Source organism: Cheilinus undulatus, linkage group 7, assembly GCF_018320785.1.
Source record: "Cheilinus undulatus linkage group 7, ASM1832078v1, whole genome shotgun sequence".
In the NCBI taxonomy this organism is placed as follows: Eukaryota; Metazoa; Chordata; class Actinopteri; order Labriformes; family Labridae; genus Cheilinus; species Cheilinus undulatus.
In genome coordinates this window covers 4,818,350-4,926,670 of record NC_054871.1, presented here as the reverse complement: position 1 = coordinate 4,926,670, position 108,321 = coordinate 4,818,350, and the positions used below count along the sequence as shown (strand labels likewise).

The following is a 108,321-nucleotide window of genomic DNA, read 5'->3' as shown; positions in this document are numbered from 1 at the left end:
AAAGAGGGGCACTTATGTTGTTAAGTTTCTGTAAAGAGGGTAAAATAACCCTAGTGATGTCAGTGTGATGTTATCAAGGTTTTTTGAACATTTGTTTGACATTTTAGGAGGTCACATGACTGTAAGATTAGAAGGATCTATAGAGCTCAACAGTGTGGTTCTGGAAGTGAAAACGTTTTTAAAATTCTCCATCACACATAAAATCATAACCACCCAAGGTAGTCATAACAAAAGTGGCTAAGCTCACATGTATTTGTGTTTAAGACAAACATGGTTTATTCATAATTTTGGGAAATGACATTACCCACAATCCTGGGAAGTCAGAACAAAGGCCCTGATTGGTGGAGCCTGCTTTTACTGTTTAAATGTTTACTAAACCCCTTAACTTCAGCTCTTGGCTCTGCGATATATAAAAACATTATTTTTTGATACTAAAAACTTACCAGTATCAATATTTGTAGAAGGAAGGTCTCTGTATGTTTTAAAGGGTACATGTACTGTCCTCTCCACAATCCCCCCAAGAATAAAAAAAATCCATTCCCTCCTCCCCTCTCTTTTTCCACCTTTCAGAAAATGTGTGCTGAAACGTTCTCAGATTTTCTCCTCATGATGTCATGTGGGGAGTTAGCCCCGGTTCAATTGGCCCTCCCTGCTTGGATGAAAGTTCCACGCCCTCCTCTCCTCTTCCTCCTCTCAGCTACCAGCTGAGAGGAGGATGAGGAGAGCCACACCCATTAAGCCACATCCATTACCTGATAGGGGCGGGGCCAGGGGCGGAGTCAGACAGCTCATTAACCTTTAAAGCTACAGACACAGCTCGTTCTGAGCAGGGCTGAAACAGAGGGGGTTTTAGACATACAAAAATCCAATACTGGAGTGTTTTTTCAGCAACAAACTTCTCAATGGATTGTGGGATATGTATTTCTTTTCATTCTGTAAAAAAAAATTATGTTTGTACTTTTTACCGTTGCTGTTTTCCAAGATCACTCCTTGTCTTAATTCAAGGATTTAAAATGTCAATATTAGTTCAATGGTCAAATTTGCCTTGGACAAGTACCGGAAACTAATTTCTTTTTCCAAAGCTTATTATTAGCCGTAATAGAAATAACCTAGGAGGACTGATCACAAGCTACCTGAGGGGTATATGCTCATGTATAAGACACACATTTGTATACCAGCCTTGTATGAAGAATGAAACAGTTTATTTGTGATCTTGGAATGAAGAGTTATTCTACCCACGATCCTAGAGTGTTGCTGTTGTTGACTACAACTCATGCCGCCATACTATAGAAATAAGCAAACTGCGATAAATTACAAAGTACCCACTTGCAATGCAAAAACTAATACAAAGATAGAGGTAGAAAGAAGGTCTGTATATGGTTTAATGTGACAATGCATTGTGGGATATGTAGTTCCCTCATGAAATCTGTTATGTACAATCCAAATTTTGCACCAGATTAAATGTTTTATAGTCACAAACATTTAAGTATTTGTAGGCTCGATTCCACAATTAAAAATACTGATGAAAGTAGGGATGTGCAGTTTTATCAGCATGATATCAGTATTGGAAACTATTAGATTAAAAACATTTCTGCTTATCTTAGGTGATATTTCAGCTGTCAGGTATAAGTGGTTGAACAGGGCACCAAACACCCAAGATGAGCCCTCTGGTTTTGAACGAAGCCCACAACGTAAAACAACTCTCAGTCTGTCTACTTCCTCTTTGCGCCGGAGAAAGTAACAATAAAAAAGGAGAGTATAGTATATTTGTATCAGCTGAAATAAATCTGAAGATCGAATATTGTGTACTTCTCGATATAAAGATTCCTGAAACATCACTGGAGGATTTTAATAGTACTTCCAGAACCAGAGCTACCATAATTTGACTGTCACTGTTGAGCTCTATTGGAAAGATGAAGTTTGTTGCATTATGGGTAATGTAGTTTCCACTGTTGTTTTTAAATAAGTGTTTTTAAAACATTCACCTGTCTAGGGGGTTTAAAATCCCTAGTGGTTTCATCAGGGTTATTTCAGAGAGGAAGCTTTGAATTTGTCACTTTTGTTGTATGGAAGCCCACAGGTGTCACATATCCAAATATTTGATTTTACTCTACTTTTTCTTGATAAAATTTAATCTCTGTTTATTTTCACAAGATCCTCAGTTAATCATGTCATTACCTTGAGACGACAATGCTCGATTTCCTGTGATGAGAAGTTAAAACATGATTTTTTTTTCATAAAGATTTGTTTTGGGGCCTTTATTGGATAGAGGAGGACAGTGGATAGACACGGAAACAGGGATAAGAGTGGGGGAGAGACATGCGGCAAAGGGCCTCAGGCTGGATTCGAACCCGGGCTGCCCGCATGCATGGTGCGAGCCTTAACCACTCGACTACCGGCGCACCCCTAAAACATGAAATCTTGACAAAATGACTGAAATTAACTCAATTTCATGGGAAGGCCAGTGTTGTCATCCCAAAATACCAAGATAAAAAAGTCAAGATCTTGTGAAATTTACATGTTGGAAAATAGAGTAAAATGAAAAGTATAAATGCATGTCCTCCTAGGGCCACCATACTTCAGAAGAAATAGTTTGTTGCATTATGGGAAATGTAGTACCTAGTTTGTTTGTTTTAAATACATTAAATGTTCACTCTACAGGGTAAAAAAATGCTTGTGATGTCATCCTGATGTCATCAGGGTTATTTGAGAGTTGGTTGGGAAATTTTTTTGGTTGGGAAAAACGGCAACTAGAAATTTGTGTAAATGATTTATGTTGAAGACTGAAAGATGCTTTGTATGGAAGCCTGAAGGGGATATCCATCCATATATTTTACTTTGCTCTTTTTTTTTTTTTTTCCACAGGATAACATGTCATCTCTGGTTATTTTTTATCAAGATCTTGAGTTATTTATGTAATTATTTCAAGATTACAATGCTGTTTTCCTGTGATAATGAGTTAATTTTTTAATATGTTGGAAAAAATTGAAATTAAGCATCAAGCAGAAAAATCAGTGTCTTTATTTCAAGATTAATACATCAGGATGTTTGAGAAAATAACCATAACTTACTTGTTATCCTGGGAGAACGGTAGAATGTACGGATGCATGTCCTATCAAGGCTTCTGTAGATTTAAAGAGTTTGTTGCATCGTGGGAAACGTAGTGCAGTTTTATTCTGTTAACCTTTAATGTTGACAGGAAAGTTTTAAACAGAGACAGAGGGCTAAAAATGTTCGGAAGAAGGATCTTTTTTTTAAAAGTTTGGCTTTTGTTGCATTATGGGAAATGTAGTTTCCAGTGTTTTCAGCTATTATTCACAACATCATGGCCTCTGCTGCTTCAACTCTGACCTGCCCTGATGTACAGAAAACATTTAAAGATTTAAGATTCACTCCCACATCAGTGTTAATAAAAGCATCCATGAAATCAGTGTTATTGAGGGGGCAGTTGGAACATTATGGACCCTAAAATGTGGTTCATCTCTGAACCAGGACGTACAGAACACATGCAATACTGAGGAAGGTTCATGCACAACCAGTGACTCAGTATTTTCCCCAAACAGGCACAATTTTTCATTTCAGTGACTGCTGTAATAGGATATTTGAAGACGGAGGAATGTGGAGGAAGACACTGATCTGCTCCAAACGGGTGACAAAGCAGTATTTATGAGGACTTATTTTCTATCCTTATGTGAAATGCCAAAAAAAACAAAAAAAAAAAAAAAAAACAGAAGAAAACACACCAGGGTTAAAGGACGACTCCGAGGCTCATCTTCAGATGTGCACACAGTGCTGAGGTTTGCTGAATACGACCACAAACACAAGCCTCCTCTAAATCTCAGCACCGGAAACAAAAGAAGAAGAAGACGCCCTCTAGAGGTCAGAGCATCTGTAGTTTTAAAAAACAGCCGTTAGTACAGAAAATGTCAATTCTAATGAACTCATGGCTGAAGTTTCATGAGTTCAACTTGCTTGCATGAAATTGCAGTTCTTGTCCATGTGTTTTATTTGTGCAAATGCAGTGTTTTATTCGTTTTCTTTCACAAACTTTTAAGTGTTTAAAGGCTGCTGAGGAGGCGCTGGGCTGTTTGCTGCTGAGCCTTTTCAACAGCCTCCTGCAGGAATTTTTAACATTGTACTGGTCCAAGTGGAAGTGTTTAAAGTGTCCAACACTTCTCCGTGTTTGGATGAAATTTCCTGATTATTCCCTAAAAATGACCTTTTGAAAAATCTGCTGAAGGGCGTTTTCACACCTGATCTGTTTGCCTCTGCTAACATGAACTCTAGTCAGATTATTGGGGGTTGTTTGTGCTGGTTTAAAAGCTCTGAGTCAAGTACTGGTGGGGACCAGACTGCCATACAAAGATCGTTTGCAAAGATGGGTCTCAGTCCACTTTTTTTGACTCCTGCACCGCTTCTAGTCAAGCCAAGCCAAGTCAAAAGGCATTTCTATAGTTGACCAAAGTGTCAAGATGTCGGAGCTCAACTTGTATTAAAAGCCAGTTCAAAGAGGTGAGACTTGAGCAAGTCTTCAATAGATTCTAGTCCTGATATTTTGAGGTAAACTGTACCACAGTCTCAGAGCGGCCACTGCAAATGCTCCATCACTGAAATGAAAATATGTCCCCCTGGCCTGTCCCCAAGGATCAGAAGAATCCGTTCCCTCCCTCTCTTTCTCCACCTTTCAGAAAATGTGTCCTGAAACAAGCCATTCTCAGATTTTCCCCTCATGATATCATGTGAGGAGTTAGCCCCGCCCCCAGGTTTGGTTTGACCTCTCTGCTTGGATGAAAGCTCCGCCCTCCTCTCCTGATCCTCCTGTCAGATCAGGAGAGCCACATCCATTAGCTGAGAGGGGCGGGGCTGGGCCAGGGGTGGAGTAAGATAGGTCTTTAACATTTAAAGCCACGGACACAGAAACAGCTTGTTCTGAGAAGGGCTGAAACAGAGGGGTTTATAGACATGCAAAAATTCAATACTGGAGTGTTTCTTTCAACATTAAACTTCGCAGGCATGTTTTGGGGATCTCTGACGCCAATCTTAACATGTGTTAAAAGGGTAAAATATGTCCCCTTTAAACTGGATCCAAAGGCTGACTGGAAGCCAGTGGAGGGGCTCTAAATTTTCAAATCTTTCTATGGAGTCCCTTTGAGTTTCTTTTTTGCTAATACGTAGTTTTTAGTCCTGTTCACACTTGCACAAAACACCAGAAATTTCCCTGAATATCCCTGCATGTATGAAAACAAACAGCAGAGCTTCTCAGCCTGACTTTACTCTGAAAATTCCCTGTTGTATTTTCCCCTTCTACCCATCCATGTACTGCCAGGCTGCACGAAGAAAGCTCCCTGTTTGAAGGACATGTGTGAATGAGCAAAGCAAGAATTTTTTTGGGGTAGTTTACCCTACAGATATCCAGAAAATGTCAGTGTTGCATGCTTTAAGTCCGCTTATGAAAGTCCCAGACCAAACTGGAGGTAACAGTACAACAATGAAACACCTGTCCCATGACTTGGAGCAGAGCAAACAAACTATAGGTGTGAAAATGCCCTAACTTTCATGAGATAAGGGTTTCTTTTTGTACAAATCCCTCTCTGATTACCTGTCTTTCTGCAGCCCCTGTCCCTGTTGTATTTCTCCTTCTGATTTAAAACAAGCACATGAAGACTGATGTTACTCTGAGAGCAGGATTTGAAACTCTGGGGTAATCCTCTCATTCCAAAGACAAACAAATCGACTCCTCACCGAGTTTTTTTGCACGGCCGTATTTCTGTTTGCAAAGGCTGAGTGAAGCTTTGCAACCGATGTCACTGCAGATTTTTCCTCTGGTCTCTCTCTGAATCCCAACACATCTCCAAAAGTGCCTTTAAGCACAAAACAAGTATTTTGACTTCTGTTGATGATTTAACACGGGAAAGAAATTTGTCTTTTTGGTTTCTAAACATAACTGCAAAGTCAAGGAAAGGGTTGAACCAAGTGCTTTTATGATGCTTGAGACTAAATCAGTGTTTTAAACCCGGAGGCCTTCAAAGTTCTTTAACTCGTCTTGGCTAAAGATGAGCAGAAAATACGACAGATTAGTGTTTTTCAATAAAGCAGTGCTACCATGTATTTACTCAGTATGTCAATGTACAGTATACTTTATTACATGACACAAAAACACACATTTATTTCTGACTTTACACACACATCTTTACTTAATTCAAAAGAAATAACAAATCCCATCTACCATAAATACATCAGATCTTTCACAGTGGCCCTTGTATTTCAAATATTCATCCATGGGGCTGTTTTCTGATTAAAAATAACTTTAGTCCTCATTTCTGCATGGACAGAAAACAATTCATGTGACTGCAAATGTCAGAAATATATGGACAAATTCACACTGGGAATACTCAAAAAATAAAACCAGTTAGCTTCTTCTTCAGTGCAAGTTGTATATTTTTTAAAAACACATTATTTATTTACTCATAAAAACAGAAAAGTACATCTGCTAAGCTCAGTTTTAAGTTATTTTCATGAAAAATATGTTTAAACTCACACAAACTGACATCTTTTTGGTCATTTGCAGGTTAAAAGACGTAATATACAGAGGCCCAAAGCGGACAGAAGGCTGATATTTATTTAAGATAATAGTGATAATAATTAAATGAATCAAGCTGAAATATCATGAGGATAAGAATGTAGATGGTCATTTATGATTTGCATCAAGTGTTGATAAAAAAAATGACGTTTTATTTGTTCTAATAGAGGGCGCTGCAGCTTTCTGTGAGTTTTATGTCTGCGTGCAAAAGACTCAAATTAATTTAACTTAAAAATTGCTCCCTTTTTTTACATATTTATTCCACATTTTTTTGCTTATTGATTCCATTTTTTTTTACAGATTTGATAAAATAAATATCCTAATGGTTGTCTTTTTTGAAGGTTAAATTTTATACATTAAATGTTTTTTTCTGTTCCTTTTTGATTGATATAATTTTTATCATTTTTCTGTAAAGTCCAGTGGGTGGCTCGCTATCCAGAATTTTGGCAGAAGTTCCACCTGCCATTTGTTCTACTAAGAACGGCTCATTATTTCACTTAAAAAGCATACATAATATTTTAATGATATCCTGATTGGCTGTTGTTCAGCTCCATTAAACGGTCCCCAAATTTTATGCTCAGCTGTTCCCTCCATGCAGCAGGATGTCTGATCCTCAGTGTTAAACATTTATATTTATGATTTCAAAATAGAGCAACTCTGATCATCTTCTGGATGATTCAGGAGGGTCATATCACTCTGAACACAGCTGACACCACAGGAAAGCTCTGGTAAAGTGATCCTCAGAACCAGCAATAATCTGGACTTTGCTGGTGCAGTCTGCAGGGACCCCAGCAGAGGGTGCTAGTGTCAGGCAAAGCACCAGTCCTAATGGGAACTATCTGAAGAATTATTACCAGTTTATTTTTCCACAATAAAATTGATAAAATTAAACTAAAAAATGCAAATGATGACAGGTAAATCCTCAATTCCTTCACTCACAGGTTTTTGTTTCGCATAAACGGCCTCTTTTTCAACATGAAAGAAAACCGTGATCTGGCATGCTGCCCCTACATAAATTTTCATACATATGAAAACAAAGTGTCCATTGATGCCAAATCAGATTGGAGTTTTAATGTCTACTTTAGCACGCTGTGATACTAGAGGAATGTTGATTCTTTTGAAAAGACTCTGCTCAGAGAGACATGAAATTTCAGGGTTAAAGTACACTTAAAGTAAAAGGAGCTTAAATGCTCGCTGTTGGTTTGGAAACAGCTAAAAAACTTAACTTGGATTTATAGATATGCTATGTTTTATGAAAACTTGTGAGTTCATATTTTCAGGACTGGTTAAAAAAGACGTTCTCAGTGGTATGGTGTCTCTAAAATAGAGCTTAATTTGTTCAAAATGTGTGGTTTTAATGTCTGAGACATAAAAGTCCAGTGGTGTGCCCAACTGTTGAAAAACACGCAAAACGTGTGTTAAAGTGCCCTCTTGGGAGCCAAAACACATGCTGAAGTGCCCTCGAGAGCCAAAATCATGATAAAGTGCCCTCTTTGGAGCCAAAACACACTAAACTGCCTCCTTGGCTGGTTAAAACATGATACTCTTCCCACTTGGGTGGCAAAAAGGTGTTTAAGTACCCTCCTCATTGGCAAAAAACACTAAACTCCAGAAGACCATTAGGACCAAGAAATACTATGAAACATTACTGTTGCAATGACTTTTATGTTGGGCCCTTTTTGATCTATATTGAGCCAGAACTATATCTCACAGAACCAGTTTGGATTATCTGGTGCTAATATGGTGTTAAAATGCACTAGAATACAGGAAATGGCATCTACTTCATTGAAAATGTTCTGGGGGAAGACCCTCTTTTTGCCCCTGCCCTTGAAAAGTCTGTGCATGCCACTGTAAAAGGCACAATATTTCTGTGTCATTGTGCAGAAAAACATGTCAGATATCTTAAATAATTTCCCTTTTCTGTTGGCTTTTAAGTTTCTTGTCCCCTTTTAATGGAAATATCCATCGTTTGGCTTCTGAATGTCAACTTTAAAATGAAAAGGAAGCATATAAGCAACTATAAGGCCGGTTTTTACTTTTGAAAACAACCCAAAATATTGTCTTGGAGCCGTGGACTTTTTTTAAAATTTTCTTTCTTTCTTTTTTTTTTTTTTTTTTTTTTTTTACTTTCTGTTTTAAAATTTCCAGGATGGGCAAAGATGACAATACTGTACCCTCTGTGGTGGCTAAAACAGGGCTACACTTGTTAATAAATATATAGTTTTGAATCCTGACATCTGAAATGATTCCCCTTTTTCTTTTAAGTCTTGTCTGCTTTTTATCTAAAAATTGATTTTAATTTTAAAGTTCAAAAATTAAAGGTAGGTAAATGTGCAGTAAAGCTGCTCTAGCTCTGTCCTGGCTCTGTTCATGTGGCTTTTCTGTTAAAAATGTTTCGCCATAATGTCTAAGGGGTATCTTTTGCTCTAAAGTGGCTAAAACAGGGCTATGCATGCTCAAAAATATAGTTTTGATGCCTGAAATGCAAAAAAGGCACACCAATCATTTATTTTTCTGTTAAACTGTTTCTGCTTTTATTCTGAAAATCTGTCTTTTGACCTGCAAATGTCCAAAGTCATCCCTCTGGTAGTCCAGATGTAAGGGCAAAGAGAGAAAAGAAGGGCTGACCGGTTACTGTCTCGTCCTGTTGCTCTGCTCAGTGAAACGCTGATGTATTAAAGAGTGCAGAGCCAACAGCAGCCATAAGGGGGCCCTGTTTCATCATGGGACGATTGGGGAAAAGGGCTGGACAATCAGCACCTCCTGCTCTGGTTCAGACGAACGTTCAGACGAGCTCATTTCAGACAATCTCTCCTAATTTGACCTTTTATTCTCATGTATTTATACGTGTCCATGGTGGAGTCGGAGCCTTATATTGCCAGTACTATGTTGATGTCAGACGAATAATGAAAAGATAAAGTCATTTGTTGTTCCTGAGCTCTGAAGTAGTTAGTAGAAGTGTTTGCCGGGTGTGTAGCAAACCTTTGTGATAAATAAAATCGCAGTTTAAATGTGCCAGACAGAAACAAGCTGCTGTTGTGATCTGTGCTTCAAAGTGAATAGCTGTCATTTGAAACTTTTGTGACTTTTATTTTTGTTTTATTTTGAAGTCGTGATCGTGTTTGCTGAAGTATACAGCCTCCTGTAATGCCTCTGTACTCGATAAAGGCTGGTGCATGCCTCGTTTTTTGATCTCATTTGAGCTGAACATGTCTCACACTAGAGGGTCCAATCTTTCAGGGACGTTAAATCTGAGTATTTTAAGCCGATTGAGCAAATTAGAAGCTGGAAATTTGGTTTCAACTGTGAGGAAATTGTAGCTCCAGTCCCAAAAGGACCCACTGAAAACTTTTCCTTTGAATGTTGGTGTTTATTCAGACATGAGGAAAAGTAAAGTGCCATAAAACACTGTTTTCTTTCAGAGCATGGGTTTTATTTGAAGCTTTTTGATGGTGGTTATCTTTTCTGTGCAGCTTCACTGTATTTTCTGCCTGTTCCTATCAGTATCAAGTAAAATAAATGGATATTAAAGGGCCTCAGCAGTTTGTGTACTAATGGCTGAATGTATCGCTGCTGTGAGCCTGCTTCTGTCTGCTCATGATCTCTCACCTCACAGTGCACCATTTATCTTGTTTTGGTGTGCACATTACAAGGGTTTTTTGTACATTACGGAATATCCACAATAAATGTTTTTAACTTGTTGGCTCAATGGTTTCTGTGTGTGTTTGTCAGAAAGACCAAAACAGAAAATGTGTTAGTTTGATATTCTTTCTCTTTAAAGATAAACCAGAACAAAAACACTCCAAAGTTAACTTTTATTAGAAGTGGGGCTGATTGAGTTAGAGGGACAATAAAGCATGCAATTACTCATGATTAAAAATATTTGTGTACTAATTGAGGACCCTAATTAATTGAGATTAACACACTTTTATCAAGGTAATTGGCGTCTCCCTGCAGCCAGAGATGCAGCGCTGCTCCTTTATGTCTCATTTAAAACTCTGAGACAGCTCAATGACGAGTCAAAACTCATCTAAACCTAGTTAATGTTCTCATAGCAAGCTCATATCTCCATGGTTAAATCTTCAATCTACCTCTAAAACGGTGCTTCTCAAACTTTTCAGCCCAAACCCCCAAAATAAAGGCACCAGAGACCAGGGACCCCCACTGTACCTGAAGGTGGTTGAACACAGCCATGCACAATCAAGAATAGTGCAGACAAGGCTGTCCATAAGGGGGGAGGTCTCTGGGACCCAACCAGACTGGTGGCCCATGGAGGTCAGCAAAACCATGGTCAATTGTGAAGTTAAGCTGTGAAAGCCATATTTTATATTTGGCCTGAACAATAACCACTCTTATCAAAGAAACAAATATCTTTATTCATTGGTGTAATAAATAGTCCTCTTTAAATGAAAATAACTTTTGTTACAAACATAATTAAAATGGGTTAAAAATAGCTAAAATTTGTTAATAATGGCAAAAAAAATGTTGGAAAAGGTGATGAAATTAGATTTCTAAAGAATATATTTGGGTTAAAGTGGCAAAAACGGGCACAAAAAGTGGCAAGAATGATTTTAAAAATGGCTGTAATGGCTTTAAGTGCAAAAAGTTGGTGGAAATTAGGTGGAATGGGATGAAAATTTTATATGAACTGGCAAAATTGGGTCAACTGTGGTTAAAATGAGCAAAAAAGGTTGTAAAAAGTGATTGATAGAGGCAACAATGGGTCAGCAGAGGCAACAATAGCCAGAAAGTGGTAAGAATTGAGGTGACAAAAACAGGCAGAAAAAAGTGATGGAAAGAGTTTAAAAGGAACAAAAATGGGTTTTAAGTGGCAAAAATGTTCTAAAATTGGCAAAATTAGTGTTAAAAAGTGATGAAAAAGGTTGAAATTTGGTAAAGTTGGTGTAAAAGGCCAACAATGTTATTTAAAAAATATTCTATTCTTAGTGTTTTTAAGGCATCTGGTGACCCTCTCTCAGTGTCTCGCAACCCCCAAGGGGGTCCCAACCCCAAGGTTGAGAACCACTGCTCTAAAAGCAGGTCTGAACCAAAACAGGAAGTCATTCGTTTTTGGTTCTTCTTTTAACAAAGAAATGTCATCATGTTCTGATAAAACTGGCGCTTTAGCAGCATCCATGCTAATCTCTTCCTCCATAACTGCACCAGCTCTTGCTGCTGCTTGCTTATGTCACGACTCTGCTGTGCCTGAAAGTACTGCCCCTCGTCGCTGATTGGTCCTGTCACTTTGTAATCGGGCCCAAACGGTTCAGATGGGAGCTTTGCAAGATGGATTCGCCAGTGAAAAAAACGGAAACGGGCGTATCCATCTGCTTTGCAAGGTTAAGAAATTCTAGTACCAATCGCATTTTAAAATTTCGTTATATTTTGACAGCCCCAAGAAAAAGACAAGTATTTAAAAAAGTCTGCATCTGTTCCCTGAATAAATGCATCAAATAGGAAGCAACTATGGAGGCCTTGAGGGGACATACTTCTTGTATACTTTTTTATCCTGTGAGGACCAGTGATAATTTTGTTGACTAAAACTATGAGTAAAAATGTTTGTCGACAGCCTTTTTCTCCATGACAAAAGCTAGACAAAGACTAACTAAAATAGCTCTGTGATGACTAAAACTGACAAAGTAAAATGTAGTTTTCGTCACAATGACTAAAACGAGACGAAAATGTCATTTAGTTTCGTTAGACATTCAAAATCTGCCGCCCATCTGTAGAAAGCAGGGACCCCAGGTTTGGCAAGGTGCAGAGAACACTACCATGATTTGGTACCAGATTTAGACCAGAAAATAAATGCTTGGACTAAAAGTAAGGACTCAAATGTGAGGACTTTTTGTGGACTAAAACTGGACTAAAATGTTTTTTACAACTAAAACTGTAAAGGGTAGAAATGACTAAAATGTGGCTAAAAGTAAAAGGCATTTCATCTGAAGACTGAGACTGAGACTAAAATTAACACTGATCTAAAAACATGGCAGCTATCCTTCATCAAGCGAGTGTTGTTTATTTGGAGTGACATAAATTAGTCCAGCAGCCTGTTGTCTGTTCAAATAAAAGTGACTAGATAATAAAGATAATTATTTCATAAATAGACGTCTTAGGCATATAGTGAATATGGACTGTAACAAGCACTCTGATTGGCTGAGGATATAGGCAATGAGGCAGAAGGAACCAGCAGTGTTAGGAGAGTGGAGTTAGGCAGAAATCACAATTTGGCCAAAAAAATGACTGAGGCATTTCTGCTGAGGCTAACGATGAGTTTATGGACGTCTGATGTTTGCAGCTCCTTCTGTCTTAACTTACGGGACGTGGAATTTGCAGGTTAGACTGGACTTCACATTTAAAGCAGGCATGATGAGATTTTTCCACAACTTTTCTTTCATGTGATTGTTAACCCTTAGAGGTCCACTGGCTATTTTGCTATTTTGTTAATTTTCTTTTGACAAAATAAACCACTCAGAAAATGTAAACCATGCTCATGTGTGGTATAATCATTATCAGCACTATCTCAACTTTATAAAATGAAAACTACATATCTTTTAAGTTTAATTTACTTTATTAGATATAGGGCCTCCAAAAAACACCACAAAATATATTTTTAAAAATTATTTAAAACAATATATTTGTACAGCATGGTTCACTGTCCCCTTTGTGTAACATGAATTTTCATATCAAATTAAAATGATCATTTCCTGTTTTACTTGGCCTATTGACTTTAAACAAAACCTAAAATAAAGCTTAAAGATCAAGCTTTTCACATGAAGTGATTGCAATGCAAAATGTGCCTTTGTTTTCATGCTGTTGTGAAAAAAGTAGCGCATGATGAAATCACGCCGGCGTGATCGTGGAGCTCTAAGAGCTACAAACTACGATGCATTTGTGCATTCATTTTAGATGTGCATTTATTAATAATTAAGTAATTTAGATGTCAAACATTTAAGTTATTATTCATTGATTCAGTCTTCTGTCTGACTTAAAGGGGAGGAATAAATGAGAGTGATAATTCTAAGATTTATTCCTTTGGCTTATTAACAAAAACAAAACAATCACACAACTATGGCAAAAAAAATACACAAGAATGAGATATGACATAAAACAAAAAAAAATTAAAGGTTTTATTTGCAGGAAAATAAATGTGAAGATGCTCATCTTCATCGTTTCTGACTTAATGACAACAAATCTGTAGAAAATCTCCACAACAACACGAACAAACCAATTTTACTTCAAAACAAAGCAGTCAAGACTGCTGAAGCACTTTAGGTTTGAGACGGCAGAAACACATTACTGTTGATACGACTGCTTTATTTATGAAATGACAAATGAAAAAGGAAAATGTGTTGGAGCAATGTTCATTGTGTTGTCAAAAATATTCAAGAACAAAAAAGCTTGTAATGAAGGAGATGCTGATGTTAAAAAGACTAACATATTTCATGGTTTTGGTCTTTTCTTGTTTAGTTGGATTGTTGATCAGCGTTAAAGAATTACTGACAATAACCAGCCTCATTCTCGCCCCATCATCCCAACCCAAATAAGAAAACACCAAGAGAGGAAGAGGAGATCATGTCGTAAACTGGAACCTGTGAAAGCAAACATCACATCACTGTTTGAGCTTAGAAAAGACAAAAACATCACAAACAGTAATATAAGAATCCAAACAGGACCTGTCAGAAACATGTTACCACAACATCGTCCTTCACACTTCTACATCTGACTGAAGCTTGATTTTGTTAAAGCAACATAATACATCTGACTGTGCTGCACAGCAAAATAATCATTAAATCTGAAAGATGGAGATTTTTTTTTAATCAACACAGACCCTCTGGAGGTTGAATCTGCCTGAGACTCACTGAGTTCCCCTGTCTGATGAAGGCACTGCAGTGATCAGTGAGGGAATGATGATTAATACTATCCACGTCTTTTCAAATGTCTGTACAGAACAATGCTAACTGGCTCAAACCACAGAAACATGAATGCAGCTCATGAATTTAAGCAAAGAAGTGTCAGAGGAGAAACAGGCTGTAGCTTTAGGGCTGAACAATATATGCCAGGGCTATTCAGTGACAAATTCAACTGGGCCAAATTCTAAAATCAAGAAATGTAGCCGGGCCAGCTGCTAATGTCAAATTTCAAACCAATACAGATCAGTTTGATGAAAAATATGCTCTTTTTATTCTTAGTCTCCTTTTAAAATTTGTCAACATGACAAAATCACATAAAAAGGTGCATAAAAACAACAACAGAGCTGTACTTGAACATAACCTGAGGTACTAGAAATGTTTTTTTCACTTGAATAAAATAAATTGAATGAAAATAAAAAAGAAAGAAAATTCTGTAAATAATATTTTAGTCACATCTTACCCAGGCATATCTTCCAGTGCAGAAAAACTAAATTTGCACGTGTAGCTACAGTTGAAAAGGACGTTTTTTTACTCGGTATTTTGGGGCTACTTCTGACAGCATCACTTGCCACGCTTCAAAACAACAGTGCATTGTAGGTAGACTGTTGCTAGGCTACGCAGAGTGCTGCATTCATGGTTTGAAATACTGTGGGAATTTATGAAACTTGTAAAACAGGTTGTCCTCTGCATCTCCGGCATGACCACAGGCTGGGCCACTTGGGGGTTGGTTCTGGGCCGCACTTGACCCCCGGGCCACTAATTGAATAGGCCTGTTTCTGTGTCAGTTTTAATGCTTTGTAAAGCACGTGTTTATAAATGGATTTGATTATTCTATATTTTCACTATTGTTTTTTCGCAGTTAATTGTGTTAAACTATTTTTTGTAAATGTCATTTTGCTTGGAATTTGATAATTATTGTTCAGTTTTGTAATGTCTGTTTTTCTGTTTCCAACACCTCTTACAGGGTGTTTTGTTTGTTTGTTTGTTTGTTTGTTTGTTTGTTTTTTAACTATTTGTACTGTTTAAAAGGAAAATAGAAGACACAGGTGTCAAACTCAAAGCCCGGGGACCAAATCTGGCCCGCAAGATGATCTCATATTGCTGTTCTGACTGGCCCATCAGTCTAAGGTCTGCAGATTTACTCAAGTATAAAAATGTAACTTTAACTTTGATGATTTAAGATATCCTTGTTAAGTCACAAAATCTGAAAAAGTGAGGAGTAAAAATATTTAGATAAGAAGTCAGGAATGTGGGGAAAGAAATTAATTTGTGTTTTAATTTCACATTTTCAATTTAGCATCTCACTATTCGGACTCAAACTTAGGATTTTGACTTTTAATTTCATACTTTGAGCATTTCAACTAATAATTTTGACTTCTCATATAATATTTTGAGCTCTAAGATTCATAATTCTAATGTTTAAGTGCTATTTTGACCTTTTAACCAATTATTTTGTATTTTACCTCATATTTTCAACTCTAAACTTTGACTTCATAATCCCATAGTTTGACCTTTTAGACCACAGGTGTCAAACTCAAGGCCCAGGGGCCAAATCCGGCCTGTGATACAGTTAAATCTGGCCCGCAAAATCATACAATCTTACTATTATAACTGGCCCAACAGTATGAGGTCTGCAGATTTCCTCAAGTAAACCTTTAAACTTAACCTTGATGATCTAAAAAATTCCTTGTTAAATTATAAAAATCTGAAAAAGTAAAGAGTAAAAGCAGTTAGGTAAAAACTCAGGAAGTTGAGAAAAGAAATTAATGTTGTCATTTCTTATTTTCAATTTTGCATCACACAATTCTGACTTAAACTTGTGATTTTGACTTTTTTCATGTTTTGACCTTCAAGATTCACAATTCAAACTTCTAAGTCATATTTTTACCTTTAAAACTTGGGATTTTGACTTTCTATCTCATTTATTTGCCTTTTAAAAACAATTATTTTTCCTTTAAATTTTGTGTTTTGACCTTTAGAAGTTTGACTTCTTATCTCAGACTTGAGCCTTTAAAATTATTTTGACGTTTTTGATTTATTATCAGTGTTATTTCTATTTTTTCACATTTTGCTAATGGTGATAATGAGGTTGACAGTTTATGTTTAAATGTTGACCTTGTTGGCTCTTAGGTAAGGCCTAAATTCAGAATCTGCGATTGACTTTAACAATCCTGGCCTAAGTAGTCCGGCCCTCAAGACTTAACATCGGAGCAAATCTGGCCTCATATGATTTTGACACCCCTGTTTTAGACTCACAATTTAACATTTTGATGCATATTTTGACTCTTAATTTCATGATTACAGATTTTATTTCATATTTTGACCTTTTAAACTCATGATTTTGAATTTCTTTCTAATATATTTGCCGATAAAAAAAAACCGTATTTTTCAATTTCATGTTTTGACCTTTTTGAACTAATAATTTCCTTTTCTCAGATTGTGAGCCTTTAAACTGATCTTTTTAACTTTATAAATGTCGGTGTTTTTCCATATTTTATTACTGGTGAAACAATATTGACAGTTTAAAGGTAGAATATCCGACATTTTACACTTAAATGTAATAAAAATCAAACATATGCTATGTAAATGTTTTTCTGAGTACAGTATCAACACACTGAATTAAAACTTCGGTACCCTGTAGTTTTGTTTATATGGGATGTTTATAACTCTGTCCGGACCGGACTGGGGCGGTGACCTTCTCCTCTGGCACACGCCCCTCTCCTCCTAGATGCGCCCCCAGGGGCAGCAGTGCTGCTGCTGCAGGTAAACGTTTCTCCCAAACAGCTGAGAGGAGTGTAAATGCCAGACTCCAGGCCGAAGCGGCTGACCGAAGGCCTGCCACCGGCTTCCCCTCCACCTAAAAAGCCTCGATATTTGTCTAGGAAACCCTCTGACAAAGCGAGAGGAAAAACTAGAGTTAATATCGGACTTGCTTTTTCTCGGTGGCGAGCCCTAAGCGATGCTAAAAAGCTCTCGCATGACTCAGAACTGGCTTTGCTTCTCATGGATGCGTAAGTAGGCTACATCTTTTCATTCATTGTGCGCATTGTCTCAACATTTGTCCAGCGTTGATTTATTGACACAGCATTATTCTTATGGTTGGACATTTAAGCTGAGTGTGATAGCATGGCTGAAATAAATGTGGGGTAAAAATGAATGGAAGCTAGGCGTGCTAATGTTAGCCTGCTGCTAACAGATGGAGGCTGCAGATGGAGGTAGCTCTACTCAAATCAGGTAGTGTCTCAAATTTTGTTTATCTCAAATCACCCAAGTCTTGTTTGAAGCTGATGTTTTCATATTTAAATTGATGCTATAACATAACCGGCCAGGATAAGAAGAGCTCGTGAAATGGTTTAATGCAGCTGAAAAAAGATATTAGCAGTAAAGGTTGCCTTGAACGTTACATATAAACTTGTATACAGTTGAAACCAGAAGTTTACATACACTATATAAAAAGGCACATGAACTTTTTTTCTCACCGTCTAACAGTAAATCAGATTGAACTTTTCCTGTTTTTGGTCAATTAGGATTACCAAAATTATTTCTATTTGCTAAATGCCAGAATAATGAGAGAGATCATCTTTTAGACAATTTTTTACTATTTTCTTGAGAGTCAGAAGTTTACATACATTTCATTAGTATTTGGTAGCATTGCCTTTAAACTGTATGACTTGGGTCAAACATTTTGGATATGCTTCCACAAGCTTCTCGCAATAGTTTGCAGGAATTTTGGCCCATTTCTCCTGGCAGAACTGGTGTAACTGAGCCAAGTTTGTAGGCCGCCTTGCTCGCACATGCCTTTTCAGCTCTGCCCATAAATTTTCAATGGGATTGAGATCAGGGCTTTGTGATGGCCACTCCAAAACATTGACTTTGTTATCCTTAAGCCACTTTGTAACCAGTTTGGCAGTATGCTTAGGGTCATTGTCCATTTGGAAAACCCATTTGCATCTAAGCTTTAACTTCCTGGCTGATGTCTTGAGATGTTGCTTCAGTATTTCCACATAATGTTCTTTCCTCATGATGCCATCTATTTTGTGAAGTGCACCAGTCCCTCCTGCAGCAAAACAACCCCACAACATGATGCTGCCACCCCCATGTTTCACAGTTGGGATGGTGTTCTCAGGTCTGCAAGCCTCCCCCTTTTTTCTCCAAATGTAACGATGGTCATTATGGCCAAAAAGTTCAATTTTAGTTTTGTCAGACCACAGAACATGGCTCCAAAAATTAAGGTCTTTGTCCCTGTGTACATTTGCAAACTGTAATCTGGCTTTTTTATGTTTCTTTTGGAGTAATGGCTTCTTCCTGGGAGAGTGGCCTTTCAGCCCATGTCGGTACAGGACTTGTTTGACCGTTGATAATGACACACTCTTACCAGCTTCAGCCAGCATCTTCACAGACCAAAACACGTTCATCTCAGGGACACAGAACCCGTCTCCTTCCTGAGCGGTATGATGGCTGGACATTCCAATGGTGTTTATTCTTGCGTATAATTGTTTGAACGGATGATCGTGGCACCTTCAGGCATCTGGAAATTGCACCCAAGGATGAACCAGACATGTGCAAGTCCACAATTCTCTTGCTGATATCTTGGCTGATTTCTTTTGATTTTCCCATGATGTTACACAAAGAGGCAGTGTATTTCAGGTGTGCCTTAAAATATATCCACAGGTGTGCCTCTAATTAACTCAAATGTTGTCAATAAACCTATCAGAGGCTTCCAAAGACATGACATCATCATCTGCGCTTTCCCAAATCGTTTAAAGGCATAGTAATCTTAGTGTATGTAAACTTCTGACTCTCAAGAAAATAATAAAAAATTGTCTAAAAAATGATCTCTCTCATTATTCTGGCATTTAGCAAATAGAAATAATTTTGGTAATCCTAACTGACCAAAAACAGGAAAAGTTTAATCTGATTTAATGTTAGACTGTGAGAAAAAAAAGTTCATGTGCCTTTTTATATAGTGTATGTAAACTTCTGGTTTCAACTGTATGATCGGTGTTTAGGATCAACAGAAGCTAAAGTGGCTAAAGGGGAAGGCTTCAAAGTGGCGGAGGTGTGTCAAAAACTCCTCTTTGTTTACATTTTCAAGGCTTTGCTCTCCTATGACACCTAGTGGAAAAAAAAAATCGCATAGTCTACCTTTAAGGTTAAAACAGTGACCCTGTTAGGCCCTCGTGTTAGTCCTGGATCCAGAATCTGGCCCCTGCTGTGATTGAGTCTGACACTCCTGATCTAAGGTGTCTTAAACTATCAGTTTGAGCGTCTTCAGTTGCTCAGGTGGGGATGCAACAAAGATTAAGAAGAAGCACATCACTCCACCGGCTCTCACTCTGACTGTAATTTGAAATCTAAAAATGGCTAAAAGATCCAGTGTGTATACGTCTGATTCAAAATTCACAACCAGTGTACACAAAAATACACAGAATTTATCTGTTAGTCTCCTTACTTGAGTATTTGCAGAATTCAAATCAAAATACTAAATTTCAGAAAAAAATCCTATGTCAGATTTTTAATATCGTTCAGCCCTAGTTAGCATCAGCATTAGCACAAAATCAGTAGCCAGCCATGATTACACTTTGAAAAGTTACAGCACAATTTCTCCACATTTTGCAATTTACAGCATCGAAGCGTAAAATAACATGTACGATACCAAAAATAAGCTATATCATTTTTTTTTATATGTCACAGTCACGTGTTGAATCACTTTTCTGAGTGGATTTATTTACAGTGATGAGATTATTATTAACATGGTTTATAAATCTGTCCAAAAGAAGTCATAAAATACATGTAAACTCTATTTCAGATCTATTTACAACCACATAAAGACATAAAAACAAATAAATAGCTTTACAGTCTAGTGCTCCAGATGTGCGCTAGTGCACTGTGCAACATGTTGCATGCAGAGCCACATGGGCACGTTTGTTTAAACGCAGTTTAATTCAAGACACCAGCGGCACTGAGTCAGTAACAAAGGAAAAAAGGACGGGGAGGAAATGTGTGAAACTGTCCAAATAAAAATAGAATCAACAGAATGCATTAGTTGTAATGCAGGTATGTTTCTTCTACTTTCCTGTGAGGATTACCTTCTGCAGTGGATCCTGTGGATCTAGGTCAGCGTTACTCAACCAAAGAGCCAAACTGTTGAAAAATTCCTTTGCAAGAGCCACAATCTAAGCGGTAAAAAGTTGTAAAAACGGCTTGAAGTGGCAATAAAAACAAGTTAAAGATGGTAAAAATGGTCAAAAAACAGCAAAAATGAGGAGAAAAAGAGTCAGAAAGTAGCAAAAATGGGTGAGAAGTTACTAAAAAATGAGTTACAGGCTGCAAAAAATGGTCCAAAAGTGGCAAAAACAAGGCAAAAAAATGAGTTAAAAGTGACTAAAATGGGCAAAAAGCAGTTAAGATTGACAAAAATGGGCAAAAAAAAATAGGAAACAAGTGGTATTTAATGACAGAAGGTAACTTAAATGAGTGAAAAGTGCAAAAAATGGTGAAAAAGGACAAAAATTGAAAAAAAGTGGCAAAAACGGGCAAAAAGTGGGTAAAAAGTGGTATTTAATGGCAAAAGGTGGCTTAAATGGGCAAAAATGTGGAAAAAATGTGAAAAACGGTACAAAAACAAGTTGTAAAAATGGGCAAAAAGAAAGAAAAAATTGGTATTTCATGGCAAAAGATAGCTTAAATGGGTGAAAAGTGACAAAAATGGTTAAGTTTCCCCCTTTCCAAGGATTTCTGGGGGAATAATATTTAAAATTAAGACATAAAAGAGCCACACGTTGAGTATCACTGATCTAGGTTCATGTAGCCTTGTGCCTTCACAAATCCTGTATCTTACGTGCACCTTGAATATTTTATTACACGTTGAAACTGCACAGACTGCAAGCCCTGTGATCGTTCATACTTCCTGAATTCCCTCGTCTTCCACCTCAGCTGATTCAGCAGTTCTGCTTTCCACTGAATCTGGTGTCTCCTCTTTTCTTTACCACAATTAGATATGCATGGACTGTAAAAATCAGGGCCAATGCTGATACAGATCTTTATACAACCAATTTAGCTGATATCCATACTTCTTTTGGTGTAACACTTCCACAAGGCTAGCATCCTCTCTCATATTTGACCATAAAGACAGACGTGAGTTTGCCCAAAGTCACACCTTTGCCAAGGAATGGATCTGATGTTTGACTATGCCTGTCAAAAGGGCTGATACTAGCAAAACCCATGTTAAACTAATGCATCTGCCCACCTAAATATAACTGCAATATTATGGACTGCAGCTCAATATCTTCTCAGCCTTAGTTTACGACATAAACAAGCAGAAAATGCTCCGTCCTGCAAAGCTTCAAGCTAAAACAAGCTTGTTTCCTGGTCTCAGAATAACAGAGGTGGTAGCTACTAGCATGGTCGCTAGCCAGACATGACAGATAGAGTGTTTCATATTTCCACTGAATGGATTTATTTCACATTCATCCGGGAAACCTTCCCACACAAAGCATTTGTGAGGCGCAGGACTTTTCATGAAATTCTCAGAAGCTTCTGTCCGTCACATTCATACTGGGCCAATCACAGCAACGAGACAAAGTGAGATAGTAAACATGTGCAGTGCAATTGCTAACCTGAGCTGTACAGGCTAGCGCTACCATTGTAGACGCTGTAGCATGTTGGTGGCTGCAATTCAGCTGATTAGCCTATAAGAGTATCTTTTGACTGTCTGCAGCTGATAATTCTACACCAAAAAAACAATTAATATTGAAATAGTTTAAGAATGACTGAAAATTTCTGTTTTTAATACTGGTCAGTCTTTATTACTAAATATTCACACACACACACACACACAAAAAAAAGGTCAGACTGGCAGAAATGTTGCAAAAGGGGTGAGATAAAGCAGTTAAAGGGGTCAGAGAGCTGCAATAATGGGTGATAAGTATCAAAATGGGTTGTGGAGTGGCACAAAGGGACAAAAAAATGGCACGAAAGTGGTGAACAGAGGTTAAAATATGGCAAAAATTGGCAAAAAAAAAAAAGAAAAAGGGGGAAAAGTTTTAAAGATTGTTGTAAAGTGGCAAAAATAGTGCTACAAAGGAACTAAAAGTAGCAAAAATGGAAAAGAGTGGCACAAAGGAGATAAAAAATGCAGGGAAAGTAGTTTAAAAGGGGTTAAAGAGATGCAAAAAGTGGGTAAAAGAGGCTCAAAGGGGTGAAAAGTATCTACAATGGGTTAAAAGTGGCAAAAAATATAACAAAAATAGCAAGGTAGTGAAAAGGGGTTAAAGAGTGCCAATTATGGGTTGTGGATTGGCACAAAGGGACAAAAATTGGCAGGAAAAGTGGTTCAAATGTTACAAAAAATGGGGGGGGGGGGGCAAAAATGATCAAAAATGGGTTAAAGGTGGCTAAAATTTAACAAAAATAGCCTGGCAAAGTGGTGAAAAGGGGCTAAAGGGTGGCACACAGGGGCTGAAAGTTGCAAAAAGGGGTTAAAGGGTGGCAAACAATGTTGCAGAAATGGCTGCATGGAGTAGTAAAGTGGTGAAAAGTGTAAAAATTTGAGATAATACTGGTGCTAAATAACAATTAATGAGGGCCAATTCTCTGGTACTTTCAGGGGGCCATCTGATTCTGTGGGCGACCTCTCTCCTTGTGGCCTGCTGTATTATAGATAACAGGGACAGATCTCACGGGTAATAGCCAAAAAAAAATCCTGCTTTTTGAAAGGAATGCAAATACTACTACAATAATCTTTTAATCAGACCAAGCTATTTATTTAATTTTTGTTTATTTGAAAGTCCAGCCCCCAGAGTCTCTGTCAAGACTAAATCTGGCCCTTTGGCAAATGTACTTGATGACCCCTGGTCTATGGGGTGTTGCCCACATGGATGTGAAATATTTCCCATGCCATGGATATGTGACCCAGTCTTTATGGCATGCCAGGTTTTAAAAAGGTTGGGACTCACAGGAACTAGTGATACCAGAAGTATGCAGCACTTAAACAACAGTGTAGGCCACAGTGGAGCCTGCCTGAAAAATGTCTAAATATAGCGTCAACCAGTGTTACTCAACCCTGTTCAACAAAAGAGTCAAGCTGATGAAAAATGCCTTTGCAATCAATCACAAAAAAACTGAGTTACCGGTGGTCAACAAGCGGTAAAATTTGAGTGCAAAGTGATTAAAATAGGCAAAAAGGCTGTAAAAAGGTGGAATAGTGAGGGGGAAAGTGGCATTCAATGGCAAAAGGCAATTTGAATGGGTGAAAAGTGACAAAAAGGGGAAAATTTTGCAAAATAATGCAGGATAAAAGTGGCTAAACTAATGAAAATAGCAAAAACAGGACAAAAGTGGCTAAAAGGAATTGTAAAAATGGGCTAAAGGAAGCAGAAATTGATTAAAAGTGGCAAAAAATACAAAAGAAAAAAGGGACAAAAAATTGCAATTAAGGGCAATGGAAATACACGGAGAAAAAGTAAAGGTTGACAATTAAGTTTTACCATTAAACCCACTGTGTAACCATGGGAAACAAACTGATTAATGTGACCTGCAATGGATCATTTTTGAGGTCAAAGTTTCCATTTTTAAGGTTTTCTGGGGGATTATATTTTAAATTAAGATGTAGAAGAGCCACAAATCATCACAAAAGAGCCACTGGCGTAAACTAAGATTGTCATTTTTAATGTTTTTGTTTCTAAATTATGTGGCATAAATATCCCTGCCTGCAGGAATGTGTGGGCCAACTTCTGTTTCCAGCGACTAGTTTCTAAATAAACTGACCAAACTGACTAACATCTCCTGTGGCTGATTGCCTTAATAGTCACTAGTACCTTATGCAAACTCACTTCACAAAAACCAAACTATCTCTTTATATGCAGGCTGAGACTTTAAGTATCTGCGCTCAATCAGGAAGACACCAGAAGATCTGACAACTCATCCTGGATAACTCTTATGTTGCTCTGATGTTTTCTTCTGGTCTGAATCAGTCTCGTTCTTTAGCTTGGGGTGCAAGTTAAGCTCTGGTTAAATCACACATCAAATGTGCAAAGGCTCTGGCTACCCCTGAAAGCATGAAATCCATTCTACTCGCTCATCCCTGTTTGTGATTCTATCCACCGTCCTCTCCGGTCTGTAGTGGCATGAAAAGCCCCCAAAATAATCAGAAAATGCTGCTTATGCTTTCAGCTGCGGTCCTTGTGGTGCAAAGGCAGAAGGTTACCTAAGTATCAAGTTAAACAAGCAACACTGTCCTGCTTCTTTTAGCAGAAAAAGCTAAATTCTCCTCTGCTTCTGGCTTTAGAAATATAGCATTAAGTCAAATTTAATGGCTTATTAATTGCTTAGAATGTAAACATATTTGCAGAAAACACAAAAATTACCACCAAACACAGCAGTCGGAATTTAAACTAGAAGCACTTATATGACAGAAAAACTCATGAAATATCCAGACATGGCTGCTCTTTAGGTGATAAATCTGAAAAAGAGAATGACTAAAGCCACATTCATTATGTACTTGTTGTGTTTTTAGTGATTTGTAAAAGGAGAGAGGTGAGTGAAGGGTCCTAGAGCAAATCTCATGCCCACAATCGAAGCCTTGACCTCTGTGACCGAAGCCTGTGAGGTGAAAAATAATAAATGTCATGGGAGAAATTTAGAGGCCAGAATGTTTGGATCATAGTGCGTAAAAAACACGGGATTTCAGTAAACAGCCCACACAGTATTCTGCACATCCCTCGAACCGTTTAAGAGGAGGTACCTCGAACATTCAGCAGGCTCTATCTCAGGATGCTGTAACCCCGGACATGAAGACCGGCATGTTTGTTAGTTCCTCAGACAGCTGACACATTATTGGGTGTGAGGGCATTTGTCTCTGAGGGCGGCTGGTCTTTAGGACTTGATTTATCCAGGACTGATATCTGGGTGACCGTGCTGCTTTCAGTGAATAACGTACGCCGTCGTTTACTGTAGCTCAGGTAGCTCTGAGTCTGCCACTTCCAGATCCTCTTCTTTAATTCTGCCTGCACCTGAACACAACAGAACCCCAACTTTAACACATGGAATATAAAAGTTAAAGGGGACATATTATGCAGAAATCACTTTTTCAGGCTTTTCTAACAAAGATGTGCATCTGGCCTGTCCACAATCCCCTCAAGTACCAGAAAAATCCATTTCCTTCCACCATCTCTTTCTCCACCTTTCAGAAAATGTGTCCTAAAACAAGCCGATCTCAGATTTTACCCTCATGATGTCACATGGGGAGTAAGCACCCACCCCATATATATTCATATAACCCAGTTATTTATGTCTGTTATTTTGTTATTTTGTGATTTGATAATAAATCTTAAAAAAAAAGTCGTACAGGAAATCGGTTTCTATTAAGCTATGAGAAATGGAGTCCCTGTTATGAGGACTCATCACTTTTGAAATGAGGTTGATTTACAGTTAATGTTCTTGTTAATTAACTAAAGGTCTTGATTAATTAATTAATAATTACAATATTTTATTGGTTATTAAAAAACCAATCCGCATTAGCGGTGGTGCCCTATTCTTCTATGAGGTTTATTGATAATATTAAGTTATTTTCAAACTGTTAATTTACAAACAGTAAAATTGAACTTAACTCAATAGATGATGCACAAAATAATAATTTAAGAAGAGTAAATTGAGTTATATTGCAATAAAACCTTAAATACTGAGATAAAAGGTGCATTAAAGATGTTTTCTTACCTCACCATTCAGGAAACAGTAGAGCAGGGCCACAACAAAACCCTTTGGAGCAGAAAAATATTCCAGAAATATCAAACTTAAACAAATGATACTGCATTTCCATGGCAGATATGAATTCTGTGCAGCTACAGACATTGCCAGTTTCCTCTAAGTTTATGTTTTTGTTGTGTCTTTTACCTGAAAGGATCCCAGACCAAGCTCTATAAAGATCCGAGCCTCTGCTCCGGTGTTCTCTGGCAGAAAAGCAAACACCATGTAGTGCATCCCAAACAGAGGGATGAGGAGCAGAGTGGATTTGGCCAGCCTCCTAAACACACAGTAAAAAATAGAGCCATGAAGGTTATATAAAGTGTTTGTCTGCAGATTATTCATTAAGTTTTCAGGGGTTATTCATTCTCGTCTCACTTGAAGTGACTCGTGTCGTTCCCACCCATACCAGGAGATCTCAGCTTCTGGACCAGGATGCGGATCACGTTGATGAAGATGATAAAGTTCACCTGCAGTGAAAAAACAGGCAAAAGAGAGAGAGAGATTAAGACTGCAAAGAAAATGATTTTGATATAAAGGGAAATGGCCCTTTAAGTGTTAAAAAGCCTCTAATCTGAGAAAATTTATAAGATCAAATGGCCAAAACATGAAATCAATTGCCAAAATAATGTTTTTAAAGGTCAGATATTTTAGCCCTTTAAGATGAGTCTTTATTGGTCTCAGAGGCCCCCAAAACATGCCCATGAAGTTGCTAAAAAACCTTCCAGTACAGGATTTTTACAAGTCTAAAAACCCCTCTGTTTCAGCCCTGCTCAGAATGATCTGTTTCTGTCTGTGGCTTTAAAAGTTAATAAGCTGTCTGTCTCCGCCCCTGACTCCGCCCTTCTTAGGAAATGGATGTGGCTCTCCTGATCCCTGAGAGGAGGATCAGGAGAGGAGGGCGGAACTTCCAAGCGGGGAGGGCTGACCAAGTCTAGGGATGGGGCTAATTCCCCACATGACATCATGAGGGGAAAATCTGAGAACGGCTTGTTTCAGCACACATTTTCTGAAAGGTGGAGGCAGTGGGGGGGGATTCTGATTCTTGGGGAGGACTGGGGCCAGGGGCAAATTCAGCATTTTTGCTTTAAAAAATAGCCTGAAAAAGTGTATTTTTCATATTTGACCTTTATAAGGCAAACACAAAAAACAAAGTCGCAATCATGTTTTAAATAAGAGATAAGGTATGAAATAATGAGTTGAAATGGTAAAAATATGAGTTAGAAATTAAATTTGAATGTTGTCAACCCAAAAGGTAAAAATATTTTATATTTTTATATTTTCAATATCATATATATACATATAAGTGGTGTAAAGATAAACCAATATGGATCGGTTAACCAATCCTAATGTCAAAGGTCTGAGTGCATCAGTCCACAGAGCCCTGGATCAGTTAAAAATGAGGAATGAACCGGTCTTTGGACTGGTTTTAACGTCAGAGATTCACTGAGTTCACTTAGCCTCTGCTGCTTGTTATCATGGCCCGCTTGGCCATGCTCTGGCTCACTATGAAATCAGATTGTTCTCCCTACTTTTTAAAAATTTTCCGGTTGTACCAGATTGAACCAGATCAGACCGAATCGTTCTGAAACTTAATGAAACATCAGTGAATTGAACTGTAGCTTTTTAAATGGAATTTCAATTCAAATCGTCTTAAGAAGGAGAGATTCACACCCTTAATATATATATATATATATATATATATATATATATATATATGTATGTATATATATATTCTTTTCTTCATCCTGGGTTTTATCTGATTAGCTTTTAACAGTTACTTTAATTTTTTATGATGTAACAAGGATATTTTAAAACATCAAGGTTAAATTTACATGTTTGTGCTGGGGGATATCTGCAGACCTCACACTGGTGGGCCAGTTATAATGAATACATGATGTTGCAGGCTGGATATAACTGTACCACAGGCCAGATTTGGTCCCCGGGCCTTAAGTTTGACACCCCAGTTGTAATACAACCCAGGATAACATGTTAAGATGTGATACAAAATAATACAGTGTAAAAGGATTCAATATGATATGATATGATAGAAAAATGGCATGATAGCCTATGATTCAACACACTGTTGTAAATTTAAAGATGTTTCCTCTTTTTGTACAAAATAATCGTGTTTAATACTTTGTTTGTATTTAATGTACAGATCAGAGAAAGCCTGATCCAGATTGAGGACTTGTATAATCCCTCTTAGTCTTGTTGTGTGAAGACTTTACTCACCAGCAGAGATGCTGTTATTGGAGCTTTAATGATCCACCAGATGAAGGCCACCTCTGTGTCATCCCAGCATCTAAGACACATCACCAATGTTAGAGATAGACCAGGGGTCATAGAAGCACAGTGAGAGAACCATAAAAAACAGTCCTGAATTCCTCTTTCTTTCATGCATACTCCAGGTTAGCTTTTATGTACATTTAAAGTTCTAACTTTATTCATTCTCTTTAATAGTGTCTTTGTTTTAATATGACATTTGATTTATGATTTGACAGCTCACCCGGTGTTATCGTAGAAGTTTCGAGTGAGGATCCACGCTGTTATGATTGTTGTTGGGAGACCTGGGAGGCACACAGAGCATGATCTGATCATCAGAAGTATTGATAACAAGGAACAAAGAGAGAGAAGTTAAACACTGACAGGTGAAAGATGGAGGCATACCCCAGCCGATGACTATGTACCACCAGAAGTATTTCTTCTGGAAGACGAAGGTGAGAGCGAGCAGCGTCTGCAGGTACATGCCCTCCACCAGCAGCCAGAAGTAGTTGGCCAGGATGCTGAACTGGAAGAAAGCCACGGCTGATTTACATGACGTCTGCAGGAGGAGGGACAAATGATGGCACATTAGGACATACATACTGGGCATTTAAATAAGAACAATATGTTAAAGGACTGAAGTCAAAGCGTCCTATAAAAACCATCCTTACTGGGCGTGATTTTGTTAAACTATAAATATAGGGACACATACTGGTGACTTGAAATTCCTTTTGAGGGGTAAATCTGTGTCCATTTTGACGCTGCCTGACCTGCCGATCCCTCAGTATTTGCCGCTAATAAAGGAGGTTATTTTTCTGGTTCCTCTCATGGTGTGCTTCTCTTTCTAATGGTCGATTTTCCTGCTGCTGATTCCCATCCATTGCTTCCACATGAGTGAGGCTGACCTTCTCTGTAGGGTCCTCATCAGCAGAATACAGGAAGAGAAACACTCATCTTTATCCTCAGAGAGGCTCCTCTCGGCCATTTTTACCCCTCTCTGAGATAAAATGCTCTTTTGGTTCACGTCCAGAAAATTAAAAGTAGTTTATCCTCCCAGTGAAATGCCCACTAGTTTATTTACTAGTCTTATTTCCTCTGTCTCTCCATTTACAGTCATTGTTTGCTTGCTCCTTCTTCTTCTTTGGCACATTTTACAAATATATATATATATATATATATATATATATATGTATATATATATATATATATATATATATAAATATTTCTTTACTGCTTCTATGATGGGTGAAATGTTTTTTTCTCATACGTGGTCTTTGCATTGTATCTAGCAATGCTGGTTCCCTTTCAGTATACAATAACCTTCCTTCACTGGTAAATAAAGACCATTTATTAAACTGTTGTGGTGTATTTTTACTCACAGTGGACATGAAGCAGTGGTCAAGGTTCTCATCAGAGAAAAGGACGGCGTCTTTGATGAAGACGGCGCTCGCTCTCAGGATGAAGGAGAAGAACAGGTTGATGTGGATGTAGTTCCTCGTGCAGTGGAACTTCCTGTAGAGAGGAAAAAAACTTCTATGGTTTTGAATATTTTAATATTTTTTTACTTTTCCAAAGATTTATCAGCTGGTAGTGTTGCAAATTTTAGCTTTTTAGAGTTTTGTTGGTCCGTGCAACATCCTGGAAGAATTAAAGAGTCTTCAAATGTAAGTAACAGATAAACATAATACATGACAATAAAGGTAATGTCAGTGTTTGATCAACTTATTCAGAAGTAGAACTTCATGTCATTAACACTCTGACCACTGAGGGCTTTCTTGGTGTGTTACCTGAAAACAGTGAAGACAAAAATGGCTGATATTAGAGAGATGAGGGAGGTGGCATAGCCCGCCGTGTACACCTGCTTGAAGTTGGAGAAGTATATCGTCTGGGCAAAAAGAGAGAGAGTAAACTGAAGTGAGGCTCAGATCCATAATGTTGATAACCTGACACGTCAGATGGATTTGTTTCACTCATCCATCTGGAAAACCTTCAATACTAAGCGTTTGGGAGAGGGCAGAGGCTTTGAAAAAAATTCGGAGTGTGATTGGATGAACGTTCTGTATGTCACATCTTTACGGGCCAATCAGAGCAACAAAACACGTGATGCAGCTGTGACCGAGGTGCGCATGCACAGCTACCAAGATGTAACGCAAACAATGGTGACTGTTGACATGTCAGTACACGAAAACAACTCACTGCTGTTCTTTGTTCTTCTTTTAACGAAGAAATGTCATCAAGTTCTGATAAAACTGACGCTTTAGCAGCATCCACGCTAATCTCTTCTGCCATAATTGCACTGCTCTCTCTGCCTCTCTCACTATCTCTCTCTGTCTCACACACACAAACAGCATCACCTCTGTGTCAGCTGCAGGTCCTCAGGTAGGAACATTTCCTGTTTGTTTATTTCTTTTATCATAGCGGGGGTGCATCAGAAAGTCATTCCAGCTGTTGTCATGGTAATTTAGGACGTTGTCTGATAGTTTACAAAGGAAAACAATCCCCCAAAGATGTTTATTCTGCTCGCGTTTCTGCTCTCACTGTGAAGTGTCTGGAGTTGTACGACCAAAATATCAAACATGCCAGAAATCCTGCTTACCAGTCAGAAGCAGGTCGTAATGTCATAGTCAGGCCGTAGTCGACCGTCGTACCCCCCCTACACAGCACGACAAACAACGCCTGATCCGATTGAAAGTTGGCCAACTTCAGAGTGAGTCGCGTGACTCAAAAGTTGTGGCTGAATCGGAGGAAAATTGCACACAGGGTTCTTGCAGTTTCAGTAAGTTAAATTTAAGACCTTTAAAAGACCTTTTGAGACCATCATGAATGAAATTTTAGACCAACACGACACATTACCAGAAACCTTCAAATCATCCCAGAAATTCAAAAACTTTTATTTTTATTCATTTAGTTATTGAAGATTAAACAAACAAACAAAAAAACATTAAATTAATTCAGCATAAAACAGATAAAAATTAACACAGTTACCTTCTTAACCCATGTAACCTTCCCAACACAACACTAATATATGTCTATACAGGGTGGGCCATAATTTTCATACATAGGACAATGTATAAAGTATATTTCTTATGTGGAATGGCCTCCCAGATCCCCAAATCTCTCCCCTCTTGATTTCTATCTTTGGGGGCACTTGAAGGCCATGGTTTTGGTCATGGTTTTAGTCATGATTTGGTTTTGGATGATTTGGTCATGATTTTGATGTTTCACTGGATTCAAATGTAGCTCGAAGGTCGTTAGCCGAAGTGGTAGTGACACTGCGCTGGAGTCCGGAGGTACCGGGTATTGACGAAGACGGCGGGGGTGGCAAACAAAACTGGGTGATGGCTTGAGCCCATTGAAGGCTTTTTATGGCAAGCTGGTGTTTCTCCACCTTGGAGAGAGACTCGAGCGCTTTCACACCCAAGGTCCCTAACTGAATGGTCCTCCTGCAAAGTTTACAGCGAGCTTTGTGTCGATTGCTGGGGGCCACTTCCGACCGGCATAAATCGCTGATTTCAAGCCACGTCTCGTTGAAAACACACTTGCCCATGTTTTCTACCGCAGGCAGCAGACGTAAATCTGAACGCGCGGGAGTCGTAAACATGTCGCAAAAGGTCGCAAACTGGCCTGCAGTCATCATGGGATTTGTAGTTTAGTCAACACCCACCAACACCGGTAGCTATCTGAGCCCCTCAGGAAGACAAACTACACAGAATCAACTTCTGATCACGGCGTTTTACTCAGTGTATTTTATACGGCCAACGCTTCTCGGGAATGAACAAAAGTAAAAAATTAAGACTTGACTCAATTAAATTTAAGACCTTGGATGAAAATCTGGGCATTTTTAAGACTTTTTAAGGCCTTAAATTTAAAGTTCTGAATTTTAGACATTTTTAGACTTTTAAGACCCCGTGGGAACCCTGTGCACAGTGTGCACCCTGGCTTCAGAAAGGTAGACTAAATTGGGTTTTTTTTCTGCCAGCACTAAAATAGCTAGCAATGGACACAGCCGCTAAAGCCGAGCTGCAAGTGAATGTGATGTTTTCTGAAACGATGCAGCAGGATGGATGGGTCTGACTTTGATATTCATCTGATTTGAATTTAAGAAAGATGACCACATCCTTTGTGTCCTTCTGGAGAGTCTGCAGCGTCTGACACACTCGCCTCTATAGTGTCTCGTTGACTTAAGTACTCCTTGTCCTTCATATTCAAGTTTTAAATCTCAGTTTTATCACCGAGCTGTTGATCTTTGCACCGGCTGCAAAACACAGTCCTTCACCTTTTCTTCACTGTGTGACGGGTTGTTCACTTCTTTAATGAATTTTAAAGCTTCTCCCTTTAGAGCATCCTCGCAGTATGAAAATAAAACCCTTCCCTTTGACCTTCTTCACTCTCTTTCAAACGACACACCACTTCCTCTCAGTATTTACTCAACAGTAAGCGGTCAGTGCTCAAAAAGTAGGATATTTTTAGAATTTAATAACCGACCAGCGCTGGAAGGGTTCATGTTAATCTCTGAGAGTAGGAGTGAAGTGTCAATCATTTGCTGTACTGTCTACTTTTAATAGCAACCATCATTTCCCTGAGCCCGACTATAACAACTATAACAGGTCCAATTATGGGCTGTTGGTGAAGGATAGTAATTAAAGCTCATTAGTGGGAATAGAAGACGTCAGAGGAGGAGTCGTGTATGACATTTATCTGCAGCAGAGCAGTATGCAATGACTGGTGACTCCTCAACTTTCTTCATAGAGATGCTGGAGATGGTGCATGTTTGATTTGGCTTCTTTAACTTTCTGATGGTTAAAATAATGACTGGACTGTCCAAACGGCTCAAATGAGGAGAAAAATGTGTAAAATATTAAAACAGTTACAAAAGATTCATATTTTACTTGAATTTAGAGCAAGTCAGACAGAAATAATGAGCTGAATATTTTCTACCTCTGGTTCTGTCACTTCGTACTCAGTGAACTCACAGGCATCCTCGTAGGACGGGTGGAGCTCGGACCAGCCGTCCTCGGTGCAGTTTCTGTAGACGTAACCTAAAAAAGGATGACAAGACAATGAGATCCTAGCTAGAAGGAACAGATGAGTCTGGGTGCAAAAAAATGGAAGGGGACAGCCTGTTCATGATCCAAATCATCGTTTACTCTTTAGTGGACTGCCCTGTGATGAGGCCTGTAACTCAACTATCCCTAAGCCCCGCCCTCCACAGCACGAGTCGATCATATTTCTTGCAACCACACAATCAGGCTTGCAAACCTCCATAGAAGCGTGCTAGAATTTTTGATTTCCTGCCAATTTATTGACATTTGCATGCAACCCTAATTCCAAGAAACCTAAGACGCTGTGTAAAATGTAAATAAAAACAGAATGCAATGATTTGCAAATCTCATCAACTCATATTTTATTCACAATAGAACATAAAAGACACATCTGAGACATTTGACACTTTCATGAAAAATATTAGCATATCTTAAATCTGATGGCAGGAAAACATCTCAAAAAAGTAGGGACAACAGTCCGTAAACGTCTGGGAAGTGAGGAGACCAGCTGCTGGCGTCCTTGTAAAGGAATGTTGTCCCATTCTTGTCTGATGTAGGTATAACTTTTCCTGGTATAATAGAGCAAGTTCAGCACCTGGACTCTTTTACTGTGAAGCCATGCTGTTGTGATGGATGTGATGTGTGGTTTAGCATCGTCTAGTGCAGTGGTTCTCAACCTTTTCAGCCCGCGACCCCCAAAATGAAGGTGCCAGAGACCAGGGACCCCCACTGTACCTGAAGGTGGTTGAACAACCAGGAACATTCAAAAATAGTCGAGTGCAGACAAGGCCGCCCATAAGGAGGGATAAAGGGGGAGGTTTCTGGGACCTAGCCAAACTGGGGGCCCATGGGAGTCAACAAAACCATGATCCATTGTGAAGTTAAGCTGTGAAAACCACATTTTAAATTTTACCTGAATATAACCACTCTTATCAAAGAAACAAATATCTTTATTTGTTCATTTAGCCTTTTTTAGATGAAAAAAATGTTAAAAACATAATTTAAATAGGTTTAAAATTGCTAAAATTGGTTAATGGTGGCAAAGCATGGTGAGAAGGTGGTGGAATTGTTTTTTTTTTAAAGAACATGAATGGGTTTAAAATGGCAAAAATTAGGAAAAAAGTGGCAAAATAAACAAAAAGGGTTTAAGTGGCAAAAATGGGCACAAAACGTGGTAAAGGATTAAAAAGTGGCTGAAATGGCTTTAAAGTGCAGAAACTTTGTGGAAACTAAGGTGGAATGGAATGAAAAGTTGTCATTAACAGGCAAAAATGGATTAACTGTGGTTAAAACGGGCTAAAAGGGGTGAAAAAAGGCTTATAGTGGCAATACTGTGTCAACAGAGCCAACAATAGGCAGAGAGTTGCAAGATTTGGTTTGGAAGTGGTAAAAACAGGCAGAAAAAAGTGGTGAAAAGGCTTTAAAAATGACAAAAAAATGGGTTTTCAGTTGCAAAAATGTGTTAAAATTGGCAAAATTGGTTGTAAAACGTGATAAAAAATAGGTTAAAATCAGGCAAATTGGTGTGAAGTGGCAACAGTGTAATTTAAAAATGGTCCCTGGAATTAGTGCACATTTTCTGTTCTTGTTCTGTGCAGAACTCTTCCCTTATCTCCTATATCAAGTTCATTACAATGCCAGCTTAGGAGATCTTTAATCTGTAGTTTAAACTCTTGAAGACAACAAATCTGCCATTTGAAGTATGAAATAAACATGTTCTTGTGCACTATCCTACAGGCTTCAGGTAACGCTGACACCGTACGGTCAAGTGAAGGCTGTACATGATGAATTTAAATGAATCTGCTGCCATTTTCTCCCACCATGGCCTGCAGGAAGGATGACGGAGCTCTACAGTACGACCGCCATGACGCACACAAGGTCATCCATGTTCGGTGAGAATCAGTGTTTACAAGAGGGAGGATTAAAAGTTTTTCAGTGATTTCATGCTGTGGATGTGCCTGTCCGGCTCCTCGGCTCAGCCCAGCAGAGTGTGGAGGTTTGAGTCGTGGGTGGTTGGAGCGATATCCAGCTGCATTAGCCTCAGAATAAGGTGGCGTGCAGAGCCTGCAGCGTCGGTGGGTGAATGGTTGGATGTGAAAGGGGGTGGAAGGCCGAGGCTCCTGGGAGGACGCCGCTTCTCTCACCGCCGTGCTTAACGAGCAACGCCAATTCCTTCCTCATGCTCTCAGCTCTCACTGTGAACTCTTTGATTTTCCAATTCATTATTTTCTCTGCTCGCAGCGTCCCGTTGGAGGGGCTCGAAGTAACCGCTCAGCTTCAGCGCTTGACTTTCCAGGGCGTCTGTGGAGGAGGAAATCCAGCGGGGTCCAAAGAGCCACTAACACTAACTTATGAGGTCGTCAACAGAAACCTCCTCCTCCTGATCTGTAGACTCAAAGTAGGAGCTAAACTTTCTCTAAAGGAGCTGATCTTCTTCTCCGCTTTGTGCCGTCTCTTATTCTGCTGCTGGAAATCAGTCAAGAGCATCATCTCTGCACAGAGCATCCCACATACCCAAACAGGCTCTGAGCTGCTTCTGTAAAAACAAATTCAGCTGCTTGGCTGCATGGTTAGTCCTAAAACAGCGACAAAATAAAGTGTTACAGGAGAAAAACAGCCTGTAAAGACTGGATTCAGCTGTAAAATAGTTTTAATATTCAGTGCTGTAAATTATGTTCAAATTAAACTAAATTGTCTGAAAGTGTGGAAAACATTTGGAATAAGTCATTGCAGGTATGCTGTTTTCTATAAATGACTATTTTGCACATAAAAAGCCCAGCATTTGCTCAAGCTATTATGAGAAATTGCAGAGGCATTTGTGCACAAGAAATGCAATTTCAGCTCCTGTGAAAATGACTTCATTATTGATATAATCATTGGCCCAACTACAACAGGAGCGTGCAGGTGGAAAAGACTCATTGCCAGGTTGTTCTGTATACAAAAGAAACTGTGCCATTCAAGCAAAAGTGACTCATCCCGTTAAGCTCAGGTGACCTGTATTTTCAAAACCTTAATAATAATGTCAATTTAAAATGTAAAGAAAGGCTCAATACAGTCAGACTGTTGCATGTAGAACGCTATCAGCAGTGTTGTGGGTAATGTGTCACAAAGTAACCTGTCAGAGTAATTAGATTACTTTTTTGTTAGTTGTGTGACATTCCATTATTAGTTACTTTTCTCATAAAAGTAATCTGTAACTAAAACAGAACTGTCCCTTTCTCCAATCCCTTTGTCATCACATTAAAAGAAATCCCCGAAGCATATGCACTGTTTCTGTTTCTCTCCTACCTGATGGCACATAGTTGTGTTAATTTTGGCAGCTATTTTTAATTTTAGTTTTACTTTTTAAATGAAATGCATTTTAGTTTTGGACACATTTTAGTCATTTCTATCTTTTTTAGTTTTAGTCTAGTTTCAGTCAACAAAAACTCAAAACATTTTAGTCTAGTTTTAGTCCATAAAAAGTCCTTACATTTTAGTCATTACTTTTCGTACAAGCATTAATTTTCTTGCCTAAATCTGGTACCAAACCATGGAAGAGTGTACTTTGCACTCTGCCAAACCTAGGATCCCTGCTTTCTACAGCTAAGAGGCAGAGTAAATACGGATGCATTGTTCTTTGACAGACAGTGGAGAAATATCACAGATTTTGAAAGTCCGGCAAAAGCTAAATTACATTTTAGTCTAGTTTCAGTCATTTTGACAAAAACTAAACTTAGTTTTTGTCAGTTTAAGTCGTCACAGATCTGTTTTTGTTAGTCATAGTCTAGTTTTTGTCACGGAAAAAAAGGCTGTCTACAAATAGTTTTAGTCACAGTTTTAGTTGACGAAATTAACACTGGCACAGATCTGTGTGCACTGCTGTATCAGTGCATGTGTCATTAGCTTTCTGAGCTAGTGGGATGAAGCTGAATTTCTGGACAATGGTGACATCATAGCAAAATGTTAGGGGGGAAGTTCTTCTTATAGTGTAATCTTTGCAACAGAGGCCCTTTAAATGACAATTGCTAAATTATGCACACCCATTGCATACTGCATAACATGGCTGGGATTTAACCTGCCACTGTGGTGTGTGGGTTCAAAAGTCAACCAGTCAAATAGATTTTAATGTTCTTAACAAGCAGCATCAGGTATGTAATACTAATCACGGCTTATTGTATTCAAGTTCTAGGTTATTTGATAAGAGAAAGTTGGTGCATTAATGATCCAAACCATCGCTTATTCAAACCTCATTTTTTGACCAGTACTCGACCATGCAGACATTTGCTCTGCTTCCAATGGGGGCACTGTAAATTCATGGCCATTTTCCGGCATTATGAGTGTCACATTTGCTAGAATTGAATATTTTCTGGCTGATTTCTGCACTCTCATACCAAAATTAAGGACATTGATTCAAACACACCTTTAGCAGATGCACCAATTGCAGTGCAGAGCTTCTTTCGTTGACACTGAGACAAACCATCCCAGCAAACAGTCTCCTGTAAACATCTGACTGCAGTTAGAAAGCAGGTTTCATTTACACTGCTTACTGTGGAAAAAAATCACTCCGTTAGGTTAGGCTGCTTATATTGCCCTGCCAAAGAGCCTGGTAAATTGAGGAAAAATTACCCGATAGTGTGCAAAAACAATCCGCATTTGGCTGATGGCAGATGCTGATGTGCATTACTGTATGCCTCAACTCTGTTTAATGTCTGATTCCAAACATTTTAAAGAGTTGTGCATGTGGGTTTTTCTGTTATTTGCCTGAAGAGTCATAGGTTAAACCGGGCTTACACCGTGCAAATTGCAGCAGATTAACACCCCGTCCACATGGAGACGAATTCAGGAGTATACGCAAAAGTTTTTTGTCGTATCGGCATTTTATTCGCACAGAAACAGCGTTTTGGGGGGCTGTAAATGATACTTTTTTAAACCAGGTCCAGAGTGAACAAATCTGTAAACGCCTACCGTTTCATCTCCGCGCGGACAGCCAACATCTTTCTTGAAATGATTACGTCACACAGTAGCATAAGCCACTTACGCCGCATGTGCATGTCAAACCAAAACAACAATGGCGGACTACATGGCTCTGTTCGTGCTGCAGAAACCACTGAGCTTATTTAGGCTTTTACAGCAGAATCTGACGCTCCTTTACCCCCACCAAGAACAGCATACTCCAGATGTCCTTAAATCCAACGCAGAGAACAACCAGAAAGGCAACCAGGAAAAAGTTTGGGGCAGTTTTCTGTTATCTTCTTCTCTCTTTGATGCATTTCCGTTGCAGCATTACAGCGCCACTTACAGGTTTGGCATATATACTACAGCGTTTCCAGTCGTTTTCAGAGGATCCGTGGTTACACGGATGTTTCCTAAAATGGTCCCGTATTTACGGAAAACTTTTTCAAAACAAAATGAAAATATAGCTTTTTCATCTCCGTGTGGACAAGGCCTCAGTCTGACCATGCATTGTTTGTTATTAAGTGTAAAGTGGGCCATGACGGCTGACCACTGCCTGACCAGCTGCTCACGGTTGGATGGATTTAATATTTTTGGTCATACAACTGCATGCACTTACACAAAAATGCTGAGCAACAAGCAGATTTCCAAACTTATTTATTACTTTTATTTCCTTTGTAAACTGTTGGACAGCATCTAAAATCACATGGAAACAGCAGGAATGACTCTATGATGTGTCTATCTTTTAATCAAGGATATAAAGCAGCAGGAAGTAGGCCTACAGCTGATATGTGTCATTATTTAGCAGATGGTTGTGCTATCTAGCGATGCTTTTTATGCGTGTGACAGAGAGAGAGGGGAAGTGAGAGTGGTTTTCACACAGATCTGACTTCAACTTCCATGTTTGAGACTTTTCAAAGGGAACTCCACTGACATTTATCACAGTCTGCCCTGACATCATTTGTGCATGTATATAAAGCGTGTGTGATGTTGTATGTAAATAATGTAGTCATACAGTGTGAGCTGGCATTTAACCACTTCTGCTTAAGAGTTGGCTTGAAATTGCACATTGTATGCCTGGCTTTACTGGCCATTTACTCAATTATAGAGAGACTGTAGAGTTCCCCCCAATAAAGACAGACATTAAAGACAGATGATTTTACAACTGATGTGTTGTTTGCGATAGTGAACAAATTCCACTATAATGCATTCAAACTAGTTTTGTTTCATGAACAACTATTGTACTGTATTAAACTTATAATAAGTGACCTCTTGTTTGAATATAGACCTGCTCTTATTTTGAAATAACTTTTTTTTTAATAAATATAATGACATGAACTTAACCACAGAAAAAAGAACATGCTATGGATTAAATCAGCTAACAACAGACTGGACTGAGACAAACTGCTCTGTGATTTTATATTGTAATGTTGGGGTGGGGTGTCATTCCCCACTGTGGGCTTGTGACATCATGAACCCACATATTGGCCCCGCCCCATGAAACCAAGCCAGGAAAGAGGTGGGAAAAATTTTCTGACAGTCTAAATCCAGAATTCAGTCACATGTAGGTCTCAGTGTTTTCACATGTTTACAGCAACCATACTCCAACATTTCTAGAGTGTTTAGACAAAAAGTTTAGATTTCACTTTACAAGGACTTTAAGGATGTGGTGGACATTTTTTACCCTGCTGTAGCTGCAGGGAGATGCTGATGTGGCTTGGCTGAAAGGGACTTATAAAAGCAATTATAAAATGAATTAATGCTCTAATTTTGTAAAATAAAAATAAAAAATTGTGATCAGTGCATTATTACTGTGTAAGAAAATTTAGCTTGGGTTCAGTGACTTACTAAATAAGTGCATCGTAAAACAACTTCAGAATAAAAGCACTGTATAAAGAGTCTTGTCATTGCAAAGTAGATGCCCCTTTTACTTTGAAATGCATTTCATGAGTGTAGGCGTGGCTCACATCCCTGCACTGAGGTTTTAACCAGCAGCCTTGAGTGCTGTGAATGCAGAGACCGACCTCAGCACATGTTTGCTCATTCAGAGGTTTCAGAGAGGGATGTGCAGAAACATCACTTTTCACCTGTCCAGGTGAATAACAGTTTCTCTGAATCTTCATGTATTTTAATAGGTCTGTTTTCAACAACACACAACTCTTTCTGCCTCCAAAAAAACACATTTTTTGGCTCCACTCTCTTTGTCTCTGAGCTCTTGATGATTCATGAGAGTTTCTGAGCTTTTTCTGGTTTCTTCAGACCAACCAGATGGGCTCTGGAGGAGATGGAGGTCGAATAAACAGTCCAAGTTCAAGCACCAGAGACAACAGAGTCCATGTGATCCTTTTAAGAAACTGTTTAGGCCTTGATAAAGCTCTCAGCAAAGGCATAACTCTTGCCCTCTGAGAGATTTAAATATAACCTGGTCACTGTGGTGGATGAACTGAGCAGGAGTTTACAGCGCGAGTCTGCTTTTTTGGCCTCTGATTAAAAAGAGAGAAAACGCCAACTGTGTTCAACAAGTCAACATGGCCTTAAGACAGAACGCTGATGGAAAACATCAATGGAGGAAAAACGGCAGAGGCAAAGCAGGAGGATGAAAAGAGAGATCAGCAGCACTGTGGGCAGGATTATTAATCATTTCTCCACACAGTGAGGACGATATGTCACTCTCTGCTCCTTCTCTGCTGCCTAAATGAGAAAATAAAAGTTCAAAAGTACAAAATATAATATACATAATGGCTGCAAAGTAAATTGACAAAGAAAAACAATTAATAGAAAGGTGTTAGAATAGTTAAAAAAAAAAAAAAAAAATCTAAGGCAGGGGTGTCAAACTCAATCACAGCAGGGGCCAGATTCTGGATTTAGGTCTAACCTGAGGGCCTAACAGCGACACCTTTTAACCAAAAACTGTCAACCTTGTTTCATAAAATATGAAAAAACAGCACTGATGATAAATCATTTGGAAATTCAAAAAAGTAAAAATGATAAGTTTAAAGGCTCAAATCTGAGCTAAAAAATTCCAATTTGTTAGTTCAAAAGATCAGAACACAATATTAGAAATAGAAAAATAATGTTTTAAAAGGGCAAATATACAAGTAGAAAGTCGACATCATACGTTTAAAAGTAAAAATATGACTTAAAATTTTAAATTGTGAGTCTGATAGTTCAAAATGTGGGATTAAAAAGCCAAAATTAAGAGATAAAAATGTCAAAATATGAGCTAGAATTCAAAATGATGACTTAAAAGTTAAAAAATATGATTTAAATTCAAAATTTGGAGTGTAAAAGGTCAAAATATGATATAAAAGTAAAAATCGTGAATTTAAAATGTCAAAATATGAGGAAAAAATGAAATTATGTGTTTAAAAGTCAAAATATGGGACTAAAAAGCCAAAGTAAGGAGTTGAAAAGGTCAAAATTGAACTTAAAATTTAAGATTGGAAATCTAAAAGATAAAAATGTGACATACGAAGTCCAAATTATGAGTTGAAAGGGTCACAGCATGAAATGAAAAGTCAAAATCATAAGTTTGAGTCATAAGTAATCTTGGGATGCAAAATTGAAAATATAAAATTGAACAAATTATTTTTTTCCCCCACATTCTTGACTTTATATGAAATTTTTCTTACTCTTTACTTTTTCAGCTCTGCAGACCTCATACTGGGGGGCCAGTTATCATACAAATACAATATGATCTTGCAGGCCGGATATAATCATTCCACGGGCCGGATTTGGCCCCCAGGCCTTGATTTTGACACCTGTGAGCTGAGGGGTGCATGACCAAGTAAAGTCATTTTTATGGTTTGAAAACTAGTTACCAGAGAGAGGTATGCTTATTAACAAATGCACAGAAATGCCATTCTATTATGGGCAATAAGAATAGAAGAAAAAAGATTGTAGAAAATAACAGCAGTAGAAGAGTAAGAAGCAAGTAAATGGTTTTAATTCCCACAGAGAAATGCTTTTATTTTGGTGAATGGTGTGATGGCTCTTTGTTGGTTCATTGACCCACCAATCAGCATGCTGTGGTGAAATTGTGACCTTAATTTAAAATGGTTAATGGTTAAAATGCATGCTTTGAGTGTCTGTAAATACCATATCCATATCATCATACAGGTTTTTTAAAAATCCCATTTCTTAAACACGAAGTTAATGATTTCTTTAGATTCCACTCTGTGGACAGCCACACCGGCCATTTAACCTATCAACTGTCACTGACTCAACAGAAAGAAAACATTTCAAAACTGACAGCATATGATGTTCTGCTAATGTTACCCTCAAATTCCACATACTCCATCTGCACAGCAAGTCACACACAAACAGCCTCGCTCCTCCTTTAGCCAATCTTTGCAATTCCAAGTCAGACACTCTGGTCTGCCTCAGATGGATACCAGAAGTGGTGCTTTACTCCGCTCCGCTACAGATAGATCCGGGGCAGGAGTGGTGCCAGGGTTACATCTTTGGACGGGCCCGCATAAATTTGTCCGGTTGAAGTTTAAACTGTTTACCCTTCTTATACAAATTTACAGCATGTTCTACTTTACTTTTGTTAAATTAAACATTGGAGATGTTTGAAATATTTAGACCACGATAGAGACAGTCTAGTTTAGGTGCAACTAAAAAGTCATATTCATTTATGAACTGGCACTAAGCATGCAGTTGTTATTGCCCGATGAAAAATAACATTTTGTTCATTTTCTGCCATGTTGAAGACATATAAATCAATCCTCAGAAGACTCTTCGTTGACTTGTATGTAGGAAAATTCTGTCTTTTTGATGATTAAGATAAATTAATTGTTTACTGATTGCAGAAAGAGACAGCAAAAAGGGGAAAAAGGCAGTCTGAAAACAGAATCAGTTTGCTTTAAGACAATTCAAAAACAATCAGATCACTCCGCCGTAACTCCTGCAAAGAACTCATAGAGAACCTCTATTAATTTTCTGACTTTTACCTGTTGAGACCTGAGTCCCTGAGGCTCCTTCTCTAAGTCCTTCATAGATCATCTGCTAGTCAGCTGAGAAAGGCGTGCACACACAAGATTGGCTGCACCAGTTTTACAAGCATCTGCAGCATAGTGTAAGGCCTGATATGATTGGTTATGACCCACATCTGATAGCTGCATAACTATGAGATGTCTCATTTTAAGGAGAAAACTGTCATTTAGGTTTAAATAGCATTCATGCAGTTATATATTATAAAAGTACAAGAAAGGAACACCTATCATCTCCCAAATAGAAAAGCCGGTTCGCCCAGGCCCATAAGGCCCATACTGCTGCACCTGGTACCAGCTAGGTCGGTTTTTAGTGGAGACTGCTGCTAAAATGTTTAAATCCACACCCAGAAAGGAACGACAATGTCCAGAATATCTAGTCAATAACACCATCCACAGACTCCTGACCGTTAATGCAATCACTACATTAAAATAACATCTCATCCTGAAGCCAAAAATCATAAAGGGGTCAGGGGGTCACAATGGTAACATGATGTTTTGGACAAAGGAGGTGGAAAACTACAGAGTTTATACCAGGGATGTCAGACTCAATCACAGCAGGGGCCAAATTGTGAATTTGGGTCTAACCTGAGGGCCTAACAGGGTCAAAATTTCCCAAAAATTGCCAACCTCATCTTCACCAGTAATTAATTATAGGGAATTATAGGGGAAAAAAATGTAACATTGATGACAAATGATTTTGAGACTAAAAGTCAAAAATAAAAAAAAATGTGACTTTTAACAGTTCAAATGCTGGAAAAAATTTACAATTTTGAGCTCTAAATATCAGAATATGAGATAATATTCACAATCATGAGTTTAAAAGGTTAAAAGATAAGATAAATATGTAGAATTCTGAAACTAAAAGGTCAATATTTGGGATTAAAGTCAAAGTGAGCATTTGAAAAGGTCAAAATATGAAAAATTAAACAAAATAACAAGTTAAAAAGGTGAAAATATGAGAAACAGTTCAAAATTAAGAGTTTTAAAGGTCAAAATGTAAGCTAAAACTCTAAATCATTTATTTTCAATGCCAAGTTATGAGAAAAATAAATAAATTATGAGTTTTAAAGTTCAAGATATGAGAAAACATTTTTAGATTTTAGATTTTAAAAAATGTCAATATTTGGGATTTAACGTCACAATGAGGAGTTGAAAATGTCAAAATATGCCTTAAAAGTTAAAATTGTGACTCTAAATGGTCAAAATATGAGATAAAAAGTCAAATTTAGGATTTGTAAAATGTCAAATCCATAACTTTAAGTCATAATTGTGAGATGCAAAATTGAAAATATGAAATGAAAAAAAAAATCTTTTTCCACATTCTTGACTTTTTTATCAGAATTTTTCAACTCTTTACTCCTTCTCATTCTTATGACTTAAAAATCATTTTTTCAATCATTAAGTTTACATTTAATATGGGAGAAATGTGCAGACCTCATACAGGCGGGCCAGTCGTAATACAAACATGATATGATCTGGTGGGCCAGGTATGACTGTACCACGGGCCGGATTTGGCCCCCGGGCCTTGCGTTTGACACCCCTGGTTTATACGAAGAAACACATTTTGACCAGAAAAAAAAATAAACATTGTAACTTTGTATTAAACTCACCCATAGTAGAAGCAAATAAAACCATGAAATAATATCAAAGTGGGCAGTAAATCAACCTGGGAAATAAAACAAATAATCTTCTGTTTACATACCACGCAAACCTCAACTGTCTGTGTGCTTTTGCAATGGATGCAAACTCAAAAATAGAGCTTGTTAAAAATAATTTTCAGACACATATTACACAAAAATACGTCCTGTTTTAGAGATGCTGGGAATCTTAATAGACTTGTCAGGGGCGGTGAGTGGAGGTGACTTACCTTTGTTATTAGCAAACAGCTGGGAGACGTTGGCACACGAGACACTGACCACCTGTCCAACCTCGGCACGGGACCAACAACGGATATTGTCCCAAAACGTTGGACAACCTGAGACAGAAACATTCATCATACAATTATCAATGCAGTAGTCGGCTATGAGGACCTGAATACATAAACAGATACACAGCATGTCAGCAGCACAAAGTTTTCTACTCTGTTCCAATTCTGAGTCTGTCATTAATAAGACAGACTCAGAATTCAACACACTTTACCAAAGCTCTGTTTCCCCCCAAAAAGGACCCTAAACTGATTAAATTTTACCACAGATCTCCATAAAAGAATGATTTTAATCTACTTTAAGATGATTAACTCAATTAAACCCTTACTATCCTTCTCTTCGAGTCAACCATGCAGACTGATGGGCTGCAAAGAGGCAGAGCTCTCAACAGGGAGCCCTCCTTGATGAAGATGAAATAATTATAGTGGAAAAATTAATCACTCTGTTGTTAACTTGGGACCCCCTTTAACCCCCCTCATTAAACTCTGACAGTCTCTGGACTGCACTTTTGTGAACCGCTCTAATAAACCTCGAAATAAATGATGGGACAGATCACAGGCTGGAGCTTTACAATGAAAGTAGAGGAAAGGATGAAAAGGAAAGAAATGACTTCACAATTTAATTTTTATGGATTTTCTAACTAAAGCAAAACTGTGCCATGGATGAAACAGTCCAGCATGTCAGTTTAGACCTGACTCCCATCTCTTTTGATTCCTGTTGTAACTGCAGAGTTTGGTCTATTTAGCTGTTTATTCTTACGTTCACCACAAACCATGTGAGCACCTCTAGCCACTTATTTCAGTGCCTTCTGATGCTGAAGGTTCATGTGATGCAGAAGAGAAAGGTCGTAGTTTGATGACATCTAGTGACTTCTGGGAAGAAACATTGAAGTCCCTGTAAACTGAAATCCAAACTTTGAGTCTTAACACACTAAATCCATCGAAATAAGGTTGCTGTAAACATTATTGGACACAGATCTTATTTTTAGCAAAGATTCAAAGACCCATTGAAAAATCCCATAGGCTTGCCACTGAGGGAACCAATCAGATGTTAACTTTCAGGTTTTGCCAGCAAAATTACCCCATCTCTGCACTACTCTATAAAATCATGAACAGTTCATCTCAGTGCAGTGTGTTGTCAGCTGGTGTCACTGCCTTGAAAGTTACCAGTCAGTTAAATGCTGTGTTTTTGTTAATTGAGAGGTAAATTTCCCAAATCTATCAGCCATGGTGATTAAAAGTACCATAACAGAGAGATTTGTACCAGAAAACAGTAAATTTAATCCCAACTTCCCACAGAGTCAGACAGCTGCACTCTGAACAGAAACTTTTTTTTTTAATTTGAGAGGATCGTATTTCTTGTGAGTGGGCGTGGCTCCTGCTCATTCAAACGACACGCCCACACCATCCTGGAGCAGATTTTACTGCCTCATTTTACATGATTCTGAAGCTTAATTTCACAAACTTAGAGATATTTTTCATGACTTGGTAGTTCATAACACAGTGGCCTGTCATACAACAATCCTAAAATACAGATTTTTTAAATCACTTTTTAGAGACTTTAAGGGACAAGGAGTGTCCAACTTGGAACAAACAACTTTCATTCAGAATGACTGAGCTAACATGGGACAGATGGCATCCCTAGTCAGAAGGAAGAGGTGGACTTCTGATATTCAACTTGCACTTCCAAGATGCATTAATTTCTTCCTTTAGACAGAGGACACTTGCGCAAAATCCCTGAAAGCATTGTTGAGATGTTGATTCATAAACAGGGTACAAAAATAAGGCCAAGTGACCATAAACTCCAAAATCTAATCAGACTGGACTTCTATGCAACATCTGAAGAAAATTCCCTTAACCCTCTGAGCACTAAGCAATTTTAACCGTTTTGTCTCTCCTTGACTTTTTGTCCAAAAAAGCTCATGAAACATCAACTCTGTGGTGCACGATAAAGCTGTAACCATCCGTTTTACAAGTTAAGTTTGTGCATATCAAAAGTCATTATTGTTTACCGTGTGTTTCACTTTAGTTCTTTAGTCTTTATAGTCCCAAAACGTAAAAAAATAAAGTGACATTAGCACAAATGTTCTTCTGTCTCTTGGGGACCAAAACGTGAAAAAAATAATCATTCTGTAACTAAACGTCTTCAAAATATTCACACATTTACAAAAAGTCTTTGTGCTTTTTTGAATTGGTGCTATTTGAGCCATTGGTCGAAGCAGTTCCTGTCTGCATAGACACAGAGGGCCACAGAACAGCCTCTCTGTCTCTATTTCTCTCTGTTATGAGCTGTTCAGGCCGTCTCCTCCATGATCTAAGTGTATAGACGTGCAGTTTGGCAAAGCATGACAACAGCAGAACAGCCTGCCATTGGTTGTCACAGCTCATGTGACAAAACAATATGGTGGCTAGAATTAGCTGCAGGAACTATTGAAAGCAATTTGAAAAAATGGGTGTAAAAAGACGTTCTTTATTGGAGTTACCAGTGTCGCCCAAGTTCCAGGTTCACTAGTAACACCTCCATAAGGGCTATGAAGGCATGGATAGCATCATAAGACAGCATTAAGACAGGCTGCAAGGCAAAAAAAATAAGTGAGTAAGGTTCAGAAGGGATTTAACTTTAAATAACTAGGCAAAGGGTGAACATGAGGCCTAATGGCATTGATTTTAACCTTCAACCTTCAAACTCCAGTCAGTTCATGCTTGAGTCAGAGTGGACATTTTTGCAAAGGCTGAAGAAAAGTGCGGAATGCATTTTTTTTAGATAATGCATTTCCAAGTTTGATAGGACAAACAACCAACCTGAAATCACAGAATAATTCTTGCTGTTGTTAGTGCGTAGCCATAAAAACCTTTCATGCGATTGATAAATGGGTATCAGTTTGTTTCACTCACTGGAAACAACATGGCTGAGGAGAAAGGAGATCTGTGCAGAACATTTCCTGGCCTTTAATTAATCCTGACTACAGATGGAGAGCTCGCTCTTTTCCTCCCTTCAAGCAGGGCGATTAAAATTCTGTCGGCAAGCGACTTGTTCGACCTTGAACACCTTCTGACGCTACAGAAATGCAAAGCACTGATTCATGACACTATTCAGGAACAGTTAGATCTGAGTAAACCTGACTCATCTGATGTCACTTGAAGGGGCTTCCCCCGGTCGGGGTTAAAAACGAACAGGGGTCTGACAGGGAGACGTCCTCAGCCCTCCCGTCTACCCACGCTTCTCTTCCCCTCACACGTCTGACGAGCTCTCCTCCAGCCTCTGAATGAGGGAGGTGAGGAGGAGGAGGAGGAAGGAGACGTTGGGAGCAGTAATGAGGAGCTGCCACCACCACGGCTCGTACATCAAAGCTGTTCGTCCCGGTGTCAATTAAAAGAGCAGCGCGTGGAGACACGGCAGCACTCATTCATAATAAAAAACAGCTTCTGGCTGCTGCTGCAGGTTCTCCTGCCAAAACCAGGATGAGGGGAACATCTCCACGGGTAAATGTGACTTTCAACTCTCCTTTCTGGAGCAGTTTTGTTTGCATATGGAGGACGAGCTGCTGGTGGCATGTTCATCTGGCACATGCAGTGAAAAAGCTCATCATTAAGCTGTCATATGTGACTCTAATGACCCTAAAGCCTGAGTGTGTATACTGACTGCTGAAGTATTAAAGGGCTGCTTTTTCTTGGAACCACAGCGTGAGAAAGGATCCCAGCAGGCGTCAGCAGTAAGGTCCTTCATTAGGTGCTAATTAAAGCAGAGCTGGTGACGCTCTGACAGGACCAAGCAGACAATGAATGGACCGCTGCTTCACTCTGCAGTAATGGATGGTTGATTTTTTTATACAGTTAACAGAAAACCTTGTTTTTGTTCATGCTTTCATAAATCTTGTCTCCAGGGTCTCAGCTATGATCAGCGGTGTGTGTGACAGCTGTTATGTAAGGCCCAACATCAGCATCAAATGCTCACACATGCATGAAGATCCTTCTAGATTTGAGGGAAACTACACCAGTCTGTGCTGCTGCTTGAGTGATTTTGTGTGTTGGTAGTTGTCACTGGATGACAAACGTCTCCTCATTCTATCATTAACAGTTAAAAAAAAAAAAAAAAACATTTCTCTGTTCAGTTTTTTTGTCATTTTGAATGGCTGACTACATAAAAAAGTAAATTCTTGGTATTACAAAGATTTTCTCACTTGTAGAAGTTAGAAAGGTAAGAAGGTTAGAAGAAGAGAAGCGAGGGAAAAAAATATTTTGAAGCATCTCTAACAAAGCCAGAGTACCACACTGTAAAACCCAAGTAGCAAACCTTTCTTTAAAAAATCACGCAAACTGATTGCTTTAAAAAAAAAAAAAAACTTTTAAAACATCATTAAAGTAAGCAAAATATTGTGTGTTGCATTCACAAAAGCTTTTTTAGTGTTGTGCATTTGTACTTGTATGTAAATTGCTTATACGTTCATTTAAAAACAGTAACTGTTAAGTAGCAGGTATTTATTTATTAGTTTATTTGACAGGGGCCATGCAAAACAAAACCGTCAAGCCAGAGTTAGCTATAAAGCTAATTTTCATCTGTGGTCCCTGGGCAGGAGATGTAAAAGAATATACAATACAAATGATAAAAACAAGGCAGGACTTCTCTAACTGAGTGGGTAACTTCACTCATGGTGCAAATCTGTTTAATAGGCAAAACGAATTCTGGGAAAACTCAGCAGATTAAGAGATGGTTGACAAAATATTTGAGAAGATTAAAAAATTACTTCAAATGACTGAGTACTGTTTACTCAAAGCTAAACGTGTGAGAAGTAGGGAGAAGTAGTTAAGCCCGTGGTTCCCAACCTTTTATCCTTAGCCCCCCCCCCATTAATATCTACAGAAAGCCAAGGCCCCCAGGAAACACCTCAAAATATTTTACATTAATTTGAATTGTTTTCATTGAGAAAATCCCAAAATAAAAGACCTACATACACTTTTTCTTGATAAAAGATGTATTAACTATGCATTATTACAACGGTGTATTAGGGCCACTGTAAGAATATAAATAATAATAATAATAATAATAGTAAAAATAATAGTGAAAAAATAATGATAATAAAATGTTAATAATGATAATAAAAAACAATGATGATAATGATAATGATGATGATAATAATAATAATAATTAAAAAATAATAACGATAATAATAATTATTAATTATTATTATTATATATGATATTATATATATTATAACTAAATGTGCTTTAACAAAAATGTAGAATTTTGGAGACTATAAGGCCAAAAATCCAATCACTGTTTTCAGTTTGTTGTCTTGTACATTTTTGTTTATACATATTTACAATGACATTAAATCTGGAAGCTTTTGCTTCTAAATTTTCACGTTTTCAAAACTCTGTTGTTTGATTTCTTTTAAATGTACAAATTTACAATCTCAAAAATTTGAATTTTTTTCCCTCTAAAAATTTTGACATTTTTTCATAAAATTAACAGATTTTTTTTGTCTTTTTTTCATCTTTTAGGTTGGCCTAATATATTATGTTTTTAATCATGGGTAAACAGAGTTTATTTCTGTATATAAAATTCTTGTGACAGGATCCCTACACCCCGATTATGGCATAATTTTATTTAATTATTTGACTTCCTTTCTTTAATAAATGTAAACTGCTATCAGAACTTTATTGCACTTTGCATAATAAATTTTCTTTAGAGAACCTGTTAATATGATTTTTTTTCATTTAAGGTACCAATCTTCACTCATTTGTCTGGTACTGTTGCTCCAGAAAAAAAAAAAAAAGTCTTGATTTAGAAAATGCAATATTTCTTATTAGAGCTCACTTATAAAAACAATTGATTACTGCAGCTCCAGACATGACACCTCTCACTTACTGGGTAACTTCACTCATGGTGCAAAAGTGTCTAATGTGTTAATTTCACTTCTGTCTACAGCACATGAAAACTTGGTTCAAACACATGCTCACAAGACTCAGACTGTTAAATTTCTTCTTCTTTTTCTGCTTGTTTGATTAGCACAGATTAGCACAGGCCTTCAGGTGCTAGCTTGTTTACAGTAAGTTGACTCAGGAAGGACGTGCACAGGCTTGGCCAAGGTTTGCCTGTCATTTTTGAAACTTGACTGTATAAAACATCTTTGCTTGATCTCATTTGTCAAAATTAGTAAAGCCAGGTAACCAGACAGGCTTGTTTTGTCAGTCTTTTTGGGGAATAAAGCAGGATAAAAGCAGACACCTGTAGCATCTTTAGAGCCTCAGATATGATGCCTTTTCTCTCATGGTTGTATCTGATTTATAGGACAGCATTAGCAGCAGACACACGCCAATGTTTAATGCTTGAAGCACAGGTGCCATCAAATCAGACTGATTAGATTCTCTCTCTCAGCAGGTAAACAAAGTCAAACCTCAGTCCTGAAACTTGATCCTGTTTCTTCTTGGCAGCAGAGCCTTCTAAAAAGATTCACCCCTCTGACATTAATATGACTTATAATAAACATCAGGAGCACCTTATGAGGAGAGTTTGTCATTTCTGAGGGGTGGTCATGACGGGAAACAGAGAATTAGATTTACCGAGCACCAATCTGAACACATGTGCTCTATCTCCCCTCAGCTCGTATCTCTGAGTTTTATTCCTCCTCTGCTCTGACCGCACACTTCACTTTTAAGTTTTTTTATGGTTCAATAAAGGATTCGTCATTGTGTTTGTCATGTACAATGCTCCTGCTGTAATATTGTTTGAAATATAACAGAAGAAAAAGCTCCGCCGGGATGCCTGCTTCAATATCTGCCCTTTAATAAACAATGTAATGTGATAAGGAAGAAGCAGAGGTGGACGGAGGAGAGGAGACAGATGCAGACCTGTCTGCTTAAACACAACGATTATAGAAACATAAACTCTGTTTTATGTTCTGTTTAGACTGGGATGATGTTTCTACTCCCTCAATCTTTCCTCTGTGCTCCATAAACCCAAACTTTACAATCCTACAATCCACCAGATTCTCATGATCCCAGCTTAACTGCATGTTAAATCCTTTCCACTCCCTCTAGTCTTCTCTCTCTTAAAGAAAAAGTTACAGGCTGAAGAACCGAGGCAATCAAATGTGGGAAAATACATAATGTTGGTTTAAGAGCAACTCTTGACTCCTGTTATTGCTCATTGTTCCTATTTGCAAGCACAATTCCAAAAAAGTTGGGACACTGTGTAAAAAATGAATAGAATATAAAATTATCAAATCTCATAAACCCATGTTTTATTCACAATAGAACCTAAACAACATATCAGATGCTGAAAATCTCATAGAAAATGTTAGCTCAAGTTGAATTTGATGACAAAAACACATCTCAAAAAAGTAGGGACGGGACAACAAAAGGCTGGAAAAGTAAGTGGTACTAATAAAAAAGGCAAAGGAGCATTTTGCAACTAATAAGGTTAATTATAAAAGATCAGCAACATGACTGGGTATAAAAGAAGCATTTAAGTGAAGAAGTGAGTGGAATGAACAAAGAAGTAAAGATGTGCACAAAACTGCAGCTAAAACTTGTAGAAAATGTTTAAAACAAAAATGTTTCTCAGTGTAAAATTGTGAAGTCCATCTACAGTCCATGATATCATCAAAGTATTCAGAGAACCTGGAAAAATCTCTGTGTGCAAAGGACAAAGCTGAAGGTCAATTTTGGATGCTGGGACCTCAGGGATCATTGGATTAAAAACAGGCATGATTCTGTAATGGAAAATCCCTGCATGGGCTCAGGATCACTTCCAGAAATCATGGTCTGTCAACACAGTTTGCTGTGCCGTCCACAAATGCAAATTAAATCTGCATCATGCAAAGAAGCAGCCATATGTGATCACAATCCAGAACCACCCCTATCTTCTCAGGGCCAAAGCTCATTTCAAATGGACTGAGGCAAGATGGAAAACTGTTCTGTGGTCAGATGAATCAAAATCTGGGATTATTTTTGGAAACCACAGATGCCGTATCCTGTGGACTAAAGAGGAGAGGGACCACCCAGCTTGTTATAAGCATACAGTCCTAAAGCCTGCATCTCTGATGGTATGGGGTTGGGTTTGTGCCTATGGCATGAGCAGCTCACACATCTGGAAAGGAACTATCAATGCTGAGACGTAGATAGAGGGTGGCTGTGAAACATATGCTCCCATCCGCCCGTCTCTTTCTGGCAGTGTTAATTCCGTCAACAAAAACTATGACTAAAAATGTTCATCAACAGCTTTTTTCATGACAAAAACTAGACTAAGACTAACAAAAATAGATCTATGATGACTAAAACTGACAAAAATTAAGTTTAGTTTTAGTCAAGATGACTAAAACTAGACTAAAATGTAACGTGGTTTTCATCAAACATTCAAAATCCATGATATTTCTCCCCGGTGGGTAAATCTGTTAAAAAACAACCGAGCTGTAGCTATTCTGCCTCTCAGCTGTAGAAAGCAGGGACCCCAGGTATGGCAGAGTGTATAGAACACACTACTAGACTAGACTAAAATGTTTTTGAGTTTTTGTCGACTAAAACTTGACTATAACTAAAAAGGGTAGAAATGTGACTGAAACTAAAAGACATTTCATCTAAACACTAAAACCAAGATAAAAATAGGAATAGCTGCCAAAATTAACACTGCTTTCAGGGAAGGCCTTGCACATACCACATCCATCACAACAGCATGGCTTCACAGTAGAAGAGTTCAGGTGCTGAACTGACCTGCCTGCACTCCAGACTGTCACAGACTTTCACCAATAGAAAACATTTGGAGCGCCATCAAACAAGTATCCAGTATAGTCAACCAAGGGCTGCTGCGCAGCTAAATTCCAACACCAGACAAGAAAGGGACAACATTCCTCTCCTAAACTCCAGCAACTGGTCTCCTCACTTCCCAGATGTTTACAGACTGTAGTTAAAAGAAGACAAATGCTACACAATAAATAACAAGGCACTGTCCCTATTTTTTGAGATGTGCTGCTGCCATCAGAGTCAAAATGAGCTAATATTCTTCATGAAATGCTAAAATGTCTCTGTTTCAACATCTGATATGTTGTGAATAAAACAAGGGTCTGTGAGATGTAAAATCATTGTATTCCTTTTTTTACATTCTGCACAGTGTGCCAACTTTTTTGAAAATGAGGTTGTAAAATATAATACGTGTTCAAAAGAGATTTTAAGATCTATAGACTCTAAAGCACCTGAGGTTAATCATGTCCTCAGACAGGTTCCTTCAGCAGAGAGACAGGATGATGAACATCAGTGTCTGGTTTTAAATGTACAGAACATGCTGGTGAGTCCTCTCAGTGTGAAGTAAGGCTGAAGTTCAGGTGAAGAAACCACAAGACCACATGGGTGACACGCCGTCTCTTTGCCTTTCTAGAGACGCCACAAACTCTCTCCTGTAAACCAGAATAAAGGAGCCGTCACACTTAACCCTTCAAACAGACATCAGTTGTCAGTCTTAGTGCCGTCAGGTCAGCTTGGATTTCAGGTTCATACAGACAGACAGTTTGGTGTCAAGAGTTGATCCAACCCCGAGGGCTGTCTCTGAAAAATTAAAGACCCTGAAAACTTTGGAGAAAGTTTTGAGTAAGTTGGTCTCATATCAAAAAACTTTCTACCCCTGAAACAGTAAGATTGGTTTGTTTGATTGAAAGCTCCTGGAACTTTCAATTTATGGAGATTTTGGCGCCCCCTGTGGACAAAGGGCATAGTGTGAAGTCCTTATTAAAGATCTTGGTATCTGCAGATGGTAATCTTACAGTGTTTTCACACCACTGTTTTGCCCCTCACTGGTCTACTTTCACATTAGTAAGACTGTTCAACACAAGTAGGTGGTGGTGGTTGGACTGCAAATCAGCCAAGAAGAATAAAGAAGAGACGACTACAACAACCACTCACTTTACCATTTGTTTATGTTCTCTGTGGGCAAGTCCATCCAGATTAGGGATGTGTGCCGTTAGCTGGCTGAAGGATCCGTCCATTGGTAGTCAGCACCAGAATTACAAGTTGGTTCACTTAATTTGTATTATTTTTTATAATTCTAAGCCTATACTACCAGTCAAGCGCTCTACTGAAACTGCTGTACCTCCATCACATAGCTATTTCTATGCTACCACAGTGCTGTAAACAGGTAACCACTCATACTGATAGCATCTCAGTCAGTTGAATGTCAAGTTTAGCACTATTCTGTTCCAGAAAATTGAGATAAAGTTGTATGTAAGCTATGTTGGGTCATTAACCTTGCAAAGATGATGGATACGCCTGTTTCCGTGTTTCTCACTGGGGAATCATCTTGCAACGCTCCCGTCTGGACCATTTGGGCCCAGTTAGAAAGTGACAGGACCAATCGGCGTGGAGGGGCAGTACTTTCAGGCACGGCGGAGTCATGACGTAAGCAAGCAGCAACAAGAGGCCTGTGCAATTATGGTGGAAGAGATTAGCGTGGATGCTGCTAAAGCACCAGTTTTATCAGAACTTGATGACATTTCTTCATTAAAAGAAGAACAAAGAACAGCAGTGAGTTGTTTTCTTTTCAAAAATGACAAAAATCGTGTACTGACATGTCTACAGTCCCCATGGTTCACGTTATTCCTTGGTCACGGCTACTTCACTTGTTTTGTTGCTCTGATTGGCCCGTAAAGATGTGACAGGCAGAATGTTCATCCAATCACACTCCGAGTTTTATTCAAAGCCTCTGCCTTTTCCCAAACACTTAGTATTGAAGGTTTTCCAGATGGATATGTGAAACTGATGTGTGAAACACATCCATCTGGCTTGTCAGGTTATCACAGGGGTGTCAAACTCAAGGCCCATGTTTTTTTGTGTTTTGTTTTGTTTTTTTTATGGGTTTTATTTCATATTTTCAATTTAGCATCTCAAGAAACTTCAGATTTTAACTTTTCATTTCATACTTCGACCTTTTCAACTCACAATTTGTGCTTTATATGTCATATTTTAGATTCACAGTTTTACATTTTTAGTCATATTCTTACGTTTTCCACTCATGATTTTATATTTTGTATCATATTTTGACCTCTTCAACCCCTAACTTTGGCTTTTTAATCCTATACTTTGACTTTTAAACTCATGATTTGTACTTTTTATATCATATTCTGATATTTTAGACTCACAATTTTAAATTTAAGTCATATTTTTTATCTTTTCAAGTCATTATTTACAATTTTAGCTCTTATTTGGACATTTTTAACCCCTAATTTTGGCTTTTTAATCCATATTTTGACCCCTTAGACTCACAATTTAAAGTTTTAAGTCATATTTTGACCTTTGAACTTATGAGTTCAACTTTCTCCTCATATATTTGTTCTTTAAAACATTATTTTTCTATTTTTGATATTGTGTTCTGACCTTTTGAACTAATAAGTTGGAATTTTATCTCCGATTTGAGCCATTTAAACTTATCATTTTTACTTTTTTGGATTTCCACATGATTTATCATCAGTGCTGTTTCTTTTTTTCATATTTTATTTCTGGTAAAAATGAGGTTGACAGTTTAAGGTTGTGTTGACAATGGCAGGCCCTCAGGTTAGACCTAAGTCCAGAATCCGGCCCCTGCTGTGATTGAGTTTGACACCCCTGGGTTATCGTATCATATCCATGACTCTCAAAGTCCACATTCTCCGTCCGTGCAGTGATCTGCACTGCAGAGCAAATCGCATTTCTTTTAAAACAAGTGCAAAGATCTAAACATGGCAGAGAGGACGTTTATGCACATCTCCCGACTGGCTTTGGCATCAATCAAAATGATTAATATAAATAGTTTTAGAACAACTTAATATTTGATCTGATTAAAATTCCCTCATCAGCCATTATTAGTAAATATCTAAAAACTGGATTTTAAAAAATAGGTTAAGACTGGTGGAAATGTTGCAAAAATGGTCAGAAAAAAAGTGGTGAAATGGGGTAAGAGAGTGGCAAAAATGGGTGATAGCTGTCAAAATGTGTTGTGGAAGGGCACAAAAATTGACAGGTGAAGTGGTAAAAAGAGTGGAAAAAATGGGTTAAAGGGGCAAAAAATGGTGGAGAAAATGTAATGAAAAGGGATAAAAAGTAGCACAACCGATGAAAAGTTGCAACTATAGTGGCACAAAGGTGATAAAACATTAAAAGAAAATTGGTGAAAAGGGATTAAAGAATGAAAATTTGGGTTAGATGGGCAAAAAGTATAAAAAATGAGTTAAAAGTGGCAAAATTATAGCAAACATAGCCTGGCAAAGTAGTGAAAAGGAGACAGACTGGCAGACAGGGGCTTTAATTTGCAGGAAAGTGGCTTAAAGGGGGTTAAATAGTGGCAAAATGGGCAAAAAGTGGCAAAAAATATAAAAATGGCTTAAGAGTGGCCAAAAAAGGTTGCAGAAATGGCCAAATGAAGCAGTGAAAAGTGGTCAAAAATGGTCAAAAATTTGTTAATATTGTCCGAAATTACAATTGGTTTTCAGGGGTCCATTCTCTGGGACTTTAAAGAAAATACAAATACTAAAAACATAATATGTTAATCAGAGCAAAATATTGATTTCCGGCCCCCAGAGACTCTGTCAAGACTAAATCTGGCCCCTGTGCTCATGTACTTGATGACCCCTGCTTTGTACTATTCAAGTAAATGCGTCGCTTCTGCAGATTTGAAATTATTTATTTGGGAACATCATTTCTGTGGATGTTTTTACTATTTTCAAGATGCCAACAACAGGCCTCTTCATACTCCCACATCTATCATGTAGCTCAGAGGATGAAATGAGCCCGTGCTGCATGGATATGGTTTCGTTTGTAGAGACCAGAGATTTTTAAAAGTGCGCTCACAACTCCGTTCACCGATGAGCACCTTGCACTTAAGCATGCCTGTATTCACATTTCCAGCAGGCTCTGCTCGAGTATACGAGTCAAGCCTTATATCACCTCATCAAGGGGACTCGGGCACAGTCCTCAAGTATGGTGTTACGTATGTGTTCAAACTGACCTATTAAGTAGACTTCGGGGTCTCAGATGTGGGACTAGGTCTGTGATGTGAACCAGCTCTTATCGAAAGATTGTCAAGTCAGTCTAGTCCAGTTTTTCTTTGAAGTATCGGATTTAGTGAGCTGGGTTGTGTGAGTTTAAGCAGAAGAGGTGGATTACGGTATCCTTATTGTATTCATCCAGGTTAAGACTTTTGAATAACAAGGATTAGATATTTTAGTGGGAAGTTAGTTGATGTTGCAGGTTGTCTATGAGATCAAACTAAACCTACACGTTTCGGACAGTGTGAGGCTGCATTTCACTTCAGGTTTTGCCTTTTAAGCGAATTAAAGTGAAATTATAGTAAAGAGAAACAACTGGACAAAATAATATACTCTCTACTTCCTGCTGTGGTGTTTGGTCGGTGTAATTAATTGTGAAAATGACAGTTTGGAGTGAGGATGTGTGGAGGAAAGGGGTCACGGTGTGTAATGATGTGTGGAAATGCCACCAGTGAAACTGACCCACACTCTGCCTCACACATAAATTCATGAGGCTGCTGGTGTGAAGCTAATTAACATGAAGAGGAGCAGACATCTGCTGGCTCTCCTTAAAGAGGACACTCGTGGACACTTCAGCTGAGAGAAAGAGTCACCAAGTGAGAGAAGTGCGAGTGCCGTTACGTGCTGCGCTTCCATCTTTCTTCTTATTCATTAAAGTCTAAAACCACAACATAAACCGCAATAATGCATTAATCCATTAGCAGGCTCTTTCTCTGTTGATGCCTTCTAAAGCCTTTTGTAGCATCACCATTAGAAAGCTTTATAATTTCCCAATCGCTCTTTTATGAGCCATATCGCCCTTTAAATCCTCTCTTCTCCCCCCACCTGCTCGGTCAGCCACATCTGACGGGTGCTTTCGCTCCTGATGAATCATAATGCATTCATCTGAAAGGATTTGTAGGTGATTGTGTCCTCGCATGCACCTGTGTGGCCACACATTGAAGCTAAAAACTTTGTCTTTTCATGCACTGAGAGGAAGAGGTGTCAGCAGCGACGTGGGCATGGTTATTAGGGGATGAAGCACTGATCAAAATGTCCCTTTTGTGAACTATTTAAACAAAAGAATGAAAGCATTCAAATATAGTGCAGACATGAAAATGGTTTCTGATGAAAGATTTAAGATGACCAATCCTCTATGAAGAGAAAATTTAGTCTGGTGGTGCTAACAGAAAGCACAAATTTATCCGCCCATCTTCTTCAGCTTATCCAAGGCCAGGTCGTAGTGGCAGCAGGCTAAGCTTGTCCACCCAGGCATCTCTCTTCCTAGCAACATTTTCCAGCCTTTCCTGGGGGATTCCGAGTCATTCCCAGGCCAGATGAGATATTTAATCCCTCCAGCAAGTCCTGGTTCTACCCCGGAGTCTCGGTTTTCTTCCAGTTGTACGCGCCTGGAAGACCTCCACAGGGAGGCGACTGGGAGGCATCCTGCTCAGATGCCCGAACCACCTCAACTGGCTCCTTTTGAGGCAAAGGAGCAGCGGCTCTACTTCGAGATCCCTCCGGATGTCAGAGCTTCTCTTAACTCTACAGCTGAGCCCAGACACCCTCCTGAGGAATCTCAATTCAACAGCTTGAACTTGCGATCTTATTCTTTACCCAGAGATTATAACTGAAGGTGAGGGCTGGGACAAAGATCGACCTGTAAATTGAGAGTTTTGCCTTCCAGCTCAGCTGTCTCTTCATCATGATGGCACAGCATCTGCATCACTTTGCCTGTCAACATACTCCACCTGTGCCCACAATCTGATTGTGAAGCACTCTCTTTCTAGTCAAACTTTGCAGTTCCATTGCACATGATCTGGTCCGTCTCCAGCAGAGGCCCCATTCCACTCTGTTTCACTCAAGATACGCTTCAGGTCTACTTTCAAACCATGTCAATCCTCCAAGAGCAGATCGAGCCTAATAGCCAGAAAACTTGCAAAGCATCTCAACTCAAAATACAACACAATGCACAGATTCCAGGTAGTTCCTCATCATTACATCAACATTAGGTCTCATCCTGTGGCACAAGAAACATGTCACAGAGGTAACATGGCACCTATAACGAAGAAAGGTTAACTTTTGAGGTGGAAAACGGTCTCTTGCAAACATTCTATGAGCAGGAATTAGCGCAATTACCTCACAGCAAGAAGGTTGGCTTTGTGGTCAGGCTGTTTCTGTGCAGCGTTTCTTGTTCTCCCTGTGCATGCCTGGGTTCTTTCTAGGTACCATGGCTCCCTCCCACCACCAAACACATGCTCAGAAGTTTAACTGGTGACTCTAAATTGCCCGTAGGTGTGAGTGTGTCTGGTTGTCTGTCTCTATATGTCAGCCCTGCGACTGACTGGTAACTAGTCCGAGTTGTACCACGCCTCTCGCCCAGTGACAGCTGGGATAGGCTCAAGATTGAACCACAGACCTGTGACAGAGAGAGAAATTACCGCACTATTTCAAGGTGCTGGTTCAGAAAGAGGGTTGGCTAATGGGATGAAATGAGGTGACTGGTTTGTTTTGCTGTTGTTGCCTTCTTTGTTTTTAATTTGTTCACAAACAAAACCAATGATGTTAAAAATGGACTGCTGATTTTATTAAAGGTCGTTTACACACCGGATAGTCTGGGGGACTCGGTCTGTTTTGGAATGAAAATCGCAGCATTGTTGTGTTTCCTTTGGTTTGGTTTGTATTCACACTGCTCTTGGTCAAAAGGGACCAAACCGTCATCACAAACGGCGACTAAGAAGAAAAGAAGGCGTAGAAGAAGAAGAAACGGAAATCCATTGCCTTCTGCCGATTTTTTTTCCCACATAAACTATGAAAAAACAGAATTTACGTTGTCTTGGGGTTTCTGCTCTTGAATCTGAGGAGCCAGCAAGGCGGCGAGCTGTCCATCATGCCAATCTTTACATGAGACGAATAAATCAGCACTGACTACGACTTGTTGCTATGGCGACACAGACGCCAGCGAGGTACCGACATGTATTGAGTGTATTAAATCAAATATAAATCCGTTTATCATTACTTCCTGAATTTGGGTCACAAGTTGCTCCGCTTTGCTTTCACACCTCAAACGAATCACACCAGGGTTCGTTTGGAAGCAGACTGAGAGCCCCTGTTTTCAAGCGGACCAGAATCCGCACCAGAGTTCATGTGAGCTTTCACACCACTCCAAACGAAGCGGACTATCTGGGAAAACGGACCTGAGTTTGTTTAAAGCAGACCAAACATCTCTTGTGTGAATGCGTCCTAATTCACAGTTTAACCTCTGTTGATACACCTTACATACTTTATCTATGGAATTAGGATTTTGTCGAGATGCCATTTTTTAAGACCTTTCATGTTGCACACCACCCTCGACAGTTGCATAACACAGACTTTGGATGGACTACACACCAGACAATTTTAGTCCCAATGCCAGGCCTTATTTGTGTTTTTTTTCTCTCAACAGGGAGACAATTTCTCTAGAAGTTATAACAAGAGAAATGAAGCAGCTGAACACCTCTGTCAATTTTCAGTCTGGGATTGAAGAGACTCGTACCTGCTCTTTCAAATGCTAATCATCCCGTCTTTGCTTTTGGATGATCACGGGGGAAAAAAGGGCAAACGGTGCAATTAATTCTGAGCCACACCAGCTGTGTGAGACAGTCGTCTGAGCACGACAGTCTGCACCTTTCATCAACCTTTCAGACGGAGCGAGGAGAGAGCAGACCCTGTCGTACGACTCCAAACTCTCCCAAAACAAAGAGAATTCATCTATGGGGTTTAGTCGACATGCCCTCAGACCCGAGGTGGAAAATGAGGCTCTGGCCTCCTGACGTCTGAGCCGTTCCAGTGGCTGAGTTTGTTCTTCTGAGGAGCGAGGATAATAAATGAATCTGCTCTACCTTCTACCTGAGCAGACACAGGCCAGGCCAGGCTGACCAATCAGCCGCTTTCATTCTGACCTCTCCTCACCTGATTAGGCTGCTAGATTGTTTTTGCTGCTCTGCCAAATGAAGGAGGGTTATTAGATAGCAGGAGGCCAATGTGCTCCATAAACTATTGACTAGGCAGGCATCACTCAGTTGTCCAGGGAGACATCCAGCAGACAGCTGTGTTTTAATGTAGGCAAGGTCTGAAGGAGCTTTTTTAATTTACCTGGTGTCAGTGGAAATGAAGGTCAGACCTGAAAAATCTCTGAGGTTTGAATAAAGGTTGATTGATACATTGACCTCAAACACTCTAGTCTGTTTTACTACACAACCATAGATTCCAGTGCTCTAGTACTCAAGTCAAGGACTCTTGAATCGACTTGGACTGGAGCACTTGGACTGGAGCACTCACTGATTCAGGGGATGGAAAGGAAAACATGCATATTAACTTCTACAGCCTGCTTTGCTGGTCTCATTCAGTTTTGAGTGGCTGGTTCATGTGTCCACTTGTATCTGACTTAATGCGCCATCATGTTTTAGCTTCAGTTCTTGCCAGGATGCTTGTAGAGGTGCTGCATTTTGTGCATTTTCCTGTTTGAGCATTTACAGAGAATGCGAATGTGTACAGCTGTGCAACAAGACAGTCTGAAAAAAACACTGAGTAAAGATTGGGACTAATCAAACGCCACCCTCTACTGATGAAGAAAACGAAACCTGAATTGAAGCAATAAAAACTGTATTTCCTTTAGCATCCCATGAGGCTGACTGTAAAATTACCAGAAGTCCCTTCCCGTGTAAAAACGTTCAGTTTTATAGTAGCTACTCAGTGATTTCATTATCCTAAATCCATGTTTACTATTGTGTAGCATTCCCTCTTCTTTCACAGTCTGTAAACCAGAGCACGTGAGCGGAGTGGAGCGATGAGATTTCCCGCTCCTTGCTCACAGAGCTGTTCCTTGCGCCCGCTTGTCCGCTCAGAGGGGATTCACGCCGTTCCGCTCATTATCGCTCCACCGCTCACTCAAGTTTCTACCCGCTCCACTCCAATCACTCACCGCTCACTCAACGAAAACATGGAAGCGCATTACCATTACCATCTTCTCGGTTTAAGACACTGGGAAATACTGATGTTTTTAAAAAATGACTATGGTGTTAATATTAGTATATCAACACTGCGCAGGCATCTAAGTCTCTCAGATTATTCCGGCAGAAAGCCCAGTCTGACGTGCCGGATGTCGCTGTCTCTCTGCAGGAGCAGTGAAACCAACACGGGATGCTTCACGGATACAAATTCTTGCAGATGCATTCTGGGTGGGACATGCTTCAGACGCATGCTGTGAGCGGTACTGGATTGAAATTGGAGTGGGATGGAGTGCAAGATAAGGTGCCGGTCCACCTTTTTTAAAAAAAACTGCTCCACGCTCTGGCCAAAATCCTTCCGCTTGCGCTCCCCGCTCGCTCCCACTCCGCTCCGCTCACATGCTCTGCTGTAAACATCTGGGAACGGAGGACAACAGGAGCTGGGGTTTTGGGAGAGAAATGTTGTCCCATTCTTGTCTGATGTATGAATCTAGCTGCTCAGAGTTCTGGGTCTACTTTGCCAGACTTTTTTGTGATGCTCAAAGTGTTTTCTGTCAGTGAAAGGTCTGGACTGCAGGAAGGCCAGTTCAGTACTCAGACTTCTACTGTGAAGTAGAGCTGAAACAATTCCTCGTATTATTCGGGAATTCCTTGAGGCAAATTATCTGCCTCGAGGCTTCACTTGAATCAGTCCTGTATCCATATACGCCTATGGACATCGCGTGTTGGATGGCGTGCTGTGTTTCACATGGACAGCTATTTGTGTGGCACAATGAACTTGTTTCGCTGTAACTGTAGGATAACATGCATGATTTGAGGCAGGAAGAGAAGTTGATGCAGTGATGTTTAAAGGCACATGTCCTGTGTTACGCAGCCACTTGTCGTGGCTTCAGGGTAAATTTGGCACTATGCCTGCACCAGTGAACCTACGCAGATCTGCGAGTTTACGCGCTGCCTGCATGACTCATTGGTGTGAGACCGCTCAGTTTGTGTCTGCAGACTTCAGGGAATTTCATTAACTCCTCTGATTGACCCAACAGTTTTACAGAAAACCGTCAGGCGTCGCGATTCAAGTCCTGTTTTGGTGCTTTCCCTCTCTCTCTCTCTCTCTCTCTCACCCTAAACCCCAAATATGACATGATCTAATGTAATTATTTATGTTTAACTTCCTTTTCTTGCAACTGAAAACAATGTAAGCTGTCATCAGAACTTAACTGCACATTGTAAAATATATTTTCTTTAAAGAATCTGTTAAATCAATATTTAATATAGAAATAGTTCATTTAAGGAACCAAACTTCTTTTCTCATTTGTCTAGTACTACTTCTCCTATAAAAGCAAAACTGATTGGTTAAAAAAAGCAATATTTCTTATTAGAGTACTTGATTAATCAGAAGAATTGATAGAGTACTCGATTACAAAATGAATCGATTACTGCAGCCCTACTGTAATGCCATGCTGGTGTGATGGATTGGTACGTGGTTTAGCACAGTCTTACAGAAACATGCAAGGCCTTCCCTGAAAGAAACATCGTCTGGATGGAAGCTTATGTTGCTCTAAAACCTCTCTCGACTTTCCAGATGTGTAAGCTACCTATGCCATAGGCACTAATGCAACCCCATACCATCAGTGATGCAGGCTTTAGAACTGAGTTTCAAATCTTTATTTATCTGGCCACAGAACAGTTTTCCATTTTTGCCTCAGTCCATTTTAAATGAGCTTTGGCCCAGAGAAGATGGTGGCATTTCAAGATAGTTTTCACATATTGCATCTTCTTTGGATGATACAGCTTTTACTTGCATTTGTGGATGCATGGCCAACTGTGTTGGCAGGCAATGATTTCTGGAATGAGCCCATGCAGAGATTTCCAGTACATAATGGTAGTGTTGTAGTACTGAAGAACGGCCTTGGTCTTGAGACCACATTTTCAATGTCTAGGTCTTATCTAGGACTTGAGAGCATTTTACTCAGTCATATCTCGATCTCAGACTGGCAGTTTGGGATTTTCCATCAAGACCGGTTGAGACCTGACCTCTAACCTGATACGGCAGATGAAAGTGTGTCACACATCCATCTGGTAAACCTCCCATAGCCAGTGTTTGGGAAAGGGCAGAGCCTTTGAAGAAAACCTCGGAGGGTGATTGGATGAATGTTCTGTCTGTCACATCTTCACAGGCCAATCAGAGCAACAAAACGTGATGCGACCTCTGAACACTTACTTTAGGCCACATTCACCTTACAAATCTGGATAAACATCTCATTTTCAGATATTCAAAATACTTTTGTACTTGTCAGGGGCTTTTAAATACATACAAGAGTTTATTTTTTAAAAGAAGTTAGTTGAACAAATTTGTTAAGATTTGAGATTTTTGCATGTCGTGCTTTGAAAGAGTTGCAGACATCTTGTTTTTAATCTGTCAAATTTATTAAAAAGAAAACTAAAATTAAAGAGAGAATGCTCTTTAACTGTTCAACATTGGCATGTTTTTTTAAAATTGATTTTTATGGTCTTGGTCTTGACTCAGTCTTGACCCCCAGAAGTCTTGGTCTTGTCTTGGTATCGGTGCACTCTGGTCCCAGGCAAGTCTTGGTCTTGGATAGTGTGGTCTTGAGTACAACACTACAGAATGGTTGTAATGCAGTGCCGCCTAAGGGCCCGAAGATCAAGAGCATCAAAACTGGCCTACATCTTTGTCCTTTGCACACAGAGATTCCTGATTCTTGGGATCTTCTGATGATATTATGGACTGTAGATTGTGGGATATTTAAAATCTTTACAATTTTATGTTAAGGGACATTTTCTAAAATAGTTGCACATTTTTGGATGCAGTTTTACACAGATTGCTGAACCTCTGCTCATCTTTACCTTTGAGAGACTCTGCTTCTCTAAAATGCTCCTTTTGTACCCAGTAATGTCACTGACCTGTTATTAATCAACCTTATTAGTTCCAAAATGCTCCTCCATGTTTTTCATTAGCGCCACTTACTTTTCCAGCCTTCTGTTCCTTTTTTAAAAAGGGTTGGCTGAAACCAGATTCAAAATGAGCTCAGATTCAACATCTGATGTTTTTTATGTTTTATTGTTACCCAAATATGAGATTTGGCAATCATTATATTCTGTTGTTGTTACATTTACACAGCGTCCCATAGACAAATAAGTCTAGGAATGGTGTCAAATAAAACTGCAATATGCATTACAGTATCTTTTAAAATAATAGATTCATCATTAGGTGTCCCTCCATAAAAAGAATAATATTAAGGGAATGTTAAAAGAAAATATTTTGCATTCTCTGCAGATAGATTCCTCATGTTTACACTGCTGAAATGTCAGTGTATGGCTGTGTACACAGCACGAAAGCTGTTGCATTATTATGCAAAGGCACACGAGTGGCTGTAAGTGGGCTTCACTCCAGTGGAGCAGAACGGGGTGATACAGATTTGTCATTGGGCTTTATAAATCTGAAACACAGACCCCAGGATCAACATGAATAATGGAAAACGGACAGGACCTAAAACAGCCTCACTGGACACCACTTTAAGTACAGCCATCCTGCTGAAATAATCAGGTAGAGTGAGAATAACTACTCTAAAATTAAAAGATGTGTCTCTCTACTGGATGAAATGGTTCTGGTGTGATACCCTGAGGAGGTGGACTGCTGTGAGTCTGGTGGGGGGGGTTGTTATCCTCTAATGAGAAACCTCTGTGCAGTAATGAATTCCCCAGACAAAAGAATCATAGGAGCTCAGCAGCCATTCTCCTTCAGTTCCTGGCATGGACTGTCAAAGCCTCAACACCTTTCAGTCGTCTTAACAACCTCTGAAGCAGGTGAGGAGGAGGGGGAGGTTAAAGTGACCCTTCAGCTTTAATGATGCTGCTGATGATAAAGGTGTACAATCACTGACAACCAAGTAAAGGCTCTGATGGCATCTTCTGGTTTGAGTCGCCTTGTTTTATAATGCAATGAGCACACTGCTACAGTCTATAATTTTCTGTTCTTTAGAGTTCAAACCTCAGAACATGTCATATTCAGTCCTGAAGGTGTGTAATTTACACTGTGACACCACTCAAGCCCACTCAGGATGCCTTCAAATGAAAGAGTGACTACAAGGAGAGAAAGAAGGTTTTTTATTTCTGAAGAGTTGTGTTTGTTTTACTCAGAGATCCTTTCCTAGAAAGTAAAAGTAAGGATGGAGCAATGCGCTGGCTGAGATGTTAAAATATTTAAGCATGTGGTTTTTGTGTGAAAGCAGCAGAGGGATAAGAGACAGTGGGGTAGGAAATCTGAGGAGCATAGCTTCTGATTTATGTTTTAACTCAGATGTGCTCTTCCTCTCCTCTAAGATGAAATAAATATGCTTAAGCTACCCCTCAGCAAGGATGAGTGGTAATACAGCAATAGCTTACACAGGATCATTTAAAAAGCCATGGTTCTGCTTTAATTAATTAATGATGAAACTTGCTGTTTAGAATAAATGCTTTAAGATTATACATCCATCACTTACAGAAATGGTCAGCCTATATTAGTGGGGTAAAGACAAAGATTCTGAGATCCTTGTCCCCATTTGGCAGGGGTTTCCAAACTTTTTCCACTGAGGGCCACATACAGAAATACACTATATTACCAAAAGTATTTGCTCACCTGCCTTGACTTGCACATGAACTTAAGTGACATCCCATTCTTAATCGAAAGGATTTAATATGATGTCGGTCCACCCTTTGCAGCTATAACAGCTTCAACTCTTCTGGGAAGGCTTTCCTCAAGGTTTAGGAGTGTGTTTATGGGAATTTTTTGACCATTCTTCCAGAGGCGCATTTGTGAGGTCACACACTGATGTTGGACGAGGAGGCTTGGCTCTCAGTCTCTGCTCTAATTCATCCCAGAGGTGTTCTGTCGGGGTTGAGGTCAGGACTCTGTGCGGGCCAGTTAAGTTCACACACCAAACTCTCTCATCCATGTCTTTATGGACCTTGCTTTGTGCACTGGTGCACAGTCATGTTGGAACAGGAAGGGGCCGTCCCCAAACTGTTCCCACAAAGTTGGGAGCATGGAATTGTCCAAAATCTCTTGGTATGCTGAAGCATTCAGAGTTCCTTTCACTGGAACTAAGGGGCCAAGCCCAGCTCCTGAAAAATAAGCCCATAATCCCCCCTCCACCAGACTTTACACTTTGCACAAGTACCGCTCTCCTGGCAACCGCCAAACTCAGACTCGTCCATCAAATTGCCAGATGGTGAAGCGCGATCCGTCGCTCCAGAGAATGCATCTCCCTTGCTCTAGAGTCCAGTGGCGGCATGCTTTACACCACTGTATCCTGCACTTTGCATTGTACTTTGTGATGTATGGCTTGGATGCAGCTGCTCAGCCATGGAAACCCATTCCATGAGGCTTTCTACACACTGTTCTTGAGCTAATCTGAAGGCCACATGAACTCTGCAGAAAGTTGGTGACCTCTACGTAGTATACGTCATTTTTCAATGCCTACCACGTGGTGGCTGGGTTGCTGTCATTCCCAATTGCTTCCACTTTGTTATTATACTACTGACAGTTGACTGTGGAATATTTAGGAGTGAGGAAATGTCCCAACTGGACTTGTTGCACAGGTGGCATCCTATCACAGTACCACGCTGGAATTCACTGAGCTCCTGAGAGCGACCCATTCTTTCACAAATGTTTGTAGAAACAGTCTGCATGCCTAGGTGCTTGATTTTATACACCTGTGGCCATGGAATTGATTGGAGTACCTGATTTCAATTATTTGGATGGATAAGTAAATACTTTTGGCAATATAGTATATATAAGGATGTTGGGGCCACTTTAATATCCATATGAAAGTTTGTCAAAGCAATATAATGTCGGTTAAGAATAGCTTAGTGATTTAGTATGCCTAAGTGCTTAATTGGCAGTTCACTGACATCAAAATGAGACTGATAAAGTCAGATGCAGAATGAAGGAGGAGCTGGGGTGGAGGAGGGTTGCGAGTGCAGCTTGCAGACAGAGCAACACAGTGTGGCCGGACAGAGCAGTTTAAATAAGGCAGTATGAGAGCGATTGGCCAATAGCATGCGTAGAGAAAATCAGCAGGCTGTCAGCCAATGAGGGCTTGTGTGGTGATTATGGCAGTGCTGGACTCCGTGGCCTTCCTGAGCTAACACTAAACTCCTAATTTTATGGCCCACAAGGCAAACAGACAGTTATTTCCAAGTTTCTGGGGAGGCCAATCAGGTTTCAAAGCTTATCTACCGCTGGCTCCGCCTCTGGAATATTATTGGTACTGTTATTTGCTGCTGTAACCCATCAGGGAGTTAGAAAATAAGATATTTGTATAATTTTGGTTGCCAGTGTGTTTACTAAGTAGAGTTTAGTCACACAAAAACACATCTTTTCCCAGTTCTTGTCAAAATGTTTGTTTACAGAATCAGCGTGGTAGCACCGCCTTGTGCTGAAACTATGAAGTACAATATAGTCAAATGTGGGTCATTTTTCATTTTATATCTCAGATTTGCTGCGGGCCAATGAAAATTGGACTGTTGGCCGCATTTGGCCCCCGGGCCTTATTTGGACACCCCTGCCATATGGTCATTGAGTTTCCACTGTGTGGGTAAATGCATAAATCAAAACCCTCACCTGTCCTTGTCGAGTGGTTCTTCTCCTGGTCTCTGAGGATCTGGTGACACTCCTCCTGAGCCCTCATGTGCTGAACTACCAGAGCACAGTCTGGATGGATGGCCTCTGTCTGTGAAAGGGAAGAGAGTAAACTTTAATGTTCATTTAGCACAGATACTACTGCTTTTTTTAACCGTTTCTACTGTATAAACTTAAAGGGGGCAGAAGCAATGCACAGGTTCTGATTAACGCTCATTTACCAGCCTAAGCAAAGTGATCTGAATACATAATTCATGTTAGAGCAGTTAGTCTTCAATATCACACTACCCCAAAATCATACTTTTATTTACCAGCTGCATAAATATGAAAATAGAACACAAAGCAGCTGCTCTCTGATGCTGAATCAAAGCCGTGCTGATGCTCAGTTCAACATCAAAACTTTTCATGTGATTTTTTTTTTTACACAACCCACACATTCTCGCTTCTGATTCTTCAAATATCGCTGGCCCAGTGGCCCAAAGCCTCCTAATATGATGATCCAGGTATAATGATGCCAAACACATGGTGAAAAAAAAAAAAAATTTGGTGGATTTGGTACATGCAGTGTTGGGCAAGCTACTTAGGAAGTATTGAGAGCTGAGCTCCTTTAACTCCACCAAATAGATGTAGTTTCACACCAAAGCTTTGGTCAGGGGAAATGTAATGTTTGCAAGACACACACGGTCAGTCTGAATCAGACGTTATGAGCTTTACTCCTACCAAGATTGGCAGGTAAAGAAGTGCAATATATGTTAGGCTCCTGGAAGTGGATGGATTCTCAAACAAACAAAACTAGGTCCCAGTTCATCCTGCTCATCTGGTAAACCTGGAGCACCTGTGGTGATCTGTCCCAGCTGATGGCTGTTGGTAATCAGCTGGTCTGGGAGGTTTTATAGAGAGGAGGTTGGTGTTGCGTTCATTTGTGTGCCTTGAAGGGTCAGCATCTTCAGTTGAGTTGAGTGCCTGTTTTTAAGTGGAGGGCCAAAAATCTTTCTACTTCTTTACACTTTGGGTCAAACTGATTGAATTTGTAAATGCTAGATTTATGTTCAGGTATGATATTTAATGTCCCCAAATGACCAGTCCATCTTATGGTTTACACATTTTTTTTTCCTCTCCATCTCTCCAACGTTTATTTGGCTTTGATTAAATTTCTGTTTTATTCATTATTTCCCATGATCCCCCGGTGTTGGCCTTTCTCGTTGAGTGATGAACCTCTGTATGGTTTTCAGTGTTCAACAGATGAAATATGAGAGTTCAATGACCTCAGCCCTCTTCAGCCCCTGATTCTCATCATACAGTCTGAAAAGGATAAACAGGAGAACAGAAATCTGCAGCCTGTCCTGAAATAATCCAGTAGACTGTATAAATTCACATTTTTAAATAAAAGACTCCAGCAGCTCTTTTTGGCTTAAAGTACTCTTATTTCACCCCGTCAGTTTAGTAGCCATTAGGTGAGGAAAAAAAATCCCGATTAAGTGCTTTGGATGTGAGTAATTGATTTTCCTGGTGATTGAATCGGACAAGTGTGTGAGAACATCTGCCAGCTGGACAGATGGAGACACGGCAGGTGAGCGTGACCTTTGACCTTGTAGTTCCTGAGCTCACAATGTGTGGGATTTACAGGACACGAGGCGATTGGTTGCATCAGACAGAAACACCTTCTGGCTTGTTCAGGTACAGATCACCCTGCAGCTGTCAAGATGTTGTACTCAGTCCTGCAGCAGAATACAGAATTTAAAATTTTCATCTTTGGAGTCTTTAATCTGATATGAAACTGAAAATGAAGAATGAAGTCTGTCTTATTTAAACCTGTAGTAGACATATCAACATTCTCAGTATATTTGTACTTTTACATACCATGACTGTCAAAATAATATAGTCATCAATAATAAATATTATGGCAGTGAGTGGTAACAGCTGGTTAAAGGAACTCAACCACTGGGTGGCATCACCTTTACCGGTCTTTGCTCCATTTTTGTCCATAGGGAATCGTTTCTGGCCCTTTTAAGGATTACATCTAACACAGTTCCAAGCAAGCAGAGCTCAAACTAAAATATAACGCCAAGACACTGCCAACCACTGAGCGACCAAAGATCATTGAGCATCATGAGTTAGGAGAGGAAAAAACCATGGACAAGGATTCAATTTTCACCACGCTCCAACTGGAATTAGAGCATATTAAGATGAGATGTGCTCTGTTTCTTTGCTAGCTGCCACTCAAACTATTTGAGTGATGACTTAACAATTTTGAACAAAAGACGAAGGCAACGGATGATAGTTATGAGGCAAAGTCTGTGTGTATGGCGAAAGCCACGTGTAAGGGTGTAAGTTTGATGTTAAAGACCCTGTGAAGTGAAAATAAATCTGTATTTAGGTTTTTTGTATGATAGCTCACTGTGTTATAAACTCTCAGGTCAAATTTCAGTCAGATAAAACATCTCTAAGTTTATAAATTAAGCTTCAAAATCATTTAAAAAAAATGAAGCAGTAAAGTCTGCTCCAGGATGGTGTGGGCGTGTCTGTTGAATAAGCTGAAGCCACGCCCACTCTGGAGAAACAGAACCCTCTCAAATTAAAAAATGTTACAATCTGAATTAAGGAAAGCACTAATGCCATCAGCCTGCCTCTTGACCTCTTGTTGACCTCAGAAGAAGAGACAATGTCTGTTTTCTGTCTCAAATCTCTGTTATGATGCTTTCAATGATCCATAGACCACTGTGGCTGATAGATTTGGCAAATTTACCTCACAATAAAAAAAAAAAAAAAAACAGCATTTAAATGACTGTTAACTTTCAATAAAGGCAGTGACATCAGCTAACAACAGACTGGACTGAGATGAACTGCTCTGTGATTTTTATATTGTCGTGTTAGAGGGGCGGGGTCATTCACCACTGTGGGCTTATGACATCATGAGCCCACATATTGGCCCCGCCCACTTGAAACCTATCCAGGAAAGAGGTGAAAAACTTTCTAACGGTCTAAATCCAGAATTCAGTCACAAGTAGATCTCAGCGTTTTCACATGTTTACAGTAACCAGATTCCAACATTTCTAGTGTGTTTAGACACAAATGTTGGATTTTACTTTACAGGGTCTTTAACAATTAAGTAGCTAAAATTGTCAAGTAACAATTGCATTACACATTAGATACACTCTTAAAAATAAGTCACTCAAAAATTTACTAGGGGTGGAGTCGTTAGTATAAAGTACAGTTTACTGAAGTTGGGTTAGGTTTCATTAATTACTTGTATAAATTTACAAAGTGGATGATTTTTTTTATATATATAATGGAAAACCCCAAATCAATACCCAACCCTGCTCTGGAGTAAGACTCGTCTACTTGCTGTTGTTGTCCTGGAAGTTTTGTGCAGTCACCCTTTCTACACTGATGAGGCCCTGTGAGAATGTCGACTGTGATGAAAACGAAGTGCCTGCTACTAAAAACAAATACACTGGAGCCAAGTCGGTCTGGTACCACATATGGAAACACCGAAAAAAGAGGAAGCCAGGAAAAAAGAAAAATGCACATTTGTACTACATTTCATTCTTTGTCTTGTGAACCTCGTGGGGTAACAACTCTGGTTAGGATCTGCTGCCTTTTACAGATAGTCCATGTCCCCTGATACACAAGGAGCCCCTTACATAACCCGGGCTGATGTGGGACAAAGTAATAAAACCGTCAGACCAACATGAAAGATGATGGAGCTTCTCTTAACAAAAGTCCTCCTTATTTTCCAACAGTTCTAAATATATTAATCATATCTTCTATTTTAAGAGTCAGCTTATGTCCCTCTAAACACACAGAGTATACACAAGGACAGAGTGACAAGACTAAATATTTACACAGTTTAATTCAGCTGGGTGGCCCAGGAAATTTAAGTATCAGTTAAATCTAAACCTGCAGCCAACAGACTCCAAACAGCGCCATCCAGACACGAGTGCCCCGTACCACCTCCTCATGTGCAACATCAGTGAAGGGAGCTGCACAGCCTGGATGACATTTTAATGTTTACAGACGCAAAATAATGAAATCAAGTAGTGATTGTGTGAGGAAATGAAGAGCTGAAGTGCCATTTGAGCAGCACTTTAATAAACGTAACCTTCGATCCTTAATGGAAACCGTTTATGAGGCAGTAATGTTGTTTAAATTCAATCAGTGTTTACCGGGGTCATTAGTGAGGTCACAGACAGCCTCAGGGCTAGCTTTACCACACCGCCATCATTTACATTCAGAACCTGAGCGTGAGGTAATCAGGTAATCAGCAGCTCCCTGATGTCATTAGAGAAACAGAAAGCTTCTATTACCAACCTTTTTCTGTTTTCAATCATCTCACCTCAGGTCGAGTGATTTGCAAAATTTCTGGCGTTTCTATGCAGATGATACTCAGAACTTCATCAGAGGTCAGCTCTCCCTGACCTCAGGATGTGAAGATATCAAAACAAAAACTTTAAGTCTTCAACATTTTCAAATGGCACTACAGACATCTAAGAGCCTGCATGGGTATGCACTATATAGCCAAAAGTATTCGCTCACCTGCCTTGATCCACATATGAACTTAAGTGACATCCCATTCTTAATCCATAGGGTTTAATATGACGTCGGTCCACCCTTTGCAGCTATAACAGCTTCATCTCTTCTGGGAAGACTTTCCACAAGGATTAGGAGTGTGTTTATGGGAATTTTGACCATTCTTCCAGAAGCACATTTGTGAGGTCACACACTGATGTTTGGACAAGAAGGCCTGGCTCTCCGTCTCTGCTCTAATTCATCTCAAAGGTGTTCTATCAGGTTGAGGTCAGGACTCTGTGCAGGCCAGTTAAGTTCATCAACACCAAACTCTCTCATCCATGTCTTTATGGACCTTGCTTTGTGCACTGGTGCACAGTCATGTTGGAACAGGAAGGGGCCATCCCCAAACTGTTCCCACAAAGTTGGGAGCATGGAATTGTCCAAAATCTCTTGGTATGCTGAAGCATTCAGAGTTCCTTTCACTGGAACTAAGGGGCCAAGCCCAGCTCCTGAAAAACAACCGCACACCATAATCCCCCCTCCACCAAACTTTACACTTGGCACAATGCGGTCAGACAAGTACCGTCCTCCTGGCAACCGCCAAACCCAGAGTCGTCCATCAGATTGCCAGGATGGAGCGCGATTCGTGCCTCCAGAGAAAGCGTCTCCACTGCTCTAGAGTCCAGTGGTGGCGTGCTTTACACCACTGCATCCCATGCTTTGCATGGCACTTGGTGATGTATGGTTGGATGCAGCTGCTCGGCCATGGAAACCCATTCCATGAAGCTCTCTATGCACTGTTCTTGTGCTAATCTGAAGGCCACATGAAGTTTGGAGGTCCGTAGCCATTAACTCTGCAGAAAGTTGGTGACCTACGCACCATATGCCTCAGTATTTGCTGACCCCACTCCGTCATTTTACGTGGTCTACCACTTTGTGGCTGAGTTGCTGTTGCTCTCAATCCCTTCCACTTTGTTATAATACCACTGACAGTTGACTGTGGAATATTTAGGAGTGAGGAAATTTCACCACTGGACTTGTTGCACAGGTGGCATCTTATCACAGTACCAGTGAAACAGTCTGCATGCCTAGGCGCTTGACTTTATATACCTGTGGCCATGGAAGTGATTGGAACACCTGTTTTCAATTATTTGGAAGGATGATTGAAAACTTTTGGCAATATAGTGTAGCTTGTTGAAAACTTGATGGTATATACAAAGGCTACTAAGGCTTTTCTTTATAGGATCCTTCATCAGGGGTGTGGGATACCTCTCCTCCCTGCTTGTCCAGCCTGAGGCACATCGTGACTCGGCCTTAAATACAAGCTGTGAAACCTTAAAATCAATTCTAAATGCCACCGCTGACCATCACAGAAAGGTCAAAGTGGAGGGAATGTGGTCCCATTTTTCTGCATTCTCTCAGTCCTCCCTCAGATTTGTGTTTGAGCACATTGTTTATTGATCTCTAATTGATTAGTAGTGAGTGACATAATGTTGCTGGCAAGAAAGGCCGGAGGGATTTATGGTACTGGGAAGCTGAGGGATGCAATATCTAAGATGCTTTATGATTAATCAATTAGAGTCTAATCTGGACAAATAAATGTTCAAGAATGAATGGATAGATGCAAATGATGTTTGATGCCTAACCTTTTTTAATATTGAAACAGAAGTAACCACTGTGATGTAAATGTTTGGTTGTGAATTTCTGTGTGGTGGCGATTTGCTCTTGTTAATCAAAAAGTAAAAACAATATTCATACTCAAACTGACCCCTGTGGGGTGGGCAGGGTGGATCTGAAAATGCTGACGGCCAAGCGAGTATTTTTTTCTTTTTTAGAACTTAAACATCTGCAGAAAGGAGAGATTCTCTGAGTATTTTTTGACAATGATTCATACAGTCAGTGAATAAACGAGAAAAAAAATAAGGTACGCTCTAAAAGGTTAAGAGCCTGTGTCCACAGTCAGCATTTATTCTGGTGCTCATTTTCATCAAAAAGCCAGTATTTTCCGCGCTCAGTCCTGTGTGCCAAGATGACCTTGGAAACATTGTTTCTTCTTGCTAAGCTCTCAGCACTCTGACCCTCAAATTCCACATACTCTGCTTGCATCGCAGCAGTTTACGCTGATCAGTGGCAATTGTCCCCGTCCACTGGATGAGTTTCTGGAGTGATGCACAGACCTGTGCAGGTGGAGACAGGAGTTCATTAGAGCTTTCATGAACTGCTGCTCAAGTTGACACTCCAGGATTGTTTTGTGTCTACCATGGATGGGTACATGAGGACGTAAAAAGGTTTGTTTCCTAGACAGAATGTGCGATTTCAAATTCTGATGTTTTCTTCCTAAAAAGTTGCTTTTTCTTCATCTATAGGGTCGTGCTGCCTGTGTGAGCCTCTGACCAGCTGATGACCTTTGGCATATGCCACAGGATGGGGCATAATGTTATTTTTTTGAGATGTACAGCCAGGACTCCTTACTTGTGCTGTTATGCTGTATTTTGAACCTGACTGGATGCTCTGTACATCCTTCCTGCTGTTTGGATCGACCTTATCTACGTGGACTGATGTGTCTTAGCAGCAGCTGGCACTGATAATGGACCTGGAGCATATGTGGAGCAGAGTGGCACATCTGGGATGCAGCAGAGATGGACTGGAGCGGGTGCTGTGGGGCTGCACAGATTGACTAGAAAGCCCGCAAATTGCTTCACAGCGCCCTTCCTGTACGGATAACTCAAAGAGTCTGTGAATTCTGGGGGTCAGTTCAGAACAGTTAAACTTTTGATGAAGCACCACAGTCGACAGTATCTCTTCTCTCTAGCTGACCAATCAAAAGGCCATCATATATTAGCCAAATGTGAGCAGGCAGTCCTTATGTCTCACCCCTTATATGATTAACAATATAATGCTGTAACTCAGTAGTTTAACATGTAAGAATACTAAGAATGTGCTCACTTCTGCATCATTATGACTTTGAAATTCATTTTTTTCCATTTAACCGTATCAAAAGACATTATTTTAAGGATTTGGCAAGTCAATATATATTTACCTTCCTATAATTTGTTGATATAGTGGAGCTATAAAGACTAAGTGGGGCTTTTGCGGGGCCTGAACTCAACAGGGGATCCAGGGTTCCTTCCTGAGGAATTTTTCAGCCTATCAAACTCTATGTTGACACTATTTTTTGAACTCTCAGCACCTTAATTTTATTCTAATATTCTAAATCAGCATTACTCAACCCTGGACAACCACAGAGCCAAACTGTTATAAAATACCTCTGTGGTGAGAGCCACAATCTAAGTGGTGAAAAGTGGCATGAATGGGTTAGAGTGGCAATAAAAATAAGTTCAAGGGGGCAAAATAGTCAAAAAGCGGCAAAAAAGGGTGAAAAGTAGGCATAAAATGCCAAAAACTGGGTGAAAAGTTACAAAATTGGGAAGAAAAGGTGCAAAAAGTTGCAAAATTTAGGTGACAAGTGACTTAAAAATGGGTTGCAGGTGGCAAAAATGGTCTAAAAGTGGCAAAACCATGACCAAAAAAGAGTGAAAAATGACTAAAATAGGCAAAAGGCAGCAAAGAGTGGCCAAAATTGGCAGGAAAAGTGGAATTTAATGGCCAAAGGCAGCTTATATAAAAAGCAGGATAAAAGAGTCAAAAACTGGGCAAACTGTTACAAAAACTGGATAATAGTGGCAACAATGGGCAAAAAGTGGCAAAAAGAGGAGACAAAAGGAGGCTGAGAGCAGTAAAAATGGATTAAAACTGGCAAAAATTTGCAAATTAGGGCAATGAAAATAAACAGACAAAAAAATTAAGGTTGACAATTAAAGCCAAGTGTGGCTAATTAATGTGACTTGAAACAGATTATTTCTGAGGTCAAAGTTTCCCTTTTTAAAGGTTTTCTAGGGGAAAAATGTTTAAAATTAAACCATAAAAGAGCCACAAATCATCACAAAAGAGCCACATGTTAATTAACACTGTTCTAAATACTCATCTAACCATTCATTTCATGCACAGTACTGTGCAGAACTTTAAAGGATGTTTGAGCTGAAAGTTGTGGCTAAAGCAAGGAATAGATGTGGTGAATAAGCCCCCTGAGGGCACCACTGGGTGGGAGGAGGATTTACACATCCCCGTCTGTGCTCTGGATGTCTCTGATTATTTTCCCATGCCCCTGGGAATATGCAAAGTCCACACCTTTGAGGCGCCGCAAGGGATAGATGTCCTGGTTGTGCTGTGAATGACTGGACCACCACTAGCATTTTCCCAGTCAAAGTTCTGTAACCATTAGATTGCATTCTAAAAGCTCTTGTATATTTATTTTGCTTTTTAATGCAAGTTCAACGAAGTGTAAAAATAGAGGCGCTATACTCAAAAGACTTCAATATCCACATTAGAGCTCCAGACAAACTTAAGGTTGTGTTGAGTTTGGCACCCTCTGTGGTGAAATACAGTGCATATTTCCTGTACTTTTTTTTTTTTACATTTTTTTCCAAACACTTAAATGTGTCACTCACTGATTGAGGAAATTTGAAAATGTCACTAGATTAGTGATTTCAGTCAGTTTCATAACTATCTAAAACTCTTAACAGAAGCTTTAAAAAGAGATAAAAAAGTACAAATGAAGCCTGAAATGAGGGAGAGAAAGTAAAAGCAGACATGTTAATGTGTTCACACTTCCTCTCTCCCGCTGTGATCCCTTATGAATGTCATAACAGAGATCCAGCAGGTAAAAGAGCGACCTTTAAACGTCCCTGCTGTCATTAGAGGAACAATGACCTCTGATGAAAAGGCAGAGAGGATAAAAGATCACCTTCAGTTCTCCTGCCAAACAGAGGAGCTGCAGAGCCTCTGGAGGAAGAAGCTAATAACAGACAGAGCAGCTCCGGATCATAAAGAGAATCCTTCAGGATCAACAGAGACCACGGTGTCTCTGATTGAGACTCTGATCATCCCTCAGGTGAGAGCAGAGATTATGAGGAGGAAATGCTTCCAGGACGGCATCAAAAATCAAAGTTTAAGTGGGGATGAAAAAGAATAGAAAAGGAGGATTCTTCTACATGAATCATGCCTGTTTTTGAATTCAGACGTGCATATTCAGACTATAAGATGGTAGATATTAATGCTTTCTCTTTGCAGCTGACCGTCTGCAGCCGGAGGCAGCAAAGTCAAGTGTGTGTCCAGTGAGTAAAGTCAGCAGAGACACCACAGAACGTCTGCCTCTACCGACTGATTCTTTTACTTTTATATCTGCTCCTGTTCATAGTTGAGAGTTTCAGGGTCATTCAGGGTTTCAGTAAAGTGTTGATTTCATCATCTTTCATTAGTTAATCTGCCCTTTTTTTAAACTATTCTCAAATCCTTTAATTAGGGATGCAGGATATTATCAGCCTGATATCTGTATCAGAAGATAAACACTTAGAAATTTAAATATCAGTAGTGGCAGATGAGAACATTTCTGCAGATATATATTTGAATGGAAACAATCTCCACCTCAAAATCTTGCCTCACTTTTACCATAATCTTCTTTCATCTCCTACTGATGCTGAAAGAAGGAAACTAAAGACAGACAACGCCTATTTCTGCTGTGAAAGAAGAGCACTGCATTGTCAAAAACTTGACAAAAAGCCTTGGAGCTTGAAGTCACATCCTCAAATACCTTCTTTTGTCCAAACCAACAGTCCTAACCCAGAGCCCTGTCATTTACCATCATGAAGGATGAAAAACAAGCAAACCCTCACATTTAAGAAGCTATGCCCAGCATGAACTTCACATTTCTGCTTGAAATACTACTGAACCAATCCAGCGCTGATTAAAGCAGCATGCACCTAATTTTCTTCTGCTCACCTAATCATCTAATCAATCAATGAAGCCTTGAAGCTCTTGCTGTAATGACTGGTCATTAGAAACGTACCTGCACGGACATGGAAAGGTCAGATTTATAGGGCAGAAATCAGGAGTGTTGAACCACCAGAATACACCACGTTCCACGCTATTATGCAAATTTGATTTTAATGTCATAAACATTTTTTTTCTTTTTTTTTGTTTTCAGTGAAATTCCTGGATGGTGTTGTGTCTCAGGGCTCTGTGGATCACTGAAATCAATCTCAGACACCTGTGATCATTAGTTTGTCAGATGGGCCCAATTAAAGGAAAACTACTTAAGAAAGACGTTCTACATTATGAAGCAGGCTGCAGGTTTCAGCAATATGGGATAGAAAAAGGATCTTTACAAAGCAGCAAACAGGTATTTGAAGGTGCTGGTGCCTCTGGAGTCCCACCAACTTCAAGGTTTAGGATCCTCCAGAGGCCTGCAGTCGTGTATTAAAGGTACAATGTGTAAAATTTGGCTGCATTTCGCCGAACAGAAACGGTGTACATGGGATATAATGTTTATATATCTATGTGAAGTATGTTAAAATAAGTGCACAATCATCCCCTCTAAACTTTCGTTTTCTTTTCACAAAATTAGAAAAAAGCTTTTTAAATTTACATTACCGCGGGTCGCCCTCACGGAGGCTGACATAATGAACCGCCATGTTGTCTACAGCAACGTTTTAGGGACAGAAAGAGCGAAACGCGATTTTTAAATACGAACCTGCCCGCCGGTCCTGAAAGCTACCTGGAAGGCAGGTGGAGAAGAAGACTGACCTATAATCTATAAAAATAATGGTTACAAAAATGAATGAATAAACCCTCACCTGGTCACTGCTGTAAATCATGTCCGGCTCACGATCCTTTTTGGTCTTCATAGGCTCTCGTCGCTTAGTGATGTGACGTTTTGGTAACAGATCAACTCATTCTAAAATCTGAACAATAGATGTCACTAAAATGCCAAATTCTACACATTGTACCTTTAACCTACTATTCAGCCACCCCTAACCAATGCTCACAAGCAGAAATGGTTGCAGTGGGCCCAGAAATACATGAAGACTCACTGTCAGTCTTGTTTACTGATGAGTGCCATGCAACCCTGGATGGTCCAGATGGAGGAGTAGTGGATGGTTGGTGGATGGCCACCATGTCCCAACAAGGCTGTGATGTCAGCAAGGAGGGGGTGGAGTCATGTTTTGGGCCGGATTCATGAGGAGAGAGCTGGTAGGCCCCTAAGGGTCCCTGAAGGTGTGAAAATGACCTCGGCAAAGTATATAGAGTTCTGACTGACCACTTTCTTCCATGGTACAAAAAGAAGAACCGTGCCTTCCATCGCAAAATTACCTTCATGCATGACAATGTACCATCTCATGCTGCAAAGAATCCCTCTGTGTCATTGGCTGCTATGGGCATAAAAGGAGAGAAACTCATGGTGTGGCCCCCATCCTCCCCTGACCTCAACCCTATTGAGAACCTTTGGAGCATCCTCAAGCTAAAGATCTATGAGGGTGGGAGGCAGCTCACATCAAAACAGCAGCTCTGGGAGGATATTCTGACATCCTGCAAAGAAATTCAAGCAGAAACTCTCCAAAAACTCACAAGTTCAATGGATGCAAGAATAGTGAAGGTGATACCAAAGAAGGGCTCCTATGTTAACATGGAACTTGGCCTGTTAAGATTTTTTTGATTGCAATAGCTCCCGATACTGCAAATGACCATTTTCAGTTCTTTACAACCTATAAAATGTTTTGAAACTCTGCTGTGAATAATAATTTGGAACAGTGCATTCTTTTTTATAGTTATCATTGGGAGTTTTGACCAGTAAAATCTGAATTATGCTCTCACGGTTGATGACTTAAAAATTATACTGACCGTAACTTGCATCGACTATTTAGGAAAATATGAGAAAATGTCATGAATAATAATTTTGAACACGGTGTAGGTCAATAACGGGTGTTCAATCAAGAATATTGACCATTAAAACATGTTCCTTCACCACAAAAGACACATTAGACAATAACAACGTCATACCTGAGTGTCCTGCGCAATAACAATGGTAACATTTCATGAGAGGTATGCACTTTTAACAATGGAAACCTTTTTTTTCCTCATTATTCTTGCTTTTAACTAACGCTGCCGACTGCACCAATTGCACTATTTCATAAATATTTCATAAAAGATTTAAAGAAATATAAAGTTTATCTAAGTTTTTAAGTTTAAATTGAGTCTGTAATCATCTTTACTTTGTTCTCCCTTTAGTTGTTTTTTTCTAATAGAAGCACAGCAGATTTTGCTGTCTAATGTGCAATAATAACACAGTTATTCTATTCTATTCTACCATAATTTTGAAAGATCCTCGAACATTCACTCATTTTGGAGAAAACATGTCAGCACTAAACTGGCTGCAGCTTTTGATCCTGAATCATGGTTTGCAGGAATGAGGTCTTGCAAAAAACAAAAACCCATATCTCCAAAAAATAAATAAATAAATAAAATAAAGTGTTAAAATCCTGACTTTAATAACAGACCGGGCTATAAAGGGCTTCTGAAGACAGCGAAATGGAGGCTTTCTGTCCCCAAATACCAAATAATGTAGCAGCATCTCTGATTTAACTGTCTCTAGCTTTAGTGAGAGGATTTAGGCACAGTGCAGAATTCTTCTCATCTCAGCTGGAAGAAAAAAAGACAAGGTTAACCATTACATGATGTTTGTCTCACGTAATGATCCAGCAGGTAGCGCTGCACAGTTAATCTAATCCCAGTTGTGATGTGAAGCTGTGCAATTACATAATCACATAAAAGTTGATCATTATTGTTGTACTGAGTAGCACTTGAAAGGTTTACCTGCAGAAAGGCCATTAAGTGAAGCTATTGCACTTTGTAGATTGTTTTCAAATAATGAAAAACTATTTGGAACATTTTGAGTTATTCTGAAAGCAGAACGTCAAAAACTTCAGGTTAAGTGTTTTTTAATGCAACTTAATTTTTTGTGCGTTTTGAATTGAGAAAAAATGCACTTCAGTCCTATCATTATTTTCTGCACTTTCCTTGAAAACCAAGAGAGTAGACTCATGATGCCATTAATGGACTAATCCCAGATTTCAGCATTGTTCAGCATAACTGAACTGCACTGTTAGATGATATTCTAAGGCAGTGTTACTCAACCCTGCTCAAACAAAGAGCCAAATTGTTAAAAAATACCTTTGCAAGAGCCACAATCTGAGCGATGAAAAGTGGCATAAAATGGGTTCAAGTGGCAATAAAAATAAGTCAAAGGTGGCAAAAATGGGTGTAAAAGGGTAAAATAGGCATAAAATGGCAAAAATGGGTGAGAAGTGACAAAAATGAGGAGAAAAGGTGGTGTTAAGGGTAATACGCAAAAAATGGTGAGAAATTACCAAAGTGAGTTGCAGGTGGCAAAAATGGTCAAAAAGCGTCAAAAACGTGGCAAAAAAATGAGTGAGAAGTGAGTAAAATGTGCAAAAGGCACCAAAGACTGGCAAAGATGTGAATACAAAATCAAATTCAATGGCAAAAGGCAGTTTAAGTGGGCAATGAAGGGGTACAAAAAATGCAAAAAGCAGGACAAAAGAGGCAAAAACAGGTGGAAAGGGGCAAAAATGGGCTAAAACAGGGGTGTCAAACTCAATCACAGCAGGGGCCGGATTCTGGATTCAGGTCTAAACTGAGGGCATACCGAGGTCAAAATTATGAGTTGTACTGCTCAAAGCATGAAATAAAAAGTCAAAATCCAAAGTTTGAGTCCTAATGGTGAGATGCTGAATTGAAAATGTGAAATTAAAACACAAATTCATTTCTTTTCCCACATTCCTGACTTCTTATCTAAATAGTTTTACTCCTTACTTTTTTAGATTTTGTGACTTAACAAGGAAATCTTAGTTCATCGAGGATAAGTTTATATTTTTATACTTGGGAAATCTGCAGACCTCAGACTGATGGGCCAGTTAGAACAGAAATATGAGATCATCTTGCAGCCGGATTTGGCCCCTGGGCCTTGACTTTGACGCCTGTGGGCTAAAAGCAGTAAAAATGGATTAAAAATGGCAAAAAAGGAAATAAAGGGGCGAAAAATTGCAAAAACGGGCAACGGGAAATATACATACAAAAAACAACAACAAACAAAAAATAAGGCTGACATGTAAAGCCAACTGTGTCAGTGAGGGTAAAAACTTACTGATGTGACTTCCAATGGATAATTTCTAAGATCAAAGTTTTCATTTTTTAAGGTTTTCAGGGGGAATAAAATTTCAACTTAGCATAAAGAGCCACAAATCTTCACAAAAGCATCACTGTTCCAAGGCTATACAGTTTTATATCTTTATTCAATCTGTATTCAAATTCAAATTTACAGCTTAAATATTATTCTTTTGTATCACGTGCCACATCATGCAGAGCTGCAGGCTGATTTCTGCAGAAAACTGCTTCTAGACACTTTTCTTTTTTCTTCTGGAACATTTCTTCTCATGACAATTTCTTCCAAGCAGAAAAAAATATAAGAAAAACTATTTTCAGCCATGTCTTCATTTAAATAGCTCTTAATCCAATAAATTATCTTTTTTCTTCTAATACTTTTATCTTGTTTGAAAAAGACCCTTTCTGTTTAAAGATTTAATGTGTTTTCATGATTTTGACAAATTGAAATAAATGTCTGATCCTATGTTTTTATATTTTCTGTTTCAGTGTCTTGTTTTTTCTCCATGTGATGTCTTCAAATGTTCTTGATGTTTTTTGTTCTGCTTTGAACTGCTATAGGTACGAATGAGCTCTGTCAACAGAGCTGCTTTATGTGACGTTCAGAAACTATTTCTCCTATCTTATATGCTCATCTGAGGACATATTTGCCACTATGAATCATAAAACAGCTGTGCCATAAAATCTAAGAGAGCCATTAAAGCCATCTGAAGCTGTTCCTCCTGTTGAGACTTCGTAGGGCTCCTAAATTGGAAATGTGTTCTCTGTTCCAAAATGATCCATTTCTGAGAATGGTCTGGGCAATTACAAGAAATTAAAGAAGATGTTCAATCTAAGAAGAGAGTGACAGCTGCTGACAAGATTGGCACAAATGTAAGTCAGGAGGAAATCATAAGACAAGATGAGGAAGCATGATATCTCTGCAGGATGTGAAATTTTATTAAAGTGTAGAAGGAGGCATTGCAGCTCAGTTTGTATAATAAATATGAAAGCATAAGCATAAAACTCAACTGTCCAGGATTTATCCAGTAAAAAAGCAGATGTTCTGTCCTGTCACAGGCTGCATTTGAAACATGTAGATTTTGGCACCGATGTTTAACGCGCGAAGATGTGTTACAGGACACAGATAAAAACAGATAAAAGTTGTATCAGAGCTCGTGCTGCACCCTGACCATAGTTTGAGTGTATAGGACTCACCCTTTCCCACAGAGAGAGCTGCAGGAGCAGACTAAAGTAAAGCAACGTGGTCATCCTCTCCATCCACGAGCTCCCGTGCAACAAAATCTTTACTGTTGGTTCACTTTGATAACTACAGGCACAGAAAGTTAAAAAAAAAAGAAATCTGAGGAAGTATCAGTGTCCGAGAAGACGAGAAGACTTCCCCGAGAAATGTCCACAGCTGGAGACAGTCCTTGAAGTGAGTCTCATGGTGGTCGTGCTATCGGAGTGAATGCTGTCGCGTGTTTCTCTGGTGTCCGGAGCAGGAGCAGCTCTGCGTTATGCGCGGAAGAGACAGGGACTGAAGTGAGCCACACACGGTCCGCTCCTCCTCTGTGAAGGAGCAGGAGGAAGTGAAGTGAAGCGGAGGAGAGGAGAGGAGCGCACAGACAGCAGAGGGAGAGAGAGAGAGAGAGAGAGAGAGAGAGAGAGATGGACAGGATGTGGATGGGCTTTCAATTACGCACGAGTATTGCGCATAAATTTCTATACCCACAAGCTGATGTAGGTTGAAACAAATGTAAGCACACATGGTTTTAAAATTTTCTTAACCATGATGTAAAGTTTGTGTAGAAAGCAGTGGCAGAGTCAGGATGTTTGAGGGGCAGGGGCAAAAATAATTATTCAGGCACCTGCTGAATGTGACACTAAAGGTTGGAAAAGCTGCATTTAAAGGGCAATACTTAGAAAATCAGGCTGAGATTTTCAGTTTTTTACTATAATTACACTTATAGACTTTTAACCTGACACACTGGTTCGTTTCAAATCCATTACATGGGTTATATTTCACATTCATCTGGGAAACCTCCCATACAAAGTGTTTGGGAAGGGCAGGATTGGTCCAAATATCCTCGGAAGGTGATTGGACTGTCACATTCATGATGGGCCAATCAGAGTGAGAAGCCAAATTGAGATACTAGAAATCAGGGGTGGACTGGCCGTCTGGCATACCGGGCATTGTCCCAGTGAGCCATCGACCACATGTGGGCTGCTCCACTACATTTTTTTTTATTATTATTTTGACATGGCCTATTAGATGGCCTATGTGGGCGCTGCAAGTTTCTTCATTTTCTAAATTCCCTCCAATTGGGCCTGCCAGCCACTCATCACTGGCTACAGAGGGCTAGCAGTGTGTTGCCAGCGGCCATCAACACATATTATTGGTCCATTGTTTGTCATTGTCAATCAATCATGGGCTGACAGGCTCAGAGAGCCCTGACAGTGCTGTCAATCACTACACAAGCCAGGCTGGGGCGGGACCTCATGGGTGGGACAGGCAAACTGTTTGCTAACTTTGCTAACTAGCCAGGAAAAATCAAAATGGACGGAAGAAAATATGCCTGAATGGCGCTGAGAAACAGCGGACCAAAAAGCTGAAATCTCTTGAGGTTGAGGCTGCTAAATATGCAAAATTGACGGACCTATCTGGTGCCGTTGTCACCACCCCAGCAGCAGCGGGTGCTGCTGCACTGGGAGACAAGCAAGGAGGGGGTCAGACTCAGCAGCGGGAGCCGGTGGTGATAAAGTCCGTGATCGCCGATGATGAGCGAGTGGAGGCAGACATGTTTGCATGAGAGAAGACGCCGCGAGATTTATGGACTTCTATGTTGTGTCCGCTGATAATGTGGTGGGCTGGTCTGGACAGAAAATGTCAGGGCTGAATATTTTTTTTTTACCACTTTATGCCTATTGTTTCCTCTAGTAACCACCTTTTACACTCATTTTTGCCTATTTTAACCACAGTTAACCCATTTTTGCCAGTTTATATCAATTTCTCATCCCAGTCCACATAATTTTCATCTTTTTTTTGCACTTTAAAGCCATTTCAGCCCATTTTTAATCACCTTTTACAACTTTTTGTGCCCATTTTTACTACTATTATCTATTTTTTCCACCTTTAACTCATTAATGTTCTTTAGAAATCAAATTCATCACCTTTTTCACCATTTTTTGCCATTATTAACCAGTTTTAGCAATGTTTAACCCATTTTAATTATTTTTGAACAGAAGTTATTTTCATTTAAAGAAGGCTATATACCACACAAATGAATAAAGAAAGATATTTGTTTCTTTGGTAAAAGGGATTATTATTCAGGTCAAACATCAAATATGGTTTTCACAGCTTAACTTTACAATGGATCATGAGCCCCCAGTTTGGATGGGTACCAGAAACCCCCATCGCCAGAAAGCTGCATCACAGGTGTTGTACCTGACCATTGAGGTGAAGATGGTAAGCTGTAAGGTAAGTCCTCTTCCAGCTCTCACCTATGGTCTTAAACTTTAGGTGACGACCAGAAGAATGAAATAAAAGATACAGTAGAACCTTTGCTCTAACAGGAGTCAGTCGAGGTGGCTCGGGCATCTGCCTCCTAGGCGTCTCCCTTTGGTGGTCTTCCAGGCACATTCAACTGGGCGAAGACCTTCGGGTAGACCCAGAACTCACTGGAAGGACTGTCTATCCCTTCTGATCAGGGAACACTTCAGAATCCCTTAGGTGGGGTTGAAAAGGGTCTCTGGGATATTTGGGTCCACCTGTTCAGTCACCAAAGTTAAGAGTTGAGAACTCAACATTAATGTCACCGATTCAATGTCCCACTAAACGTTAAATATAGGCACAAAGACCCCTCCTGTTTCTGATTGATGACATTCATAATGTTGTATTTGTCTAGAGTGTTGTGATTTTTTCATTTTCCTTTAATCCTGGTGGATATAAACTCCTGTCATGATTGGGAAAGAAGTCTTGATTTATGGACAGTTTATCTCTTTGCACATCCCATTCTGATCCCATCATCATTGAGTTAATTTTCATGCCAATTTAAAGATATTTCCTCCAAGACTTCATGAAATATTGCACTCATAAGTCCACATAACAAAGAGAGACAGTAAAGACAAATAAACATCCCACCAAACTAACTGTCTTATGTAAATATGTTTGAATCACTCTTGAGGGAAATTTCTCTTTCAGTGTGAAAACGGACCCTAAGGACATCAGTCAGGAAGTGAAAACATCTCTGGGTGATTCTGTAAGTTCTGAAAGGAGAAATTAAGCAATCAATCTGCTTTTTTTAAATCAAGGACATGATGAGGAGGTGTTCAATCAGACGACTGACGCAGAGCATTCAAAGACCTGAATGTTTGACCCTGACAGAGAAATTCTTGTGAGGGGATGACTCCATACGAAGGTTGGTGAAGCTGAAGTGGAGGAAACACTCATTACTGCTGTCTGTGGGCACCCACAGATCTGTGAGTCAGCATCTTTTCAAAGATAGAACATCAGGATAGTACACCTTAGTAGTTAACAGATCTGATAAATATGTACCTGCTGCTTTGTGTCAGCTGTCCTTGGCTGTTCTGAACAAATATCGGAACAGCAGCACTCCAGTGGTGATGTTTGGCTGACAATGCAAGTGAAAAATCCACATCATCTTAGAGTAACCACACTTTCACAACGACTTTATCTGCTGCCTGTTTTAAAGGGTACCAGAAGTCAGTGTAGGCTTTCCTTTAATGGGAAGGATATTATAGAGTACAGGTAATAATTAATAACATTTCATAATAGTGTAGCAGGGTTTACGATGACTCCACTTGGCTTTATGCAAATACTGCTTAGAATGTATGTTTTCACAAGCTTCCACTCAGACTGATGGTTTGTGTTACATAAGTGCCCTTTAATTGGGCCCCTGCAGACCTGGCTGGTCCAACCTGTGTGTCATTGCCAGTCTGCATTCCCGCTGCTATCATCCATGCCATATGTTTGTGAGAATCTCTGATTTATTTGTTTTTGAGTCATTTAGAATCGAAGTTTTCTGTGCTGGGTAGAGTTGTGGCTTCAGTTTAAAGGGGCTCTATGAAAGATATAAACTGTAGCGACACCACCGACCATTAGGCGAACCACAACAACATTGTGTTGCTTGTCCATGACGGCGTGCTCCTTGCTCATTATAGAGCCTCCAGTTTATCAGCTGATACACACGCAGACCAAGGTGATTTACCGGCATCATGTACGAACTAAAAATGAAAATGAATAAAGTATATTTAAACCTCTAGAGTGGACATGGCACAAAATTAAACATTGGTTCATATGAGGCGATTAAAAAAGGATGATATTTTCGCGACCCTTTCTATGAATGATCAACTTTGCTACTTAGTGCAGCATTGACCAATTTTATTGTCTTTTTCCATGTGTAATGTGTGATGTGTATTTAATGGGACACGTTTTAGAGCAGAAGCAACAGGGCAAAAGTTGCTTAGCTCTGATACCTCGACCGCGGTTATCAGATAGCTGACATTATGTGTTGAAGATATTTTACGAACTAAGTATCAAAAAATAAACTCAGTAGGTTGAGTCCAGTGCCAGGAAGCAAGAAAAAGATGCAGTATTATCCGGAAAACACTAAATGAGCAACGTGACATTCTCGTTGTTTGGATAGTATCTTTGTAAGCAAGCTAACGTGATGTAGCATATGGTCTATACAACATAAAACACTACATTGTATTTCTTGGTCCGGAGTGATGCCTTACCTTTTCAACAGAAAGAGCGTAGCTCCCTTCATTTCTCAAATGCTCCACCGATATTTATCCTCGATTTCCCCCTGTGTCGGTCACACTCTCTTTTAGCTCGGCGGGCTTCAGCAGATAAAACTATCTTAGTTTTTTTATGTTTTCGCGGAATTTTTGTGGGTGTTTGGGCTGAGCTAGCCGGGTGTTTACTTGCAGAAGCAGCCTTCTCCATTCAACACGCCGTTGTCAGGTATAAACGGAGCAAGGGGGTGCACGCGTTACGTAGTACACAACGTCACTTCCGCAGAGATTTTGCAAAAACTTCTTCACAGAGAAATGACTCCACAGTCTTACAGAGGCAAACAAGGAAGACATAAAGAGCCTCATTCTTCACATCAGGATAAAGTGCGCACCATTATATACTCTAAAGTGGGAAGTTTTAAAGCAAAAATCTTACATAGAGCCCCTTTAAATGTCCATTTCTTCATCTTGCTATCCAACAGCTTGCAGGATTACAACCCCAGTTCCACAAAAGCTGGGGCACTGTTTGAAATGTAAATAAAAACAGAATGTGATGATTTCCAAATCTCATGAACTCATATTTTATTCACAGTAGAAAATAAACAACAAATCAGATGTTGAAACTGAGACCGTTTCATGGATTCCATTTTGACTTTAATGGCAGCAACACATCTCAAAAAAGTAGAGACATAAGGCTGGAAAAGTGAGTAGTATAAATGAAACACAGCTGGAGAAGCATTTTGCAACTAATTAGGTCAGTGGTTTGCAACCTTGGGGTTGGGACCCCTTAGGGGTGGTGAGACACTGACAGGGGGTCTCCACATGCCTTAAAAAAGAAGAATATTTTTTAAATCAAACTGTTGCAACTTTACACCAATTTTACCAAATGCTAACCATTTTTCATCACTTTGAACACCAATTTAGAACATTTTTGCCACTTAAATCCCATTTTTGTCCATTTTAAATCCTTTCCATCACTTTTTCTGCCTGTTTTGCCACTTCTAAACCAACTCTTGTCACTTTCTGCCTACTGTTTCCTCTTGACCCATTACTGCCTCTATCAGCCACTTTATACTCCCCTTTTTGCCCATTAAAACCAAAGTTAACCCATTTTTGCCGGTTTAGATCCATCTTTCATCCCATTCCATCTAATTTCCACCAATTGTTTAGCACTTTAAAGCAATTTCAGACACTTTTTGTGCCCATTTTTGCCACTTTTATCAATTTTTTTTTGGTTATTTTTTGCCACTTTTGTTTAACTGTTGCTCATTTTGATACAAATATATTCTTTAAAAATCTAATTTCACCACCTTTTCCACCATTTTTTGCCATTATTACCCAGTTTTAGCAATATTTAACCTATTTTTAGTTATGTTTTCAACAAAAGTTTTTTTCATGGAAAGAAGGCTATTTATGACACAAATGAATAAATAAAGACATTTGTTTCTTTAATTATTTGTTTCTTTTCAAATTTAAAATGAGCTGATTTTTTTCTCACTTTCAACTCCTGATATGTTGTTTATGTTCTATTGAGAATAAAATATGAAATTTAAAAATTATTGCATTCTGAAAAGCATCAACAGTTTATTGAATGGTGAAACAAATAAATCAGTTAATACACAAATTAGCACAATAATTTCCTGCAATGTCTCTGCTTTGGTGCAGCAGTGGTGTTGTTGGTTTTAACAGAGTAACAGTTATGTATTCATCATTATTTTAATGTGAAAGCTGCAGGGTTGCTAGCTTTATGTCACAAATGTTTGCAAACTTCTCTCTCTGATAATAATATGATACTCTGTTGTTTCTCCAGAGCAGTAGAAATGCTGTAGAGGTCCTCCGGTTCTTTATCCAGGCTTCATATCTCTGAGCAAATATGATATTTACTGGGTTTATTTCTATACCTGTCCTTTGAGAGTGGAGGAGTGTATTATTGCAGGTTTGATTTTGCCTGCAGTGTGTTTGTGCTCTGCTACAATAGGCATGCCCTTGCAGTTATGTTTCATTACTCTGGACACTTCATATCAACAGCCAGAGTAAATATAAACAGAGAAGGCTGGCAGAAACACTCAGTGCTGCCACATTGTGTGTTTGTGTGCTGGCGACACTGTGCTGCACACCTAGCAGAGGTCGATCGATGACAGACGGTGCCGTTGGCGTTGCCGGCAGACCACCAGCACTGAGACGGAGCAGCACCTGCTTCCAAAGAAGAGAGTCAGGGATCAGGCTGCACATGTAAGTGGTTTACTTTGCCCTCCTAAATAATGCAAACCTGATTCCTGTAGTCTGGAAACAGCCTACAGCTCATAAAAAATCAAAATATTACAATATTAGATATCAGAAGCAAAAAAAAAACAACAAAAAAAACAATCAAAAGTAAAATAATAAAGGATCTATTAAACAGAATATGGATTTTCTGGAAAATTATACTCATTTTTGCACTCAGTACTCAATACTTGATTTTTGCAATGTCCAGGTTTCTACAGTACCACAAGAAAGAAGAAATAAGAGTAACTGTGGTAAAGGTCAGAAGTGAGCATCACAAACTAGAATCTGACTGAATGATGTTGCTAATTCCCAAATTTCACACAATGCAACATTAAGCTCGAGTCACATCAAAAACGAAGTAATGGCAATTTTTTGCTTGCCATGAAACAGGAAGTATTTTCCAGTCTTACAACACTGGTAGAGCTATGAGCAGTAGGCGATTAGTTTTTAAGCGTTTAATTTACGGACAAAAGGACAGGGAGAGAAAGGGGGAGAGTAGGAGCTGACTGGAGTGTGCTGAGCTTTCGGCACTTGCGAACCATGATCAGGAAAATAATTCCACCTATGGCTTAAAAAACAAAGGATGGGTACATAAAGTCTGTAAATATGATCCTGACATTACTCCCATCAGTGTAGCCAGGGGTTAAATTAGTCCAGGCCAGCTATTATAGTCGATGTTTTTTGAACACTATTGGCTGACGATGATGTGTTTTCTTTCGTGCTCCATTCAGTCAGAAAACTTTGACTAGAACAGTGAAAAACCTTATTTGTCAAGGACAGAGCTTTAGTGAACATAATATTATCATTTTTAACCCTAACCCTAACCCATTATAGTTGGGGCTGGATTCTGGATTCAGGACTAACCTGAGGGCCTAACAAGGTCACCTTTTTAACCATAAACTGTCAACCTTGTTTCACCGCTAATAAAATATGAACAAAAAACTTAGCACTGATGATAAACGATTTGACATATAAAAAGTTAAAAAGATAAGTTTAAAGGCTCACAATCTGAGAAAAGTAAATTCATTAGTTCAAAAAGGTCAAAACATGAAATTAAAATGGAAAAATAATGTTTTTTAAAGGCAAACATATTAGAAAGAAGTCAAAATCACAAGTTTAAAAGGTCAAAATATGAAATAAAATTTGTAACCATGAAATTAAAAGTCAAAATAAGATTCAAAATTTTAAATTGTGAGTCTAAAAGATCAAACTATGGGATTATGAAGTCAAATTCTGGAGTAGAAAATATGAGGTAAAATACAAAATAATTGGTTTAAAAGGTCAAATTATCACTTAAGAATTAGAACTATGAATCTGAAAGCTCAAAATATTATATGAAAAGTTAAAATGATGAGTAGAAATGTTCAAACTATAATTAAAAGTTAAAATCTTAAGTTTGAGTTGTAATTGTGAGATGCTAAATTAAAACACAAATTAATTTCTTTCCCAACATTCCTGACTTCTTATCTAAATAATTTTACTCCTGACTTTTTCAGATTTAGTGACTTACAACGATATCTTAGATCATCAAGGATAAGTTTACATTTTTATTCTTGAGGAAATCTGCAGACCTCAGACTGATGGGCCAGTGATAACACAAATATGAGATCATCTTGTGGGCCGGATTTAACTGTTCCACAGGCTGGATTTGGCTTTCCTCCATTCAGATTGTAACATTTTTTAAATCCGAGGGGATCGTAGCTCTCCTGAGTGGGCGTGGCTTCAGCTCATTCAACAGACACGCCCACACCACCCTGCAGAATTTACTGCCTCCTTTTTCATGATTTTGAAGCTTAATTTTATAAACTTGGAGATGTTTTATTTGACTGAGATCATAACACAGTGAACTGTCATACAAAAAAACGAAATACAGATTAATTTTCACTTCACAGGGTCTTTAATAAATGCCCTTTAAGATGCCCATGAAGATGATTTTCTAATGAAACCAAAGCTCTGCAGCTTGTTGGACTTAAGTTAAGCACATCCTGAGTGTTGGAGCAAATGTTACATGACTGCTGACATCCACAGCTTCAGTAACACTGGTGCTTCTAAAAACTCTTCATCCAGCTTGCTTGTTCAGTAAGGTTTACATCTAAACAGCTGTTTGCTTGTGCGTGCGTGTTTCCGATGTTGTGACTCATTGAGATATAGGATGAGTCTGCAGGGATCTGATAGAAATCTATACAATCTGTTCCAGAGAGGATAAGTAATAATGCATCAAAGTAGAAATAATGTAAATCTTTGAGACTCAGGGACAACCTGACCTCTTTTCTCTTATTCTCCACGTCTGATGCCCCACTTTATCACAACAGATTATTTTCCCATTACGAACAAAACCCACCAGAGATTTCCTTTCATGTAAGCCGGGATTCAGTCCAGCTCAGCACATCGTGCTGAAATGTCACTGAAAAACAGCGTGAACACCAAAACATCTGAGACAGAAAATGGAAGAAAATATGTGATTTATTGTCAAAGAACAGACTGTTTTCTCTGTAGGTTGTTAACATGGGGATGCACTGGGACAGAAGACCAGCAAGGGGCTTTGTGATGGAGAATGGTTTTCCCATTTCCTTTGAAAACAGTGTTTTAAAAACTTGAACAATATGTGAACTCATTCAATGTCAGCACCGCTCCATTTATAAGGAGACCCCTAATATCTGTGAAATTATAAACTCAGACTATAAATTTAAGACTCAGTCTTAATTCTATGCATATTCTGACTGGTAGTCAGCCCTGTACATCTGCCAGTGGTTTTGTTGGGTTTTGCTCCTGCTTGTCCTCCTCATCATCATAATCACCATGAGGTTAGGGGATAATAGCGCCCCTGTGAACATCATGGAGGCATACTTATAGGGGGTAAGGTGATCCATCAGCACAGTGGGAATTAACAGATGAGAACACCAAACATCTTCAGTAGCAGAATCAGTACGAATGTCTTCAGGTATAATGATGGTGGGCTTTGCTACAGCGCCGTCATAGGAATGCACTCCTTACACGTCTACCTGTCCTGTCCCTGCTGCTCAGTCCTCCTCATAATCCCACCAATGGCGTGCTGTTCTGTCATGTGGTCGTGCTTTATCAAACTGTGCATGTCTTTACACTTAGAGCATGCTGGAGATGGCCTGGATATCTAATAAAGGAGAGGAAGAGAGACAGAGAGCCTGTGATGTTTCCCTCTGTGTCTGCAGACAGGAACTGCTTTGAATGATGGCACAAATAGAGCAAATATAAAGAAGCAAGGACTTTTTTGGTAAATACGTGAATATTTTGAAGAGGTTTTTTTCACATCATGTTTTTTTTTTAATTTTGGTCTCTAAAAGATGCAGGAACAAGTTTGTGCTGAAAAGTCACTATTGTTTACTCTGTGTCGCATTAAACTCTCAGCCAAACTGGGGCCCAAGGAGTTCAACAAAACCCTGGTCCATTAAAAAGTTCAGCTGTTATAACCATATTTTATATTTAACCTTATAAAAAACACTCTTATCAAAGAGACAAATATCTTTTAGAATCATTTTGTAGTAAATAGCCTTCTTAGAAACATAAATCCCTTTTGCTGAAAAAAAAAAAAAGAATTAAAATGGGATAAAAATGGATAAAATGGGTCAATAATGGCAAAGAAAAGGTGGAAAAAGTGGTGAAATTGGATTTTAATAGTAGCAGAAAGGGTTTAGAAGTGGCAACAATTACATAAAAATGGCAACAGCAGAAAAAATTAATGGCAAAAAATGGTTAAAGTGGAAAAAATGGGAACAAATAGTGGTAAAGGGGAAAAAAGTGGCTGGAATGGCTTTAAATTGGCAAAAACGTGGAAATTTGGTGAAAAATGGGATTGAAAAATTGATATAAACTGGTAAAAAAATGTTAACTGAGAAAGAGAAAATAGGAAGATATTGGCATTTGGGTTAAACTAGCAAAAACTGGCGTATCAGGTATCAAAATGTGGGTAAAATGGGAAAAAAGGGGTTAATAGTGGCAATAAGGAGGAAGAGATTAGCGTGGATGCTGCTAAAGCGCCAGTTTTATCAGAACTTGATGATATTTCAAAGAACAGCAGTGAGTTGCTTTCTTTTCAAAAACCACAAAAGTCGAGTACTTACATGTCTATAGTCGCCATGTTTTGCGTTATTCCTCAGTAGCTGCGCAGCCCGATGGCGGCTACGTCACGTGTTTTGTTGCTCTGATTGGCCCGTAGAGATGTGATAGACAGAACATTCATCCAATCGCACTCCGAGTTTTTTTCAAATCCTCTGCCTTTTCTCAGACGTTTCCTATTGAAGCTTTCCCAGATGGATGTGTGAAACAAATCCATCTGGCGTGTCAGGTTAAAGAAAGACTGAACTAAAGAGCAATGTTTGAGTATATATCCAAACACTCACAGTGCTTTACTTTTCCATTGGCAAGCCCCTTTGTTGTCTTTTTCTGCTCCTTTGTGGATAAATGTCGACATTCCTCGGTACACTGTGTTGTTTGTGTATGAGCGTTGTCATTGGTGGACACCTGCTGTGTGCAGCTGCGTGTCCCCAGACGGTCCACAGAGACGCTGTGAGGTTCTGAACCCCTAAATGGAAACTAAAAGGACAGATCAGAGCAGATGTCACATATTTACTCCACTACTCTGGAGCTCCTCTCCTGCTCTTATTAAAGGAAGAGATGTGAAGAGTTTGCCCGAAACTGTTGAGTGTCACATTCAATCTCTGGATTTAGATTTAGCCTGAAAGCAGCTCTCCATCAGGTCCTTCAGTTCTGCAATGCCTCCATATTAAAACACCTAAAGTCAAGTCCAGTCAGCTCAGATTTATTGTTTGGTGAACTTCACTTTTATCTGAAGTTTGCTCTTAACAAAAAAGTTCCATCTTACATGTTTATGAACTGAATAGCTGGCTTTAAGTTTTCTCATAAGTTGGTTGGAAAAGTTTGATATAGGCCTCATCTATCTTTCCTCATTAACCACTATAACCTTGCAAAGCAGAGAAAGCCCATTTTCGTGTTTCTCACTGGCGAAAACAGTTTGGGCCTGGTTAGAAAGTGACAGGACCAATCAGCGTCGAGGGGCAGTACTTTCGGAGTTGTGACATAAGCAAGCAGCAACAAGAGGCTGGTACAATAATGGGGGAAGAGCTTAGCGTGGATGCTTCTAAAGTGAGAACTTGACAGACAGAACGTTCATCCAATCACCCTCCGAGATTTTTTTCAAAGGCTCTGCCCTTTCCCAAGCGCTATCTATCAGTGGTTTACCAGATGGATGTGTCCATCTGGCGTGCCAGGTTATAACCACTAAGCATGGGCAAAAACACGGATGATCCTGAGGAATGAACTGGATTCAGTCTTATTCAAAGGTCAGGCTGCATGTTATGAGAGTGATTCTTATCTGATCTGAGCAGAAGTGGGTTTGAGGACTGACTCTTTCTAGAACTGCTCCCTCCACCCTCCTCAGCACTGTGAAGAAATCATGCAGGGACGCTGCTGCCAGGCAGACCCTCAATTAAGTGAGGCGGCTCTTAGGTGATAGTATTCCCGCCATCAGCAGCGCCTCATCCCGGTGCTTGTTCTTGTGCAGGCCTCATGTCTCTTAGCGGCATGGATGTGTTTGCTCTATAGCTGCATTGTGAGAGTCACAGCTGGATAAGAGGTAACAGTTAAGGGGCTTATCATAGTATAGACCAGGGGTTCTCAACTTTGGGTTCCAGACCCCATTGGAGGTTGTGAGACACTGAGAGGGGGTCTCCAGATGCCTTAAAAAACTAAGAAAATTTATTTAATTACACTGTTGCCTCTTTACACCAATGTAACCAAATTTGAACCCATTTTCATTTCGAACCCACTTTTCCCACCCATTTAGTCCATTTGAACACATTTTTGTCCTTTTTAAACCATTTCCACCTTTTTTTGCCTATTTTTGCCACTTTTATGGCAATTCTTGCCACTCTCCCCCTATTTTTGGCTTTGTTGACCTATTATTGCCACATTTTACAATTTGGATTGCCCATTTGTGCCTCAACTAACTCTTTTTTGCCAGTTTATATCAATTTTTCATCCCACTTCACCAAATGTCCACCTATTTTTGCCTCTTTAACAGTATTTCAGCCATTTTTTAATCCCCTTTTACCACTACATATGCCAGTTTTTGCCACTTTAACCCATTTTTTTTACTCTTTTATTTCTTTTTTTTTTTTTGCCCTTCTTACCAATTTCTGCAACATTTTAAATCTAATTTCTCCACCTTTTCCACCATTTTTTTGCCATTATTAACCCATTTTAACTATTTAACTTATTTAAACTGTAGGATTTACATTTTTAAGAGGGATACATATGTATTAAAAAGATATTCTTTGATAAGAGTGCTTATTATTCAGGTTTAGCTGGGTCCCAGAAGGCTCTCCCCTTCACCCCCCTAATGGGCGGCCTTGTCTGCACATGACTATTCTTGAATGTGCATGGCTGTGCTCAGCCACGTTCAGGTACAGTGGGGTTCCCCGTCTCTAGCATCATTTTTTTGGGGTCGCGGGCTGAAAAGGTTAAGAACCACTGCATTAGGAGACTTTCTGTTTAAGTATCACATCAGTTCCAAAAAAGTTGGGGCAATGAGTAAAATGTCAATAAAAACAGAATGCAGCGATTGTCAAATCTCAAAAACCCATATTTCATTTATGAAAGAACATAAATAACATATCAGATGTTGAGACTGAGACATTTTACCATTTCATGAAACATACAAGCACATTTTGAATTTGATGGCAGCAAGCAACACATCTCAAAAAAGTTGGGACAGGGTCATGTTCCCCATTGTGTAGCAGCATACTCTCTTCTTTGAACATTCTTGTGAAAGGTGTGGACTGCTGCCTGGCCAGTTCAGCACCCAGACGCTTCTACTGTGAATCCATGCTGTTGTCATGGATGCCCATGTTTACGTCTTAGAATACGGGTGTCAAACTCAAGGCCCGGGGGCCAAATCCGGCCTGTAGTACAGTTATACCCGGCCCACCAGATCATATATCTTAATTATAATGTGACGTCTTATTTTTTGACCTTTACATCCTCAATTTCAAATTTTTAAGTATTATTTTGACTTTCTAAACTTAAAATTTTGAATTTTTTCCCACGTTTTGACCTTTTTAGCTCCTTACTTTGACTTTTATCTCATAATTTCACCTATTGTATCCTCAGTTTTAAACTTTAAGGAATATTTTGACCTTTAAAACGCAAAATTGTAGTTCTTTTCATGTTTTAAAACCGATGATTTTGAAATTTAGCTCATATTTTGACCTTTAAAACTCATGATTTTAAATTTTTATCTCATGTTTTGACCATTTAAAATCATGATTTCAACTTTCTATTTCATATATTTGCCTTTTAAATATCTTTTTTTTACTTTAAATGCCATGTTTTGACCTTCTGAGCTGATAAGTTTGAAATTTTATCTCTGATTTTGAGCCTTTAAACTTATCATTTGGACTTTTTTTAATCTCAAAATCATTTATCATCAGTGCTAAGGATTTTTTCCCCCATAGTTCATTGCTGGTGAGAAGTTGACAGTCAATGGTTAACTGCTGGACCCAATATCAGGATTTGGCCCCTGCCGTGATAAAGTTGGACATACCTGTCTTAGAGACTCTGCCTCTCTAAAATGCTCCTTTTATACCCAGTCATGTTGACCTGTTGACAATAAGCCTAATTAGTTGTAAAATGCTCCTCCAGCTGTTTTTCAGCAGTGCTATTACTGTGGCTCTGTCCCTACTTTATTGAGATGTGTTGCTGCCATCAAATTCAAATGAGCTATAGATATTTTTCACAAAATGGTAAAAAGTCTCATTTTCAACATCTGATATGGTGTTTATGTTCCATTGTTAAAAAAAAAAAGAAAATGGGTTTAAGACATTTGCAAATCATTGCATTCTGTCTTTATTTACATTTTACACAGTGTCCCAACTTTTTTGGAAATAGGGTTGTGGATTCAAAGTCAGTTTTTAAAGGGACACCAGGCTGAAGGATGGAATGCCTCTCTGTTTTAATGCAGCATGCACTGATGCAAAACAAATGGAATTGATAGTTTTCCCTGAATTCATTAAACTAAAAGTGAAGATCCTGTTTTAAAGAAGTGCTGTAAGCTTGGGCAGGCCTTTGTGATGAAGTAAGGAAATATAACCATCAGGAAATCAGTGCCTGAAGTAAAGGGCAGATACGTCAAACTGCTCTGCTCAAACTCCAGTAAAAGGAAGGAAGTTTAGAGAGTGATGTGAACTGTTTTTATTTGTATTGTCAACAAAGGTGTAGGATTTTTTTCTCCATAAAGGTAGCGAGCATGACTTTAGCCTCCATGAGAGCTGATCTCCATATCACCTGTTCGTCATTGTCCTTTGTTTGTGCTCTGACGCCGTGTCCTCTTCCCCCTGACGTCGGCGGCGTCTGTTTGCAGCAGAGAGATCGGTGTGCTGATGACGCGTCTGACGGACGCTTCATTGACAGATAAGACGTGATAACCTTCAGACTCCCCTCTGGATCCTGTGAGGAGACATTTTATGAAGATACCAAACCAACAGCCGTTATTATACAGCGTTCTACTGCTGTGAGGCCTGACTCCCTTTATATTGATCTCTGTAATGATTTCACTGCAAGGAAACTCTCTAATCTGGACTTTAATCCTGTGGTAGTGTTTCTGAGTGTTTCAGACCAGAGTTAAATGCCTTATTTCACAGACTTCTGTCAAGTTTTATGTGTTTGATAGTGCTCTTATACATCTAAGATTAATTCTGTACCATTACTAACCCTATGTCCTGACTGTTTTATCATCAAATCAAAGATGAATTCATAAAGCCTGAAGATTGAAATCTTCCCTCTAAAGAGTGAAGCTGGTGTAATTTTATGTTAATCTTCAATGGGATTGTGCTGCTTAGCTATGGTTCGTGAGGAGGATTTTAAAGCACAGTCTCTCAGAGGCATTTGAAGGTCAGATTTAATCGTACTGCAGAGATGGACGTTAAGCTTTGGAGAGCTCTTATATGAACATATCTAGCCCCGACAGTCAGAGATGATGCACACAGCCCTGATGGTAAAACGTCCCATGGTGGGTTTGCAGGAAGTGAGCGACCAGACACACAACAAATCTGTATAATCATTCAGAAGTTGTATGAATATTTCTTATACTTTTTTATTTTGTGTTTTCGTACTTGGAGTGCCTCCCTCAAGGTTGGATGTCCGCCCACCTGTAGCTGCCTTGAAGGATAAATCCCACACTAGCAGAGAAAAAGGACAGTCATGCATACATACAGACAGGTGAGCGTTGGAAAACCTGCAAGGTGTCTCTTGCTCTGGCTATCGCTGGCATGGAGGCAGGACAATATTAACTAAAAAGCAGATCTTATCCACCCAAATTAAGCATAAAAGTGTGCTTAAAATTGTGCATAAGCCACTTAATTCTCAAAAAAATGAATGCTCTCAAGCCTCTTCAATCATCAGTGTCTAAGAGGACGAGGTTATAGACCGACCCCATGTATAGACTTTGGGTCTCCTGCGTCACAAGAAAGAAATCAACATGATTGTTGCTGAGATGTTTCCACACCTTGACTGGAGTTCACCTGTAAATCAAACTGACCGGCCATGATTTGAAAAGGCACACACCTCTCTATAGAGGTGGGGTACACACATAAGGATTTTCTAAATCTTAAGAGATTTTTTATCTGTTAGAGACCCCACACATGAAGATAAAAAATCAGGCATTGAACAGTTTTGCTCGTACTGTGTGTGGTGTGCTCTGATAATCTCAACACAGCACACCACACACATCATGATTCTGTCCCACCACCAATCTAGAATCTCGTCCACCAAGCCAAAAATCTTGCGTGATCACATGTCTAACAAAAACAAAGAAGAAACATAGCAACAACCTATAAACACAACACGCAACATGGAAGAGGACATACAAGTAGAGAGAAGGATGGTGTTCTTGGGACTATTTTTAACAGAAAAATCACGAACTAAAAAAGAGAAAAGACTGTGGAGAAAATCCTGGAGATAGCGCAAACATGGACTTTATAGTCTACTGGGCAAGCTAGAGGTGAGTTGTTGTCAAATGAAGCTAATGGCTGGTGTTATTAGCCTAGTAACACTAAAGCCTAAACGTAACAAAGCTAAATACACTTACGATGCTTCAGCAGGTCAGCCATGCTTGTTTTCATTTACGCCTGCTTCCTTGTTCCTCAGTCAGCTCGCTTCTTGATTGGCTACATTCCATTCCACGTCACAATTCACGGAGTCATGACTCAGGAGTCATTGGCTTTCCTAACACACATTAAGATTTTTGGTCGTAAATATTGAACAAGTTTAATATTTACGATTGTCAGCCTCGACTGTTTTTGGAGCCGATTATCGGGACAAATTCACTCTTAACACACCTCAGACCACAGGATAATCTTATAGGATAATCTTATAAGACATAAGATAATTGGGTGTTTGCTGTCCGTGGGTGGGAAGGGGGACAGTCGGGACAAAAACAGCCTGATTATCTTTATGTGTGTACCCCGTTTAAGATCAGTTTGCTGAGTGCCACCAGTATCTGTCCTTTAAGTCCTGACTCTAACCACACTGTGGAGCTACTTTTATAACAGAGCGTTATAAACAAAAGAAACAGTCAGCTTTTTCTTTCCAAGGACAGCAGAGGCAGCAGGTCCATCCCTGCTGACAGAGAGAAACTCTTCAGAATAAAGTCTCTTTCCTTCTCTTTCATTAGTCCTGAGCAAGGTCAGAGGTCAGGACCAACGCTGAAAAGAAGGTGAACAAAGGAGGTCTACTGAGAAGTGTTTTTCGTCTGGATAATAGTTAGATAATTTGGTAATTATTGATCCAGAGGGGCCAAATTACAGACTAAGGACTACCCTTATCGATACTAATATTGAGACTTTTCTAATGTTTGATGGAAAGAAAAAAAAAACAATTAAAAAGTTTAAAAGGTCATTTTTTAACCATTGTGTCTCTCCTGGATTTTCGTCTAAAACATCAGCCTTGTGGTGCACAGTGAAGCCCTTAAAATACTTTCTTCAGGACAACCAGGGCTTTAAGAATATGTGTGCTGCAGCAATGCCCTATCCAGACTCAGAATGAGAGGCTCCATCAAAGAAAGCTTGTGGCTAACATCAACAGGCAAGCAGAGGCAGCATCCAGGTGGCTGAGGCTTAAGCGCGACGTAACTCACTCAGCAGAGGGGAGATCTGATAGGGCGGAGTGGTGGTGGAGCCTGAGGGGCCGAGGGGTCCACCTCAGGATGCTGGGTTGTGTTCTCAAGCCCTCCAGAGGTGTCGTGGGCTTAATTTGGTAAAACACCTGTGACGGGGGGTGCCCACCAGATGACCAGTAGAAAGCACCAAAATGTTATGAATGCAATCTATCCGCAATCTATATGTTACACCTGAGAATTGTCAGTTTCTGAGCAAAAATATCTGATAGTATATGGTGTGGGTGATGAGATAGTTTGATTTGTGTGTGCAGTATTTAAGTGTAAATCCAGTCTTTATTCCCTCCATCAGATCTCAGCCTACAGAGGCGTCCTGTTGCTGTGAGCTCTGTGCATTAGTCACTTGAATGCTGCAGGACAGTGAGCCCACAGCTGGTCTTTGTCTCCATTGTAAACAGTGTTTAATGAGGATATCAGGCTGAAAACAGATAGCTGACCCCTCATTATAACCTCTTTTAAAGCCTGACTCTTGTGGCTTTTAAAGGCCCTTATTGATCCCCTCTGTTAACATGTTTTTTCCCGCTACAGGACCCAGCTCTCCATGTGGTCACAGTTGCTATAGAGCCTTGCAGTCTCGCTTTAATCAGATGAACGAGCCGAGCGGCACACATAAGTCATCATTATCTCCGAACACTGCTCACATTCTTTCCATTAGGCTGGCTGACGTTCATTAAGATCATTAGCTGTTTAAGGTGCAGCATCACATTCAAAGCATGGCAAAGTATTGATGTGCGTAAAAGCTCTCTCCATCAAAACACCATGTAATGCTCCTTTACATGTTTCTAGGAAGTGTCCCACCACCCACTTCCTCCTACACAAGGGAAACAAGTAAGTTAGAGGGTTGTTTGGTTTGGTTAGTTTAATGATTAGAACAAATTTCCTTTTAAATCCAACATCCATCCTCTTATTTAATCAAGAACAAATGTGAGATGTGGTTGTGACCTAAATGTCCGAAATCAGGCTAATATTTACACATTTTTCCATGTAATTTGGTGGACAGAAAGACCATTAAATGAAAAATGAAGTGACATGAGTGATGTTTCTGAGAGACGCTTTCTCATTATCCCCAAAGCGGGATGCATAGTGAGCTTATGTAACCGAAATGAATCCAAATAAACCATTTCTGTGTCTGACAAAGTCTAACCCATTAAGGATAAATTCTTTATGCTACTGCAGCTACATTAGCCAAGGCTGGAGGCATTATGTTTTTTTGTTTGTCCATCTGTCCATACAAGCCATTCTTGTGACAACCGTACCTCAAGAACACACTGAAGGGTTTTTATGAGACTTTGCACAAGTGTTCACCCTGGTGCAAGAATGAAGTGATCAGATTTTGGGGGTCAGAGATCATGGTCATGGGGATGATGAGCATCTTGCTTGTGAATGTGACATCTAACCCATTATGAATGCATTTTTTATGTCTCTGCAGATAAAAAAGCCAAGGCTGGAGGCATTATGTTTTTGGGTTGTCCATCTGTCCATCTGGGTCAGTCATGTGATCGCAGTATCTCAGGAACACTGTAAGGGCGGAGTCAAGAACTCTCAGATTTACGTGAACCATTGTATAAATATTCACGCAGACCCAAGGATTAACCGGTTAACTAAATAAGGAGGTCATAGATCAGCCCTTTCATGCATCCATTCATCCATCCATCCATCTATCCATCCATCTATCTATCTATCTATCTATCTATCTATCTATCTATCTATCTATCTATCTATCTATCTATCTATCTATCTATCTATCCACCCATGCATCCATCCAAAAATCCATCCATCCATCTATCTATCTATCTATCTATCTATCTATCTATCTATCTATCTATCTATCCACCCATGCATCCATCCAAAAATCCATCCATCCATCTATCTATCTATCTATCTATCTATCTATCTATCTATCTATCTATCTATCTATCTATCTATCTATCTATCTATCTATCTATCTATCTATCTATCTATCCACCCATGCATCCATCCAAAAATCCATCCATCCATCTATCTATCTATCTATCTATCTATCTATCTATCTATCTATCTATCTATCTATCTATCTATCTATCTATCTATCTATCTATCTATCTATCTATCCACCCATGCATCCATCCAAAAATCCATCCATCCATCTATCTATCTATCTATCTATCTATCTATCTATCTATCTATCTATCTATCTATCTATCTATCCACCCATGCATCCATCCAAAAATCCATCCATCCATCTATCTATCTATCTATCTATCTATCTATCTATCTATCTATCTATCTATCTATCTATCTATCTATCTATCTATCTATCTATCTATCCACCCATGCATCCATCCAAAAATCCATCCATCCATCTATCTATCTATCTATCTATCTATCTATCTATCTATCTATCTATCTATCTATCTATCTATCTATCTATCTATCCACCCATGCATCCATCCAAAAATCCATCCATCCATCTATCTATCTATCTATCTATCTATCTATCTATCTATCTATCTATCTATCTATCTATCTATCTATCTATCTATCCACCCATGCATCCATCCAAAAATCCATCCATCCATCTATCTATCTATCTATCTATCTATCTATCTATCTATCTATCTATCTATCTATCTATCTATCTATCTATCTATCTATCTATCTATCCACCCATGCATCCATCCAAAAATCCATCCATCCATCTATCTATCTATCTATCTATCTATCTATCTATCTATCTATCTATCTATCTATCCACCCATGCATCCATCCAAAAATCCATCCATCCATCTATCTATCTATCTATCTATCTATCTATCTATCTATCTATCTATCTATCTATCTATCTATCTATCTATCTATCCACCCATGCATCCATCCACAAATCCATCCATGCATCAATCCATCCACCCATGCATCCATTTTTCCATCCATCAGTTTATCTATCCATCCACTCATGCATTCATCAAGACATCCATTCATCCATTCATCCGACCATGCATCCATCCATCCATCCATCCATTTATCTATCCATCCATCCATCCGTCCATTCATCATCCATCAATGCATTCATCGATGCATTCATTGAGACATCCATCCATTTATCTATGCATCAATCCATCCATCCATCCACCCTTCCATCATTCATCAATCCATTTATCTATCTATCCATTCATCCATGCATCCATCCATTTATCTATCTATCTATCCATCCATCCATCCATTAATCCATTAATCCATCCATCCATCCATCCATCCATTCATGCATCTATCCATCCATCCATCCATCCATCCATCCATCCGTCCATCCATCCATCCATCCACCCATGAGTCGATCCATTCATCCATACATCTATTTATCTATCTATCCATCCATGCATCCATCCATCATCCCTCCATCCATCCATCCATGCATCCATCCATCAATATATCAATCCATCTATCATCCATTCCATTCCGTTCATCAATCCATCCATCCATGCATCCATCTATGCATCCATCCATGCATCCATCATCCATCCATCCACGCATCCAGCCATCCATCCATCCACCCATGCATCCATCCATCCATCCATCCATCCATTCATGTATCTATCCATCCCTCCACCCATCCATCCATCCATACATCCATGCATCCATTTATTTATCAATCCATCTATCATCCATTCCATTTCGTTCATCCATCCATCCATCCATCCATCCATCCATCCATCCATCCATCCATCCAGTCATCCATCCAAATCTCAAACTGTCCACTTTTAATCAGTCTATTCATTCACCAAACTTTTCATCAATCCATCAATCCATTTATCAATGTACCCATCCATTCATCCCCTAATCAATCCGTGGCCCACCAGACCATCTGTCCATCCATCTTCTTCCCTCTGTCTATTTCCAGGTCAGAGATAAGAAAAATGCTACAATCTGAATGGAGGAAAGCAGTGATGCTATTAGCCTGAAACGTATATTTTCAACACTTTCTCAGGCAAAACCATAACATGAATTAATCATTCTCATCGCCCTGCTTTGTCTTGTCAGAGGTGTCATCTCTGTGAGTCCTTTATGAGAAGTTGACATTAGGAAGATGGCCATGGTGAGTTGTTATCATGCGGCACAGCGTGGTAGAGATTGAAATCTTTGGCAGATGTTCTGTTATAGAGACACATATGGAGCTGTGGGGGCTGAGTCAAAGTTCCTCAAAGAGCCATTACTGAGACTGCTAATGAGTGACTTCAGTGCCCACACAATTCGTGAAGTAGGAGATTAACCGACTGCCACCAGTTGCATCAAGGACTTGCATTCTTTGGGGGGCCGAGCAGTGCTTTCTCACTAAAAGCCATGTCTCATGGTGCCATTATAGAGAACTCATCTCCGTGTTTATTGTGACAGATAAATCAGCTGCAGCCCCCTGGGCAGCTTCACTCTGAGCACAACAACAAACACACAACATGCTGTATTATTATTATTTATCATGTTTAGGCTTCATGCAGCTGACTCCTTACAGCACTTTGTGGTT

The 108,321-nt window shown here is 39.3% G+C and overlaps 1 protein-coding gene across 1 annotated transcript; it reads right to left on the bottom strand.

Moving 5' to 3' along the window:
- Positions 1–25,038: 25,038 nt before the first annotated feature.
- On the bottom strand, positions 25,039–85,881 carry ghrhrb (growth hormone releasing hormone receptor b). Its single transcript, XM_041791740.1, has 13 exons — positions 85,799–85,881; positions 69,995–70,103; positions 45,339–45,446; positions 33,436–33,536; positions 30,285–30,382; positions 29,877–30,009; positions 28,903–29,056; positions 28,742–28,802; positions 28,468–28,537; positions 26,611–26,702; positions 26,383–26,512; positions 26,206–26,247; positions 25,039–25,502 (listed from the first exon to the last, which is right to left on the bottom strand). Exons 1-13 carry the CDS (start codon positions 85,859–85,861, stop codon positions 25,308–25,310), a joined length of 1,356 nt encoding a protein of 451 aa, XP_041647674.1. The 5' UTR covers positions 85,862–85,881; the 3' UTR covers positions 25,039–25,307.
- Between the last annotated feature and the right edge of the window lie 22,440 nt (positions 85,882–108,321).

Excerpts from the sequence above, each read along its gene's own strand:
- ghrhrb (XM_041791740.1), bottom strand. The coding sequence starts at position 85,861 with ATGGAGAGGATGACCACGTTGCTTTACTTTAGTCTGCTCCTGCAGCTC. Across the intron at positions 29,057-29,876 it reads ACCACTGCTTCATGTCCACT|ACGTCATGTAAATCAGCCGT; the intron begins GTGAGTAAAAAT and ends CTCCTCCTGCAG. Across the intron at positions 26,513-26,610 it reads AACGACACGAGTCACTTCAA|GAGGCTGGCCAAATCCACTC; the intron begins GTGAGACGAGAA and ends CTGTGTGTTTAG.